This window comes from Oryza brachyantha, chromosome 3, assembly GCF_000231095.2.
Source record: "Oryza brachyantha chromosome 3, ObraRS2, whole genome shotgun sequence".
NCBI lineage: Eukaryota > Viridiplantae > Streptophyta > Magnoliopsida > Poales > Poaceae > Oryza > Oryza brachyantha.
In genome coordinates this window covers 6,653,246-6,758,093 of record NC_023165.2, presented here as the reverse complement: position 1 = coordinate 6,758,093, position 104,848 = coordinate 6,653,246, and the positions used below count along the sequence as shown (strand labels likewise).

The following is a 104,848-nucleotide window of genomic DNA, read 5'->3' as shown; positions in this document are numbered from 1 at the left end:
AGTTAAACATTGTAAAAAAAAGACAAACATCTTATATTATGAAACGGATGGAGTAAATGTTATGGGTTTGTGAAAAAAATATATAAAAGTTCAACATATCGTGTTTCTAAAATAGATCATTAATACTGTAGTAGTTAATTTCATCATTTATATCATTAAATCGCGAGAAATACCCAGGAGTCTTCTGGGTAGCTCCACAAGGTGGTGGGCTAGCCACCTTGGATTCGAAGCCTCACTTCTACTACATACTAATTTCGTTTCATAATAACTTTATTTTTCGCTTTCCCGTGCCGAACGTTTGGCTATTCGTCCTATTTGAAAAATTTATACAAAAAATTTAAAAAATTAGTCACGCATACAAAGTATTATTAATGTTTTATCATCTAGCAAAAATAAAAATATTAATCGCAAAAAATTTCAAATAAGACGAAGAGTCAAAACATTATATCAAAAAACAAAAAACGATCTTATTTCGGGACGGATGTAGTAATTGATATTAGGTTCTTTCTTAATATTTGAATTTTTTATCATGAAATAGATATTACATCTGTTTCATGATGTAAGATGTTTGACTTTTTGATCGTAACTTTTAACCATTGGTCTTATTCAAAAATTTAGTACAAATATAAAAAATAACAAGTTATGCTTAAAGTTGTTTTGATAATAAAGTAAGTCACAAGCAAAATAAAAGATATTTTCTTAATTTTTTGAATAAGACAAATGGTTAAATGTTATAAAAAAAATCTAATATCCCTTATGAAACGAAGAGTGTACACTAGAAACCAAAAAATCTTTTACAATCATCATCTGCACAAAGAACACAACATAGTTTGTGAAGGTGCACACTCAAAACGAGCAAGCGAATAGTTTTTTTTTTTTTTGAGAAGAGCAAGCGAATAGTTTATGACCATGTTGTAACACAGAACATAACATCTCGATTAGCACACTACGGCACAGGTGAATCCACCGGCCCAACCATGGATCGTGTCACTTCACACACCTAGGCCGTGTTCCGCTCTTCCCTTCTTAATTCCATATTCTCTCTTTTTTTTTTCAATCGGACGCTTCTCGAACCGTCAGACAGTATCTTTTACAAAGAATATATAGATGAAAGTTGCTTTAAAATATATTACTTTATTTTTATTTTTATAATTAATTAATTATGTGCTAATCTATTACTGTATTTTATTTTTACTTTTATAATTAATTAATCATGTGCTAATCTATTACTGTGTTTCTATACTGAAGAACTAACCCTCGTATCACTAATGTCGAACGCGGCCCTAGGCTTGATTCTAAACCTCATAGCAAGTTAGCCAAGCGATTGGCTAGGGCGAGGCCCCGACGCCACAACACAGCAACCGATACTAAGGGGTTGTTTAGTTGGCAAAAATTTTTATTAAAGGGTCACATCGAACGTGTGACCGGATGTTAGAATGGGTTTTCGAACACAAATGGAAAAACAAATTTTAAATTCCGCCTGGAAACCGTGAGACGAATCTTTTGAGTGTAATTAATCCGTCATTACCACATGTTGATTACTATAGCACTTATGGCTAATCACGCCCTAATTAGGCTCAAAAGATTCGTCTCACGATTTTCCCCATAACTATGTAATTAGTTTTAATATTCATGTATATTTAATGCTTTATTTAGGTGTCCAAAGATTCGATGTGATGTTTTTGAGAAAATTTTTTGGAAACTAAACAAGGCCTAACTGTTGATGTTGTCACCTCATTAAGGCCGAAAAAAACGCTTGGGCTTATGAGCTTGACTCGGCTTGGCTTCGGAGCTAAACGAGCCGAGCCCGAGCTGCCTCTATGGTTCGATTCTAAATCGAGTCGAGCCTGAGCCGGCTCTCAAGTCGTTCAAAATTATGGCTTGGGTCACTTGCCCATTAATTTAATGTAAACTCTAACTCCTTGTGTCTGTTGTAAACCCTGCTAGCAAAACAAGTCTGCTTGAATGGGCCAGCTAGCAAAACAAGTTGTTCGATGTAATTTGATGTAAACCTTGCTAGCAAAACAAGCCAGCTCGAGCCTGGCTCGAGCTTTCAAACGAGCCTAGTCGAGCTGGCCTTTTGCTCGTTTCCACGACCGAGTCAAGCCAAGCCAAGCCTCTTGATTATCGAGCTTTCACTAGCCGAGCTGAGCTTGGCTCGTTTCTAGTCTTAGTTGGGATAGAAGGTGATAGAATGTCAAGAATTGGATGAGGTGTGATTGATGAGATAAATAATATCAAAATATATAAATTTTAGATAAGATTTAAATGCTACGTATATATCTACATTTTAGAAATGATAAATGTAAGTGGGGAGGGAACGTTGAAGCTATCCCAACTCCGCTACCGTGAATGGTGCCGGTCCACGGGGATAGGCCTGGACACAAATGGTGCCGGTCCACGGGGATAGGCCTGGACACAAAAAGATCGAGACCGAGAGACCGAACCGAATAGACCGAGGCCGAGAAATTCGGTCCCGGTCTCGGATGGAGGAGGTGAAAGACCTAAAAATTCAGTCCGGTCTTCGGGTACCCGAAATACCCGAAAAGACCGAATTCAGCTGCCTCCTCTCTACCGCCTCCTCTCGCCAACCTGCCCGCCTCCTCACGCCTTCCCGCCTCCTCCTGTCGGCCTCCGGGTAACCGAAATTTCGGACACTTCGGTCGGCACCAAGACCGAGACCAAATTTTCTCGATCTTGCTTTTTTTTAAAGACCGATCGGGCCCAAGTTTTAAAAGATTAAATTTTTTCTGAAAACCAACCACCGAGACCGAAGCGAAGACGGAACACCCCAGCCTACCGGGGAGGGCACCGGGGAAAAATAACAAACAGATCGGACGCGCGGTCGCTCGCGAGGGGGCGCGCCAGTGCGGCTCCGTAGGAGTTCCGTTTTTTCTACGGCCGCGTCACGTCCGACGTCAATCCCCCGGAGCGATGAGACGGTGGGCAGGGGATGGAGGCGAACGGGGACGGCGCGCTGGACTGTTGGCTTGGGGCAGGCTGTGGCGAACTGGTCCACGCGAGCTCTTGACTCGCCGGTCAAAGAGGCTACTGTACTGTCTGCGTGACGCCCCCTCGTGCCCTGGCACGGTCGGCGCGGATGACGAGGGATCGATGCATCACAGCACGGCACGGCACGTCCCGTCTAGGTGTTCGCGCGGAACCAGTGAAAGCCCGGGCGTCGCTCGCTCTGCCACCCGTGCCGGCGTGCGCAAGACGTGTACCAGTGTACCACGACGATGGGCGCGCCGCAGGGGGAGGCACGCCACTGTGCTCGCGCACGGCTGACACCTGCCGAGTGGCACAACTCACAAGACCTGCCCTCTGCGGCCAGCCTGCCAGTAGGACTAGTCCTGACATCTCTCACCTCCCTGGCTCCCTGCTACTACTGGCCTGCAACGGTGCAACCTGCCGGAGTAGTGCTAGTTAGAGCAAGTTCAAATAGTACAGTGAACTGTCGGCTCTAATTTATATATAACCAATTTAATTTATATAATAGTTATCTATAAAATATTAGTATATATGGTCTCACATGTCATACACACTGTCTTGGAGTCCGTGTGCAGCTGGCTATAAATTAGTAGCCCACCTCTTTTCTCTCTTCTCTCTTCCCTCTTATCTCTTTAAAATATGCTTATAATTAGCTTATAGCCTGCTATTGTACCTGCTCTTAGTGGTGGTTTGGATCACGTACTTTTTCAGTCTCTTATCACATCGAATGTTTGAACATTAATTATAAATATTAAATATAGACTAGTAGCAAAACTAATTGCATAAATAAATGTTATTTCACTACACAAAATTTTTAAGCCTAATTAAGCCACGATTAGCAAATGTTTACTGTAGTCATATTCGCTAATCATGGACTAATTAGGCTCAATAGATTCGTCTCGCGAAATAGTCCAAAATATGAGGTGAGTTTTATTAATAATTTATATTTAATAATTTTAATTAATGCCCAAACATTCGATTTGACAAGGACTAAAAAAGTTAAGGGGATCCAAACAGGGTCTTAGAGCAGCAGGCTATAAGCCATCTATGGGTATGTTTGGGGGAGCTTCTCCCAGCTGTAGCTTTTTCCAGAAGCTGCCTCAAACGGTCCACAGCTTTTACAGATTCTGAAAAATAAACTAAGAATCCATAATCTGGAGAAGTTGGGTTTACGAGCTTTTCCAGATTCTCAGAAGCTGTCTACTAAGCAGCTGATTCTGAAAATCTAAAGCTCCCCAAACAGACCCTATAAGCATATAGATAAGAGGGGAGAGAGAATAGAGATTGGCAACTAATTTATAGCTAACTGCACACGCGCACCAAGATGTGTATGACATGTGGGTAACTATTGTAGGTAACTATAGCCATGTATGACAAAATTTGTGTATGACAAAATGTGTGTATGACATGTGAGTAATTTATAGCCATGTATTAATATTTTGTAGGTAACTATTGTATGAATTGACTATTAAATTGACTATAGATTAATTGGAGTTAGTAGTTGGCTATACTATTGAACTTGCTCATAGAGCAGGTACAGTAGCAGGCTATAAACTGGCTGTAAATATATTTTAATAAGATAAGAGAGGAGAGAATAGCAGTGGGTTACAGATTTGTAGCCAGCTGCAGCACGGACTACAAGACACAGTGTGTGTATGATAGGTGAGGCATGATAGTATGTGTTTTGTAGTAAACTATTGTATGAATTAATTATTAGATTGACTATAGATAAATTGGAGCTAGTAGTTGGTTATACTATTGAACTTGCTCTTAGAGCAAGGCTAATAATACAGTAGTAGCCAACAAGCTGGCTATAAATTTTTTTATACTCTTCTTTTAGCCCACTTATATATAATAGTTAGCCTTTTATCATTAATACATGACCCACATATCTCTCTCACAGAGTTACTTGGTTCTTCTGCCTAAGCTGACTATAAGATATAGCCCACCTCGACTCTCTCTTCTTCCCTCTCTACTCCACATCGATATTTAGTTGGCTTATAGAGCAGGTACAATAGCAGACTATAAACCAGCTATAAACATATTTTAAAGAGATAAGACAAAAAAGAGAGAAAATTAGTGTACTACTAATTTGTAGCAAGCTGCCCCCAAGACGCAGTGTATGTATGATATGTGAGACCCTATATTAATGCTTTGTAGGTAACTATTGCATGAATTGATTATTAAATTAATTATAAATGAATTGGAGCGAGTAGTTGGCTATAGTATTGAATTTGCGGCTCGTTCAATTTCCAAAAATTTTTAGGAGAGAGGTCACATTGACACATATGGTTATATATTTGAAATATTAAATATAGTCAGTTACAAAACAAATTTTAGATTTCCCCTGAAAACTATGAGACAAATCTTTTGAGTCTAATTAATTCGTCATTAGCACATATTGGTTATATATAATTAGGTTCAAAAGATTAATCTCACGATTTCTACTATAACTGTCTAATTAGTTTTAATGTTTATGTATATTTAACAATATTTAAGTGTCCACCTAATGTTACTGACGCCGTGACGCGTGATTGCGTGTGTTGCTGTTTAATAAACCCCCGTGGGACGCTGTAGCAGCAGCTGCTTAGCCGTGACGCGAGGCTACAATTCAATGGTGCAGTATAGGAGGAGTAGATACGTAGTAGTTGACGAGAACGGTAGCGCACGCACGACGGGTGAGTTATACAAACCGGAATGTCGTGTCAGATATATTGCTGGTTCTACGGTACGCATACCGGCGTACAACAAGGCGTGACAAGCTGACGGCGCGCGCCGCTGACCGCTACCGGGCTGTTGCATTGCCCATTCACCTTCTTTTTTTTTTGTTTAACCTGCACATCACCGCTACCGGGCTGTTTAACTGTGCATACTATGCGGATATGCCAAAGTTCACAATGTTCAGCAAGGCACGGTAACACTTATAATTGGGTGAATGATTGTCACAGCAGCATGTGATGCATCTGATAAGTTCAGGGGTTGGACCACTGACAAACAGTGCATTTTAGGACAAAAAGCAGTGTTTTCCCGTCAGATGCTAGCTTCCAATGGATGGAGCAAAAACTGGCTCTGAAACTCGCCATATTCACCAAGATGTCTTCACCGGTTTGGAACTTGTTCTTGTCGTGTATGTATATTTACTGCCACAAGGATCAGGTGAGCCTATCTCCACGCTCAAGAACCACGCGGAGCAAATGCTAGTCAGAACCTGAGTTATTGTCACATTGATATTAGTGATAGGAAAATTTTGGAACTAAAATATGGGGATTAATGTAGGGAAAGCAATAAGGGTTTACCATGAAGGAAACTTGATAACCACAAAATGGCACGAAATACAGGTAAGATTTTGCGCAAAAATAACTTCCAATCAATCCCAGCTAGTCCTGTTCCTCCTAAATTCCTTCTTCTGTGAAAGCACTTTCTTCTTCTGAAGTCTCTTCCTTTCAGCGGCTGCAGCACTGTAATGACAAACACAGCAGCCACCGAGTAAAGTAGTGCAAATCAACAATTTGTACTACCTCTCAAGTGTGAGCTAGAGAAAACACAGCGAATATCCAGAATTTGCATCTTCAAAAGTCTTTGTTTGGTCTCCTAAAAACTAACACTGCAGAAGTTCATAGGTTGGCTTAGGGTTGACTGCTACTACATGTTTGCACTATGGACTTTGGAGAGTTCTGCAGTATCCTTTTTAGAATAGCATGTAGCCACTTGCACACACTTGTTACACTCATTCACACAAATAATATTGTTAACCGACAGCTGGGTATTCATGAAAACTGGATAGAATAAAATATCAATCGTCATCAGCATGTTGCAGAACTAATGCTGACTGCCTTGGACTCAAAAGAAACAAAAATGGAGACAACGAAAATTGGAGGCAGACGAGAAAAAGAATAGCAGCTTACATTTTTTCAATCTTCTTCTTTTGTTCTTCTGAAGGGGGTGGAGGTACATAGGATGCAGCATCAATGATTGCCTGTTCGGGAGATACTTGAGAAGTTAAAACGCAAGAGGACCACAGTAACATGAAGCCTGCACAAATTACTTTTAGACAAAAAACTGAAAAGAATAAAGCATACCTGTATTTTCTGCAAAGCATCTTCAATGTTTCCCCTGAAAGGATAATTTGTGTCAGTTGCTGTCCAAACAAGACATCAAAAGAACTGAATGGCATTTACTTTTGTGTCCTAGTTTTTGTAGAAGATATCACAAGCTCCCCATCTTTATTTATCCGGTTCTTTTCCTGTGTACACCATGCAAACATAAACAACCGCTTCAGACAATAAGAAAATTGGGAATAAAGGTTTGCAGAATAGGAAGATTTTTTATACCGTTTGTAATATCCGTTCCTTGATTCTCTCTCCAAGCCAATGAGCCTCATTAACATTGAACCGCATGTCAACCTTTGTATTAACTGAAAATTGATTTCTAGTATTTTAGAATCAAGAGGTAATGTAAGACATAAATGGAGAAAACACAGAACATTGAGAGGAGACCAAGACATTGTGGACATTATTTGAACATTTTAAAGACGAGGATCAAGAGTGTACAATTGCCAAGCAAAAAACAATTATGCAATCACGCCGAGTGGTAAATAAAGTACGCTAACTAACTTTTTGAACATTTTAAACACAATAAATCAATCATTTACTCTTAAAGTGCTGAAGATATCATAAATTTTGTGCAAAAGGAAAACCAGATGTTATCGTATCATGGAAAGGGCATATGAAAACAATGGTTATATGGATAAGAAGCGAAAACAACAAACCTTTGTTGACATTCTGACCACCAGGCCCCCCACTTCTTGCAAAATTAACAGTAACATGATCTGCAGGCATAAAAAGGGTATTTCATAACAGTTTAAGAAATAACACAAGTTTTAACCAGTGTAGTAGAAATCGGCCATCACAACCATTTGATCATCCGTCTAAACGGAAACTTGGCCAAACCATACCATATTTGTAAGTCAGAACAGTATGAAGTTGTCAGATTGACTATACAGCTGCAGCACGTGATTAATTGGTAGGTTTCTATCTAATTAACGGGCTAAACACTGTTATTAAATTAATGCATGCAGAATTGCAACCACAGGGAACTTATTTCACGAACAAGCACCTTTTGTACTGGTCACTTGATCTTGTTATCCTATGAGATCATCAATTAGTCTTGGTGTCCATTGTATATGCAGAGAATAGTACAAGCATATTATATGACTAAAATGATATATTTCATATCTATAGGTTCCATTAATATCAAATTTCCGTATGATTCCGACTAATCACTCATATTCCGATTAGTTGCTTAGCAGCACCTCATCCTTTCAACACCTGAATTCTGTCTTTTACACACCGGTTTTAACACAACCTATTAATAAGCTTGCAGCTCATCAATTCTCCACATTTGTGTTATCCTTAAGTCTACATTGATTACATGTTTTGAAAGAAATAGCACATGTGCTCAAGATCCATATGTGCACATAATTGTTTATTATTGAACATCTTCAGCAACATATAAAAATGTGCATACTCAAATTTTACTTATCAGGTTGCAACAATTAGACAAGATTGATACCCATTAGATCAATTTACAGAGACATGACATGCTACAGATAGATAAAGTAGTTTACAAACCAAAAAAAAAAGTTCTCGCAATCTCACCTTGCAACCAAACCTAATCTTTTTTTTTCTTTAGTTTATCCATACAGAAGTAAACCTAGCTGCATTTCTAAGCTTGCTTAGAAATTTTGCATCCTTTTCATTCTATCAGTTTCTTCTCAACAAACAGTAAAATACAAGCCAATGCTCATAGCTAGAATTCAGCAGGAGAATATGTTATTCTGTAAACTGAAGTCCTTAGCACAAAATGGGGAAGAAGTATATACACCTGACTCAGGAAATGCAATTTGCCAGTCGCTAGCAACCTAGGCAGAAATACTGGGCAATTGGGGATATGCCCAATTGTCACTAAAGCAAGCATCATGGACCATTGATACATAGCATACTTCGCAGTAGTGATCGTAACCTACGATATTGAATTTTATTGTAGGGGACTGATGGAGAAGTTACCAACACCAGCTGATCCATCTAACATCAGTTGAGCATCATTACCATTTACCAAGCATATGTGTTCCACGGATTGGGGAAAAAAGTGGGGGTGTAGAATGATTACCCAGGCTGATCTTGGGAGCGGGGTCGGAGCCGGCCAAAGCGGCGCGCTCCTCGGCGTCGCGAAGCACCTGCTGCGTCAGCGCCAGGCGCGCTGACACCCTCTTACCCCCGTCGTCGCCGGCCTCAGCCGCCGAGCACCGGAGGCGGACCAGCGCGGCCCGGCCCACTGTCAGGCCCAGACCCAGGGTGGGGGCAGACGACAGGGGGACATGGAACAGGAGGGAGGAGACCTGGCGGACGCCGAGCCGCAGGAGGGCGGTGCTCCGCGCTGCGGTCGCCATTAGTCTTCGTGTGGACGACGCCCGAGTGACGGAACTAGAGGCCACACGGCAGCAGGCAGCACGGCGAGGCTCGAAGCAGGTGTCGCCGAGAAGAGAGAGAGAGAGAGAGAGGGAGGTGGAGATTGATTCGGGCTCTATGGGCTTTCCCCCTGTCACGTGTTTGCTAATGGGCCGGCATAAAAAGCCACGGTTCCTTCAGAAATTTTGAAGTGCGGGGTACGAAAAATCACCGCCATATGACAGGAGAGAAAATTGCAGCTCACTGCTCAGCTTTTCAGTGGTCAGTATTGCTCTAAGATCAGGGGGTGTTTGTTTGTAAGGGTTAAACTTTAACCTCTAGTCACATCGGATGTTTGGACAATTATTATAAATAGTAAATGTAGTCTATAAATAAAACACATCCATAATCTTGGACTAATTCACGAGACGAATCTAATGAGCCTAATTAATCCATAATTAGCATATGTGATGCTACAGTAAACATTTGCTAATTATGGATTAATTAGGCTCAAAAAATTCGTCTCACGGATTAGCTCTCATTTATGAAATTAGTTTTTTGATTAGTCTATGTTTAATACTTTAAATTAGTGTCCAAACATCCGATGTGACATGAGGCTAAAAAGTTTAGCCCCATCTAAACAACCCTTAGTGCGACCACTGTAGTGAGGTACCTAACCTTGCATCCCTCCCAAGCTCTCACCTTCACCACAGCTACGATGTATCACGTCCCCCGTCCAGTTATTCACCTCAACGATGATCGATGGCCGCTCCCTCCCAACTCCTGGTTATCCATCTCCACCAAATTTACCACGGATGATGCCACCCCTTCCTTAGTTCCTTCATGTCCTATCTGATTCTTCTTAATAACTCTTAGGTGGAGCCACCGAATCTATCCTTGTTACCACCCTCGTATCTCTCACTCTCTCGCATGTATAATAATCGCCGTCCTAAAATACTTTACTTTGTAAGTCAAAGTTTGTAAAAAAAAAATTGTAACGTAGAGTACATGTTTTCTTATCAATCACCTTCCATTCATTTTTTTTTAATTCTACCTTCAAATATCCTCTCTCTTCCAACCACATAGTATTTAATGAGAGAACGTGGACATTTCTTCAAAAACATGTTAGCATGATTTTTAAAATAACTTTTATACGGATTTAAATAATATATTCCCTTCATTCTACATTATAAGATTTTTTAATCTCATCTATATTCATTTATGTGCTAATAAATCTAGACACATATCTTTTTATATCTTTCCTTTACAAAGGAACGAGACGTTAGACAGCTTGTAGATCTCTCTCCACCCTTAATTCTCCATCTTCTCTTTAAGCCTCTTTAATAAACGACAAAATATTTTTTAAATTAATTATCTGATCCATGATCTTATTACACTGTTCTATTTATTGAAACCAAATCTTTACAACAAGATTTCATTTCAAATGGAAAAAATAATTATGTTCTTAATTGATACAATTTTGTATGATGTATGAAACATCAAACTGTAACCATTGAAACATCGTAAAAATACTTTCTTCGAACTTCCGTATAATATACAACATTTTCAAATGAACTTGTGAAGCATCATCCTAATAACACCATGTGTAATATTCCAAAAGAAAACTCATTGCAGTATAAAAAATGAGTAATCAAATGTTTTCGTTGACCACTTATGAAGCGCAGAGTCAGATACGGTGAAGTAAAATAATATATAAATACTTATAATATAAAAATACGTTACATAAATTCAGCACATAATGTATTTTTAAACGCTACCCAACGCTGCCAAAGCAAAAGCGTGGCGGTTAAGATCGTTAGAGTGTCCAATCAGCAGTTCTAAATTTATAATCAGGCATGCACTCCTACAGCCATGACAGGTTAAGTAGCGTCCAAGGTTAACCACCAGAAAGGCAACCTCTCGCTTTCGTAATGCAATTTTGCAAGATTGGTCGGGGGGAAAACAAAAACTGTCTTTACTCAAATCAAGTTACATACACGAGCGAAACCAACAGCAAGTTCGTGACGAACGAGTCACCCGTATTCACACAATGCAGGCCCAGTTTTTTTTACCACACAAAATACAGTAAAAAAGAATTGGTCGTGTTCGTTTTACCTATGTGACTACGCTACTGCTCTGATTTGTTACAGCCGTCCGCCACGTCCGCTGTAGCACTCCCATTCACATCGCCACAGCTACTACTACTCCCCAACCCCACTGACCCGTTCGCGCTGCTCCCGCCATCTCTGTGGCCGCCGGTGCGGCCGCTGTTGCTGTAGAAGCACACCACCTTGCACTTCACCACGCCGGCGCAGGCGACGTACACGTGGAACCCCGGCGCCACCATCATCTTCACGCTTGCCGGCTCCAGCTTCCCGGCGCGCCCGGCGGCCGCGTCCTCCATGAACCGCGAGTCGAACCGCGCGCCGCGGTCCACGCGCACCACGGGCAGCGGAGGGTGCACGGAGCGCGCGAGGAGGCGCACCCCCCACACTCCCTTGGCGGCCAGGAAGAACGCCTGCAGCAGCGGCTCCGGCCAGGCGCGGGCGCGAGCCCAGCCGAGGGAGGACACCACCTCGCTCATCTTGGCGTCGCAGAATCGGCTCAGGCCCTCGCTGTAGTGCTTGGTGCCATGGAGGAGGACCTCCTCCCACGTCAGCGCCGCGATGGAGTGGTACGCCGCGAGGTTGGCCTCGCAGCGGCCCGCTGGGTCCGCGGTGTGCACGTCGCCATCGGTGTCGAGCTCGAAGTCGGCGTGGAAGGCGCGGTTCAGGAAGCTCTCGAGGTTCGGACCGGGATTCGCCGGGCTGCGGAGGTGATTGGAGAGTGCGCGCGTGAGGCTCCGCACGGCGGCGCGCGCTGTCGAGACCGCCCGGAGGAAGGACTCGACGGGGAAGGCGGCGGCCGTGGGAGAGGGGAGCACACGGGCCTCGAGGCGCGCGAGCTTCAGCTCCAGCTCGGCGAGTGAGTGCTTCAGCCGTGTGGTCTCCTCCAGCGCCTCGTCCCGCGTGCGTGTCGCCGCCGCGAGCCGCCGTGAGAGGTCGGACGCGGCTAGGCGCCACTGCTCGCTCTCCCCTCCGTCCCCTCCAGACGCCGACGTCGGCGACGGCGACGAGCGCGGCGTGGATCGGCGGGTGAGTGACACGAACAGCGAGCGGATGACCGCCCCAGGGCCAGGCGACGCCGGCGCGTGGAGGCGCTGCTTGAAGCGGCAGTCAGAGCAGGACACCGCCGCGACGTACGCCGCGGAATCCGCGGCGCCCCCGTCGCTCTTCGCTCGCCGCGGCGTCTTCTTGGCACCCCCGCGGTGGCTGTGGAGTGGCGTCGCGACGTGCGCGTACTTCTCGTCCACCTCCATGGCCGTCGTCCTGCCACCGGCCCGCCTCGCGTCGGATACCTGATGATTATTATTACGCCGCCATTGCAGCAGCTCGCACGTAAGCAGCTACTCCACCCCATCCCAATCCAACCAAAATAAAAACGGAGATGCTACTATGCTAGCCAGCGAAGAATTAAGAGGACGCTTACTGCGGCGGGGAAGGGAGAGGAGGGCGAGGGAGACGAGACCATGGCGGGCGACGGATCGAGCTCGCTGGCTCGCTCGCTCCCGCCTTGCGCTCGCTGGAAAACTACACCAAGGACAACTCTGTCAGCTGGTTGGGATTAGCGGGTAGTAGGGTGGCGAGAGTCATGTAGTAGTAGGGGTTTTCTCGGGTTCAGAGGCGGTGGTGTGCCTGTGCCTGCCGTGTGCTGGTGGCGACAGGCGAGGCGGGGCGAGGGGCGCTGTGGGGGTGGTGGTGCCTGCCTGCTGCGTTTGTGACGACGTCCATTTTTTCCCCCGGTTAACTCCACTTCACGCACGCCCTCACGGGGGTGGAGACAGGGAGAGTGGTGGCGGGAGTGGGACACTGCGGACGCGGGACATGAATGCCGGTCAGTTCGGTCGCTGCTGCGTTTAATGCCGTGCAATGACCCAATCTCCATCTCTCCCACCCTCATCCTCTCGTTTGCTTTTTTTTTCCTTCTGCGATAATCCGGTTTTCCATTTCGCGGGAAGCTCCTGGGATCTGGAAGCAGGGAAAGTTTGAGAAATTTAATTTTTTTTGTCACTTTTACGAGCGGTCAAAATAGATTTGTCACTCGTTATCTATGACATGTGAACTCTCATGAGTCTATGATAGGTAGGTCCAACGATAAATTTGTTATGAAAATATGTAAGAGCAGTAAAAAGTTAAAAGTTCCGAAAAGTTTTGGTCATGGTTGATTTGTCTCCCGCTAGCTACCGTATGTCATTCGTACCGCGCGTTAGAAGTCAATAAAAAAACCCCAATCACTTCTACTACTCACAAGTGTACGGTACAACTTTTTTCCGGTAGTTAGGCTCGTTTAGTTTCCAAAATTCTTTTCCAAAAACATCCCATCGAATTTTTGGACACCTAAATAAAGTATTAAACATAGATGAATCAAAAAACTAATTGCACAGTTATGTAAGAAATCTTAAGACGAATCTTTTAAGCCTAATTAGTCCATGATTAACCATAAGTGCTACCGTAACCAACATATGCTAATGACGGATTAATTAGGCTTAAAAGATTCGTCTCGCGGTTTCTAGGCTAGCCGTGAAATTCGTTTTTCATTCGTGTTCAAAAATCCCTTCCGACATCCGATCAAACATTTGACGTGACATTTTTTCTAAAATTTTTCTCAATCTAAACACCACCTTAATCACGGTATACCATTAGTAGTAAGAGTATTATAGACGAGTACTGTTTGCAGAAGCTGTCCTGACAGTAGTAAGTACTTGAGGCTGCGAAAGGGCTAGTATAAACTGGGCGAGCCGTGCTCCAATACTCTCCTATAGGCATCACGGTGTTCCTGTTACTACTACCATCCCAGTTGCATGAACAAGAAAACAAGCGTCATGAGTTCGTGGAGGGGCACATTAAGAGCGGTTGGCGAGTCGGTTACAGGCATCATAAATCCGGAGCTCCATCGGTCTGGACTCTGGACCGGCCGGTGCTGTCCGCCTCAACCGCTTCAATGAATTGAACGCGATCCGTAATCCGCGTACTACGCAGAAGAGTGCGTGCCACTTCTTTGTCTCGCGTACTGACCGTGACATTGCAAGGCGCCGGTCGATTTTACTGCCGTTTTCCATTTGCCGATCTTAACCGGGGCCAGCAGCGGCAACGACGTCACCGGTGACTTCTGGGTGAGTTGCCTGCGCGCTCCGCCGAGAGTCCATGCCACCAACTCGTTCGTCAGACTTCGCCCCCCGGAAAAGGAGCTCATTCAGACTTCAGACTGGCCGGTGTGCAGTGCAGTTCAATTCAAGGCCTGCAAAGCTGCTGTCGAGATGAAATCACGCTTACTGCTGATTTCAGTGGCTGGTACTAGTACTACAGCTACAGTAGAGTACCATGCCAGTGCCACCGGACGAGGACAAAGCTGATCAAAGTCATCGCGAATAAGGAGGATCTTGAATCGGAGATTTTGCTTCGGAGGTTATTTTTAGATGGCTTTAGAGGAAGGGTCATATAAAACGTTTGACCGAATGTTGGAAAGAGTTTTTGACATGAATGAAAAAACGAATTTCACCGCTCGGCTGGAAACCGCAAGATGAATTTTTTAAGCCTAATTAAGTCTTCATTAGCATATGTTGGTTACTGTAGCACTTATGGCTAATCATAAAGTAATTAGGCTCAAAAGATTCGTCTCAACATTTCTTCCATAACTGTGCAATTAGTTTTTTTCTTCTATGTTTAATGCTTCATTTAAATGTCTAAAAATTCGATATGATGTTTCGGGATATCACTAATGTTTTTAGGTTTCCAGTCAATAATGATATTTCTCTCATAACTGTTCAATTAGTTTTTTTCTTCTATATTTAATGCTTCATTTAAAAGTTTCTCCAAAACATCACATCGAATTTTTGGACATTTAAATGGAGCATTAAATATAGAAGAAACAAAAAACTAATTGCATAGTTATGGGAGAAATCTTGAGACGAATCTTTTGAGCCTAATTACTCCATGATTAGTCATAAGTGCTGCAGTAACCAACATGTGCTAATGACGGCTTAATTAGGCTCAAAAAATTCGTCTCGTGGTTTCCAGTCGAGCTGTGAAATTCGTTTTTTTATTTATGTCCGAAAACTTCGTCAAACGTTTGATGAGATCCTTTCTTCAAAATTTTGTGCATTCTAAACATGGCCTCATACTGGTTCTATTGTAGGCTCCGCCTGTGCAGACTGATTCTAGCTAGGCTCCGCCTGTGCAAATTGTCAAATCCTACTTTATTTCATGCAATAATCAGCCGTCCTCTTCTCTAATCGTCGTCTTCTCGAGCTTGACCATACTCTTATCCATCGTGTTGAATTAATTCGTGCTGCTGTGTTGCAGATGGAAAGAAAAGTACACGAGCGGACAGCGGAGGGCACAGTACGTGTGCTGAAGCATCGGCCGGCACCCCACACCTGCGTCTGCCTGTCTAGCATGCACAGTGACCGACTGATCGTACACAGCATTCATGACCGTCGTTGTAGATACAGTAACGTTCCGGCCCCGGGCCAGGCCACCGCCATGGCTAGCTGCGAACTGAGCCCGAGATGCTGAGACCACGGCCGGCGCGCAGGCGGGGCGACGCCGTCCCGCTCGAGGACCGGCCAGCTGCGAGATCCTAGCGGATCATCGAAATTCAAAGCATGCGCGTGGCTGCCGGGATCCGAAAAATTTGGGGGTACGTACGTACGGACACATGTTGAATCGTTGATATAGGGCTTATTTAGTTTCTAAATTTTTTCAAAAACATCACATCGAATCTTTAAACATCTAAATAAAACATTAAATATACCTGAATATTAAAACTAATTACACAGTTACGGAGAAAATCATGAGACGAATCTTTTGAGCCTAATTAGAACAAGATTAGCCATAAGTGCTACAGTAACCAACATGTATTAATGACGTATTAATTAGACTCAAAAGATTCGTTTCGCGGTTTCCATGCAAAATCTGAAATTTGTTTTTTCATTGGTGTCCGAAAACCCCTTCCGACGTCCGGTCAAACATTCGATATGACCCCTTTAACGAAAATTTTTGCCAACTAAACCAACCCAAACTTGCGTCGAGCTGGGCGGTGTCGTGTATATAGGAGTATCGTCGTAGCAACTAGCAACCTAGCAGGTAGGTACCAATCCAACAGCCCGGGTTAATGTGTAGGGCGGCCAAAAAGACGCAAGTTCGATCGTGCCAAATGTAGGAAAATAGGAAGAGAAGCTTGAGAATGTGTCGCCACTCCACTTGCATTCTGGGAAATCGCTCTGAAGCGAGGGCCACCATCACCAACGGTACATACGGATCGAGAGTAAGCGAGTTGTCTGATTCTGGACCGAGGTAGTTGCTAATTGCGATCTGGCTGCAACATGCATTGTTGTGCGTTGTGACAGAGCCAGCCAGGAACGATGAGGTTTACAAAACTGTGAAGAACTATTACCGTTCTCCAGCGTTACCAACGAAAACCGTATTAACCACGATACAAGCGTGCAAAATCATATTGAATTTAACCCAAAAAATTAAACTATTATTAATGTTTATTTGAATTTAGGATGATCTAGCGATTTTATCGCTGTTGTGCGGTTTTGTAAACCCCGGTGGCCGGTTAGAGGAACGAGGTCAGATCAACACGATTTAATCAACTAGGCATTCGTTACTGAAATTTTTGTTGGGCGAGGTGACCAAGATCACAAGTGCACAATTACAAGTGGAGAAACCCCAGCTCAACCCAAATCTACTACAATAGTAAGTATCCTCCTCGTTCACAGTAGGATGTCTCCACAGCCGGATACAGATCGATGAGACCACATGCCGGGGGACGCACCCCCATTCCCCCACACATGATTCCACTTACCACAAAGCAAGGATCACAGCTTCGCTGGCTCGTCCGCGGAGGACCACTGGCCACACCGCCACGGCCGGAAGTGGTCTCCGGCTCTTCAGAGAGAAGCACGACGACTTCGCCATACTACGTACGCTCGCTGTGCCGTTGTTGCCGTTATACTGTGTGCCCTGCGACTTGTGCATGGAGAGCTGCAGCCTTCAGGCAACGGACGTACACGCACTGTCAGGGGTCAGCTAACAAAAAACGCAGGCAATTTTCTTGCAGCCTGCCGTCTCGTACGAGAGACTACGAGCACGAGGCCAAGGGCGTCCCGTGTGGCGTGTAAAAATTTCCGTGTGGTTCGCGAGCGCTTGCGGTACGTGCATGCGCGCGCGCGTGGTGACACTGTAGGTAGTGGACTTGCCGGGCCGCGCGTCCCCCCGCTCTGCGCGGTCGCGGCTGGCCCCCTTGCCCTTGCCCTCTCTCGCTCGCGCCGGTCCAAAATCGCTAGCTAGCGCTCCGCTCCGACGACACCAGCGTCCCTGTGCCGCGCCGCAGCGCACGCATACGCCGGTGAAGTCCAAAAGGAAAGTGAGACTTTGGTAAAGTGGACCTCCGATCTCCGATTCCAACTAAGGGCCTTAGTTTAGTTTCCAAATTTTTTTTCCAAAAACATCCCATTAAATTTTTGGACACCTAAATAAAGCATTAAATATAGATGAACCAAAAAACTAATTGCACAGTTACGGAAGAAATCTTGAGACGAATCTTTTGAGCCTAATTAGTTGATGATTAGCCATAAATGCTACAATATCCAACATGTGTTAATGATAGATTAATTAGGCTTAAAAGATTTGTCTCGCGGTTTTCAAGCTAGCCGTGAAATTCGTTTTTTCATTTGTGTCAAAAACCCCTTCCAATATCCGATCAAACATTTGACGTGACACTTCTTTAAAAAATTTTCCTAATGAAAACACCCCTTAAGCATGGCCCATGGCCGCATGGCTGCATGGAAACAGACACTGTGCAGCTCTCACAAGTCGGTCACATGATCTCTCACATCTACATCAGCCCAGGTGTACGTGCCATCGTCTTTTATCTATAGGGGTTGGGGTTGTTTAGATAGCAATAAACTTTTTAATCTCGTATCACATCGGATGTTTAGACACTAATTTGAAATATTAAATATAGACTAATAAAAAACTAATTTCATAAGTGAGTGTTAATCCGCGAGACGAATTTTTTAAGCCTAATTAATCCATAATTAAAGCATGTTTACTATAGCATCACATAGGCTAATCATGGATTATTTAGGTTCCATAGATTCATCTCGCGAATTAGTCCAAGATTATAAATGTGTTTTATTAATAGTCTATATTTACTATTTATAATAAGTATCCAAACATTCGATGAGAAAAAGGGGCTAAATTTAGCCCCTTGGCCTAAACACCCCATAAGTACAGGTGCAAGGATTGCTCTTTTGACGACGTTATTTTAGGCCTTGGCCGTGGTTAGGTCTAAACTTTTCTAAAAAATATCACATCAAATCTTTGGACATCTAAATAAAACATTAAATATACATGAAAATTAAAACTAATTACATAGTTATGAGGAAACCGTGAGACAAATCTTTTATACCCAACTAGGACATAATTAGCCATAAGTGCTACAGTAACTAACATGTGCTAATGATAGATTAATTAGACTTAAAAGATTCATCTCACGGTTTCCGGGCGGAATCTGAAATTTGCTTTTTATTCATGACCGAAAACCCTTTTCGACATTCGATCAAACGTTCAACGTGACACTTTTGCCAAAATATTTTGGCAACTACTACCTTCATCCCATAATAACCTTATTTTTCGTTTTTCCGTATCCAATGTTTGACCATTCGTCTTATTTGAAAATTTTGTACAAAAATTTTAAAAAATTAATCACGTATAAAATACTATTTATATTTTATCATCTAGTAACAATAAAAATATTAATCGTAAAAAAAATTCAAATAAAACGAATGATCAAACGTTGAACACGGAAAAATAAAAAAATAAGATTATTATGGGACGGAGCTAGGAAACAATTAGGCTCGGCCTGCATGTCTGAAGCCCGAGAAATGATTAACCTGGCAACGTCAACGAAAGTTGGTGGTAGTACTAGCCAGTAATAGTACTATAAAAATAGGGGTCAACTACTTTACGAAGGAAAGCTGCCTATCACAGCGCATTTTATCACGTCATGTTGGTAAGTGAGTCTGACAGCAGTGACGAGGCTAGAGCGAAACAGAGATGTCAGTTGTATCTAAATTTGAATAGGAGAAATTAATATATGATGAAAATTTATAAACTTTAGTTTAAAATTTTTAGGAACCCCTTCTTCTACACAGCTTAGCCACTGGCTGACAGCGTGACACTCCGATGCGGGAGGACTGGACGAGTATACCATCTGCTGTTTTATTCGTTCTAAAAATAAAAGGTGTTTAGTTGGTGAAATGAAAATTTTTGCATATCACATTAGACGTTTGACCGGATGTCGGAAGGGGTTTTCGGACACGAATGAAAAAACGAATTTCACGGCTAGCCTGTAAGCCGCGAGACAAATCTTTTAAGCCTAATTAATCCGTCATTAGCGCACGTGGGTTACTGTAGCGTTTATGAATAACCACGTACTAATTAGGCTCAAAAGATTCGTCTCACGATTTCTCACGTAACTGTGCAATTAATTTTTCATTTTATCTATGTTAATACTCTATTTAGGTGTCCAAAAATTCGATGTGATGTTTTTGGGTGAAAATTTTTAAAAACTAAACAGCCCCTAAGGTAATCTTTCATTTTTTACCTAACTCTTTGTTTTATTTAAAAAAATTATGATTAATATTTTTATTTTTATTATATGATAAATCATAAATAATATTTTACGTGTGACTATTTTTTTTAATTTTTAAAATTTTTTTAAATAAAACGGATAGTCAAAAACTGAACACGGATGGTCAAAAATTTAACTTATTTTAGGATGGAGGGAGTACTCTATTGATCGATGTCAAGTTTGGATCATCGGTGCGTGAGCTTGGGCCCGAGTGCCGGGCCAAGCTCTGTTGATCACAGATTCACAGTAGGAACGGTATACAGCGTTCGCACGATACTCAAGAGTCTGAGATGTGTACCATCACTTCCTACTTTGGACGTTTCACGACCTGATTGGAATTCAACACGACTGGACTGTGACCCTGCGCCTGAAAGAAGCGAAGAGGTGCTAACGTAGCCCGTGAAAACAACGGCGCTGTGTAGGGATTTCAGCAAGTTTATGGTAAATCAACTGGCCGTTTCCGTTTCTTGCTTGTGGCAGTAATTAGTCAATCGGCAAATTCAGTGCAGCTCATATCTGGATCACTGCATCCGCATTCTTCAGAAATACGAATTGCTCTGGACGACCGACAGGTAAAAATTACCGCTCCATATACTCCACAGTATACCAAGATAAAAAAGAACTCGACGTGATTCAAATTTCAAAGTACCAAGAGTTTAACTTGTAGCACCACGCAGTCTCCAGGCCCATGCACTGCAGTCCTGTAGAGACCCTTAGACTGGCATTACCTGCTACCCCGTGGGCTGGACTACCAACTGCGATGTACGCAATCACCGGTGAAAAGAGAAAGTCTATTATATCTCCTTCTACTATAGTTCGAGTTTGGAAAAAATCAAACAACATATTTACAAAGTGAAAAATAATTTCTAAATAAAATATACCTATTCTTAACGATCTAAAATTTTGGTAGCTGTAGGTGTTTCAACAGTTTTGTGGTTCATTTGGAAGATTGAAACAATGCTTGTTTCTAGAATAAGTTCCCAGGAAATCCCGTAGAGGTGTTTCTAAAGTTGCTAATTGTCAACCTTATCTTTAGGGTTATGGGTGAAAAAAGATAGACGGCATATTTGCAATTGAAAAAGAAATTGTGAATAAAGCTTTTATATACATGTTCATATCGATCTAAAAGCCAAAGCTAAAAAACAAATTTTGGCGAAAAATATCAAAATCAACTTAAAATTTAAGATTAAAAAAAAAAATCAAATTTTGGTCATTCACAGTGCACCTACGTGGCAAGTGATTTCAACTCACCATGTAGACCAACTATGCGTGGAGGTGAGAGGAGTGGTTTCACCAGGATCCACGATTCCTTAGCTAGATGCACGTGGCTTCGTCCGAAAATGGAGTAGGGTGAGGCAGGGATGCGTGTTGGAGGAGGCGTTGCCTAAGCTCCAGCATTGTCCCCATCGGCTGCCACCGCCTTCGCTGCCCAAGCTTCGTCAACAGTCCACATCCCTCATCGTTGCCTAATCTAGAGGGCACTGAACCTGGGCTCCATCGCATCGAGCTCCAATAGCAACCCCATCCCCGTCGGTCAAGGCTGCCTCAAGCTCCTTCGGTGACCGCCGCTTCCTCCACCGTCGTGGTGTCACCTGGATCTGGAGGTTGCCGAGCATGGGCTCCATTGCATCGAGTCTTCCAATAGCCCTGTCCCTATCGATCATCATCGCCTCCGCCGCCTGAGCTCTGCTGTCGCTGGATTTGGAGGCCGTCGGGCGATCGAGAGGATGTGGAGTAGAGGAGGTGTAGATGTGAGGTGGATAGGAGAGGCGAGGAGGTGTGTTGGATGGATGAGGTGACAGAGAAAAGTTGTAGCGTTGGCCCACCCGAGGATACATGCACGGTAAAGTGAGTGGTTTCAAACTTGATTCATCCTAATTGTAATAGGAGACCACTCGATGAGGTATTCTGCATCGTGAATAGCCTAACCTATTGTGGTCTCTTTTGCAGATTAAACGAGGACATATATGAAAAGCTCAAAGTTGGAGCAAGATTGTTTAAGCAAGCAGCGAAAATATATACGATTTGAAGCATGGATCGAGAATGAGGACAAAGCATATCACGAGATGATCTTGCTTACTGTTTTGCTTGCTACTAGTTGGTGCATTCTGTAGCTGTTGAAGAACTGATCATTGTAGACTTCCTTTTGTGGCATCCTTTCTGAGGGCTCTCATAGTTCAAGCCACTTAAATCGAATGGCTTCAGCTGTCACGTGGACTGAGGCCACATCTCCTTGCACATAGTGCAAAGTGACTTATAGAGTGTCTTTCATTTATATATCAGCTCCTGCAATTTTGTATTTCAGCCCTTATTTTTTCTAATTCATTTAGAATCCAATATTTTACACCAGGCACCTCCACAATCAAAAACAAGTATAAAAAGCACCCTCAGTATCCCTCACTCTCTAATCTCCCTCCCTTAGAGTGGTAGCGGGCGGAGCCGCGGCGACGGGCTTAGGCAGCGTTGGATCTCGCGCCAACAACGGGCGAAGCAGTGACGGTGGGCTCGGGCGGTGCCGGATCTTGCGGCTGTGGGCTCGGGCGGCAGCAGGTGGCGATGGGTGAAGCCAGGCCGAAGCTTGGGGATTCACATGCTCTAGTGCGAAGAAGGAGCTCGCAAGTTGCCTTTTTTCTGGGCAGAACGACGAAGACACACGGTTCCTATATTGGACGCGAGTGGCCCAACAGAGGCATGCGAATTTGAGCCAATCGTCGAGCTGGCGCTATTGAGCCACACGACACCTCAGCCCACCATAAACACCCTTAGTTGTTAGTGTTAATTGGCTCTGTGAAACGGTCCGGGGTTTTGCTGTTTGGTAAGTTGTTGTAGAGTTGTTTTGTTTGAATAATGGATGTCATTTCTGTTAATGAAAATAGAAGGGTTGTTTTCCTTCTTTCCAAAAAATTAAAATAAATTCAGCGATATAAAGGTAAGGCTGAAAAATAAGTTTCGGTGAAAAAAGATATCAAAATCAACTTAAAATTTAAGGCATAGAATTAAAATTTTAGCTTATAAACATAGCAAAAGTGAAAAGATGAGGGTGCAAATAGACTTTCTTTTTATATCATGAGCAAATTAAAGATAATTGATACATATGAACTAAATAGGATATAGTATAAAACTACAAATAGCCTCGGGAAAAGAATCATCGAAGCTAACAAATAGACACCGATGAAAAATGAATTTAGACCGATTATGCTTTAAATTGTGGCACCAATAATATATTTGGTATTCTATTTTTCAAAGCTTTGAAAATGCAGCCTAAAATTGAATGCCCGCGCATTACACCTTCCTAGTTAAAGAAAGAGACAATTATAAATTTGCCATTAATTCAAATATTATTACAAAACTGACACTATTAAATTAAATAATATTACTAAAACTGTTACTGTTATTGTAGTGACGCCCTTGAAATAGAGAAAAACATAGTGGTACAATTTACAAAAGGGCCTTAGAGAAAAGGACCGTGTGGTCATCTGAAAATGGGCTTGCCAGTTGCAAACGAGAGTATCCGTCTAATCCTACAAGAAATTACTGTACTTGCCGACCGAGCCTCTAAGGTGGTGTTTAGGCCTTGTTTAGTTCTCAAATTTTTTCTCCAAAAACATCACATCGAATTTTTGGACACTTAAATAAAGTATTAAACGTAGATGAATCAGAAAACTAATTACACAGTTATGAAAGAAATCTTGAGACGAATCTTTTGAGCCTAATTAGCCCATGATTAGTCATAAGTGCTACAGTAACCAACATGTGCTAATGATGGATTAATTAGGCTCAAAAGATTCGTCTCGCGGTTTTCAGGCTAGCCGTGAAATCCATTTTTTCATTCGTATCCGAAAACCCCTTCCGACATACGGTCAAACATTTGACGTGACACTTCTCCCAAAAATTTTCTCAATCTAAACACCACCTAAGTTTGCAATTTTTTTAAAAAAACATCACATCAAGTTTTCGGATACATATTTGAAGTATTAAACGTAGTCTAATTACAAAACAAATTTCAGTTTTTGGTTGGAAACCGTGAGACGAATTTTTTGACCCTAATTAATCCGCCATTAGCACATGTTGGTTACGGTAGCACTTATGGCTAATCACTTTCTAATTAAGCTCAAAAGATTTGTCTCAAGATTTCTTCCGTAACTGTGCAATTAGTTTTTTGGTTTATCTATGTTTAATACTTTATTTAGGTGTCCAAAGATTTGATGTGATGTTTTTAGAAAATTTTTTTGAAAACTAAACAAGGCCTAGTCCTACGAAGGAGGTATCTCATGAGATTTCACTTAGGGAACGTAACTCTCCCGTAAACAAATTTGGTGACATAGAGGAAAGAGAAAGAAGGAAAGAGAAAAACCGTTGTCATACATAACAACGGTTTAGAGTCGACTCTTAGCCTTCATTAAAGAAAACTTTGCATGGGAGTGGATAAAAATGAAACTAGTGTAATAAAAAATATTTTATTGCATTAATTAAGAAATCATACCTAACTCTACTGTGAGAAATAATTAACATTTTGCCACTTATATATTTAGTCATAATAGATTTGTCACTAAACTCACATGTCATATACACACGAGTACTCATATATCATAGATAATAGGTTTAATCATCTAATTTAAGAGCGACAAAAAGTTAAATGACCTTAAACATGCCTTAGGTCTCGGCTTTTTTAGCTGGAACTTCCATGGGTCACCACCGTGGGGCTCCACCCATGTGCTCTCATCTGTTGACATATTTTCAATGGCTCAATTCTGCCTTCTTGCATATCAAGGAATCGAGGTAGACCAAGTCTCATGTGCCACGACCCCACAAGGCCACAGGGTCCACGCCTCAGAATCTTCCCCTGCACAATTCGATTCGGTGATTTCGGTCAGGGACTGTCTTTCCCCGCACAATTCGATTCGAGCACCAGTATATATATAAGAACCGTGGCGCCAAGATCACCAATTCACCATCAAGCTGCACGGGCACGCACACACAATCTTTTCTCCAAACAAAATGCTCAACTCCACTGTCAAGCTGATCGCGCTCTGGGCGTCTCCTTCCAGCCCGTCGCTGCTCGCATTCTGCGTTTCTCACCTCATCGTCGCTCTCCTCCTCCTCGCTGGCCGCAGCGCTGCCCCGGAGATCAGCGGCCGTGCTGTCGGAGGGCGAAGCTTGGAAGCTGGCGCGGGAGTGCCGAGGAAGGAAACGAATCCTGGAGGACGAGAGGCTCGTCTCCCTGCCGTGGACGCTGGCGGCCGTGGTGGCTGTGCTCCCGGCGTCGATGGCCGCGCCGAGGAGTGCTTGGTGCGCGTAGGCGACGGGGATGCCGTTGAGATGCAGGCGAGAGAAAGGGGCAGTAGTGCACGAGAGGAAGAGCTCGTTGCTGCTCATGCATTGCGAGAGAAGAACTGTGACGATGGGGAAGATGAGCTTATGCTGCGAGCCGAGGAATTCATTCGGCGGATGAACAGAATCTGGATGGCAGAAAATTTGCGGGTTTGCTGATGAGTTGTTGTTACTACTTTCTACCTTTAGGTGCATTCAGAGTCAGAGATGAAAAGATTTGAAATAAAATACCGGGAACTCTCAACTCTACCCATTAAAATCGGAGGGACTGGAGATACAGCAGAGGTGTTGTGTTTAGTTATACTAATCGATCATTCCGTCCCATGTTTATTTTAAAGTTGCGTTGCTATTATTGTGTACAGTATATACAAGAACTGATAATGCCACGACGATGTACCGAGCAAGGGAGACAATAAATTTTTATCATGTAGTAAAAGCCCGAGAGTGGTATCCGATTGATTTACTATACTGAAAAAAATGTTGTGCATTGCACAAAGTCAAGTTAATTTTAACTGCGCGAATAAAATAAATTTTGAAAATAAATTATGCATCGAGTTTATAAGGTTAACATAGAATTGGTTTGAGAGTCGTATGTTGCATTGGAAAGCTTATAATTGAGAATAACAAATTATGCTCAACATTATAAACAAATTAAATAAGATGGGTATTCTTTTGACAACGATGGAAGATAGATGCACACTAAACTCTAAAGTTCTCTTAGTTATACTCTCTTTATTTTTTAATACAAATATTTAATTTTAAGCCATGCATAGTGACGGTCAGTAAGTAAGAACGTTTCAATTCTCACTTTTTTAAATTTTATATTACAGTGAAGAGTGGTGGTATCATGTTGGGACTAGAGTTTGAAATGGACATGTATTTCGCATCCTATTCAGACGAACACATTTATCTATTTTCCTTTTCAAAAGATAAAAAAATTCTATCGCTATTATTATTTTATTTTTATTGTTAATCACAGTTCTACTTGGATTTTTGAAAAATGGAGTTCGACGAGCAGATCGAGCGGCGCATGCGAGAGCGTGCTGAGAGGCCTCCAATTGTTTGCGGTATATTCATCTGAACGTGATTGTTTGCAATATTGTTTGGATGCGCTACTATCCTTATCAGCACTTGGAAATGGAAAATAGACACAAACCACAGTGGTCAGGAAGAAAATATCTCCAGACATGTTGTGGACGTTGATTTGAGGTAATTTCAAGAAAAAAATATATGGTAGAGAATGATTTGTATTAAAGTTTGGTGTAAAAATAGATAAAAAATATATTTGAGCACAATTTAACAAGATATGTAGTTAAACTATATACATAACACAGTATAATTGTTTTTAGTGTATATGAACGTATGGAAAATTTGAAAGTGAAGAAGTTATTTTTTGATGTGAATGATTTGTATAATGGACACTACAATATTTTAACTATTGCTTCGTATTGTATTATGGACTATACCGTAAACATTCTATTTATTCTGTGGACTATGGACAATATCTTATTTCTGTTACTTCTTAGTATTATTTATTGTGGTGGCAATACGTGCTTGGAATTTCACTGGTAGCGTATAATAATTATGAGTTATCTATTGTCATTTAAATATTTACTGTGGTCTCTCAAATTTAATGAAGTTAATGCCACAATTTTCTTTTTCCCAAAAACTTGTAACTGTCGGAGTTATAGCTAATTACTGACTTCTATTTTTTAAAATAATTTTACAGTTTTTTTCATAATTTTAACCATCGGTGTTTTCAACAGAAACTATATGGTTTTGGAAACTTACCGCGTGATTTTGACCCAGAAGCTGCATTAACCGTCTTATTTGAATTCAAAATTTTTAAATATGAATTTCTGTTTTTGCGTTTATCCTGCGGTAAGGTAACCGTGTCTCCGCCAGCGGTGGTAGGACTCGCTCGAACATTAACGTCAACCGTACTTGCCATCACATTCTTTTCCAAGGAACATACAGATAGAAATAAATGTACGATGGATGCAGTTTTGTTCTCTTCTATACGCCGTTCTGTAGCAAAACCATGGAGCTTGGCAAGTTCGGTTCTCTTCCATGCGACGTTCTATAGCAAAAGCATGGTGCTTGTTCTCTTGTATGCGCCGTGTGTTATTCTCCTCGTCTCTTCCCTGTACCTCCTCCGTCTCTTCGTCGACGCCCGCCGCAACCTGCCGCCGGGTCCCCGCCCGCTGCCGCTCATCGGCAACATCTTCGACCTCGGCGCCCAGCCGCATCGCTCGCTTGCGCGCCTCGCAGAGAGCCATGGCCCGCTCATGACGCTCCGCCTCGGCACCGTCACCACCGTCGTCGCCTCCTCCCCGGACACTGCGCGCGACATCCTCCAGCGCCATGAAGCCGCCTTCTCCTTGCGCTCCGTGCCGGACGCCGCCCGCGCGCACGGGCACAACATGTTCTCCATGGGCATGCTCCCGCCCAGCAGCCCCCTTTGGCGCACGCTTCGCAGGGTGTGCGCCGCGGAGCTCTTCGCGCCGCGCAGCCTCGACGCGCGCCAGTCGCTCCGCCGAGACAAGGTGCGCCAACTCGTTAACCACGTCACGCGGCTGGCGCGCGACGGCGCAGCCGTGGACGTCGGCCGCGCCGTGTTCACTACTTCCTTGAACCTACTCTCAAGCACCATATTCTCCGCCGACCTCGCGGATCTCGACGACGGCCGGGGCGGTTCTCCGGCGGGGGAGTTCAGGGACATTATCTCGGAGTTCACGATCATCATCGGGGTGCCGAACGTGTCGGACTTCTTCCCGATCATCGCGCCGCTCGACCTGCAGCGGCTGCGGAGACGGGTGGCTCGGGTGTTCACGCGGCTGCATGCCGTGTTCGACGAGCATATCGAACGACGCCTGCAGGAGCGCGCTGCGGGCGAGCTGCCAAAGAATGATTTCCTCGACGTTTTGCTCGACTACCGCAGCCCGGAGGATGGCCGGGGGTTTGATCGGCCAACGCTTCAGTTTCTGATTACGGTATGCTTTACTGAATTACTGATTGGTAGTGCTTACTATTGAGTCTTGGAACGAATTTTGGAGGAAATTTCTAATTTTCTATCAATTCTTCCGTCAAGAAAGTTTCTACGGATTTACACAGAATTTTTCGTTTGCACGATTACATCTGTGGTACTCCTATGGCCATGCACAAATCTCAAATCTTATCACAGCAGTCTAGATAATCGAAGTATGCTACTTCTGCAGGATTTGTTTAGCGCGGGAAGTAATACAACCGCAGTAAACGTAGAATGGGCAATGGCTGAGTTGCTACAAAATCCAACATCAATGGCGAAAGCTCGTGAGGAGCTTGCTCGAGTGATTGGCTCCAAACCAGAAATTGAGGAATCCGACATTAGCAAGCTCAAGTACCTCGAGGCCGTCGTGAAGGAGACATTACGGCTTCATCCTCCAGCACCGTTTCTGCTTCCTCACCAAGCTGAAGACACTACAGAGGTTGGTGGCTACACGGTGCCCAAGGGCACCCGTGTTCTGGTGAATGCTTGGGCGATTGGCCGAGACAGCAAGGTGTGGTCTGAGCCTGACAAGTTCATGCCGGAGAGGTTCCTGCAGAGGGAGGTGGACCTCCGTGGCCGTGACTTCGAACTGATTCCATTTGGCTCTGGTCGAAGGATCTGCCCGGGGCTGCCGCTGGCTGTACGCATGGTGCACCTGATGCTCGCGTCGTTGCTGCACCGGTTTGAGTGGAGGCTTCTACCGGAGGTGGAGAAGAACGGGGTGGACATGGCGGAGAAGTTTGGGATGATACTGGAGCGGGCCTCGCCCCTACAGGCTATTGCTATACCGGTTCAATAAGTTGATCGGCATCGTATACTAGAATATCTTTGGAAATGAAACCCTTGGTAAAAGAAAAAGGAATCATGTACAATCTGATGTTTATGTCTGAAAGAATGAGATAAAACCAGAGTTATGAGAGTCTATATGGTAATAATATACCAGTACTAGTAATTGTTAGCAACTACTATCAGACCGAGAGAGTCAGAGTTATATATGGATGGCACTCGCTCAGTTGTATCTAGAGTTTTACTCTCGTCCTTTCTTTTTTTACTGTGAGATACTAATAACTTGAGGTACTAATATCTTTATTACTCGTGCTATCTACCCAGTGGTGGATAACGAGCCAGCTCGGCTCGGCTCGGCTCGGTCTGGCTCGTTAAGATAACGAGCTGGCTCGGCTCGGCTCGTTACCGTAACGAGCTAAAAACTCAGCTCGGCTCGGCTCGTTAGGCTCGCGAGCCGTGCATGAAAAGTTAACTTAAACAACTTTTCAATAGATTATACAAGCAAATTTTCAGTTCAAACATACATATCATATGAAATTGTATCTAAATATTAAAGCTTGAACCAACAAATCATATGGCGAACCTATAAGTATTGAACATATGCTTTTCAGGGTGGAATCAATGAATACCGGCGAATCGTGTATCTTTGGTCTAGCTCGTTAGGCTCGCGAGCAGCTCACGAGCCAGCTCGAGCTGGCTTGTTATCTCTAACGAGCTAAAATGCTAGCTCAGCTCGTTAGAAAAATGAAACGAGCCGTGCTGAGCCGAGCCGAGTTTGTCATGAGTCGAGCGAGCTAACGAGGCACGAGCTTTCTGTCCATCCCTATATCTACCCCACGACCAAGCTGTCACCTCGAGATACCATGCAATCGTGAACGTTATATCTATCATCCCAACAATCAGGATTTAGTGCCAACTTGATCATGAGGTGGATAGCACGAGTAAGGATTTTAGTATCTCACGGTACAAAAGAAATGATGGGAGTAAAGCTCTTGTATCTAATATACAGCCCACCGTTTTTATATTATAATATTTTTAATCTATGTTTTCTATATATATCGAGGTGTATTACAATATTAGCATATATAAAAATCTAGACAATGTTACAAAGTTTTATATCACGAAACGGATGGAGTAAATGTCTTAGATTTATCGTGATTTATTCATAAATCAATGAATATGTTTTATACATGTGTTTCAATTCATTATTGTCCATATTAATATAGCGAGAATTAAAATATTTTATAATATGAAACACAGTAACAATCATTTTTCTAGTGAGTTTGTTTAGTGGGTGTAGGTACCACAAGATCTACAGCTGTACCGTGGACCATAGTAAATTAAGAACTATACATAAAATGAATCAACTGTAAACTAAGACCTGTTTCGTTTCTAAAAACATCCTATCGAATATTTAAACACATAAATAAAACATTAAATATACATAAACAATAAAACCAATTATATAGTTATTGGAAAATCGTGAGATGAATCTTTTGAGCCTAATTAGTACATGATTAACTATAAGCACTACAGTAACTAACATGTGCTAATGGCGAATTAATTAGACTCAAAAGATTCGTCTCGCGGTTTTTAGGCAAAATCTAAAATTTGTTTTGTAATTAGACTATATTTAATACTTCAAATATGTGATTATACACATCGATGTGGCCAAAGCTAAAAAATAAACTTCAGTAAAAAAAACCTGTTTCAACTCTAAATTTAAAGTTAAAAATAAAAATTTTGATTTATAAGTATAAACAAAAGCGAAAAGATGGGTTGATCTATTTCACCATATATGCACCTTCACTCTAAATTCAGATACCCGTAACAGCCTAAATGCGGTTCAAAGCATTAAAAAGTTAAGTGAGTGACACGTCTCTTATTTTGTTTTAGCTCCTTCCCAAATGAGAGAGTTGCAACATTATAACTCTACTTGTTGTGTTGACATAGTTTACCACGTTATACCACGTTATTACTCTACTGAATGCTTTGAAACATCTGACATGATCATTCTCGTAACTATGGAATGCGAATGGTTGACCAGCTACAAAACCCGCCATCAATGTGACATCGAGAAATCGAGGAATCTAAGAGCAAGTTTCAATAGTATAGCCAGCTACTGGCTCCAATACATTTATAGTCAATTTAATAGCTAATTTATATAATAGATATTTATAAAACATTAATACATTATCCCATATGTCATACATATACTGTGTCTTGAAGACTGTGCTACAGCTAACTACGAATTAGTAGCTCACTGCTCTTTTTTTCCATCTTTTATCTCTTTAAAATATGTTTATAATTAACTTATAACTTGCTATTATACCTGCTCTAACAGCAGCAGTCTTGAGAGGCCGTCGTGAGCGAGAATTTCCGAGTCCACATCCTCCTGCGCCACGCTGTAAATTTTTTTATTTTTTAAATCTTTTTAATACATAATATAGCCGACTTACTGGCTACATTATTAGCCTCGCCCTAATTGGAATTACTAAGCAGATTGTTAATTTTATATGGTATGGACGTATCGCTCTCCGTACATATTTTGTGCACCTCAACTAAGGCCTGGTTTAGTCTCAAATTTTTTTCCAAAAACATTACATCGATTTTTTGGATATATAAATAAAGCATTAAACATATATGAAACAAAAAACTAATTGCACAGTTATGGAAGAAATCTTGAGACGAATCTTTTGAGCCTAATTAGTCCATGATTAGCCATAAATGCTACAGTAATAAACATGTGCTAATGGTGGATTAATTAGGCTCAAAAGATTCGTCTCGCGGTTTCTATGCTAGCCGTGAAATTCGTTTTTACATTCGTATCCGAAAATCCCTTCCGACGTCCGATCAACATTTGTATGACACTTCTCCCGAAAATTTTCTCAATCTAAACACCACCTAACAATCGTTACTAAAATAGTTGCACTTTTAATAAAACTACACTTGTACATAAATAGTTTTAAAAGGACAAAATTATTACGGAGTTTTAAAACTATATGATTTTTTATCCTTTTGTTACAGCTAAAATATGATGAATTTGAATACGTAACTTTATGCTTAGGTAAAATTTTCCTAATATTTTTACAACATTTGTATAGTTGGTATGTAGGAATTATTATATACGGAAATATGCAGAACCGTTTACAATCCCCCCACTGGACAGGATGAGAAGTACCCACATATAGTTGGTCCGTAGTGCACCATTTTGCAGCTAATTGAGCACACCACCATACCACACATTTCTACGGTCAGCCATGGAGCTCCTCCTGTATGCGCTGTGTGTTATTCCCCTCGCCTGCTCCCTGTACCTGCTCCGGCGCTTTTTGGACGCTCGCCGCAACCTGCCGCCGGGTCCCCGTCGGCTGCCGCTCGTCGGGAACCTCCTCGAGCTCGGTGACCTGCCGCACCGCTCCCTGGCACGCCTCGCGGAGCGCCATGGTCCGCTCATGACGCTCCGCCTCGGCGCCGTCACCACCGTCGTCGCCTCCTCACCGGACGCCGCCCGGGACATCCTCCAGCGCCACGACGTCGCCTTCTCGACGCGCTCTGTTCCGGACATCGTCCGCGCTTGCGGGCACGACAGGTTCGCCTCGCCAAGCCCTGCCTCCCGCCCAGCAGCGCCCAGTGGCGTGCCCTCCGCAGGGTGTGCTCCGCGGAGCTCTTCGCGCCCCGCCGCGGCGCCGCCTCGACGAGCAGCAGACCCTCCGCCGCGAGAAGGCCCGTCGGCTCGTGTCGCACGTCGCGAGGGTGGCCCGCGAGGGCGCGCCCGTCGACGTCCGCCGCGTCGTCTTCACGACCTTGCTGAACGTGCTCTCGTGCACCCTGTTCTCCGCCGACCTCGCGGACCTTGACGACGGCCGCGGCGGGTCGGCGGGGGAATTCGCGGACGCGATCGTAGAGTTCGCGAGCACCGTCGGGGTTCCCAACGTTCTGGACTACTTCCCGGCCATCGCGGCACTCGACCCGCAGCGGCTGCGGAGGCGGCTGTCGAGGGTGTTCACGCGGCTTTTCGCCGAGTTCGCCGAGCAGATCGAGCGCCGCATGCGCGAGCGCGCCGCGGGGGAGGCGCCCAAGAACGACTTCCTGGACGTGCTGCTCGACTACCGAACAATGGAGGACGGCCGGAGGTTCGGACGGCAAACGGTCCGGTCATTGTTTGCGGTATATTCATCTGAACGTGATTGTTTGCAATATTGTTTAGATGCGCTACTATCCTTATCAGCACTTGGAAAATAGACACAGACTGTGGTGGTCGCCTTGGTCGGGAAGCAAATATCTCCAGACAAGTTGTGGACGTTAAGCGGTTGAACTCTATAGACATAGACCGTGTTCGGTGATAATAATAGGTTACCTGGCGTGAAATATAGTAGTAGATTAATACATAATTAATTAATTATTAATTATAAAAAAATATTTGATTTTTAAAGCAGTTTGTCTATAAATTTTTTTAATAACATACCGTTTAGTAATTTAGGAAACGTGAGCGTAGAAAACCAAACAATCTGGTTAGTATTAGAGTGCCACCAAAGCGGCCACACTATGCTAGTGGTTACGTCAGAAGACAGGAGGTCGTAGGAGTCTCATATGACCATGACGGTGGAGCAAGAGAATTGTGGTCGTAGGAGACTCATCTGACCATGACGGTGGAGCAAGAGAGCTGTGCTGTTGCAATAGTCTACAGCTAACCAATGATAACTGTAAATATCAAAATATCTGACATGATTCTCCCGGTCTTGGTGTGTAGGATTTGTTTAAGTGTGAATCTATAAGTAATACTTAAACTAATTTTAATAATAAAGAAAATAATAAATAAAATAAATAATACTTTTAAATTTTTTTAATAAGACAAGTAGTCAAGGATTACAAACAGAAAGTCAGAATGCCTTACCTGTTAGTCTTCTAAGCAAGAATCCACGACATAAACGGGCCATTCGTTTTTCAGACAAGAAGCTGGCTTCCTGGCCCAGTAACCGGCCTGATTCTATGAGGCCGCCCAGGATTGTATTCATCGGGCATTCCGTCGCAGAAATAAGTTCATTTAACATCTCTCGATTTATAGTTCAGTCTGTTTTACACCAGACGGATCAATAAATACAGCCGGAATCCTAGTGTTCAACTGGGCCCAAATCGTAATCTTCAACCGGGCCCGGCGGATCATACGGCCTCAAAGCAAGGGGGTTTTACGCGTTACGTAGCACAGCAGCCGCGTGGATCCGCGCGTTGGCCTTTTTCGGCTGCGCCACGCGTTCGTCTATGCGGGCAACGGCCGCTCAGATAGTTAATGATGCGAAGATGCACCGATGCACAACCTTTGATTGCCGGAGATGGATAGGGACGAAGGGCTGCGTTTCTGGTATGAAAATGAAAAATGAAAAATTATCAGATTTTTACCAGGTCTATTTTATGACCTAAATAATATAATTAATTACTACTAAGCTAAAATTTTGCTTTAAAAATATAAGAGAGGATTGACTTTTATAATTTCTTTTATTAAAAATACATCGTTTATCGTAAAACCAAAAATAAACTGATGAAATAAAGAAAAAAAAGGTTGAATTGTGAGTCATCTGCGTGGGTCTAATCCTTCACCTTCAAGTACAGATTTAAGTTAACGTTTCATCTTCACTAACCAACCTAAAATACACTAACACGTAGTTAACGTGTTCGTATGTTCCGGCGAAAAACGTTTCCATATATGAAGATGGCAAACCTTTTCACATAGTCCTTTCGTTTATGCCAAAATTTAAAGATAATTTTAAGAATTTTTATCGTTGTTGATTTTTCAGCTTTAGTTTTAGCTCACTAAAAGTGTATATATATATATATATATAATTTGTATTCACAATTATTATTAGTTCACAAATATGTTGCCTTTCTTAAAGAAAAAGACAATCAATCATTCTCTTTGCCTTTTTAAGGACGAAATCTACCCTGAAACAACAGAAAGAGAGACCAAATTGAGAATAGCAGTAGCTTCAAGGAACAGAGTTATATTAAACCTATAAAATATAGTGCAGCAGTAGGGTGAAATAAAGAGAGAACATACTCTTTCCAACAAATGACAAATTTTAGCATTAGTCATTTTCTTTAAATTTTAGTTGGCCTCAGCCGGTAATCATCCACCGCCGCTCGCAAAAGCCAGAGCCATGGTCACGGCTCCCAAAGTCCCAGTTACTTGGCGACCAGCACAACGGGCCAGGCGCGCAGACGGAGGCGCAGCCGCCCACGCGAAGCAAAGCCAAACCCATGGATAAACGAAACGAACAAAAAACCGATCCCGTCCAGTACGATTCCATTCTGTCCCCGATCCCGTCACGTCTCCTGTAAACACACCACCGCTTCTCTCTCGTCTCGTCTCCTCGCCTCCCCCGCCTCCCCTCCCCCCTTCCTCGTCGCGCGATTCCCCAACCCCGAAGCCGGAGTCTACCGAGCTCTCCGTGCGCCCCTGCGCGGCGCGCGCTCTCCACGTGCGCCGGCGATCGCCGGTGCCCGTCAGGTCGGTGGAGCCTGTCGCTCTCTCTCCTCCTCCCCCCCCCCCCTCCCTTCCGCGCGGATTTCGTGCCGATTTTTAGCTTTGGGACGAACCAGTTTGGTTTGGGTTTCTGGCGTTATTTCGGATGAGAAATCTAGGGCTTGTAACGTCGGTGCGCGGTGGTGGTTTGGGTGTTGGTGGGGGGTAGAGATTTTGCTGGAAGTTAGCTCGACTGGTTGTTTTAGCTGCGCAACATGAGATGCTGCGCGGGACAACGAATTGCTTTTCGTGGAGGCGACGCGGAGTATACGAAGAGTGATGGGTATCGTGCAATTACGTTTGTTTCTGAGCTAAAACCGATTCATCATTAGGAAGGAGTTGATTTTGCATCACATTGTTTCTGCCTGAAAATGGAGGCACTATCCTGCTTGGCATGTAGTGCATGATGTAGTGAAATATTGCTTTTAGCCTTACCCATGACGCCTTTTCAATTTACTTGCGATAAGCTTGTTCAGAATTTTGTCTAGGCTCAGATGTTTGAAAAAAAGGTGTCTGGACATAGACGGAAGAGTGTTCGCTCAGTTTCTTCTTAGCTCCCATATTTTCACACATGCATATTTCGTTGTACTACTGGAAATTGGAGGTACGCAATGTGTGATTTATTGAATTCCTTTTGATTTTGATGGCAGGTTATTTCTCGTGGCATGGCAAGGATACATATTGGTCTTGCCTTGTCCTTTCATGAATGATGTCCTTCCGTTCGAAGGACACAAATGCACAAACACAATTTAATTGGCCATGGAGAAGCGAATCACCATTATCAGCACAACTGCTCATTGATATTCCACCTGAAATAGAATTATCGGACTATCGAAGGTTGCCAGGTTCAGGAAGCGAGAGCCCATCAGGACTTCTCCATGGTGAAGGCTTCAAGGAAGAACCAATTGCTGACTTGGATATTTTTTTTGAAAGGCTTTATGAATATTTCTGTGCAAAAGGGCTACGGTGCATTGTTACCAAATGGATAATCGAGATGCTTAATGTACTTTTTATGGTCTGCTGTATTGGGTTCTTCTTCTTATTTGTTGATTGGAATGCCCTCGGTCATTTGAAATGTGGTGTAGAGGCACTTGAATCTGGGGAAAAACCATGTGATCTAATGCAAGTCATTAAACATAATCCATTAGTTCCATTCACATTTCCTAAAGTGGTCACTATTGGATCAATGGTTATATTGACGACATACGGGCTTATCAACTTCCTCAAGTTTTTTGTGCAACTCAGAAGTACATTGAATATTCGTGACTTCTACTGTAACAGGTAACATTTCTGATTAACGTATAATTTTTGTAGTTCAGTGCAATCAATGACTGAATCCATGTCTTGTTCCTCTTTGTGTAGTCTGAAAGTCACCGACCTTGAGATCCAAACCATCTCATGGCCCAAAATAATTGAGAAGGTTGTCCTGCTACAGAAATCTCAGAAACTTTGTGTTGTTAGGGACCTCTCGGAGCATGATATTATCATGAGAATAATGAGGAAAGAAAATTACTTGATTGGGATGGTCAATAAAGGCATCATCTCATTTCCAATTCATCCTTGGGTACCTGGAGCTGGTCCTACTGTCAAATCCCATTTGCAAAACAGGAGAAACCATCTGATACTCCCAAAAGCTCTAGAATGGACATTAAATTGGTGCATCTTCCAAAGTATGTTTGATAGGTAAGGAAGTCTGTAGCTCTGTACTTTTAACTAGTCCCTCCATCCCAAAATATTGTAACCTGTCTAGTACAAATTTTAACTAGAAAGACTGCTATATTTTGGGACAGAGGGAGTAGCTAGCATTGGATTATTTAGCCAAAGTATTTTGAGAACATTTATTTGGCCAAAATACTCTGCTGTTAAGATGATCAATCTAGGTATCTTTCTTCACAATAATCCTGCATTTGGGAGAAAGCTTAGGTGAAGAACTGAAGATTCCCTTATGCAGGCTATATATGCTGTTAAGTTGTTGCATAAACACTTAGTTGCACGAGAAAGTGCAAATGTCTCTATCAGTCTTTATTACTCTTTTTTTTTGTTATACATAGTGTTGAACCTGTGTGCTGTGCAGAATTCTTGACATTATGCATACTTGTTTCTAACTATCTGGTTACTAGATCCTAAATATCATAACTCAAGCTTTACTGCTTTAATAATGATCGCATGGAGATATCATGTAATTTACATAGTCCGTCCATGTAAAGCAGGATGCCATTCTTCACCATCGATCTAATCTTCATCTAACAGCTCTAAGTTCTTGCGTGAATTTGCTCAGTAGCACCTAAAGATGTTTTTTGGCTAAGATAACTTCCCAGCTTCCAGTTTGTACAACATCCGCTGAAATGTGCCTTAGGACGTTCCATGAATTTGTTTATTTAGTTTTTATACTGAAAGCCCATATCCTTTTCTTTTGCAGTAAATTTTGTGTTCGGAAAGATTTTCTGACAAGCCCAGCTGTATTGAAGAAGCGACTCGTATTTGTGGGCATTTCAATGCTTATCCTTTCACCTTGCCTTGTAATCTTTCCATTGGTGTACCTTATTCTGAGACACGCTGAAGAAATTTATAATCACCCCAGTACAGCTTCATCTAGAAGATGGTCAAATTTATCAAGGTGGATTTTTAGAGAATATAATGAGGTAGCTTCTTTTGCAGAAATATTACTACTATTATAACGCACTTGTTAATAAATCTTTTAGAATGTCCTCTCCAGTCTCTTCAAAATGTCTGCCATGTGCTTACCATCTAAGTCTTTATATTAGCTGACAGCTCTGATGTTTGTTGGGGCCTAGATACTATCATGCTATGCAATCAGCCTTGGTTTTCTTCATCTAATGATCAGTTTCTTACAATAATCTCAGGTAGATCATTTCTTCAGACATAGAATGAACAACAGCGCTGTGCACTCTTTAAATTACCTGAAGCAATTTCCAACTCCACTGATTTCTATAATGGCGAAGTTCATATCTTTTGTTTCTGGTGGTTTGGCTGGCGCTCTTATAATCATTGGATTTCTGGGTGAATCTGTTCTTGAGGGCCATGTAAGTTATTTGTTCTTCTTTGTCTCATTTGTTATTACACACATCTTATTGACCTACTAAAATCTTCACATATATTCTTATCTTTTGAAGATCTTGGGAAGAAATCTGTTCTGGTATACTATTGTTTTTGGAACAATAGCTGCTATAAGTCGAAAAGTAGTGGCTGATGAACTCCAAGTAATTGACCCAGAAGGGGCTATGTGCAATGTTGTCCAGCATACACATTTTATGCCTAAGAGGTGGCGTGGTAAAGAGGACAGTGAACTGGTGCGGAGAGAATTTGAAACACTATTTCAGGTATTTTAGCTCAGCTTTGTCTCATTTGTTTTTATTTTTTTCAAGAGTTGGCTGAGAGAATTTTGCATACTCAATATCTAATCTACTGGCAAAGGTGTTTTGTATGCTTTACGGTTTGGCTTTGGAACGTCAACAATAACCATCACCCATATTATCAGCATCTAAGTTTTTTCTGTTGTTTTGCTTTTTTTTGTTGTTGAAAGGATATAAACGTTCTGGGTTGATGTCAACAGAATTTTATTCAAACAAAATTGTACACAAGCAAGGTGTTGGCTGAGAAATTGTGCGATGTGCACATATGAAAGACCATACTGAATCAACTAACCGAGATGCTAAATTGTTCTGTATGATGTAAATTGGCTTTGGAATGTCACCAGTCACCATCATCTATTTTATCAGCACTCTATTGTCTTTCTTGAGAGAACTATGAAATATTGTAGGTTGATCTCATCAGAATACTATTCATCAAAACTTTACAAGTAAAATGCCCACATAGAGAAGTACATTAAAAGTGACGGCCCAACTGAGATACATGTGAGTAACATTGAAAGTCATAAACCCATTTGGTTTTAAAGTTGTTCATGGGCTCATGGCTACCGGGTTAATCATGGCGACATTGCCTCTGAAGGACGACATTAGTGCCTGTTCCACAGAACCTCGTGATTCCCAAGTTGCATTCTTAAATAAATTTCACTTTGCTGAGTTTGCTCTTTTCCCCCTCACAAGACATGATTGCCTGGAGATGATAGTACACAAATTCTCCAATAGGTTGCTTGTCAAAACTGGCATTTAGTTGTTTTCATTGCTTCTTGTTAAAGCACTATATCTGAAAATGAAAAGAAAATCATCTTCTAATTGTTAAGTGTATCCATAGGACTTATCTAAGTGCTTTGCAGCCTAGATATCAGTACCTTACATTTAATGTTGGTTGATTTACTTTTATGATTTATGTATCCACATCATATTGCTCCGTATATTAACTGGGCAATTTGTGAATGCAGTATACTATAGTAATGCTACTTGAAGAGATGGCCTCCATTTTCATCACTCCATACTTGCTGATCTTTGAGGTACCAAAGGTAATGTTCTGAACTTGCTCAACAATGGTGTTTTCCTAAAGTTCTTTGACAGTGAACTCCTTTTATTTTACAGCGTGTTGATGATATTCTGCGTTTCATCTCAGACTTCACAATTTATGTAGATGGGGTGGGAGATGTGTGCAGGTTCTCTGCTGACGTTTCTTTAGTAATTAATTTATATATATTGTTGATGGGCCTTTAAAGCATTTAACATAATTTATTCAATGTGTTTCAATAGCCTAAGCTTGTTTGACTTCAGAAGGCACGGAAATAGAAACTATGGTTCACCATTTGATGCACTTAAAACACTTAGGAGCTCCCAAGGGAAATTGGAGAAATCATTTTTAAGGTACAGTTAATTTTATGTTTGAATTACTTCATGTGTTTCTTACTATCTACATGCTACTCGTATTGTTATTAAAAAGATATCCTAAGGGCCATCATTTGTTGATTGAAATGGCTTGGTGTACTTTAGCTGTTCTTGGCTCTGGATTTTTATTGTGGTATGATTTGCATGCTATTGTTATTTAGTACCTAGTTCAAACTGTACTTTAGGTCTATGAACATCGGATGAGAAAATGTATTAGTTTGTCAGCGCTAGAAGATTTTGTAGAATATAGGCACACCAGGGCGCTGCTCTTGTCTCGTGATATTCCAAGAAAACAACGTCCAGTTTTGGTTTAGTCCACCATGCTCATCGCATTTCCACTCTATGCAATGTGTCTGGCTGTTGTCTGACAGGCCTAAGGGAATATCGGTCACTTTGTACTTTATTTACTGTTTGGAGGTTAGTCAGTTGAACGCTTGCAGATGTTGGAGTCACAGGTGTTGCAGCTAGGGGTAGATCCAGGCCTAGGACAGATCACCCTTGTAGACTTGTAGTTTCTAGTTAGCCATTGCAAAATTCAAGGATACAAACATATGATGTCTGACTTTATTATATGATTGTTTACAGCTTTCAAAGTGTGTATCCATCATGGGAGCCAAATGCAGAAGGCAAACAATTCTTAACTAACCTCCAAAAGTTCAAGGAAAGGCAAATAAGGCAGCAGGCTATTGCACAATATCAAGCAATGGAAGCATCAGGTTTTGTGGCAAGCACCAGAGACCACAAGGATGATATCTTCCACCAACGGCTCCCTAGCAATATCCATAACCGTGCGGAGGCCATCTTGCCTGCTCTTTACAACTTGGGCCCCTTTGGATTGCTTGACACAGATCAAAGAATTCATCCATATATTCTGGACTGGTACTACATCTGCCATCCACCTCACTTGGACAGGACCGAGGCTCCCCATTTCAATGAAGCATTCCCCGAGACTGGTAAGAACACACGTCCAGCAGCAAGGGATGCATCTGAAGTGCAAGAAGCAAGGAACTGGGACGCTGACATGGTTCACTCTGACCATGAAAGAGTTCGAAGCCATATGGATGCATCGACATCGAGCAATCTTTTTCATCATGCTCCAGTAGAGCACCATGATACAAAAGGAAATATTGTTGATTGGTGGGCCCAAGCACCTGAACATTCTACTGGTCAGCAAGGAAGTTTTCTTGAGCCTCCGGAATTTGGAAATCGATATGTTGCTGGTACCCGTTCCAGCTATCACACTGGTGATTTATCTGATGATGTAAGTGTGGAAGAGCTTGAGCGAAGCTATAGCAGAACTAGCAGCAGTTGGAGAAGACCCCCGGATTTGGCCACGACAAGGTATATGGACGACTCTGACATCGAGGAAGGGTTGAATCTCCCTTTCGCTGATCTCCAGCAGAAGGATGAAGATGCTCGACGTGGTGCATCAGATACTAATGACCCCACGCCTGTCGGCCTTCCTGTAAGAATAATTCCTAGAAGCAGTGACCCTGTTTAGACTGAAAAGCTCTCAGATTAGCTGATGTTTGTGCATGGTTTGTAAATGTCTATATGAACCACGACACGAACTTCACCAAAACAGGCAAATGCCCACAAATTCATTTGTACAGAACCACATATCATTCACTGTATAGTCTTTTCCTGCCCTCCTAGGGATTGTGGAGCAGGGGAAGAGCCATTCATTTGCAGCACGAAGTGCATGGATCCAGTTGTTGCCTCTTCACATTTTTTTCCCCGCACTCTGCTAATCAATTTATGCGGTGGTTAGCATTTAGCCATTGGCGCATTATTGGGTTTAAGGATTAAGCGATCGATGTGCAGTTTCATTCGCATACAGTCCTTGCAACCATGGAAGCATGAAATAAAGGGCTTTTTTGGATTATAGCCATTGTTAAACTTACCAAAATTTTAGCAAAGCAACTTCAAAATTTATGTTTAACCTTACCAAAATAATTTTAAAATTTTAACAAAGCTTGTGAAAATTTAGGCAACTTTTAAGTTGCATGCACCAGCCAGTTGCATCTAAAAGTTTAAGCTAATAGGGAAAGGCGGACAATTCACTTTATACACTTCAACACTCACCCTCACGCGAGACCCCTTAAGTCTCAAGCGTGAAATATTGGACTCTGAGCCTATGTTAAGTTACATGCACCAACCAGTTGCACCTAAAAGCTTAAGCTGATAGGAAAAAAATGGACAATTCACTACAAAATTTGTCATGAAAAAACACGTAATTAGCCGGTGGACACCGTAAGATCACGAATTTGGTGCAGGGCACCACAAAAATATGGTAATTAGCTGGTAGTCAATCTGACCATTATTTTATTAATTTCGGAGTAAATTTTTTTTAAAATAACGAGATTGCCCTCAGTGGCCAACCCGTTATGTCGACTCGGTTCTGTCGAACCAGATCTAGTCGGTCTCATGCCGCATCACATCCGAACCCTAGCCTACAGAGCGACTGAGTAGGCGGCGGCAGCGGCGACCCAGCTGTGGCTAGGGTGGCGGCGACCTGACTACCGAGGGCAATCTCACCATTTTTAAAATTTTTGACTCTGAAATTAATAAAATAATGGTTGAAGTGTTTACCAGCTAATTACCACATTTTGTGGTGCCCTGTAGTAAATTCATGATCTTACGGTGTCCACCAATTAATTACACGTTTTTTATGCACTGTAGCAAATTTTGCCCACAAGTAATCTGCCATTGACGTTATTTTGGGCGATGAACCAAATACACCCAAAGGTTGATACCGTCAACTTCAAGTGATGCTGCTGTTCCTGGAGTAACTTGTACAGTTCTACCCGATGGCTCTACAGGACGACAGCACGAAGTAATCACGACACTCAGGCTGATCCAGTGATCGATCAGCAACCAAGCTGTAGGAATCCGATGCTGGGGCCATTACCTTGGTCGTCCGGACAGGCAAGGGGCCGGCGAGGCTGTTGCTGTTCTGCACCGCTGCCATGATCCCATGACACGGGGTGCGTCTACCTTGGTTGGCAGGCACTCGAGTTCTTTCCAACTGGAGCTGTCATTTTTAAGCCACTAACAGAAAAGAGAAAATATTTGAGAGTATGAACTCTCTTGAGGCCAGACAGGAAGCCAGCAGCTCTAGTTTCATTGTCGAGATCGAAGCCAGGAAGAGTGTCGTCCTCTGAAAACGATGCCGTTTCTATAGGCAGATAGGTAGGAGTAGGTCTCACACGCAACAATACCGACATTGTCCAGACCAAACCCCTGCAGCAATTGGAGTAGCAGAAAAGGCTGGTTGGACCAGCTGAGATCCGGGCTCAGAAAACACAAGCAGAAGATAGGGGACCCTGATGAGCAGTGTTTCCATCTACTGATCTACTGCTATTCTTCGCCCAATGCTTCACGTCCGGATAAACTCAGTGCAATGAACTCGAGCATCGAGTCCGGTCATGTTTTCCCTCTAGTTATCCTAACGGCTGATTCTGATCTCGCAAATTGTCATTTCAGCCCCATCTGCCAACTTGGCTTTGATCATTAATCGTCTAAGCAATGGCGGTTTCCGGCACGTTTTGCCCCCTGTTGACGCTACATCCACCCGTCGTCCTGGGAGGATTCACGTGACAAGGAACCCTACGGCTCACCCCCAAAATCAATTCTCCAACTTAATTTTGGTACGAACTCGAGCTACCCCCCTCTACATGCCCACCCGAGAGAAAACGGGGAGACGGAAGCGAAAAAAGGTTACAGGTCGTTTTCCTCCTTCCGTTGAGCTACCGCACGCAGCTGCCCCGAAAGCAATAGAGATCGTATTGCTCGTACAAAGGCAAGCACGCCCTGGTTTGGTTTGGTTCGGTTCGGTTCGATCGACGGCAGTTGGCGGTAGGTCGGCGGTAGTTGGGTTTCACCTCGGTGTCACTTCGTTTCCTGCAGGCAAAGAACGTTCCGACTCCGGTTCGTTGCGCACGGCGGCGATGTGGCCCGGTTAAAGTTAAAATTTGTAAAGCGAGCGTCCGCGTCGTCGCGCAAGGCAAACCCACGGAGAAACGGCGATAGTTCCAACGATGATAGCGAGGCGCCGCCCGGTTCGTGTGAGTACTATACGTGGTTAAATATTTAGCTGCGCGGTGTGACCGTGTGAGCAAAATCGGATTTTTTTTTTCCCTTTTCTTTTCTGTTGGTTGTTTCTTTTCACGGGGACAAAAGCCGTGAGCACATATGTCACGCATGGACACCTCAGTGGTCATTGGACTCTCTCAGAACGACTTTTTTAAAGCGGTTCTAGCAATGTCAAATGGTTTTATACGCATGGATAGCGAAGCTTTGTCGGCAAATATATTGAAAACGGTTACTTCTTCGTAGTAAAGCGACGTTAATTCCTACGGAGGGTTTTTGACATGGTTGAGGATTGGTGCAAAGTTCAAACCAAGCACGTTGAATTGGCTGTCATACTCCGTTGATTAATCTTTCCTGTTGCCTCACTTCGTTTAATTTAGGCTGTAGATGATTGTAGTTGGTGATATTTTTAGTGTTCTCTGATTTCTCTTGTCTGGCCACATGGCAGCGCTTTTGGACAACTTGTAAACAAGTGGTTGCAATTACAATCAGCAGAGATAAAAGTTAACTATTCAGTTGCCACCATGATATGTAAAGATTGCGTGTATGGAATGAGTTACGTTCATTTTTCTGGGCGGCTGACACCAGCTACTAAGCTCCTATAACAATCAGGCAAAAACAGTTCACAGAAACATTGCCTCTTTTGCAATATACAGTACTATAATGCAGGCGCCTGAAGAGATCAGATGAGAATCGACACTCTGAAATGCAGGTCAGACATGATAATTAGTTCCTTTTAGTTTTTACATCATAGAGGAGTAAGTACTTATGTACAACCCTATTTACATTCATCTTCAATCCGTCTATTTCCATGCAAAGATGCATGACCCACCAAAGTGCCCTTTAAGCTCCAAGCTGTTAATTATCGACAGGCAACTTTTCATTTCTACTATATACACGTGACAACTAAACCCTAAAAATAAAGCATGAAAAGTCTAAATTTACAAACTAACCCATGCACCTTCCGTATTTACACGAGCATGCCATGTCATCGGACACGTCACCTGTCCTCACGAGCAGGATCTTATGAGGCCAAGGCTGAAGAGGTTCTTCTTGACAATGCTCCCAAGGGAGAACAGCCCACCGCCGCGGCCGGCGGCGTCGCCTTCCGCCGAGCAGAGGCGAGGCCACCGCTCCTCGTCCACCCGGAGGCTCTCCGTGCCGATCCTCTGTATCACCTCGTCGATCGTCTTGGGGTCGGCGGGGCGGCCGGCCGCGTCGGTGACGTGGAAGACGTTCATGGCCATGTCGCCCCTGGTCGTGATCTCGGCGTGCGTCACCGAGAGGCCGTTCTCCCGGAACACGCGCGTCACGTAGGCGAGCAGCCCGCGGCGGTCGGAGATGCGCAGCTCGAGCCTCACGCCCTGAGCACAGAAAAGATCGCGTCAGACGGACGGGCACCGCGCGGGGAATTCAGCCGAACACATGGGGGGTGAAGTGGAAAGTCGGGCATGAACGAAAGGGACTTGGCGGCCTGGTGCTGCGAGGTGGGCACAACGCAGAGCACGGCCGCGATCGGTGGCGTGCCATGGAGGACAAGCAAAGGAGATACTACTGCTGCCACTGTACTCGATCACGTACCTCGGATGCGCGCCTCTCGATTGCCGCTTGCAAGCATCGGATCACATGCTGTCTCTCGGCCTCCGAGCTGATTGGCCGCCCGTCCGAACGCCGGATGTAAAACTCCTGCAAGCGGCGAAGCCAAGCGAACACAGGTCAGGTTGAGCTAGTACTACATGTACCCCCCTCAAAAATGCAACTTTTAATCCAAGATCACGAAGCAGAATACACCAAGACAAATGAATAGTACTATTCCATCGGCTTTCCACCAAATTTGAAACCATAATTTCCATCAGCGATGGGGCCATCGTGACAATTGCAGTGAAATCAAGCAAAAAGGAAACGGTAAACGTAGTAAGAAAGCAAAACTGACGTAAAAAGATTTGGAGAAAAAAATATGGACAGAGAAGGCGATTCGCCTAACCCAAAGACTCAAAGAAATCTAGATTCGTGAGAGGGAGCCAGCTCAACAAAAAAAACGAGAACAGAGTAGAGGGGAATCGGTAACACCGAACCTAAATTAACAATGAGATTGGGAAATTGGACCAACCAAATAAATCTTGAAAGCTGGATATGGGGGAAGAAACAGCTGGAAGGCTCACCTGCTGTGCGTGATCGCCATCGGTGTCGAACGTGCCGTGGTACACCACGTAATCCAAGTCCGTCAAGGTGCAGACCACGTCGAAGAGCAGCTTCGGGCGGTCGCGGCAGCTCACGGTCACCACCGAGTACCCCCTCTCCCCCCAATCCTGCACCGCCACCGCCGTCGTTGGCGCGGCGGCGCGGCTGTCGGCCTCCCCATCTTCGTTCAGCAGCTGGTGGAGCCTCCGGTCCAGGTTGCCGGCAGCCGACGGGTCAGCCAGGACCGTTCTCGCGCCACGCGCGCCGCCGCGGAGGACGTGCCTTAGCCGCGACTCGATGCGCCTGACCCTTGCCGCGTCATCGATCGGCGCGCCGGTCTCCTCGTCACAGACGAACACCAGAGCCGCGACGCGACCGCCGTGCGTCCAGGCCCTGGCCTCGACGGTGTTACACCGGAGGTCGTGCAGCACGGCGAAAACCTCCGAGAGGAGCCCCGGGCGGTCGGCGCCGACGAGCTCGAGTAGGGTGAGCCCCTCCGAGGCGGGGCCCGCCGCACGCGGCAAGGCTTCCGCGGAGAGCGACGACTCGAGGCGCGCCAGCAGCGCGTCCGCGTCGGCCACCTTCTGCCCCGCGGCGTCCGTTACGTGGAACACGTCCATGAACCACCGCCCGTCGTCGGACGAGATGTACCCCTTGCGGACGCACACCCCGTGCTCCGACAGCGCCGCCACCGCCTCCAGCAGCACGCCGTGCTTCCGCGCGCTGTGCACCTGCACCAGCGTCGCCGTCGCGCACACCCCGCTGTCCACCACCACCCTGCACCGCACCGCGTTCAACCACCCCGCTCGATCCCATCCCGAACCCAACACACCCAGCAATCAACAACAGCAACAAGAACCCTTACCTCGGGGTGTTCATGTGCCGCACGAAGAGCTCATACACCTCGGAGGGATGGTACCGCTCCATCGTCGCTGCCGCCGCCGCCGCCGCCGCTTCAGTTTCCCCGCCTCCCGCAACGGTTTCTGTCCAACTAATTTCCCCCCTCTCCTTTGAGAAGCTGAAGCAAGTTTTTTCCGCTCGGCGAGGTTGAACAAGTTTGGTCGGCCGGGCGGTTCAAAAATCGGGCGTGGAAACGGTGGGTTTTTGGCTGCCGGTGCGCTCGCGCTACGCTGCGGTTGGCTGTGCCTGTGCTCCCTTGTGGGGTGGCCGCGCGGCGCGGGGGGGTTTGCCTCGGTCAGCGCCCGTCTCGCAAAAGATTGGTGCGGTTGCGGCGTGGCTCCGTGAGTCAAATGGCGGTCGCGGAAGAGGACTGGGGCGAGTGGAATGGTATGCCGTCGCGGGTGGTTGGACTTAGACCGAACGGGCTTCCGCCTCGGCCTCGCGCTGCCTGGAAGGGGGAACAGTACTTGTGTGGAGCTGTGATGGTATGGGAGAGGGTGGCGTGTGGAAAGTTTTTTGTAGCGTTCGAGCAGGGTAAAGCCGGCTCGATTGGAGTGGGATTTTGGGAAGATGGACGCCCTTTTGGCCCATCCCCTGGTGGACACCTGTCACCAACCTATCCCTTTTCAGATTGTTCTTTCTTGTGTTCAGCTGCAACCTTGTTAGAGCAAGTTAGTATAGCCAACTACCAGCTCCAATTCATCTATAATCAATGCATACAATAGTTAGCTACAAAACATGAATACATGACCCCACATGTCATACACATATTTTGTCTTGAGTCCGTGTGCAGCTGGCTACAAATTAATAGCTCATCTCTCTTCTTTCTCCCCTCTTATCTCTTTAAAATATTCTTATAGCCTACTATTATACCTGCTCTTAGCCAGACGAGTGGAGTGTTTACCTATAATTTAGGAATGTTTATTTTCTCAGTCTTTGTCACATCTAATATTTGAATACTAATTAAAAGTATTAAATATAGATTATTAATAAAACTCACCCTATACTATGGACTATTTCGCGAGTCTAATTAGTCCATGATTAGCGAATGTGATGCTACAGTAAACATTTACTAATCGTGGATTAATTATGCTTAAAAATTTGTCTAATAAAATAATTTTTATTTATACAATTAGTTTTGTTATCGGTCTATATTTAATATTACTTATTAACGTCCAAACATGTGACAAAGGAAAAAAATCCATATAGGTTCAAACAGCCCCTTATATGAACGGAAGTAGGGAAGCTAGATGGTTTGCTATGAGTATCCCTATCTAATGTTTATCACCTTAAACCAACATGAGCGCATAATGACAAATCTTAAATGGCACATCCTTGTAAGTAGCAAATTAAATTTTCGTTATCGTAACTTTGTATAGCTAAACAAGAACACGTTCGCTTTATCCTCTTTGTGTCTGCAAGCCTGGAACCCCAACTAAGGCTCGTTTAGTTCTTAAAATTTTTTTCCAAAAACATCACATCGAATTTTTAGACACCTAAGTAAAACATTAAATATAAATGAATCAAAAAACTAATTGCATAGTTATGGAAGAAATCTTGAGACGAATCTTTTGAGTCTAATTAGTCTATGATTAACCATAAGTGCTACAGTAACCAACATATGCTAATGATTGATTAATTATGCTCAAAAGATTCGTCTCGTGGTTTCTAGGCTAGCCGTAAAATTTGTTTTTTCATTCGTGTCCAAAAACACCTTCCGACGTCGGGTCAAACGTTTAATGTGATTTTTTTGTCAAAAAATTAAACACCACATAAAGCAATAAACCGATCGAGAGAAAATAGCCGCGGACTTGGCGAAACGATCGCATACTACGCGGGAAACGGCAGGACGGAGTCTCCGACCCCCGTCAAACCGCCCGCGTACGTACGCTCCCCTCAGGTGGAGACGGAATACAGCACGCGCGGATCTGATTCACACCTGCCACGCCCACGCACAGCTTGCACGCACGCGAGCGATATATCAGGATGATGATGGACCATCCACTCGGCTGGTCCGCTCCCACCGAACCGTGGGGGCCGCGTTACCGGTTAAGGCGTGTCCCTGTGTCAGCGATGGCCCAGTTCCACCGCTTCCCTTCTCTTGCTTGGGATCCAAGCTAACGCATTGCCTGGATGGTGAATCACAGCCTTTTTCTTCCTGCCTTTTTAGAGCATGGCTAATGGTTTAGCCAGCTGCCGGCTGAATCCAACGCCACGTAACATTGAGCCTTGAACACTCTGACTATTAAGTTGGTTAAGAACATGCATGTAGATATAATCCGGTGTGGTTAAATTCTTGGTGGCCATACACAAAACAACAAAATAAAAAATCACACTGGCTCATCCGGAGCACGGGATCGCAGGGGACGCCGAAGCGCCTGCTCGTCGCCGACCGCGGACGAAATATGGGTGATTTCTGCTCGGGGAGAGTGCTTCAGCCGGGCGATAAACGAGTCGCCAGCTCCCTTCTCTCTCCTAGCCCGTTACCCATCCACGTAGGATATTTGTGACGTGTATATGTATTTCGCCGGCCGTGTCAGCTCTATTATACTTACTCTTATGCTGTCAAGGCTAAACATGGTATATAGCTAGAGCTATAGTTCACTCGGTTTGAAATTGGAAACTCCGCAGTCGTCATGTGGGTTATGTTCACTGTGCTACACAAAATTGTCTGAAAGCATTGGGGGCGGGGAGACAAAGGGAACAAAGCTACGTTTGGCTCCTTGATAAGTTAACTAACCACCCTCCGTATGTACACTTCTCAAATTACTAAATGAGTTATTTTTTAAAAAAAATTATAGAAAAATTGTTTTAAAAATTATATTAATCTATTTTATATTTTTTATAATTAATAGTTAATTGATTATGTACTAATCTATTAGCACGTTTTTCATACGGGATAAATTAACTATCACTCCTGTTTACCGAACGCGGCCAAAGACTCTGATGACCTGGTGGTGGGGAAATAATGCTGGACATATATGAAATTGAAAGTGGAATAGCTGGATAGAGCCTAAAATTCACGGCTTTCTTAGCTGTGAAGGGAGGCCACACTGTCTCATGGAGCAGCTCGCAGCCGGTGGGAGAGATCTAGAATCTTGAAATTTCATAATTAAAGCCGTTTAAGTATCTAACAGTTGATCTCTGGAAATGATGTTGTCCTTTCCGCACATGCCCTTTTTTCTGCAAGTTTTCTTCAGTCCGGCTGCTCGCTATTAAGTTAGCTGTACCATGTTGTGGATCTTTCGGCTATCCCAGTTCGTATAAATGTGACGTTTCTTCACTAGTTAGGCTGTGTTATTTTAGCAAACTTTTCTCAGTTTGTTTCGGTTAATGCGCGACAATTCCAAATGCTAGATAGTGCATTTTAAAAAGTTTATAATCCCTCCTATTACATAATTTTTATTGATTTTGATAAGGGCAAGGACAAATTAATATTTAGTTTAAAAAACTATAACAACATATATAAATGAGTCATAAAGAGTACTTTAGTAAAATTCAATATTTTATTTATTTTATATACTTTAGTAGAAAATCAAGGTGAAAGATAGATTTTAAAAGCTTATCATCTCATAACTCTACGGAAACTAACTTTATAATTTACTGCTATTAAATAGTTATCATAAAAACTAAACAGACTGTCATCTTTGGTCTCCAGGCGAAAAGAACGCAGATGTGTCCATTTTCCAGGCCTCGGCGCCCATCTAGTTGGTAAGCTTGCCTTTCCAAAAAAAAAAGGTTGGTAAGGTTACATAGATATACGTAAAGGATTAGAATGTACTATCCGTTACATAATAATTTTATTTTTTATTTTTTTTCAACGTTTGACTATTCGTCTTATTTGAAAAATTTATTAAAAACTTTAAAAAATTAGTCACGCATAAAATACTATTTATGTTTTATCATCTAATAAGAATAAAAATATTAATCATAAAAAATTTAAATAAGACGAAGAGTCTATCAAAAACTGAAAACGATTTTATTTCGAAAAGGATGTGTTCCTGGGTAATTGATGTACGAAGAGCACGTGCTACCGAAAGGACGAACCCTCTCTTCGGCGTGATTGCGTATAGACGTATAGACGTTTATATTTTTTTTAATTTTAGGTTATCAAAATACTAACCGGGAGGACACCGGGGGTTTTGGTACGGAGTGACCGAAACGGGCATGACCCGCGCGATCGCGTTGCCGCCGCCCCTGATCCGGTCGGTGCCAAGCTCCGAGAATTCCCAAAACGAAATTGCACCGGCGACGGCGACGGGGGACGCGGCACGATTGGTCATTGGTCGCGTCGCGGGAGCGGGCCTGCTAATGGGTTGGATAAAAATAGGTTAAATGGGTTGATTTTAATTTGGATTATGTTTTATTGGGTGTAAATGGATTATAACTCCAAATAGTCTGGATTGAATTGGGTTATAGAGACAAATGGATTGGTATGGACTAGATTTGGTTAGATTATTTTAAATTCTAAATGGATGTAACCCGTGGAGGATAAATAGATACTTTAATTGAATAGCTAATGGATAAGATAATAGACATACGTGGGGCCCACATGTAGAAATCGACCAAAATTTGCACAAAGTTGCTTTTATACATAATAGATCATCCCACTAAATTTCAGTAAATTTAATAAACTTTTATAGTGTGAATGCGAGGTTTAAAATTTTAGGTCCGAACTTATACATATCAAATGGTGTATCTATTTTGTAAGAGTGGGAATCCATTTTAACCAAATGGGTTGGTACGGGTTGGGCTAAAATCAAAATTGGATTGGTTTGAATTGGATCCCAATAAAGAATAATTAAGACGGGTTGGTTTAGTAGATTAATTAGGAAAAAATGTATGAGAGCGGATTTGGATTGGATCGGCAGGCTTACGCGGGAGCGGCTTGGCCCTGGGCCTCGCGTACGGGCGGGCGGGCACATGGAGAACAGGAGAAGTGCGCCTCCCCCGCGCATGTGGCCGGTTGGGCTCTGTGAGAGAGACGGCAGCGTACGCGTGTCCAACCCGGAGCGGCCACGTGAGCCAATCGTGGAGGGCGCGCGGCGCGCAGCGACCGGGAGAGCGGGTGGGCATGTGCCGCGCGCGCAGCGGCACCAGCGCAGCAGCCGCGCCATGTGAGTTGCAATCTTGCAATACGGTCGCGCGTCGTCGCGCGAACACCGGCTGCCGCCGCGAGATCACGTGGTGAAACCGAGGTGGGGACGTCGCACACGAGACACCGGTCCGCCGCACGGTGGGCGCGCCGCGGCTGTTTCTCGAGCTCTCCCTTGCCCCCCACCCCGCGCGCGGTTCGGATGGGATGGCTGGCCGCTCATGTGGCGCCGTCGCGCGCCGTGTGCTCCCCCCTGGAGCCAGCGGCGCCCGTGGCCGGTGCCCATGTGCGCTTGCTTAACGGTGGGGCGTTTGCCGGTTTACACGGTATACCACTTGCCCCACGACAGTACCACTGGTCAAGCCAGCACTCCACAAAACTACGTTTTGATTAAGGAATCAGATACGTGCCAGGTTACGAATGATTCGAGGAGGCTTCTCACTGCATCACTACCAGTACGTACTGTATACACCGCGACTCTGACGATCTCGATCAAGGAATCAGATACGAGACAGGTTACTAATGATTCTAGTATAAGCGGGCGCTGGATCCTCCACAATCTAGGAGGACAGCGACACCTTCCTTGGAGCCATCGGCCTGCGAAATAGATTACTGAAGGGAAGGTGCCACCTTCCTTGGATGCTTTGTTTAGAGAAAGTTTTATTGCAGTGTTAGCACGAGGCCCGATTCGTGTTACCTTTCGGTTACGTGGTAATGTCGGCCAGCTGGACGAAGAACGCTACTTGACTATCTTTATCAGACTTTTAGTTTAAACAAAGGACTGCCTCGTAGTCAAGTAATCAAAAGGGGGTCATGTGTGAGTCACCTTATGCAGTTGGTGATTGTTGTTCACCAAACTGTCCTCCTACTACATGATCTATAGTTATAGGAGTGTATTTGTCACGGGGCTTACATACACATGCGTGATCACACTGCTAACATTGACCTGACCTGGTGATTGTGATGTAGGTAGGCACTTGGCTTTGGGATTCGAATTTTAGAATCTTTTTTTTTTACGTGTTACACACATGTGTTTGTATCTGCGTGGTGACATGTACTCGTGGTTGAGAGGTTCATGATTCTGATTCCTAGTATAATTCGAGTTGGGCATGGACGCAATGTGGTGGATTCAGGCGAAATCGAACATTTGTAGAACTGATTCTCATTCGGTTGGTTCGCATTTCACAAGATGCGAATCCACGCAAGAACGCAGGAGCTGGGAGCGCGGGGAGTGAAGCAATATGTAGGCAAAACTTGATTCACGTTTGTTCCGGGTCGTTAGCAACGATGCACCTGCAATTATGCTTGTTTCTTGGATTCGCTCTCTGAACAAAGTATCAGCAGAGGCAGCTGCAAAAATGGAACACCCTGGCCTGAAGCTAGAAGACAGGCTGTTGGAGCTCACGATGTTGTCCACGGGGTGATTGTTACATTTGTAAAAAATATTTTATAAATAAAACTTTTATATACATATTTATAACAATCTAAAAGCCAGAGCTAAAAATAAATTTTGGTAAAAAAACTCAATAATTAACTCTAAATTTAAAGTTGAAAATTTAAATTTTGACTTGTAAGAACAAGCAGAACCAAAAAGATGGGGTGTACTTGTCCCTGCCAATCTATCTGTTTGTTTATGTGTTCTGTCGATTACTCTGTTTTGTAATAAGCTCTTTGGAAACATGGTGTTTTTCTTTTTCTACCAGCGCCGAAATGGGATAGCATTGAGATAAAGCTAGCTGGGAGAAAGGCTAGAAAGAATGTGAGTGATTTTTTTATTTAAAACTTTCAAATTTTTAAAATTTGAAATTGAACCCTTCCAAAATTTATGTTAACATATGAAACATTTAGTCTGGCATGATCAAATGCCAGAGGAGAGAATAGCACAACTACACTATTTGGTCACGCTCGTGAGAATGACGTGTCATCGCTATTTAACAATGTTTGACAAAAAGAATACCACTACGTCAATTATTCATAATATGACAATATTATTTGACAGATCTAAACAATGTCATGGTCAAAGGGTTATTTCTGGAAATAAGTTTAGAGAGACAATTTAGTTTTAAAAATAAAAATCAAAAGATTACAAAATGATAAAAAAAATTCGATACAAGCGTAGTTGTAAACCAATGTGTTCGGCTGTTGTTTCTATTAATGAAAAGAGGGATCACCCCTCTTTGTAAAAAAGCAAAAGCCGCACGAGCACAATTGTGATTTTTTTTAAAAAAATAATATTATTTTAAATCACAAAAATAACGGTTGGATATCAAAAATAGAAAAAAAATATAGTCATATTGAATTGAACCATTCCCCTATCGATATTTGTTTGTCGACGAAGGCCTGTCGACACAACCCAGTTCCATAGGAAACGCTCAAGGTGGAGAAACAACTCGCCGAACTACCGACGTTCGATAGGTTTGGTGCGAAGGAAGCATGTCGAACGGGAGAAGAGATCCACAACTGATGTAGGCTACATCAGATGTGGGACCTGTCAAACTCTCTTAGTTCGATATGGCATTGTCGTTCATCATGTGTTCGATAGGGGCCCTCTTGATCCTGTAAAGCTCAATGATGTCCTATTTTCATAATTTTTCCTACATGGTATATATTTTTGTAATTTTTATTTAAGTGGTATTATTTCTTTTTAAATAAATCCACAATGGCTACCTGGCCTTAGCCCTCGAGCAGTACTGCCATAATATCTATTATATATATAAAGTAATAGGAAAAGAAACACCACGTTTATTCTCATGTGCTAGAAAATCCCACATTAATCAAGGAAAATAAGAGAAAAAAAGAAATGGTAAGGATTTTTTTTATTGGACAACTTAAAAAAAGAAGGTGATTTTTTGAATAAAAACTATTTTTTTAATCAGACAACTCCTTAAAAAAGAAATGTGAGATTTTGTTGATCAGATAACTCTAAAAAAAGAAGAGCGTGATTCTTTGGGTAAAAAACGATTTTTTGGATCGGACAATTCCTGAAAAAGAACGTGTTTTTTTGAATTTTTTTAAAGTGGAATCGGACTAGGAAGTTTTTTTAAAAAAAGGAAAACTACCTAAACAGTTTGTTACAACCGTGGAAAAACAAGAGTAAAAAAGAAAAAAAAGTAACTTTATTTTATTTTTTTAAGTGGAATCGGACTAGAAAGTTTTTTTAAAAAAGGAAAACTACCTACACAGTTTGTTACAACCGTGGAAAAATAAGAGGAAAAAAGAAAAAAAAATACTGCATACGCACGTGGAATCAAACTAGGAATTGTTTTAAAAAAACCATGTGAAATAAAAGAAAAAAAATCATGTTTGTGTGGAATCGGACAAGGATATATTATACATATATGCTAGAAATTCTAAGATTAATCGAAGAAAAATAAGAGAAAAGATTAATCGAAGAAAATTAAGAAAAAAAAGATCAATCAGGCGAACATTTGCTATAACAAAAAAGATCACGTTGACGGATCAGATTTTCAATCGGACGAAAGATCAATCAAAGATGAATAACAGAAAAGATCAGGTCATCGGATCATATTTTTATTTTCGCCAAAAGATCAATCAGACGAATATTAGCTATAACAGAAAAGATCAGGTCAACAGATCAGATTTTCAATCGGACGAAAGATCAATCGGGGACGAATTATAGAAAAGATCAGGTCGCCGGATCATATTTTTATTTTCGCCGTTTGTAACGACAGATCAGATCAATAGCAATTAAAAAAACAGAGAGAAAAGATCAATTGGACATATCAATATTTCTATAAGAGAAACTAGGACTTAAAAAGCGCACAAAAAAATGGAAAAGAATCGAAAGCATCAAATATAAAAGTTTGATCTAAGTTACGTCCGAGTTTAAAACTATATTACCACTTTTAGTATTTATATTTTACAAAATATAATATAAAACATATTTAATATTATATAAGAAATTTTATAACAAAATTAGCCATGCAGTCTGCGCGGACATGATGCTAGTTTACTCTATTTGTCTTTTTATGTTTTCCATTGTAATTATTATTAATCTTTTTAGGAAAATATGTAATTACTATTTATTTTATTGATTTATTTGTCACTAAATAAATTTGAGGCATTATCTTTTCTATATTTGTAAAAAATCTTAAATAAGATGAATGATCACTATCTCATATTAAAATTCGGAGGGAGTATTTATTCGCCTTGTCTCTCAAATCTCGACCAGGTTGTGACTCTGGTAGATCGACTCGTACAAATTACACCTGTTGAAGCAAAAAATTAGGAGTAACTGAGATCAGAATAGATTGTTGACTCGGTGCATCAAAAGTGATCAGCCAAAGAGTTTCAGACTGTGCAGATTTGCCAATGGTTAAACACATCTTGTAATCTGTAAATTACGGTGCTACGGCAGCTGGGTTGATGCCTGTACACCAGACCTGCAACCCAGCCTGTTGTGACAAATTGGTTCTGGAGGGAAGGCATCTGGCTTGGCAAATCTAGTATCATCCCTTCATGAATGAAACAATCACTCATCAGGGAAGGCATCTGGCTTGGCAAATCTAGGATCATCCCTTCATGAATGAAACAATCACTCATCATCTTGAACAGGAACATAACAAGTGCCATTTCATGGCCATGATGCAATAGTGCGGAAACATGACTACCAACAAAGACACTTCGAACAGCGCGCATACATCACTTATCCAAAAAACAATGGCTCCATCGTTTCGTTTTTTGGAGGAATAAGCGAAAACGCGTTTTTGCAAACGAAAAATAATTTGCAGGTAAAATTTTTATATTCATGTCTATAGCGACTCAAAAACAAAATGTGTAAAATAAATCATAATAAAAAATCATAAAATCAAGTCCAAAATTAAGTTCTAAAATTTAAATTTTGAAAACTGCGAAACGATGGCTCTAATATAGCGGACAGAGGCAACACCGTTTTTACTGCCAAAACATACTAACTAGTAGAATGAATCACGTAGGACGGCAGTCTGAACACTGGCAGAGATGATGGACCACTCGATGTTTCAGTGACTAATACTGCTACCTAGGACTCTGAATGCTTCCGGATCATCGCATAAATCATCGCAGAGGGAACGGCATACATCAAGTAGGCCCCCGCCGGAGATGCAGGAGAGGACGCACTCCATGCAGCTCGCGCCGACGCGTGCGGCATTGATCTGAAGCCATCGCGGCGCGTCGCCGGCGCCGGCTGCAAGAGCGAAGCAGGCGATGGACAGGAGCGCGACCGCAATGGCCTTTGATCTTGTTGTAGTGGCGGCCATAGAGGACAAGCGGTATAACCAGTACTGTTACTCTCTTTTACTCTTCAACAAAAGCTGGCTCGTCTTATATAGATGAACTGACGCATCTTATTATATCAGTTAACATGGCAATAAATGTATGCTTGCAGATCGTCAAATTAAATCATTGGACCACCGGTTCAAGATCTGGTCATCGCACCAAGTAACTCGAGAACGCCACTTGCATCATACAGTATACAAGAGCTCTGACCTCCATTATCGCCCGGCAAAAACCGCCTTGTAATACGATGCACATGGCATGGCAGTTTGGAGTGCAACTTTTAGCTTCCGTTTTTCTTTTACCATACTTACAGCTATCTTCAACTTAGGAAAATTGCGGTGTCAATCTTCTTATCGGAGTGGACTAACTGACACACAGGGCTATTAAGTTTGGTTAACTGACACACAGGACTAACTGACAACAAGGTCTTCCAAGTTCATCTGCAGTCAGTAATACAGGGTAAGCAATACAAGGTGGCGTTTATCCTTTTGCATCTTACCAATAGCGAGCGCTAGTGAATCAAACATCACCTCACACAACCAAGCACAAGCCCACATTGCTTTCATGACATCGACAGGAGCACCCTGAATTCACAAACAAACATCAACTGCCCTTAGATCACGGCCATAGGCCATCCCAATCTGCTACAAATCTTGCCGGCTTGGAGAATTAAAATGGAGGGACCCGTGGAAGAGCATAATAACAGTGAAGTGTCATAGACTGAAGAGCACTCATGCGGAGAGCGACGCAGTCTACTGTCTACTGCTACTGAAAGAAATGATCACAGCGTTATCTGAACGCAAATGCATGCATTACTGATGCGTGGACCGAAGGAGACCGGCGATATGTTCGACGCTTGCGCGACGAGATCCGGCTTTGTTGCTTCTACTTCTAGCCATCATGACGACAAATTGCCTAGCAAAACAGCACGCAGTAATCTTGATCAGCTGTCCTTGTAACGTAGTCTCTGAATCACCCGGGGTAGCAACTAAAGCGGACCTTCTGCTTCTAGCCATCATGACGACAAATTGCCTCGCAAAACAGCACGCAGTAATCTTGATCAGCTGTCCTTGTAACGTAGTCTCTGAATCACCCGGTGTAGCAACCGAAGCGGCCGCCCGCAGCATTCTCAGGCCACAGCCAGAGACTGTCGAATGGCACCGGAAGCTGCAGATGCAACGCACGTGATCAGGATCATCACGGAGAAGACAAGTTCCGAGTTTGCTCTGATTCTGGCCATCCTAATCAGTAGTCACTAGATTTTGTCTTCTGAAAATCCTCTTTTCGCTTCACCTGGACCTGACACTCAATGCAGAGATGACATTGAGACACCTGCACCACTGCACCATACATAGATTAACCAGTTCATCTTCGTATACAGCAATAGCATTATAGCAGGCCATGATCACATCAACTTGCTATGAACTTTTCATTTTACTCTGATGAACATGGATAAATATATCCTACTGTCCCTTGTAAATAGAACACGATGTCATTTATCCCCCAGTCCTAGAGTGTAACAAAGGTTTTCATCAAGCACCATTTGTCAAGTCTAATTGTGCTGGAGACAACCGGGATGCACAAGTGTGGAGCACAAGCACCGAACTGAGTTTTTTTTTTTCCTTTTCCCGGACAAGCCTGATTTTATCATTGCATCTTAGAATTGAGAGGTTTTCCCAGACAAGCCTGATTTTATCATTGCATCTTAGAATTGAGAGGTTTCGTGGTGTTTAGTACTACCTCCGTCCCTGAATGTTTTGATGTCGTTGATTTTTCGACACATGTGTGATCATTTGTTTTATTCAAAATTCTTTTGTAAAATATGTAAAGTTATATATATGCATAAAAGTATATTTAACAATAAATGAAATGATATAAAAATAATTAATAATTACGTATATTTTTTGAATAAGACAAATAAACAAGTATAAAAATGTGGACCATTGATCACGAGTGGGACAAAGTACAAAATAAAATTATCATAACTGTTGGCAATACAGTAATTATCTAGTAAATGAACCATTATCTAAAAAAATCTAGTAAATGAATTGTTATTATCCTTCCTAATTAATCAACAATAATGGTCTTCCCAAATTCATCAACCATGCATGCGTAGTCTAAAAAATTAAGAAAGATACACCAAAAAATATTAGACCTTGGATCCTGTAACAGTGGATGGTGCGCAGATAAAAAGTGTGCCGAAAAAAGAATCCAATATATATTATTTTTGTTCATGTTCATCGAGGGTTTATTGGAGGAGAAAATGCAAATGTGAAAACACCACGTAAATTTAGCATGTCGAGGATGAATTGCATCTGAATTTAACAGATACTTTTTTTAAGAAACCAACTAGGGTGTATTTTAATTGGGAAAATGAAAATTTTTGGGTGTCACAACGGACGTTGACCGGATGTTGTAGGAGTTTTTTGGACACGAATCAAAAAACGAATTTCACGGCTCACCTAAAAACCACGAGACGAATCTTTTGAGCCTAATTAATCCGTCATTAGCGCATGTGGATTGCTATAGCACTTATGGCTAATCATTGACTAATTAGACTCAAAAGATTCGTCTCACAATTTTTCACATAACTGTGCAATTAGTCTTTGTTTCATCTATGTTTAATGCTCTATTTAGGTGTTCAAAGATTCGATGTGATATTTTGGGTGAAAATTTTTAGGAAACAGAGCCTAGTTTCACTGAGATTTCATGTTCATTGGGGATAAAATATCATCTTTCACAGATGGAACATCCGAGTTTTTGCAAACAATTAGGATTGAACCGGGTGGGCTACGGCTATGCTAGCCAACTGAGGTTCCCAATCATGTTCTTAGCAACAAAATGTAAATCTCACAAAAATCAAATAAATATTCTTAACATAGACTCAGATATTTAAATGACTTATCACATACTGTATGTGGTACCTCTCATAAGTAATACTAAAGACAATTATGCAATTTTTTATTTTCTAGCAAAATTATCTTTTTAAACCATAATACCTAAGCACCTATGTCAATACTTAAATACCTTTTATACTACATCTTTCGTTGTGAACTATTGGATTTGTACTATTTTTGAAATGCAAATACAGTAAAACTTCTCTTTAGGATTTGTGCTTGAAATGTTACACGTATGTGTTTCTGCACAAACAGAACAGTGTGGAAAGACAATAAAAAAGGATATGCACGAAACGATTAATAGAGCTACAAAGAAAACGTAAACAATCAATAGAGTAGCACAATTAAAAAGTAGTTATAAAGTAATAATACAAACTACATGTTAATCAGTTTTACTACTTAAAATCGAATAAAATAATAATCATAACTTTTAGTTAAATTAAAACACATTCATCTATTGAACAATGTTCATCCTACATAATATGTTACACAGATCATCCAAAGCTTTTTATCCAGAGATTATATGTTTCAAAGTCCATTCAAAGGTTCTACGAATGATATGTTGCAAAGATCATTTACAAGCATCGTTCTGTTTGGTGTTTACTATGAAGCACTAGTAATTTAGTATCATCCGAAGCTGATCTGTTTGGTCTTTGCAAGGAGCCGAGACAGTTGCCACCTATTCATCAACCAAGATTGCCGATCAGCATGCCTGCTGCTATAATACGAAGAGCTAAAAATGAAACAACAGAAGCGGGCTACCCTCTTCAAAAGCAAAACTGATCTGTTTGATGTTTGTTTTGTCAAAAACAAGCTAATTATTGTACAGTTCAACGTCAAAAGTAGATAATAAAGCAAAACTCGCTAAAGAAAGCAATCTCACAAAACCATACGCCCAATCGTCCTGTTTATACCATGGAAAGCCCAAGTCAATACCCCGGAGAATTTCTGGGAACAGTTTAAAAACCATTGCTGTAGGATTACAAATTAATGCCCCATCAAACAAACTTAGCGATAATATAGACGCATGATAGAACTAGCGATAATACAGACACATGATAATATATATAGATGAGGCATAGTGGGATAAGACAAGCCCTTCGTATAGGGTTCTGCCATGGGCTTCGTCAGTAACTCAAATCAACAGAATAGAGCAGTACTGTAGAGACATAGGACTGCATCCAAGGTTTAGCAAATAATGTTTTAAAACCACCAGTAATAACAAATAGCACTCGGAATTCAGTTGTAGTACGATCTGATAGTGAGATCATAACTTTTAGAGAAAGATAAAAATCACATCCATCCTGCCAAATGATCGGGTGCTAATCAAACACCAACCTACAATATTAATCCTACTTGATATGTTGCAAAAACCATCCAACGATTCGTCCTCACACGATGTATGCAGAGATCATTTAAGCTTCATCCTCTTTGTGCTTTCCTCGGACTCACATCCTTCCACCGTTGTCTAGCAGAAACAAATGCATGACAAACTTAGCAAATATTAAAATGGCTTAATGGTTCTTAGTCTACTTAAATAGTTCCCTCAGCGTATACCAACTTAATTACAGTAGCAGAGCTAGACTGGAAATTTATAAAGTGACCAAATATACCAAGAAAAATGAAAATTCAGTGTAGGGCCATACACGTGATCTACCATGGTATAGAGAATAAAATCACTGTATTTTGTTCTTAATACATAGAGAATTTTAGTTAGACTGAGTCATTGTACAGCTACAGAAAGAATAATGGGCAGATTTGGTCAAATGCTATAGTTTCCTCACCACAATCTTATCATCGGCCCCATTTGAACGTACTCTCTAAAATAATTGCACACACAAAAGAAGCCACCATATTAATTTAAAAGCTAGAAATTCCCACATAAATAAAAAAATTCCAGAAATTCTCACATTAATCTAAAAAAGACAAGATTGAGACCATCTAAAGTTTATAATACTATACATCAATGGCTTAGATCAAATATATGGTTGGAGACTCCTAGAAGCCACACATTAATCTAAAAGCTAGAAATTCCCACAAAAATCAGAAATTCCCACAAAAAACAGAAATTCTCAAATTAATCTAAAATGGACAAGATCGTGACCATCTAAATTTTATGATACTATATAAATCGATGGTTTAGATCAAATCTTACACAATCATGTACTAACACAAGTGTGTGTGTATAGAAGAAACCAAAGAAATTGAGTCCTATGCTTACTAAAGGCGTCTATTAACATGAAAAGGGGAAGTATGGATGTGTCTCCAGTGTGTCTAAGTCCTGGGTGTTTTAAGACTCCTTTATGGCTTGTATCCGACTAGAGGCAGGAAAAAGAGATGCACCATAGACATGCATGCTCAGTCTAGACATTAAGAAATTTAAAGGGGCAACGAGTTTCATGAAAAGGCACATACCAATTGCAAGACACACATCTGACTAATGAGCATCTAAAAATTAGTGAAACAATTATGAGAAAACATATGATAGCTAAACGATATATCATTGTACATAATTTGGCTATTTAAAATTTTAGAAAGTAGTACAACGTCCAAGAATATAATAAAAATCTGAAAACTGATTGAAAAGAAATACACACAAATCAAAGTGAAATATAAAAAAAAATCAGATATCCTAAAAGATATAGACTAATCTGATTACAAAATTAGGAAAAGATTATAGGAAGTGCATTTGCACGGTGTGATGGCTAGTTTAATTAAAATAGCTAAATCAACCAAGCACATATCAAGGGTTACAATTGCATTTTTCACTAATTCACTAAAGAAACTTGGTGGTGACTTGGTGTTCAGTTTGAATTTACCACATGTAACATCTTCTAATAAAAACAGGTTTGGATCAATTGTGAATAAAATACCCAAATGAATACATCTATTGGACACGCCATCAAAGTTTATAATGAAGTGAAAGTTTTAACTATGACAAAGTTCTCCAGCAGATAGAAGTACTGATAGAATGCAAGGAAAAAAAAAAGAGAATGTTATTCTGGATTTGGATGCGGTTGAGCTGTAGCATGCATGGTAATAAGTAGCTAGTTATTTGGCATCTGTTAGAAAATCATGATGCCTGATTAGCACACACATCTTCCATCTAGAGTTCAAAATAATGGCATAACTGGCCTAATATGCGCTTTACTCGTACGATGCAATTTGCTGGGCATAACAAACAAGCATTAGAAATGTTACAAGTGTCATTTTGTTAACAGAACAGTGCGCTTCAAATGAAAGTAAATGAATAAGTATGTTGGATGCCGTAGTAGTAATACCTGCCTATCCTTTGAGAGCTCTAGGTATGCACTGAATTCACAAGCGATGAGATAGGGTACAGGATCCACCATACTTTCGATGCCGCGCTGGGTGATGGATAAAACTTGCTTACGCCGCACATCAATGTCAAGAACATACTGGGCTTTGATCTTCAATGTTCTGCCTGCGTCGTCAAAATTTCTGACGTTCTTCTCCTCAACCTCGACATCAGTCATGACTACACAGACAACATCTTTGTCAACCATGCTCAGGACAGGGCACATCGGTCTAAGCCGCGGCATCCCCATGGCTATGAATTTTTCGCTTGCCCAAATGTCACCAACACTACACGCAGGGCCTTTCTTCCACTCACTGAGGTCGGGTGCGAGAGTCCAGGTGGTCAGCTTCACCTCGTCAATGGGGGCCCCGTCTTTGGTATAGACTTCCATGTCGATGAACTTGATGACGCCGCCGACACAGCCTATGGTTCGGAACTCATCCATGCGCGGCCGGCCATACTCGCCGACGTCGAAGGAGCAACCCTTGGGTAATGGGATGAAACGGAAACGAGGCGTGCGCAGCGTTGCAAGGTCGCAGAACAGGATGCCATTGAACAGATCGGCCCAGCACAGGCGCGATTCCCCAGACGAGAACTCCAAGTCGGAGAAGAAGGGTTCGGTGCCCGTGCACACCTCGGGGGGAAGGCGAACGTCCTCCTTGATCCATTGGCCGGGCGGGTCGCCGGGGGTCGCGGGGGAACGCGACAACCACATGAGGAGCGTGGCATCGGGAAGGTCGCCATCAAACGGCCTGAGCAGCTCGGCGAGGACATAGGCACCGTCTCCTCCGCCGGTGTGGCGCAGGACAGCAGCTCCGCCGAGCATGACGATTCCGGGCACATGATAGGGGAACGTATGCACGGGAGTGAGAGAGCGGTCGATGGCGTCGTAGATCAGGTAGCAACCGTGAGAACAGGAGCCGGGGTCGCCCGCGCCGGCGTAGAACAAGACCAGGTTCTTGTCGGCACACTGGACATAGACGCGTTTCACTACCCTGATCGCCTTCCACGGCATCGCCATGGAGAAGAGAGATACACAGGGCGGGTCGGCAACTTGTGGGTAGGGCTTCACGTCCCGCATGCCGGCGGGCACTTCCTGCCTTAATCTGGGTAGTATATACTTCCTCGGGCAACCGGTCGATTCTCCCTCATCTTCGCTCTCTTTGTCCTCGAAGGCGGAGGGCTTGACGAAGCGATCGAGCAAGACCCAGGCGGGTGCCATGGCGGAAGGCGGAGGACTAGAGCAGTCGAAGGAACTGGCTAGATCTAGACAGAACACAAGCGAACTAGCCAATCGCATCCAAGAGAGAGAAGGGGTCCAGGACGGAAAAAAGGTGAAGCGGCGGGGATCGACAGACTGATGGACGGTGGATATGGCTGCAGAGATAGAGAGAGCAATGGACGGTGGATACGCCACCCGCAACAAGCACGACCGGAGTCTCAACCGTGGACTAGGTGCATCATGGACCGCGCCTCTATGGACTGTGTGTAGGGCTGTAGGCTAGTTGTAGAAGATAAAGGCAGCAATAGACGAAAAGGCAGTCTTGATCCGTCGTTCCCCTCTGGGCATTTCACTCCTTCCCTACCCTAATGGGCCGTCGACGGCGCAGCCGCTGCAACGGCAGGGATCAAGGCGACTCCCACGGGCTCGGTGCTCGCGGACGCGCCACGTTAAGCGCATGCTCCTGCTGCTTTGAGTTGCGTCCGGTGGTGGTCGCCTTACTGGCTCCCATGTCGTTGGAACCGTCAGCAACGCTAGCCAAGAAGGATCTGATGACCAAGCTGATCGTGGCCGATCAAATGCCGTCGGGTCCTGCATCAGCGGATGGCTCGCGCGAGGCTGCAGTGGCGGCTACTGAGTTGGCGTCGACCTCCAAGGATGGGCTCGTCAACACTTCGCTGTCTCGCCGCTTTCTCTTGGACAAGGAGAAAAAGGTGATGATCCGAACAAAAGATGTCATTCCTTCTACATAATCGTACTATAGTTCTTATTCTTGTCATTTTAAAATGTCTTGCTTGCTGGTTTGCAACCTTTTAGCATTGTGTAGTTGTGTTGTTTTTAAGCTATTGTTTGATTCTTGTTTTTTGGCTACATCTTTATTATTAGATCTACGGCACTAGTCCACAACTGAGCACCGATTTGGATAAAAATTTGATGACATGATTACATCTTTATTTGAATAAAATTTGATGGCATGATTACACACTTTTTTATATTTGACTTGAAAGTTAGAAGTATAAGTAGAAAGTTTTGGATTTTTCAAGTTCAAAATAGGGTCGTTGAAAGTTTTAAAGATGGAGTTAAAAGTTCTGAAATTTGAGTTGAAAGATTCAAATTCAGAATTGAAGTATATGTTTCCCCTTTTTTCAACTTTATATTGCACTTGCCTTTTCTTTAATTCTGTTATTATTACCTTACGCGTTCTTGTTTTTTGAGGTGCGCTTGAACATTTCGCCGCGATGTCCATTTCAATGATGTTCGGATTCATCCCCCAACCTAAAAGAGAGAGGGGTTGACAGCTGATAGTACTAATGCGCTCGCTGGCAACGATCGGTCTGACTTGTTTTCCGTTTTCCATTTTACCAACATGTTTTGTTCAATTACAGCCATCTGAGATCTCGTGCCGCATGCGTGCATCCTGTATGGACCGTGAACTGCGTCATGGGCCTTGTGGGCTGCTATATAAATTTGGTTTTGAAAAAAAAATCTACACAAATTTAGAATTTCCAACTCAAAATTTGAAACTTTCATCTCAAATTTTAAAACTTTTAACTCGACCTTTCAACGACTCAGATGTTGAATTAAAATCAGTTAATTTGAACTTAAAAATCCAAACATTTCTACGCGTACTTCTAATTTTTAAGTCGAATATAAAGTGTGTAATCATACCATCAAATTTTCATCTAAAATCATTTGCATTGTTGATTTTTTTAAAAAAAAACAAAGCACATAACAAAATCATTTAATTTGCATGGCCCCAACAAAACCCATGTCCCTAGCCAATGCCAAGTTACCTGACATGCATAAGCAAGCTCTCTCCAAGTCCACAGTTAACGCAAGTGTGATTTGAGCATGTCACAATCACGCGTGTATTAGCCAGACCCGTTAAGAACATGCCTAGGTTAGTATGGCTTTGTTCTTTAGCCACCAGTACCCACTAACCCCATAGGTAAAAAAACCCCGCATGCCTAGCTTTTGTCCTAGTTTGGTTGTATGTTTTTTTTAATTTGCATGGCCCTAACAAAACCCATGTCCCTAGGCAATGCCAAGTTACCTGACATGCATGAGCAAGCTCTCTCCAAGTCCACGGTTAACGCGAGTGTGACTTGAGCATGTCACAATCACGCGTGTATTAGGCAGACCCGGTTAAGAACATGCCTAGGTTAGTATGGCTTTGTTCTTTAGCCACCAGTACCCACTAACCCCATAGGTAAAAAAAACCCCGCATGCCTAGCCTTTGTCCTAGTCTGGTTGTATGGAATTTTCATCTAATTTCTTGATTTTGGAACATGGTTGTATGGTTTGTTTGTTCAGTTTCTTTTGAATGTTAATGTTAAAATCATTGTTACCTGATATGATGTTGATGGTTCACTGTTGGAATCATCTGATGTTGTGCAACATTGTAAGTGCTCTAAGTTAGTGTTGTGGCTATGGGTACCCAACATGTATTCATCACCTGCATGGGTATGGATATGGGGTAAGAAAACCCAGTGGGTACATACCCATTGCTATCTCTATATATCCATGTGTTTTAAGACTGTGTGCACATTGGATCTCAAGGACACAAGCATCAAGAATTGGACGCTTTTGCCAATTCAGGTTTTTTTGTCTCATGATGTATAATGTAAGTTTTGTGAAAGCTATCCTATGGAAGAACAGTGATTACACAAGGATTGACACAATTAAAAACAGTGTCGTTTCTATGTTTCCAAATCTTCACACCACTAAAATTATGAGAGAGTTCAGCCCCTTCTTAGTGTCATTGTCCTTTCCTCTTAGCCCTTGACCACCAATATAATAGAAAGGATAGCATTAATTAACACTTAGTTGCAATTTTGTTTCTGTTTGACTCTGTCCAATAATGTAAAGTGAATGCTGTGCATAGATAACAATAACCTATAGAGGGTATAAATAACCCCTTGCTGGTAATAGACCTTCAGCTTTTACCCTCCAGATTCTGACTTTTAGGATTTTCCAATGATATTTTGAACCTTCTTATATGAAGAACAAACAATTGAAATTGAGTGTTGTGGCATTACTTACCGTTTGAAACAAGATTTGCTGGCTCAAAATGGTCTTGCTGCAATGTTTGATTACCACATTGATTCTGTCTCTTTTATATGAGATCATTATTTCGTATTGTCATCTGCATGCACAAAACCCTATTCTGTAAATGAAACATCTTCTCATTATTTTTCTTCTATTATTGTAGGGTGCTTGGAGGTTTCTAGGAAATATGGAATGCTTGCAGATTAAGAAGTCCCCTGAACATGGGTAGGTTTTCTTTGTTCTGCACTTTATGTTTTTATATTTTTAACAAAACAGATTATGAGGGTATGGGCCTCCTCATTTATTTGGGCGATGTGCATTTTAGTTTGTCAAATCCACAGTTGATAGTTATGGTTATTACATACTAAGGGAAATGTTATCGTAGAAAATATTTTCATTTGATGGATAAATTCATCCTATAGCACATAGTTTCATCCATAGTCACATATTCCACTATTGTGAGGCTTCATGCCAATGAGACACTAATGACATACTGTAAACATGACAATTAATTAATGGCTGGATTGAACTTGTTTGGTAAACTGTTCTTCTTTCTGGCCGGAGTAATCTGAACTAATGTAACATGTAATCGATTGTTTAGAGCTCTTCTAGATGTAGTGATAATTACAATGGGGGCTGCTGACCATAATTGTCAATCTATAACATCACTAGTCAAACTCTCAGGCATCGCAATGGTTTTCTGCAAAATATGTTTAAAACCTCTAAACATGAAAATGTTTATAATAATTCTTAGAGCTTGGGAAAATCATATATAATCCACAACAAAACATCAATGATCAATCTATAAATAATGTTACTTAAAGCCACGTGGAAAAAAATATCTACTTGTCCTTGGAAGATCCCACAAACTCAATAGGTAGGGAGAGTGCAGTGTTGTCTCACATTAGCTGTTCCATTGTCATAACTTTTTTATGTGCTGTATTGTTTTAGTTGGCTGAATGGAATTGAATGTATACCTCTTACAGGTAGGCATTAATACCAAAATATGTTGGCTTTGGGCATCTCCGGGTGCAGCATCCATGATATTTCTTCCATTATCTAACAACTATTAAAAACTTAAAACAATTGGAACTTCGAAGGTCAACAAAGGTAAAATAATTTCACTAGTGTGTTTTCAAATGTTGGCAAGCACCTGGGAGACACTAAGGGATTTCTGATATAGTATCAAATTAATATTGGACATATCAGTTTTTCGTTGCGCAGTTTTGTCAATTTAAGTTATTTGGTGTTGCATAGCTGCATTTAAGACATGTTTAACTAATTAAAAAAACGTTAATTCCATTTTATTACAAATTTGATTGAGTCCAACATGTCCATTATTTAACATGATAGACAAAATCTGATGGAATGATCTAATTGTAAGTGCCAATTATCAACTTTGTAAAGCTCGGTCAATATATTGGTTGGAAAAAAATCTGACCACCATGCTTTTTTCAATTGCAACAACCACGCATTTACTTAAAATTATGATTGTAATTTGGTATTTGAGTCATGGTTTGGAAGATGCAGAAGTGCACAGCTGCATGAAATGCTAGCTTCAACTCACCATTGCTTTTATTAAGAAAAAAATGGTATGTTATCTAGTGTTTTTTAAAAGTAGATGATCTATGTGCCTCTCATCAGTGCTAAGGTTTATCATCTTCCTTGGATTTTGTAAAAAGTAACCATCTTTTGATGACTTGATGTCTTATTATGGTGTTCACTATTTCAAATATTTTCAGGGAGGATGAAGTTACTGATACTGATTCAAAGTTAAAGGGTAAGGAAATCTTTGGAGCAAAATCTTCATGTGAGTACATGATGAATACTCCCTATGTTTCAGAATCTAAGGTGTTTCTGTTTTGTTCTGAGCCAAACTTCTTTAACTTTGAGTAAGTTCATAGAGAAGTAATTAGCAGTTACAATATCAAATAAATACATTATTAAAATATATTTCATGGTAGTTTTAATGATACTTATTCGATCTAGTAAATGCTGGTACATTTAATTTGTTTTTATAAACTTGGTCAAAGTTAGAGAGATTTTACTTGGGGACAAAACTAAAACGCCTTACATTATAAAACAGAGGAAGTAAATATATGTCATTCTATATCTGGTGCAATCAACTGCAGAAAATTACTTTTGTATGCCACAAGGATTTCCTTCATTGTGGTTTATATCTTTATTTGATGTCAGGTGTATCTTCGACTAGAACAGTTGGAGATGCAAACAAGGATGGACAAGTAGGCCCTTGCATGAATGATGTGAAGAGTTTGACTCATGTATTCATTCTATCTATAACTGTGTATTGATCTTATCCTTTTTAAGGTTTGTGCAGACTGTATAACATAAACTGTTTTGTCAGCTTTTTGTTATGGTTTGCGGGAATACAGTTTCAGTTCAAGAAGATTTGAATGTCATTACTGTAAAACAATTTATCAAGACTGCATGCCAAAAGATAGGGGTCCATGCTTATGATTTCTATGCTGTTTATGGTGGAAAGCCATTAAAGGATGACAAACTTATGTCATGCTACCCCATATACAAAGATTCTACAGTTTCCTTGAGGCAAAGGTTAAGGGCTGGCTCACCCCGGTAAGTACAAAGAACTTCTATTGGTCTTCCTTTCAGTACTTAATTAGATACTAAAATAGTGTTACGTTTTCAGTGTTATGTTCTTCAAATGCTATACATTTGATGAAATGATTGAGAGTCGGAAAGGTGGTCTTTTTCATGTAGTCTATTTATCTCAGCACGCAACAAACAAATTTACTCAAATTGGCCAAGTTACTTACCTATCAGACTACTAGCAGTACATCATTCATGAAGTCTTGATTTACATCTGTGGAAAACATCGCGAGGGCTTGAGTTTCAATGGAAATTTTGAAAGCACTGATATAATGTTTTGTTCTGGGAGAGTTAAGATTGCAAAACATGTCCACAGAATGAATTTTAGTAAAGATACATGTGGCAGCGATTATATCAAGCTTTATGAGATATTTGGAGAGGCTTTCACTGTTGGGATAAAGGAAGGTCAGCAGGTGTTTCCTATGTACTTTCCAAACTTGCTATCTTATCTGTTTGATTGCCCTGCTGGTGAGAACTCAAACAATGAGCTTGCAATGACATTCTTGACAAATCATCCTGCATTGGCATCTTATATGGATAGAATAAAGCAATGCACTTTATTGGACAATATGGTGGATTCACTTGTACCTGGGGATCGTTCGTCTCTTGCACAAAGTATTTTCTGTACTGTGAATTGGAATAAAAGTTTAAGGGATGTTCCAGGAATGAATAGTGTTTATTTACACAATTCAACCGTTCATCCAGAAACTCATGTGAGGAAGGTGAATCCAAGATATATACGTACTCTATTTGGATGCTTGCACTATTCAGGAAATTATTTTAGCCATGCTCATGATCATCAGGTTTGTAATTAGCATTTAGCTTCATGTTTCTCATAGTTCAAGGATATAGGAGTATGTTCCTATCTAATCTATATATTATATTGTGCATTACGTAGTTGAATCTAGAAGAAGCTGATGCAGCGTTTGCGGAAAACATCGGTGACTTCTTACCATGGATACTACAATCAATTGTGGTGAAGGGAATCATTAAACAGAAATTTAATGCTCCGCATTTTGACATCTTAAACTGTAACATTATACCCTCTCTATATCAACCTTTTTCTTTTTGTAATCTCCATAAAGTAAAATGAAATGCTCTTTTTTGTAGACTTGGGAACAACCTTGCTAATAAGAACAATGGGAAGAAACTTCCAGGTCAGGAGACAGGGAATTAATGTAATCGTGTGCATCAGGTAAAAGACTGTCCTTTTTACAACTGTCTATATGGTGGGCTAAAGAATTATAGCTGCAAAGGCAGAATGGACTTTTGAAGTTTAGCATACAATTGAATTGGCATTAGAATTTCTTCGATGAAAGGCAGTTTGTGGGTTACGTTCCTTTCATGATAAATAGTAGGTTATCCGAGTTTTCTTTACCGAATCACTATTTGGCTGCTTTCCCTGAGCTTACAGGCCTTTATGAACTTAGTGGTGATTTTTGGTTACTCAATCTCCAGTTAGTCTGATGTGCACCTGCTGTTATTCACATATTTTTAAGGACTTAAGGTTTACTTACTCATCAATATCCAAATGATGGTACATATTATATATTGGCATGAAGTTGGACTAATGATGCATTGATACTCTAATTTTACACTGTATTATGAACTCTAATTTTACCATCCTTGTTGCTCTATTGCACTTTTCATTTCTCCCAAATTGTTGTATTTAACTATAAGTAAGTTTTATCATTCAAATAGTTTTACATGAGTATCGTATGATGTGTATTTTTGAAATTTGGCACTTTTCTTGAGCGTCACTAAAATATGCTGCAAAACTAATATGCTGACTATGCAAGTGATATATAGACGATATCTGGAGTACTTCCTGGGAAACAACAAAAATCTCGTGTGATTAATTTTATAGAGGACTTCAATTGCTCCCCTATGATGGCTTAATTTTATAGAGGACTTCAATTGCTCCCCTATGATGGCTTATGAAATGTCTCTTACGCAGAAATTGGATCATGGAGCCGCGAGAGAGCATAAACATGGCCAGCAGACTATGACCAAGCTACCGAAGTCCTTACAATACCTTCTCAGTTGCATCTCTCGAGGCTTTGATACTTTGAGGCTTTCAGCAGTACTCCTGTAGGTTGTCTGTTTTGTAAAGATTATAAGTCACTATAAAGATACGAAGAACGAAATATTACCTACCAAATACAAACTATTTTGATATAACTGTTAACTTGAAATATTTGTGAATTTTACTCTCGTGTATCAAATTTATGGCAGTTGCGGTGGCAGGCCAAGTCGTTTCATCTTCATTCCAGCGCGAGGTTTGTGAGATAGAGTGAAAGAAAAAGTTTAAATAGGCTCCAGGTCTCGCTATATCTTTTTCAAAATTAACATGTATTGAACCATTCCTTAAAAATAGGGGTTGTCTATAGGCTCCAGCTCTTGCTATATCTTTTTCAAAATTAACATGTATTGAACCATTCCTTAAAAATAGGTGTTGTCTATATATCATATGACAGATTCATGCAAACCCTAAAGCCTAACTTTACCCCACCCCTTACCCCCCCCCCCCCGCTGCCGCCACCGCATCGCCTCACTGCGCCGTCGCTCGCCTCGCCTGCTGGCCAGAAGGGACCAGCGAGGCCCCTTCCCCCCCCCCCCCCCGACGAGCCCCCTCCTCCTCCCCACTCCCCCTTCCCCTCTCTCTTTCTTCTCAAGCTAGTGAGAGCGAGATGCCCCTGCCCTTGCCGTCTTCCCCGTCTCCGGCGGCTCCTTACCGTCGGATCCGCCACCACCGGCTGCCGCCTCCTAATCTCGCAGCTTGCTTTGCCCCCGTCGCCGACTCTAGCCCACCGCCCTCCTCCATCCCTGCGGCAGCGGTGCCGCCGCCGAAGCCACCCGCCGGAGTCCTTCGCCGTCCACGGCCATCCCTCTAAGCCCCGAGGAAACCCCCCTCTTAAAATCTGTAAGATTTTATCCCCAACTTTCATTCAAATGACATATAGCAATTCCGTTAAAAATATTACTATAAGATTTGGGTAACATTCATCTTTTGTCTTTTGCTTATACTTATAAATGATAATTTTGAATTTTTCAACATTAAATTTAAAGTTGATTTTGAAGTTTTTTCTTGTTGTAGTTTATTTTCTAACTTTTAATTTTAGATCACAATAAATACGTATATAAAATTTTTATTCATAAATTATTTTTTGTTTGTAAATATGTCGTTTGACTTTCTCATTTAAAAACCCAAAATATAACCAAAAAACATTATACCGAATTTAAATCCTACGGAATTCTTTTAAAATCGTTTTATTCATATGGGATTTAACTTAGACGCAGTGTGAGATTCCCTCTATTCTAAAATAAATCATATTTCTAATTTAAATTTGAAACAGGGAGATATATTTAATTTGGGACGGAGTAAACGTCTCTTTTGAGCCCTAGGCCCATGCCGTTCCATCTGCATCGCAGTCGCAGCGCGTGCTTTGTGAGTTACTGTACTCTAGCTTGCTCAAGGGTACAAATCGGCAGTGTATCTCTTGTCAGCTATGTGTCCATGCCTATGCCTAGTATTCTCTCCGTATTAAAGTAAGGCTTTGTTTAGTCGCTAAAATTTTTTGATAAAAATATCACAACGAACGTTTGACCGAATGTCGAAAGAGGTTTTTGACACGAATGAAAAAACAAATTTTAGATTCTGACTCGAAACCGCGAGACGAATTTTTTGAGTCTAATTAATCCATCATTGACATATGTTGTTTACTGTAGCACTTATGACTAATCATGTACTAATTAGGCTCAAAAGATTCGTCCCACGATTTTTCCTATAGCTGTCTAATTAATTTTAATGTCCATGTATATTTAATGCTTCAGTTAAGTGTTCAAAGATTTGATGTGATGTTGTTAGGAAAGTTTTTGGAATTAAACAGTGTCTAAGTGTATTTTTTTACTGTTTATATTTAATATTTATATTGGACACAAAATCCATATTAGTATGGAGCTCGGAGGTAGTAGTACAGTACTACTACAGTATAGCATTTTCAGCTCTGTATAGGCTTTACGGTCCATGATGCACTTGGTCCACGCCTCAGGCTCCGTTTGTGCTTGTTGCGGGTGGCATATCCCCCCCGTCCATGAATCGCCCCACATCCTTCATCAGTTCATCCACGCCGCTTAGCCTCCGGCCTCTGGGCAGCAACCAGCGAGGGCAATACCAGATCCCCGATTCCTTCCGCTGCTCGAGTCGTTCCCCTTCACCCACGCAGCCCTACTCCGTAGGCCGAACCCACCCACGCGCTAATCTGCCATGGCTCCTGCCTGGGTCTTGCTTGATCGCTTCGTGGATTTGTCCCCCTTCGACGGCCAAGAGGAAGAGAGCGAAGATATGGGAGAATCAGTACCAGCCGGCATGCGGTCCGTGAAGGCCGACCTACAAGTTGCCGATCCCCCCAGTGTATCTTCCCTCTCCTTGCTGCTTCCTCGGAAGGCGATGAATGAAGTACGCGATGCCATGCTCATGTGCGCCAGCAAGAACCTCGTCGTCTTCTATGCCGGCTCATACTACCCAATCACCTCTCGACCTGGCTGCTACCTGCTCTACGACGCCATCAGCAACTCCCTCATTCCCGTGCCCCAGCTCCCCAGTCCTAACAGCGTCTCCTCCTTCGGGATCGGAACATCTGTCGTTTCACTTGGCGGCGGGGGCAGCGCCTACGTCCTCGCCGAGCTCCTCATGATCGATGGCCGCAAGTTTCCCGACGCTGCGCTCTTCACGTGGTGGTCGTCTGCTGAAGCGACCCCCAGACGATACACCACCGCTCACTGGGTGAAGGAGGAGGTTAGCCTCCCCCACGAGGTGTGCACATCCGACTATTACTTCGTCTCCGACATGACATTCTCGTTTGGGGAATCGTGCCTGTGCTGGGTCGATCTACTCATCGGCATCGTGGTTTGCGACCTTCTCCCGTCGCAAGATCAGCCCCGGTTCCGTTTCATCCCACTGCCAGAAGGGTGTTCACTCGACATCAGCAGCCGTCGCCGACCGATCATGACTGTGTTCCGTTCCGTGAGCTGCGCTGATGGCGCCATCAAGTTCCTGACCATGGAGGGGTACGACGAGGGTTGGCACGCCGAGGAAATGAAGCTAACTACATGGAAGCTGTCGCCTGACCTTAGCGAGTGGAAAAAAGGCCCGGTGTGTGGTGCTCGAGACATTTGGGCAAGCGAGAAATACATAGCCATGGGGCTGTCTCCGATTAGTCCAATGTGCCCTGTCCTGAGCGTGCTTGACGATGATGTTGTCTGGGTGGTCATGAATGATGTTGATCTTGTGGAATATTTTGAGGGAGAGCATAGGACTATCAAGATCAAAACCCAGTATTTTCTTTCCATCGACATGCGCCTTAAGCAGGTGTTGTCCATCACCCAGCTACACCCACAGACTTCGATACACCCTGTACTCAATCTCGTGGCTTGTGAATTTGGTGCACACCTGGACCGCTCAAAGGACAGACAGGTATTACTACTACGCCATCTCACATACTTATTACTGTTAATATGTGATCTGAATTTAACTGGAATTATATTTGAATTAGTTTATTAGTGGGTTATTTATATATATATATATATATATATATATATATATATATATATATATATATATATATATATATATAATATCTGGTAAGCTGCACGGAAAAAGTGTGACGACACATTTTATTCCCTTTTATTGCTGGTCGGCGCCTGTGTTTTTTTTATATAAGAGTTTTTCACATTAAATCTGTTTCTATTGTGCTTCTATTTTCATAACAATTACTATATTTACTTCCATTTCAAATTTATTGTTTTGTTAAAACAATAACGTGTACCATACCTCTGAACCTGGTGTTTGTTTCCATGCCCTGTCAGTTATACATTGAGAGTAAAGATTGACATACTAGGCCAGTTAACCCATGATAGGAGATGTGCATGCTAATCAGTCATGATGATTGATGAATATGAATACCAAATGACTCAGCTCCCTTGCCACACCAGAGCGATTTCATCCAAATCAGGAAGAACGTTTCTTAGTGTTATTGGTATTTTCTATCTGTTGGAGAAATTTGTTATATTTACTTCACTTTAGGCTTTTGTGTCTTCTCTAGTAGATGTTTTCAATTGGATTTTTTGAGAATTGACACTGGCCTAATTTTATTGGAAGATACTACATATGTTAAATTCAAACTGATCGCCAAGTCACCAACAATATTCTGAAGTGAATTTGTGGGAAATGCAACCATAACCCTTGACATATATGCTTAGTTTAGTTAGCTGTTTTAATTCAATGCCTGTTTAGTTAGCTATTTAACAGCATTTCATGATATGCACATTGCTCATTAGTTGGTTTTGAAAGTACAGCCTAATGGGGATATGATAGATTGTGATGAGGAAAGGTACAACATTTGGCCAAACATACCCATAGTTCTTATTGCAGTTGTACGATGCCAATTTTCAGTTCCCTTCTCAAGCTACTAACTTGTCTCTGAAAAGTGATTCTTCTAACTGATTTTCTATGTAGTAAGCTTAAGGTCTAATAATTTTATCCTCTCTAAAGTATAAACCAAGCGATTAAACTGCTTGCTTCATATGAAGTTCATTCGAAAAGCTGTGTTTTAGATGTTCCTAAAGCTAGGTTTCTCAACATTGAAATCTCACTTATATATTGGCTACTCTATTGATTCCTGTTTAGCTCTGTTATTGGTGTACACTAAGAGCACCAGTGAAACATTTTGAGACCTATTTACTACATTTTAAATTTGCTATGTTTGACAGAAATTTGTTTCTGCTAGGGAATGGTGGAAAGAAATGATGCCGACGAAAACACAAAGAAGATGAAGCTTAAATGACTTCTTCAACATATCATGTGAAGATGAAACTTTGAATCGTTTCGACATCATATCAATTAAGACCAGTATTGTCGATTGGTGTTTGATTAGCATCCATTATGTGGAAGATGAATGTGCTTTAATCTTTCTCTAGAAGTATTTGATCTTATTATATTAGCAGATGGTAGTGAAACTGAATTGCAAGTGACGTATTATCACTAGTGGTTTTAACCTCACTCCGGAACCACCTTTGAAATATCTGCTCATGCGGGGTGTCTTAACTATCTATTAAACCTTCCATGCATTTTTTTTTTGGTCGTGTTTCTGCAGTACCGTTCTGCTCTATTGATTTGAATTGCAGATATCACCTTTGCTTTTTACTGATGAAACCCAGTGTCGAAGTGTTGCCCACATGTCCTATGATAAGGTCTTACCGTAACTGAATTTGCCTGTGTAGACTGTTGCAAAATACCATGTTAATGGAATATAAGTATTTCTAGAGCAATGAGTTTTGAACTGTTTCTGAGAAATCTCCTTGGGAGTTCACTAGGACTTCTATGATGCAGGCATGGCAGTTTGGCTAATGAGCACACATAAAACAAGAGAAAAATCATCAGCGTATGGTTAATTAAGTATTGTCAATTGCAGATTTGAAATCTAAAAATAAATAACTTGTATTAGGAACCAGTATTTTTGTCGAAAATTTAAGACATTTAATTTTAGGCATATGTAAATATTAGAAATGTATTTGGTAATATGTTGGAGATATATGTTCTAGCTTAATTTTTAAAATTCAGTTTTAGGGATTAATTTTAGACATCTTTTAGAGACGCTCAAAACAGACCCAAAGTTTTGTCAGTCAGCGGCGAGGATCTTTGACCGTGACAATAGTTGTGGCCGCTGTTGCTTGTTGTAGGTTAGGTATGTACGTATACCCCTGCACTCCGGGGGCAGTTTTCTACTGCCAGTTTGACTATGGTTCTCGTGGTCTTAAGTTTTTGTAATAAGAAATATACTTAATCATAAAAGTTCTTATTCCCAGTGTTTCTTTAAACGCCAGCTAATTCATTTAAAGTTTATCGACTGTTAGTTGCGGTTTATTATAAAATTTTATGAAAATTTCGTAAAACTATAGATATTTGAACCAAACTAGCAAAACTACAGTTTTAATGAGTTGTATTATAAAATTACAATTTTACCGATATATCTATCACAAAACACATGTTAGGCCAACTATCCCAAAACTACATATTTAATATTGAAGTTATTATAAACAACATATTTTAGATTTTAAATCCCTAGAGCTACTATTATATGGGAGCTATGAATATTGTAGCACTGTGATCAAATTGTTTATAAACTTGCAGTTTTGTGATAATTTTGTTATCAAATCAATAGTTTTTTTTTGTGAAACCAAATCTAAATTTGTAGTTCTAGGATAAATTTAGTGCTAAATCAGTTTTCGACACATTGGCTTTATTTCAAGTTTACGATATTTTGGTTAGACTATATGTAATTTTGTGATTTATTATACTAAATTTATCCACGAGAGCTGGTGTGCATGGTTCAGTTCAAAAAGGAAGTTTGATAGGATGCATATGCATTCATGTGTTTCAGCTTATTTTGTTTTATTCAGAGCGGCTTTATATTGAGGTTAATAATAATTTGGTTGAATACTAATAATACTCCCTCCGTCGTACAATAAGTGTATTTTTGTACTGTTTATATTAAGCGTTTGATCGTCCTTCTTATTTAAAAAATATGATTGATATTTTTATTGTTATTAGATAATAAAACATGAATACTACTTTATGTGCGACTATTTTTTATTTTCTATTTCATAATTTTTTTAAATAAGACGAACAGTCAACATTGGACACGAAATCCATAGACGCAATTATATTGGGACGACGGTAGTAGAAGAGAAAAGTATAGCGACCCTGAGCTCAAGAGTCGATAGATCTAACCCACACCGCCACACCGCCGCCTCCACTATGGCAAGGAAGAGATGAAATATTGAAATGAGTAACCAAAATAGCATGGTTGGACTATAATAGTGGTGAGTGTGCGAAGAGAGATACGGAAAAGAATGTAAGAGGTAGAAGAGGATGATAGATCGATATGAGGGAGAGGATAGAGAGGGCGGACAAGATACAAAAGACCGGTTTGGACTTAAGTTGTATTCTTTCTTGCTGAAATATGGAAGATGCATGCAATATTTTTTATTTTTATGTTATTTATTTAATGATATATACAATACAATTAGTTATTATAAAATTAAAAATCTATTTTAGAAAGATAAGATGCCAGACTTCTATATAGAAATATTTAAAAAACATCATGTTTAACAATTTGAGAAACATGTGCATAAAAATAAAGGAAAAACCAAGAAAAGAGTACATGATTCACCTCAGCTCGATTTGAGTTATAGCCGGGTCGTCCCAACCCAAAATATTCTATTTATAGTGTCGATTTAAACGAGCCAACGGTGATTGCCCGAGCTGGCCAATTCGCGCAAGTAGTTCTCAAAGCATAAATTAGTTCTGTGACTACTCACAGAAACAAAATGCTTTGGATTTTATTAATTTAATTTCCCAAACCAAAAAAAAATCTAAAACGATGCCTAGTTGAATTATAAATTATTATATACTCCAACCATTCTAAAATATAAGTATTTATAAAATTTAAGTTTTGTACACAATATAAACATTTATGTATTGATTCCCATAATTTCAATCGTTCCAATTATTTTAGAGCCGATCAGATGTTTAGAAAGTGAATTTAATTGATTTAAAATTTAAAAATGATAATTCAAGTGATCATAAAGAAATCTTTTGAATATTTTAGAATGGAGGTAGTATGTGATGTTTAAATACTCGTAATGCTGGCGTACATCAAGTTTCTTCAGTTATTTTGATTATGGTATATAATACTACCGTGTATAAGTGCGTTTGATAGTTAATTGCTGTACATATTCTGGCCAACTTCCTACATCAACATACTAACTTGTTTACAACCGACTGGCCTGTCAGCTGACGCAAAATCTTCTCCACGTACGCATGTACCTCTTGCGTGAAATCGAAAAAGACTAGGTTAGTGAAGAAACATTGCGTGTTTTCGCGCCCCTGGTGATATTTATTCACGCCACTGTAGATCATTCCATGCGTCTTAGGATGTAATGACGTGAATATGTGATGCTGCCCATGGTTTTCATATGATCGCCATGCGTTAATTTCTTGTGACCACGAAGTCACGAACTGCTCAGCATTCGTCCGCCAATTATTATTACGAAAAATGAAACTAAACTGGGCCATATTTTATGGGCCTAATTTACAGAGCCAATTACAGAAGTCCAAATTATGTGCAGCCCAAAGCCCATAGCTCAAAGAAGGCCTCCACCTAGGCACCTCGGCCCCAGAAAGGCTATTTAGCAAACGTGTGCGCGGAGGGCGCGCACGAACACAGCCCATGAAAGGCGTGTTGGGCCGTCAGCACACGGCTTTGATCGGCCGGCCGCACAGTAACGCAGGAAGTGTGAGTTTTTTTTTAAGTTTCAAATAGATTTTTTTATCTTTACGTATATAAAGTTTATATGTATAAAGATTTTTATATATTAGGTTTATATCTATTATTTTTGTGTATATAGAATATTTATATCTTTTTGTGTATATATGTTTGTATGTATATATATGTTTGCAGGTATAAAGTTTATATTTATAAATTTATAGGTATAAAGTTTGTAGGTATATATATACCTATAAAATTTATATGTCTAAAGTTTATAGGTATATATATAAATAAAGTTTATATGTCTAAAATATATGTGTATGTATATAACTATGTGTGTGTGAGAGAGAGAGCAAATGTACAGGATACGTATACGAAACCGATCACGCACGAGGGCCGGTGGGGGGCCCGCCCGCCCATTAGACTTTCCCCCTTGGCCCTGCCACCGCCAACTCATCGTCGGCCTTGATTTTAGTCACTCGTTGCGTCAACCTCGCCCTTCGCATCTGTCAATAACCAGCGTATTAATCGTCCCCTTTTAATAGCGGAAACCAACAATACTATCCTGCTGACAGATGGGCCCACAGGCACACGTCCCCACTAGCCATAGGCTGAATCCCCTGCCAAATCTACGCAAGAGACGCGACGGTCTCTCTCCACTCTCTCCTTTCTCCCCCACCTCCATTCGGCGATCCAAACCACCTCAAAGCATCTGGACCGTACCAGGTCGCGTTCGCCAAGGTGGTGATAACGGTACGAGCTCTAATTGTTGTCTCTATTGCTGCATGCTCGCTAATGTGAAAGAGAGAGGATAGAAGAGAGAAAAGTGGAAAAGCGGTTGTTTTGCATAAATTCAGCAAAACATCGACTCTTGACAAATAAAACTAGAAAATATGTTTTCTATGTGTGTTGACTCTAATCAGAGACGCTGAGTAGATGAAATGTGAACGGAGAATTAATTAGCCTATAATTATGAAGAGTTAATTTAAAAGACTATCTTTTGTCTGAGAAGTTTTTTTACTGACGTGGCTTGAGATAGTGGACTCTACCATTTAAACATTCCCTGAGTTAACTTATCCCTCTCATTTCCGCGCGCACGTTTCCCGAACTGCTAAATGGTGTATTTTTTACAAAAATTTTCTAAAAAATTGTTTAAAAAACATATTATCTATTTTATATTTTTAAATAATTAATAATTAATTAATCATGTAGCAATACGTTTTCCGCGCAATTGCAAGTTTATCCATGTATCTCCCGAACGCGGCCCCACTATCCTTCGCCCCCGCCCAGATCGAGATCCACCCGGCGCGGCGGTGCCGCGGCCACCGGATCCGTCGAGGAATAATGGCTTCCCCGGCGGCGGCGCCGCCGCTGCGCCGCCGGAGTCCGACCCGCGGCTCGTGGAGGCCTTCGTGCCCTTCCTGGAGAAGCTCGTCAAAAACGCCTCGTGGCGCAACAAGGCGCACTCCAAGCTCTCCCACACTGCCAAGTCCATCCTCGACCGCCTGCAGAACACGCCGCCGGCCGCGGCGGCGCAGGCGCCGTCCACGCCCACCTCCTCCTCCTCGCAACCGGGCCCGCTCCGCAGCCTGTCACTCGCGGACTCGGAGCTGCTCCTCGGCCCCATCACCTCCGCGCTCGGCTCCGGCAGCGCCAAGCTCGCCGAGGCAGGGCTCGAGCTGCTCCACAGGCTGATCGCGCACTCCTACATCCATGGTGAGGCTGACCCTTCCGCCGACCCCTCGGCGCAGCTCGTCGCGTCCCTCCTCTATGCCGCCTGCAATGCGCTCCACCTTGATGACGAGCACATCGAGCTCCTCCTCCTCAAGACGCTCCTCTCGGCGGTCACCTCCACGTCCGTGCGCCTCCATGGAGATTGCCTGCTCCGCGCCGTGCGTGCTTGCTATGATATGTACCTGGGGAGCCGCAGCGTGGTGAACCAGGCCACTGCTAAGGCGTCGCTCGTGCAAATGCTGGTGATCGTGTTCCGCCGCATGGAGGCGGACTCCTCAACGGTGCCTGTGCAACCCATCGTTGCGCTGACGTGATCGAGCTGCCTGACGCTGCTTCTGGTTCATCGCCTGCTGCTGATGCCAACTTTGTACAGGGATTCATCTCGAAGATCATTGGAGACATTGATGGTGCACTAACACCGCTGGCACGGACGACTTCGTCCACAGTTGCAGGTGCAGGTGGAGCAGCGGCCCATGATGGCGCATTTGAGACAACAGCAGCAGAGGAAGGGGCACATCCGGCAGATTTGCTTGATTCAACAGACAAAGACATGCTAGACGCCAAATACTGGGAGATCAACATGTACAAGTCTGCTCTTGAGGGTCGGAAGGATGAGCTTGGTGTTGAGGGGGCAGTGGTGGGAACTTTGGATGATGATGCTGATATGAGGATTGGAAATAAACTGCGAAGAGACGCTTTCTTGGTTTTCCGTGCATTGTGCAAGCTCTCCATGAAGACACCTCCCAAGGATGCACCAGCTGATCCCATTGTTATGCGTGGGAAGATCCTTGCTCTTGAACTTCTCAAGATATTGCTTGAAAATGCTGGCGCTGTTTTCCGGACCAGTGAGAGGTACAAATACTCTTTACCCAAATTCAATCTGCATTTTTTGTGCTGAGGTAATCTGAGTTTATCTTTATATTCATCAGCAACGTCAAGCAAAAACTGGCACACCACTTTATTATTTATTCCATGAAGAATGGTGTACTAACGTCCAACTGTCTAAGTAAACGAAAAAGATCTTAACCAATCATCCTGAAAATACCAGGCGTTGATTTGCTAATTGTAGCGCAGCTGGATTAATTTGTTGATACTGGATAATGTTTCTATGTAAAAATATGCACCAGAAGTCAATTTTGATATTCTTGTTTTGTCATTTTATGGAAGTTAGAGTAGTGTGGTTTCTTTTTTATTTCAGAAATAATGATGAAAATTGAGATTGGAATGCATTGAACATAAAACAATGCCACGCCTTTTCTTCGCTGATGTTGATTTCATCAGTCACAGCTGTTGGCAAGAAAATAGCACCAGTCCTGATATAAGTGTTAGGCTGCCCTATTAAGGTATATGACTGTTTGACTGATAATTTTAGTGGACTGTGCAATCGGTCAATTGTCCTAACAGTAGGGTGCTCTTCTATGCTGCTGGCATTCTGAACTGTTTGAGTGGTCAAAATGGCAACTAGTTAAGCTGACAAAATGAAGCCCAAGTTGATGAACTGAAAGTCATGCCCTATAGATGCCAAAGTACTATAACCTTTTTATGGAAAAGATTCGTGGCCATATATTCCTTGTACTCTTTTCTTTGATAATAGTTGAGTTTCTGCAAGACGATGACCTCAATTCTGTATGTTTCATATGCTATGAGGTGTAGGCGAGCTTGCACTGTCATTTTGCTTTGTGCAACCTGTTGTGTTGTATTTAAGTTGGTGCATTAGATCTTCCCTACTTTATACTTGGAAAATAGCTGAAAACAATTAGAGATGGGATTGCCGTGAAGCCATAAAAATTGACCTATAATACACTGAAATCTTGGGCTGAAAGTTCACTAAACCCAACCCTATACTGTTTAAGTACATGTAACAGCTACCTTGCCACCACTTAAGCACACAAAGGGTTACCCTGAGAATATATATTTGTGTCCTCAAGAACTATATGCTAGCATGATATGGCTAAGAGCATCTTCAACAGAGTTGATGCTTGATACTTGCCTCTCCAAGCCAAATTTTGGCAATTTTGATCATAATCCGAGCTCCAACAAATTTGCCAACCGGATGGCCAAGCCATCCAGCTGGCCAAAGTTGGCCACAAAATTCTCTTGCCAATCGTGGGCCCCACACATCTTCCCTTTCTCCCCTCACATCATTTACTCTCTCTCACTCCCAGCTATTATAGAGTGTAGATTGTGTATTAGCAAAAGCTTGGCATACTTTTCTTCAGAAAAGGAACAGCTTGACATGCAAGTATATTTTGGTATTGAGGCCCCGTTTGGTAGGTCTCCGGACTCCAGCTCCTAACTCTAAATTCCCACTCCAGCGGGAGCTAACTCCTATAGGAGCCGGAGAGCAGCTCAAAACTGTTTGGCTAGATGTGTCAACTCTAGAAGTCCTAAAAGAGAGGTTCGGGAATAGGTTGACAATAATACCCTTGTAACTTATTGTATACGCGATGGAAGACATTTTTTTGGATGTAATCTAATACTGATTATTTTTTGTTTAGAATTGGAACCATATAATTGTATGGTTTTTCTGTTCGTCGTAGGTGAAGAATCATGCAAAGAGAGGAAGAGAACAAATTAGGGGTAAATAGGTGACGATTTTGTGTAATTACATCTAAAAACTAGATCTCATTTTGGCTAGTTGTCTAAATGGACAAATGGAGATGCTGTTTGGAGATGCTCTAAGCACTTCATATGAGATCAGTCCCACGTACTGTACACTTCGTATGGACTAATGTGTAACGCTGTTCAGCTAGGTTGTCTTGTTCACTCTTCTGAAGCTGACATAATTGGAAGGACACAACATATTAATGGCAGATGGCCATAATCACCACTATGATTAAATTTCAATTCAGGATACTTGATGCTAAGAAATGATTGAAATAAAAATGTTGAACATAGTTTGCGAATAATGATTACTGTTCACCTGTCCACTTTTAGCAGCTTCTTTTCAAATATGTGATGAGCACAATATATTTGGTTTATGTAAGTAATGCAATTGTATTTTGATATTAGATGTGCTATTGTCATATCATTCTATATCAGCTAAAGAGAGTTACCTATTTTCTTGATGCTTGTGTAAAATATTTATCTGGAATGTTTTATGAATGAATTAGGTCAGTATTTTTTCCAGCAACAGATGTGGTAGTCTTGAAGTTCATGGTTGAGGTTTGCTGGGCTCCTATGCTTGCTGCCTTCAGTGTTCCACTTGACCAGAGTGACGATGAGATTGTCATATCCCAGTGCCTTAAAGGATTTCGCAGCGCAATCCATGTTACTGCAGCTATGTCTATGAAGACTCAAAGGGATGCATTTGTCACTTCACTTGCTAAGTTTACATCTCTTCACTCTGCTGCAGATATCAAGCAGAAAAATGTTGAAGCCATTAAGGTATGTTCTACCTGCTGTGATGCAAAAAATCAGTTTGTTTTGTCCATTTCAACCTCTTAGTTCATGATTTATGTTGTTAATTTGCTAAATTTTTCCATCATTTGAATTTTCCAACATCTGTATGGTGCAACATGTAATAGGGATAAATGGGATGACAATCGACAAATCATCATGTTTTAGCTCAAATGGTGCAAACTGGCAAATGATCATTATTTTCTGTAAACAAAGGTGTTGGTATAACACTGAATCGATTTGGACTACACATCTAAAATACTGGTAGCAGGCAGGCATGTTGTTATGTGGTACCACCCAATTTATTGGTATACTATATATGATGTGGTTTTCATTTGCTTTTGTTTGTTAGGGACTACTAGATTTAGGACTTCATTTGGGGAAGGGCCTGCCACTTGACCCCTAGACCCTGGTTTTTCTTCAGTTATCTTAGTAGTTCTGTGTGACTCCGAATGGTGAGAGTGAGAGCATGCAAAAGTTGCTACCAAGGGCTCTTTATAATACAGTATTTTACTAGAGAACTGAAATGTAGAGATACATTCAAAAAGGAAACAAAGTGATTGGTTATATTTTTTATACGTGTCATGCACTGTTGTTTTTATATTTGGCACTCTTTACAAAATCTTACTATTTAACTGCTCAAAGCATCCAAAACTATTTTAGTGAAATATACACTTTTGTATTATATTTTGGAAAGAAGATCTTAAGCTTTGTCCTCCAGATTCAGACTTTTAGGATTTTTCCAATCATTTTCTAAACCTTATTGTAGGAAGAATAAGCAATTGAAGATGAGTTCAGTGGCACTCTTACCATTTGAAATAGAGAAAATCTAATAAATGACATTGACAAACACTTAACTCTAAGAAATGTCATCGACGGATGCGAGTTCTGTGAAATGTCATCGTACAAACGAATATGTCTAAGAAATACCATTGTCGTTAGGGTTTCGTCCATAGTCCTCCGTGAAGTGCTATAATATGAACAATGTATTTAATGGTGTGAGATGGATGGAACCCTAATAGCGATGGCATTTCTTAGACAAAGTCATTTGTACGATAATATTTCATAGAACTCGCACTCATCGATGATATTTCTTAGACCTAGATGTTTATCAATGGCATTTCTTATATTTTCTCTTTGAAATAATATTTGTAGCTTTGAATGCTTTTTCTGCAATGTTTTCTTAGAACATTGATACTGCATAATGCCCTATCCTGTAGGTGAATATATTTTGATTGTTTTTCTTCTACTATTGTAGTATACTAGGAGGTATCCAACAAATATGCCATGTTTCCCGATCAAGCAAGCTCGTAAGCACAGGTAAGTTTCGTTTGTTGCCTATTGCTATGTTTATTAGCTAATCAAAGTTGCGTATAGTTATTTTTGCTCTCATCAGAGCAAAATGTTTGATCTTGGCCTTCTCTAGGGCATACAATATCTCATTTCTCTGTTTCAAATCATTTCAGGCAGAAGGAAGCTTGTGATACTGATACTAATTCAGTGTTGAAGGGTAAAGAAATTTCAGGAACAAAGTTTTCCCATGAGTATAGATATTCCGTGGCAGCTGTTCCATATCTGTTGCTATTAAACTACTGCAGAAAATTACTTCTGTATAACTTGGGAAGCCTTTTCTGAATCCTGATATTTTCTTTGATGTCAGATGCTTTTTTGACCAGAATTTCTGGTGGAGATGATGTAAACAGGGATGCACAATCAGTCCCTTGCATGATTGATGCAAAGTGTTTGACACAGGTATTTTTCTGGAACTGTATTAACATTATTCTTATGTGGGGTTTGTTCAGACTATACAACTTGAATTGTTTTGGCAGTTCTTTGTTAATGTTTGTGGGAATAGAGTTTCAATGCAAGAAGATTTGAATTCCTTGACTGTAAAACAATTGACCAAGACTGTGTGCAAAAAGGCAGGGATCCAAGCTTATGATTTCTATGCTGTTCATGGTGGAAAATCTCTAAAGGATGATAAAACTGTTTCATGTTATCCAATCTACAGAGATTCCACAGTTTTTTTGAGGTATAGGTTAAGAGCTGGCTGCCCTCGGTAAGTACATGAACTTGTAATGCAATTCAGTTCACTACTTTAGTGGATTTTAAAATAGTGTTATGTCTTTAGGATGATTTCATTCAAAATATGTACATTTGATGAAATGATCAAGAGCCATGAAGGAGGACTTTTTCGTCGAGTTAATTTATCTCATCGGTCAAGAAGCAGTATAACTAATGAGAATGAAGTTACTTTCCTATCATACTTCGCACAGTACATTGCTCACCAAGTATTGGTTTATGTCTGTGGAAAACATCGCAAGGGCTTGAGTTTCGATGGAAAATTTGAAAGCACAGATATATTCTTCTGCTCAGGTAGGGTCAGATTCACAGAACATGTTGAGAGGGTGGGTTTTACTGAAATAACATGTCGTGCAGATTATAAGAAGCTTATGCAGATCTTTGGGAAGTGTTTCACTATTAAGACAGAAAACAACATGGAGTTTATCCTATGTATGTTCCTCAGTTGCTTAAGTACCTGACTGATTGTCCTGGTGGTATTCTTTCGAATGAAGAGCTTCTCATTGCTTTCTTAACTAATCATCCTGCGTTGACATGTTACACTGATAGAATTAAGCAATGCACTTTATTGGACAATATGGTCCATAAACTTCTGCCTAAAGAGCAGAGCTCTCTTGGATCCAAACTTGGATCAATTTACCAGTGGTCAAGAAACACAATTCCTGTTCCAGAAATGGAGAAAATTTATGTGCACGGCTCACAGTATGATCCAATAGACAACGTCACATATGTGAATGTGGAATACACAGAGAGTCAATTGGGTTGTTTACACTACTCAAGGAATTATTTTCGACATGCTTATATTAATCTGGTTAGTGGCTAGCATTTAGCTCAATGTTTTCGTTATAGTGCAGGGACATATTTTCTTATATAATCTGTGTATGTTGTTTGTGTCTGGACAGTTTAACCAAGAAGAAGCTGAAGCAGCATTTGCCATGCATATCAATGACTTTCTGCCTAATCTGCTGGAAACCATTGCACTAAAAATCACTAAGAAAGAATTTATTCCTCCGTCACATTTTGACATCCTAACACTGTAAGCTCACATACCTTCTCTTTAATCTTTTGTCTTTAGAAAATAAAATAATTATTTTATAGGCTTGGGAACAAACTTGCTGACAAGAATACAGGGAAGAAACCTGTAAACTAAAATGCAGGGAACTAATGGGTCGTCTCAACTCTCTATCAGGTAAAACATTAATTTCCTACTTTTTGCAGTTGGTTATATTCAGCTTTTGTGTCTTCTCTAGTAGATGTGTTCAATTGGATTTTTTGAGAATTGACACTGGCCTAATTTTATTGGAAGATACTATATATGTTAAATTCAAACTGATCTCCAAGTCACCAACAATATTCTGAAGTGAATTTGTGGGAAATGCGACCATAACCCTTGACATATATACTTAGTTTAGTTAGCTGTTTTAATTCAATGCCTGTTTAGTTAGCTATTTAACAGCATTTCATGATATGCACATTGCTCATTAGTTGGTTTTGAAAGTACAGCCTAATGGGGATATGATAGATTGTGACGAGGAAAGGTACAACATTTGGCCAAACATACCCATAGTTCTTATTGCAGTTGTACGATGCCAATTTTCAGTTCCCTTCTCAAGCTACTAACTTGTCTCTGAAAAGTGATTCTTCTAACTGATTTTCTATGTAGTAAGCTTAAGATCTAATAATTTTATCCTCTCTAAAGTATAAACCAAGCGATTAAACTGCTTGCTTCATATGAAGTTCATTCGAAAAGCTGTGTTTTAGATGTTCCTAAAGCTAGGTTTCTCAACGTTGAAATCTCATTTATATATTGGCTACTCTATCAATTCCTGTTTAGCTCCTTTATTGGTGTACACTAAGAGCACCAGTGAAACATTGAGACCTATTTACTACATTTTAAATTTGCTATGTTTGACAGAAATTTGTTTCTGCTAGGGAATGGTGGAAAGAAATGATGCCGAGGAAAACACAAAGAAGATGAAGCTTAAATGACTTCTTCAACATATCATGTGAAGATGAAACTTTGGATGGTTTCGACATCATATCAATTAAGACCAGTATTGTCGATTGGTGTTTGATTAGCACCCATTATGTGGAAGATGAATGTGCTTTAATCTTTCTCTAGAAGTATGTGATCTTATTATATTAGCAGATGGTAGTGAAACTGAATTGCAAGTGACGTATTATCACCAGTGGTTTTAACCTCACTCCGGAACCACCTTTGAATTATCTGCTCATGCGGGGTGTCTAACTATCTACTTCCTCCGTTTCACGATGTAAGTATTTTTAGTATTGTCTAGATTTATATAGGTGCTAATGAATCTAGACATATATATAAAATATATACATTCATCCATAAATGAATTTAGACAAAGCTAGAAAGATTTATAATATGAAACGGAGGTAGTATTAAACCTTCCATGCATTTTTTTTGGGTCGTGTTTCTGCAGTACCGTTCTGCTCTATTGATTTGAATTGCAGATATCGCCTTTGCCTTTTACTGATGAAACCTAGTGTCGAACTGTTGCCCACATGTCCTATGATAAGGTCTTATCGTAACTGACTTTGCTTGTGTAGACTGTTGCAAAATACCATGTTGATGGAATATAAGTATTTCTAGAGCAATGAGTTTTGAATTGTTTCTGAGAAATCTCCTTGGGAGTTCACTAGGACTTCCTATGATGCAGGCATGGCAGTCTGGCTAATGAGCGCACATAAAACGAGAGAAAAATCATTAGCGTATGGTTAAGTATTGTCAATTGCAAATTTGAAAAGCCCGCATGTGTTGTTTCACTTTAGCTCTCTATGCAACCATGCCACGTATTAATAGTTAATTAAGTATTGTCAATTGCAAATTTGAAAAGCCCGCACGTGTTGTTTCACTTTGAGCTCTCTATGCGACCATGCCACGTGTTAATAGGACTGAAGACCGTACACAGTATTAGAGATGTAAATAGGGGCTCCGTTACCCGTTTCCCGCGGGGAATTCTTCTATTAGGGGACGGGAAAGGTTTTTATTGGTTCTCCGCAGAGAATTAAATGGAGGAAAACACGTCCTCGTCGGGTCTTGGGAGGGGGGCGGGTATGGTATTTAATCTTCTATCCTCGTTCCCCCATGGAGTTCCATCCCCGTTCCCCCTGGAGACCCGATTAATAGAAATATATGAGTTTTATAAGTTTGTTTTTTTTCATGTCATGAGATTATATTCATTGTTATATTAATAAATAATAATTTTATATTTTATAATATGGATTAATGGATATATTAATATAAAATATGGATTATATATATGATTTGAGATGTATACTACTCCCTCCATTTATTTTTGTTTGACATTTTTTACCAGATCTACAAAATTAAGGAAGCTGTGAATTGGCGCTTTTGCCCTTCCTTCCTATCCCTTGCGTGCTGTTTTGTTCGTCCTGTTGTTTGGTGACGGCAGCGGCGGCCATCGGCGGCAGAATCAACCCTCCTTGCGGCTACCTCAGATGAGTCCGGCGATGAGATCCATGCTCCCAGGCCAACGATGGTAGCAAGGTAGCCCTGGAGAGGAAGTGGGCAGACAGGAATGGAGCAAGGTGTCGACGTATACGGACGGCCATCGGAGACCATACTGTCGTCCTCCTTGCTGCCTCAAATAAGTTTGTCGACGTCCTCAGTGGCCATGAATCAAACCAGTGACGATAGTCGTTGCTGCCCAGAGGACCACCTTGCACGCCCAGCCACAAGGGTTTGTGCATCTTCATCTTCTCTATCACCAAGGTTTGTCTTCTTTATCATACGTAAGCCTTGTTAGAAATTGCAGTCTCCACTAGAAAATTAGAGCACAGTCTTGGTTTGAACATGGCCTGTGAATTTTGATGTGATCGAGCTAGAGCTACAATCAAAGAGAAAATTTGGTCAAGTTCAGGCCAAATTCAAGAGAAGTTCAAGCTAAATTTAGAGAAAAGTTCTGACTAAATTTACAGAGAAATTTAGATCAAATTCAGCACTCTATTACCATGTGGATGATTACACATAGCATCTCTCAACAATTTGGCAAGGGATTATTTTATTTCCTGCAATATGACAACAGTATGGATGACTTCTGCTTCTTCATGTTTTCATTCACCTGCTCGTACTCCCTGAAATATTTTATTTCCTGCAATATGACAAAAGTATGGAGTAATTCAAAGAGTTGCTTGTAGGTTATCCCTCACCAAGGTTTTTATTCAAAAACATACATTAAATGTCATTGTCAGTGGAACAACATGTGTAATGAGTACAACACAAAATGCATAAATGATACTCCCACTGATACCATGGTACTCTTTGCAGATACTCAAAATTTGGTTGATCATTGCTTAGGTAACAGGAGTATATTCTTTAGGTGTTAACTAGTTCTCAAATTTCGGAATTAACTAACAAAGAGACTGATGGAGTTATGTAATTGGAGTGCTACTCCTGTCAATGTATACCAGTATATGCTAACATCAAAATGAAGTATGATTCCTAATTAGCATTATTTACTCCTACTCTTAAATACTCCTTATTTAAAATTTGACAACTAGATGTGTTATTTTTACTCGTTTAAAATCATTTTGGAGAGCTTTGCTTGACAGTTTGACTAATACTATAGGGCTACACAATGTGGGTTGAATGTTCAAGGGGGAGAAGGGAGAAGGGGCAAAAAGAGGAAGTCTCCATGCATAGCCATGTCACTTCTTAAATCTCCGCTATGTAGAATGTTGTTGTCGCCAAGGATGCAACCACCTAGAAAACATCTAAGGTCTCCTTCAGCAAGATATGTGACATCACCATATGCTCCCTCAACAAGTCGAGGTCAAAGATCAATGTGTGATATCGATTTAAATGTGGAACCAAAAGAAATTCTTGAGGATAGTTTTGATCAAGAGAATGCTCAAGACATGGTTGAAGAGAATGCTCAAGAAAATAGGATTGAAGAGAACATTGAAGAGATGGTTCAAGAGAATGCTCAAGACAATACAGTTGAAGAAAACACTCAAGAGATGGTTTAAGAGAATTGTCAAGAAAATATGATTGAAGAGAATGCTCAACAAATGGTTCAAGCTCTAGACAATAGTGCTGAAGATAATGCTCAAGAGAATAATACTCTAGAGAATAGTGTTCAACACAATTCACAGAAGCATATCGTGCCTGATGACAAAAAACGAAGAGCAATATTTGATGCATTGCTAGCAATGGCAAGAAGTGGAAATCTGAAGGGTCATGAGACAATGGAAGTTTCAATGAAATTCTCAGTACCTGTTAGGACAGTTCAACGAATTTGGAAAAAAGGAAAAATATGTCTTCAACAAGGACTTCCAATTAATGTTAGTTGTGAAAGGTCTAAGTGTGGCCGTAAGAAGATTGAGGTTGATGTGTCCACACTTTGAGATCTTCCATTGTCGAGACGGACAACAATAGAGGATGTGGCTTCCCACTTTTGTATCAGCAAAAGCAAGGTGCACAAAATGAAACGGGAAGGTGACATAAAATGTGTCTCAAACCCCCTAAAGCCCTACTTGACATAGAAAAATAAGATGAATCGGTTAAAGTGGTGCTTATCAATGATTGATCCAAGAAGTATGCCCAATGATCCTGTCTTCAAAGGACTGTTTGATTATGTATTTATTGATGAGAAATGGTTTGACATCCCCAGAAAAAACTGAGAGATATTATACAAATCCAAACAATGAACAACAACCTACGAGGACATCAAAGAATAAGAACTATATCCCCAAATTCATGTTTTTGACTGCTCTTGCACGACCAAGATTTCAATCTGATGGAAATTGCATATTTGATGGTAAAATCGGTTGCTTCCCCTTTGTAACATACACACCGGCAAAGAGATCCAGTGTAAATCGACCTGCAGGGACAATGGAGTTGAAACCAATTAATTCAATCACAAAAGACATTATTCAAAATTTTCTGATTGAAAAGGTTTTACTGGCTATTCGTGCTAAATGGAAACCAATATATATCCAACAAGATAATGCACGACCTCACATTTCACCTGATGATAAGTTATTTTGTGATGTTGCTAAGGAAGATGGTTTTGATATCAGGATTATATGCCAACCAGCAAACTCACCTGATTTTAATACCTTAGATCTAGGCTTCTTTAATTCCATCCAGTCCATTCAATACAAAAAAAAACATCAACAAAAACAGAAGAACTTGTAGCTGTTGTTGACCAGGTAATGTGTGATTTCTTTTCCCATTGATTAGAATCTTAATATTATGGGTGCTAATCTTGGTATTATGGATACTTAGAGTATTAAGAGCTAATATCTTGATATTATGGAGCAGGCATTTCAAAATTATCCAATATGCAAGGCAAATAGATTTTCTTGACTCTTCATGCTTGCATGAAGGAAGTCATCAGAATCCATGGTGGCAATGCATATGATGTTCCACATATTAGAAAAGGGATGCTTGAAAGACAGGGTCATCTTCCTTTGCAACTGAACTGTGATCCCTCGTTGGTACAGGATGCAATGATACAAATCAATGAATGATGTAGCTTGGGAGGTACTACAAGTTACCTATAATCACTTCATTTTTTTTTCTCTATGCTCTAGAAATAGTCCATGTTTAATCAATTGTCACATCAAACTATATTATCTGAAATTTCTAACTTTCAGAAGAAACAAATGTGCTTTTCTGCAGGTTATGTGTGCATCCATTTAAGGACAATGACAGTTACTCCAAGTTAGCTGATGCAAGAAGTGGGGGCAGCCAAAGTTGCAGGGCAAGAGATGCTTTAGGTTTCAACAGGAGAATATTTACAGAGAATTTTTTAAAATTAGTACTCTGGGAACAATTTATTCTTGAATCAACATAATATACTCTGTATTTGAACAAGTGCTCTAGGAGTAATTTTATCTGGGATTATACAGTGCTCCGTATTCAAGTAATTTTACCTATGGTTTGGTGTTTGGTTTCTTTGTGAATTCTGCTTCAGGTTTAATATGAAACCTGGTAACATTACACATGTTTCTATTAAGAACTTTTTTCTCATCCTTAAGAAGGTACCAAAAGGTACAACTGTTTTCTACGTAAAATTTATTACAGTACTAGAAGGTACCAAATTTTACATAGAAAACAGTGGTAGCTCCTCAAGGATGGTAAAATTGCTCTTCTTCTATTAATATTGATCTGGAAGGATGAAAGCGACTAAAGAATGTTGTAGGGCTCAATTTACTCTTTTTGAGATTTATTAGAGTGAAAGCAAAGGTTCGTTTTATTTTACTTATTGTCTACACTAAAAGATAGTCCATGTGTTCTTTAGATAAAAACTCTCAACAATTTATCCCCTATTGCATTAGACTTAGAAGGTCCTGATAAGAGAGAAGAATTGCACCATTTCTCAATTTTTTGTATCACAAGCCATACAAGAGTAATTGTTTCAAAGAGAAACAAATGACAGAGTGTTCAATACACTGAGATTATGCTTAAATGGCACACTCTTGTTCTTATTTATAGTTCTAGAATAGCAGATGGAACAAAATAGATACTCAAATTATGCTAAAAATGCATTTGAAAAAGAAAACAAATCCTCTTTATATGGTGTTTTCTTGCAGACCTATGTGGTACTTTGCCATCTTCAGAACATGTACTCCAATTCAACAATGTTCTAACCAATACTCCAACTGACATTCAGAACATGTACTCCCCAAACATACTTAACAATCTGGTATTCAAAGTACTCCAATTAACATTACAAGCACAATTCACGTTTGTCATACTGACAGTACTTCAAGTCACATCACATTTGATGTCCTCCGATTCAGATTGCATACATACAAAATTCACATCTAATTTCATCAGTACTACTCATAAGCATATCAGTACTCTAGTGGAACAGGAAAAAATCTCACTGGATTACTCCAATAATCAACGGAACGAATGCTTGCTAGGTGTTGCTAATTGGTAGCACTTCCAGCCGTAGATGAGGAGGGAGAAGCCATGGTTGTGCTGCAGTTCTTCCTTTTCTGTGCGTTGATATTCTTGACCTCACTGGCCTGCTAACCATGTCTCCTGAACACCCTCGTTGTCGTCTTGCCCTTCCTCTTCTTCCTCACATACTCCGTAAATTGAAAGGCATGTGCTTGATCTGGAAGGTTCTTGGATCTGCTTCAGAAAGAAGGCTCTCTGCATTAGAAAGAAGGTTCTTGGATATTGGAGAGTTGGAGTTTGGCAGGATGAGCAAGGAGATGTGGAGGTATGGCAGCAGATGGACACGGGTTGAGAGCTCGATCTTGTCTGCGTGCACGGCGCCCGCTGGAAGCATGGATCTCTGCTGCGGTCGTCGGCGTCCGGTGCGTTGGAGAGGGAGGAGGAGGAAGGAGGCTGCGGTCGTCGGGGTCCGGTGCATCGGAGAGGGAGGAGGACGAAGGAGGCATCAGGGGCAAGGATGAAAATTCACGTATGGGAGGAGGTGGGCTTAACTGCAAACGCCAAAAAAAAAGATTCGGTTTGAGCTAGAGCGTCAAATAAAAATAAATAGAGAGAGTATATTATTTAAGTGGGGACAGGAACCTATGGGATTAATTTCGCGTGTGGGGATGGGTATGGGGAAAGTTTTTTACCCGTTGCAATTCGCGGAGATGATGACGGAAAAATTTTAACTCGTAGGGACGAGTATGAAGACGTAAAACCCGACCGGGAATTCCTGTTGCCATCCCTACACAGCATGCTCCTGGTCATTTCCGTACCCCGACTAGCTGTTTATGTAGCTTTCCGCTTGAGCAGTACGGAGTACTAGATAGTAGATTCAATCGTGTTACTAGTTTCTGGATTGTTTGGAGCCTTCGCGCTTGACTGTCGAGCTATGAAGCCAGCCTGATTGTTTGATTCACTCACTGTTGGGCGTTTGAGTAGAATGAATGACAGGACTATCGGACCCCTACGTTTGCTATACAACTTGTAGTGGTTATGTTCTACTTATTGCCGCTGAATTTGGAACGGTGATTATTTACATCCTTAAACTTGCACCGGCGATTGGGGTCAGCGTACTCAAAACTTGTCAATAATTTAATCATAGAAACAAGCCTAAAAATAAAAATATTTTATCAATGTGTATTAAATATCGGTCGATATTGATGCAAAGGCGATAGAGGTACTCCATACTCCAGAGCACCTCTCAAGAATATAAACAAATACAGGTACTGCTGCCGTCCTGCGTCACGACAAATCGCAAAAACTCACTTCAGGAAAACAGGGAAAAAAACACAAGGTCGCTTTTCTCTATGGCCTCGTTCGGCGGTACATGCAAGTTATATTATCCCTCTCATTTTCTATACGCACGTTTCTCAAACTACTAAACGGTTTATTTTTTGCAAAAATTTTCTATAGAAAAGTTGCTTTAAAAAATCATATTAGTCTATTTCATATTTTTTTAATAATTAATAATTAATTAATCATATACTAATCTATTACTACGTTTTCTGCACCGGGTAGGTTAACTTACCCTCCACCTAACGAACGCGGCCTAGGTAGCTCCATCGTTAGTTCCCTCCTTCCAAAACCCCATAGTGCTAAGTACCCCATCAAACACTACCAACGTCTAACTAGGATGGAGCTCCTCGATGTCTCCTACAGTGCAAAAGTGTCCAGAGGCTGCTCTGATTTTGTATGTCAGGCCTTATAGTTTTTTATTTTAATCCTGATACCTTCTATATTTAAATACCAGTCCTAAACTTTAAAATAAACATAAAAAACAAAAATACTCTAAAATAACTCCTCCTCTCTCCCACCAAACTCCTCAGCTTCTCCTCCCCCATCCGACCAGCTTATCTCATCTCCCCTCTTCTCTTGGCGGGGATCCGGCGGAGGCGGCGGCCACGAGCGGTGGAGACGGCGACATGGACGAGGCAGAGTTCGGGCAGCGTAGCGGCCTCGTTGGGAGGAGCTTGGGACGACGACGTCGCGGCCTAGCGGGGAGGAGCTCGGGCGGCAACGAGGCCTCGTCGGAAGGAGCCCAGAGCGGTGGAATGACCTTGCTAGGAGGAGCTCGGAGCGGCGGTGCGGTTTCGCCCTTCGCCGAGAGGAGTTCAGGCCGACGGTGCGGCTTTGGCTCCGGTGACACAGATTGGGTGTCAGTCGTTCGAAATGGCGATCAGTCGTAGCCTTTGAAGTCCTAAGGAGACAACTTAGAGGGGGTGAATAGGTGTCTAAAAAATCTTACAAATCGCAGCGGTTAGTAGGGGCCGGACCATTCGGTTGGCACTCTCAGGTTGGGGCGAGAGCTTTGGCCGGACCGTCCTGGTTAGAACACTGGACCGTCCGGTCAGTGAAAAATGCAGATTTGACAATCTCCTTTTTCAGTGAGGTTCTTGGGAACGTGATGTGATCGTGTGCGGAATATAAAAGTAGAAAGATCGCAGAAACAAACAGAACACATAAATCACAAGAACAAAGACACGAGAGATTTATCCTGAAGTTTGGATCTTTTGATCCTATTCTCTGTTGAGGCACTCCTACGAGCGGGATCTCTCTCGATCCTTTCCTCTCTTGGCTTCCTCCCACAAGGCCAACACGGATCTCTGGAATCACGCCTAAGGACTAGCAACCCCTTCGATCGACCACCAAGGTCAAGATCAAGGTGGTTTGCCCAGCCCTAGGTTGCAATCCGCTCTACCCTATAGCCTTCTATGAAGAAGCACAAGAATCACTATCAATCTTACCTTTTTCCTTGCAGAGGTTAGGCAACAACCCTTACAAACTTACTCCCGGGCGATCTACACGAATCGGAGGCTCGCGGACGACGCCTATCCATCTAGGAGATCAATCTCCAAGAGTAGTAGGTCACCTTGACTTCACATGCATCCATCAATCACCCGAGAACAAACACTCAACCACTCACTAGCCTAAACACTCTCCCTAAGATGTGATCCAACGATTAATCTCTCTAGAAAGTGTTTTAGGTTAGTGGGGAGGCTTAAGAGGTGCTAAACTTTCCCTAGCAACCAGAGAAATCGAATAGAAAGTCTCACCAACGGCTAGATCTCAAGGAGGTCTTATATATGCTGGCAGATGTCACTTAGCCGTTGGAAAAGAAACCTAACTGGACTGTCCAGCTAGGGGGTCAGACCGTCCGGTCGACACTCAGCTCACTCACTCTGAACAGGGGCCAGACCAAGGTCCGGATTGTCCTGCCACCGGACTGTCCGGCCAGAGGGTCAGACTGTCCGGTCCCTGTTGTTAGGAAAACAGCAACAAACCTCTGCTCAACCTAGACTCATCCCAAACACTCTTGGATGCATGCTAAGCTTCTGGTGACCCCTCTTAGTAGTACGGAGTCCCTACGACTCAAAAAGAATGAAAAAGGAATGTCTCCTTCAATCGTCTTCAACTCCGTAGAAACTCGCCTTAGGTCACGTATGCTCCAAATCAACATCGCGCAATTCTTTAGATGATCCGATTTCTTTTCTTCTCTGCATTCACACACATTAGCGCACATATGCTTGTCTAGTATTGGCATTAATCATCCAAAACTTCGTTTAGGGGCTAGATGCGCTTTCAGCCTTTTGCTTTAAACATTATTGAGTATATATTTAATTAAGATAACTATTAAAAACTTAAAAAACAGATTTATTTTATTTTATATAAAAGTTTATCTATAAAATATATCATTTAGTTGTTTAAAAAGCGTGTTCACGTAAAACAACGAAACAGCTTAAGCCACTGGCTGTTTCGAACTCAGCCTAAAATGGTATTATATCATTGACTTTTAGACATGACATTAAATTATTTGTCTTATTTAAAAATATTGATCATGTTTAGAACTTTTAATGATAAAGCCAGTTGCAACAAAATAAATAGTACGTATATGCTTCATCTAAACTGATTCATGTATATATATATATATATACATACATATATATATACATACATATATATATGTATGTCTAGATACCATAGATACAATAGTATATTTATAAATGTAAGTAAAGTTAGAAAAGTCTTACGTTTTAAAATAGATAGAATAGTCATTTTTAACGAGACAAATAAGACCAATGATCATGGCCGGTTGTACTTCCATAAAAAGGGTGAAACTTTTACATATGAAAGGTCAATGGCTATGGTGCCCCTTGCCTTGGCCACGGCACCGAAATATTTTGAGCCGTCCGATCGGAGATGGGTGGATGGATGGATGGATGGATGGGAGGTTGGGCGTCGCCACGCGTTCATGCGTCAGATTCGCGTTGTGCGCAGCCGACGCACGCCACGCGTCCCAGGAACCCTCTCCACCGCGAGAAATTGGATATTATGCCACTCTCAATATTAGGTTCTGTCAAAATACCACTCCGTAGGTTGTCACATTTAAAATGTCACTCCTAAGCGATCCTTAACATTTCTTTTGCCATTTTGAAAATTCGACCAAATTAAATGGGTTTGCCGACGCAGCGAGACAAAAATACCCCCGGGCTAAATCAGAAGAGAGCGGTGTTCTGTCCGGCTCCAAATCGGGATCCAGTGTCTAGCCTCTGAGGTTGATTTTGCTTCGTCTTGATGCTGTTTGGCACGATTGATTGTTGGCGATTGGATTATTAGCTATAGAGCCTGCCGATGCACGCAACTGCCTGCGCCCAGTACTTGAGCATTGCCTTCACCTCATCTGGGCTGTCCCCTGCAGCAACACATCATCCAAGAACACATCAAGATCAACTGTTCAGCAGCAATCCAAGAAGAAATTAAGAGCTTATCCTGAGCAGGATTGACATCAACAGGAAAATATTTGGATTTTGCCATATAAGAAATGAAGAACAAGTGTTGATTGGGGGCAGGATGTGGGGGGAGGACAGGATCTGGATTTTGCCACACGAGAGCTTATCCAGCGCCGGGAGCGTGCCGCACAGCTCGGATCTCGTCGTAGCTGAACCCGAACCCCAGATCCACGCACCCCACGCCGCCTCCCACTTCGCCCCGCGCCACACGTCCTCCGCGCCTGCCCCGTCGTCCCCATCCTCCTCCCTCGCTCTCGCGGCGCGCCGGTGCATCGCCGTATGTGGCCGGAGCTTCCTCTGCCTGCTGCCGGCGCCGCTGCGCCTACGGGCCGGCGCGATAGGCGGCGGCGTCCCGGGCGGCCGCTCCTCCGTGAGGAAACGCGGCGCCGCAGAGGCGGCGGCGAGCGCCGGCTCGTCGTCGCAGTAGGAGGAGCTCCACTTCATCACGGCGGCGGCGGTGGTTGCGCTCTTGAGCGCTCTGACGCGATCTCCTCTCATTCAGCCCGGGGTATTTTCGTCTCGCCGCGTCGGCAAACCGGTTTAATTTGGTCGGATTCTCAAAAATGGCAAAAGAAATGTTAGGGATCGTTTAGAAGTGGCATGCGGTGGCTGGAGAGGAGGGGGCAGCGCCACCGTGCTGTAATAATTAGAGCGCGGTGGTGAGCGTCATGGCGCCGACGAGAAAAATCGCGCCGCTTCTACCTCGCTCTCCTTTTCAACTTCACCGAGATGGACGCCACACTCCTGCTGCTCCCCTTCCCCTCCCCGGCGGCTACTCTCCACCGCCCGCCGCTCCCCAGGTCCCTCTTCCTCGCCGCCTCACTCCCCACCTGCCTGCCCGCGGTGCGCCTCGTCCGGCCCGCCTCCCCATGGCCAGCGATGGTGCTGTAGGTCGCTAGGCCGACGTTGATCTACACAGACCATCGTGGACTTGGACTGCTGGGTGGAGACCGCGGCGGACCTCGGGGCGGCGGAACCCGGGCGGCTGTCTGCGGAGCGGGTGGTGGGGGGCGGTGGATGCGGCATATCCAATGGTTTGCCCCGGGGCGGCATCGGTGACCGTTGCGGGCGGTGGCGGCAGCTTTTGGTGGAGCCCAACACGCCGGAGCCGGCCGCTACAGGCGGCGGAGGTGAGGCCTATCGGCGGAGGCTGGGCCGGCGAAGCTCGGGCCGGCTGTCGGCAGAGCGGATGGCGGGGGATCGGCAGGTGCAGCAGATCCAGTGTTTCGCGTTGAACGCCAACCTCACCGTGGTGTGGCTGCTGCTCACCGTCGTCGTCCTCCGTGCCACCATCGGGACCGACAAGTTCGGCACGCAGCAGCAGGACCTCATCGGGTGGACCTCTCCATGACAGCAACGGGGGAGCGTGGGACGGCGGCCAACGCGGCGGCTAGGGGCGGAGCGCCGCGCGGAGGCTGGTACTCTTGCTGCTGCCGTTGCTCGCCACCGCCGCCGCTATATCATGAATCATGTTTTTTCGAACTGCACTAATGCATTCTAATGAATCATGTTTCTCATGCCCTGTCTCCTTCTTCACCTATATCCTAACAAGGGCAAACTTTGCAGGTTTTTGATTTTAGGACATTCAAGTGGTCAGTATTAAGTCCTACTAGAGATCCAAACCAGTTGAATACTGAAAATAGTACCACAGACCAGTCATTCCCTGCAATAGCAGGCCATAGTATGGTATGGAAACTTAATTATTTTTTTATTACCTGCTACTCTTCCAATCCAGATTGATATTTCTTATGCTAACCAGTGTAACCTCTCAGGCCAAGTGGAAAAATAATATTATAGTTGTAGCTGGGAACACAAGAACATCAACATCAAATAAGGTTTCAGGTACAGTTATTTTTGTACATACTGAAATATAGAGCACAAACATGTTTTATCATGGATCTTCTTAAACCTATATATTGGTGCACAAGTATATTTTATCATGGAAGTTATATATATATATATATATATATATATATATATATATATATATATATATATTGGTAAATAATTCAGTCATGGCCTTATTGGCTGCAACACAACTGGTAAACATGATCATTTATGACCTCACCTATTGTATGGATGCTATATTCTGAATTGATCTATATATCTCACATCTTTAGATGGACCTTTATTTATTAAGATAATTATCTTCAATAGGGAAACTGAAGTAATTTGTGCATTAGTACAGATTTCAGAATCCTTTCCTGATTTTCGTACTCACTGTTTCTATGAGCAAAATATTACCAACTATTCCTTATTCTATGCCATCTCATATGTTTTGGAAAAAAATGAGATGCAGAGAAAAATGCTAACTTAGAATGGGTATTAATTACTCTGTAGTTTCATGTGTTTAAAGGATGTTCGAATTGACTTCAATATTGTTATAAGTCCCGATTTCTTCCATTTTCTTATGTTTTGCACATGTACACACATCAATTTATCACACTTAACTGCTAGCAAATCATACATTTTTCACAACAAGTTTCACTTTCAGGTGCCCAAACTATGTTTAGCAATTGGTTGCATGTACCATCATCCTTGCAATTTTATTATTGATCTTTCTATCACAATTTGCAAGACCAGAATTTATCTTGAATGATAGTGTTGACTATCTACATGCAGTTTGGCTTATTAACATGGAAACAAATAGCTGGTCCTCTGTTGATACATATGGAAAAGTCCCAGTAAGAATCTTTTCTTTTTGTATTTAAACAAAATATTATTCTTTTGAAGTGATAGTGGTACTGAATGAGCAGATTACTTTTCTGCAGAATTTCTGAATACCGAATTTTTTTGTTTTTCTCAACCAGATATCCCGTCGTGAGCAATCTGTATCCCTAATTGGTTCTCGACTGATAATGTTTGGTGGAGAGGATAACAAGAGGCATCTTCTGAATGACCTTCATATACTTGACCTGGAGAGAATGATGTGGGAAGAAGTTAAAACAGAGTAAGAATTTACTTACTGATTGCACAATGTATCATTCACATATTGCTATCGCTTAATTCACCGTTTTCTTTGCGATTGTGAAATAGGAAAGGTGGTCCAGCTCCTAGGTATGATCATTCAGCTGCTGTTTATGCCGACCAGTATCTTCTAATATTTGGTGGTTCCTCCCACTCTACATGCTTTACTGATCTCTACCTGCTTGACTTGCAAACTGTAAGTGCTGAATGCTCTCATGTATCTCGCTATATAAACACACTTGTGCATTAAGTCATATATCAATATACCAAAATTTTGAAAGGCAAAAATTTACTCAGTATCTTGATGTATAT

The 104,848-nt window shown here is 41.8% G+C and overlaps 11 protein-coding genes and 2 pseudogenes across 15 annotated transcripts in view; 8 read left to right on the top strand and 5 right to left on the bottom strand.

Annotated features, from left to right (window-relative positions):
* Positions 1–5,889: 5,889 nt before the first annotated feature.
* LOC102707848 (peptidyl-tRNA hydrolase ICT1, mitochondrial) lies at positions 5,890–9,583 on the bottom strand. The gene is made up of 8 exons (XM_006649681.3): positions 9,160–9,583; positions 7,760–7,819; positions 7,323–7,405; positions 7,170–7,234; positions 7,071–7,104; positions 6,897–6,967; positions 6,288–6,449; positions 5,890–6,199 (listed from the first exon to the last, which is right to left on the bottom strand). The coding sequence occupies exons 1-7, from the start codon at positions 9,437–9,439 to the stop codon at positions 6,359–6,361; spliced, it is 684 nt and encodes a 227-aa protein (XP_006649744.2). The 5' UTR covers positions 9,440–9,583; the 3' UTR covers positions 5,890–6,199; positions 6,288–6,358.
* A 1,798-nt stretch (positions 9,584–11,381) lies between these two features.
* LOC102720314 (IRK-interacting protein) lies at positions 11,382–13,326 on the bottom strand. Its single transcript, XM_040522844.1, has 2 exons — positions 12,966–13,326; positions 11,382–12,834 (listed from the first exon to the last, which is right to left on the bottom strand). Exons 1-2 carry the CDS (start codon positions 13,005–13,007, stop codon positions 11,566–11,568), a joined length of 1,311 nt encoding a protein of 436 aa, XP_040378778.1. The 5' UTR covers positions 13,008–13,326; the 3' UTR covers positions 11,382–11,565.
* An 11,840-nt stretch (positions 13,327–25,166) lies between these two features.
* LOC102720034 lies at positions 25,167–25,942 on the top strand. The gene has a single exon (XM_006651153.2). It carries the CDS (start codon positions 25,176–25,178, stop codon positions 25,665–25,667), a length of 492 nt encoding a protein of 163 aa, XP_006651216.1. The 5' UTR covers positions 25,167–25,175; the 3' UTR covers positions 25,668–25,942.
* A 1,604-nt stretch (positions 25,943–27,546) lies between these two features.
* Positions 27,547–29,695, top strand: LOC102707564 (geraniol 8-hydroxylase-like). The gene is made up of 2 exons (XM_015834870.2): positions 27,547–28,501; positions 28,727–29,695. Exons 1-2 carry the CDS (start codon positions 27,602–27,604, stop codon positions 29,333–29,335), a joined length of 1,509 nt encoding a protein of 502 aa, XP_015690356.1. The 5' UTR covers positions 27,547–27,601; the 3' UTR covers positions 29,336–29,695.
* Positions 29,696–32,495: 2,800 nt separating this feature from the next.
* Positions 32,496–33,681, top strand: LOC102719755 (annotated as a pseudogene).
* A 1,935-nt stretch (positions 33,682–35,616) lies between these two features.
* Positions 35,617–42,355, top strand: LOC102707289 (autophagy-related protein 9-like). Of its 2 annotated transcripts, none has more exons than XM_040521855.1 (10): positions 35,617–35,824; positions 36,490–37,120; positions 37,202–37,522; positions 38,259–38,481; positions 38,704–38,883; positions 38,974–39,180; positions 40,182–40,259; positions 40,333–40,403; positions 40,519–40,608; positions 41,215–42,355. In XM_040521855.1, the coding sequence occupies exons 2-10, from the start codon at positions 36,546–36,548 to the stop codon at positions 42,128–42,130; spliced, it is 2,661 nt and encodes an 886-aa protein (XP_040377789.1). In that variant the 5' UTR covers positions 35,617–35,824; positions 36,490–36,545; the 3' UTR covers positions 42,131–42,355. The 2 variants fall into 2 exon arrangements, with proteins under 2 accessions (XP_040377789.1, XP_006649742.1); XM_006649679.2 differs by having other exon boundaries at positions 40,498–40,608.
* A 3,073-nt stretch (positions 42,356–45,428) lies between these two features.
* Positions 45,429–48,276, bottom strand: LOC102707009 (ACT domain-containing protein ACR8-like). Its single transcript, XM_015834220.2, has 4 exons — positions 47,768–48,276; positions 46,884–47,679; positions 46,303–46,407; positions 45,429–46,085 (listed from the first exon to the last, which is right to left on the bottom strand). Exons 1-4 carry the CDS (start codon positions 47,827–47,829, stop codon positions 45,732–45,734), a joined length of 1,317 nt encoding a protein of 438 aa, XP_015689706.2. The 5' UTR covers positions 47,830–48,276; the 3' UTR covers positions 45,429–45,731.
* A 13,983-nt stretch (positions 48,277–62,259) lies between these two features.
* Positions 62,260–65,676, bottom strand: LOC102706732. The gene is made up of 2 exons (XM_006649677.2): positions 64,353–65,676; positions 62,260–62,539 (listed from the first exon to the last, which is right to left on the bottom strand). The coding sequence occupies exons 1-2, from the start codon at positions 65,610–65,612 to the stop codon at positions 62,483–62,485; spliced, it is 1,317 nt and encodes a 438-aa protein (XP_006649740.1). The 5' UTR covers positions 65,613–65,676; the 3' UTR covers positions 62,260–62,482.
* A 469-nt stretch (positions 65,677–66,145) lies between these two features.
* Positions 66,146–73,528, top strand: LOC107303746. Of its 2 annotated transcripts, XM_040522444.1 has the most exons (10): positions 66,146–66,325; positions 68,824–68,885; positions 70,403–70,470; positions 70,857–70,942; positions 71,026–71,255; positions 71,329–71,903; positions 71,994–72,091; positions 72,187–72,319; positions 72,399–72,483; positions 73,246–73,528. In XM_040522444.1, exons 1-6 carry the CDS (start codon positions 66,164–66,166, stop codon positions 71,468–71,470), a joined length of 750 nt encoding a protein of 249 aa, XP_040378378.1. In that variant the 5' UTR covers positions 66,146–66,163; the 3' UTR covers positions 71,471–71,903; positions 71,994–72,091; positions 72,187–72,319; positions 72,399–72,483; positions 73,246–73,528. The 2 variants fall into 2 exon arrangements, with proteins under 2 accessions (XP_040378378.1, XP_015689830.2); XM_015834344.2 differs by having other exon boundaries at positions 71,329–72,091.
* Positions 73,529–75,422: 1,894 nt separating this feature from the next.
* On the top strand, positions 75,423–78,368 carry LOC102719475. The gene is made up of 2 exons (XM_006651152.3): positions 75,423–76,764; positions 78,077–78,368. The coding sequence occupies exons 1-2, from the start codon at positions 75,556–75,558 to the stop codon at positions 78,131–78,133; spliced, it is 1,266 nt and encodes a 421-aa protein (XP_006651215.1). The 5' UTR covers positions 75,423–75,555; the 3' UTR covers positions 78,134–78,368.
* A 5,515-nt stretch (positions 78,369–83,883) lies between these two features.
* LOC102706455 lies at positions 83,884–95,899 on the top strand. 3 transcript variants are annotated; one of them, XM_015835365.2, is made up of 14 exons: positions 83,884–84,205; positions 86,467–86,740; positions 88,011–88,072; positions 88,219–88,262; positions 88,413–88,504; positions 88,582–88,811; positions 88,884–89,645; positions 89,737–89,870; positions 89,933–90,023; positions 90,767–91,107; positions 92,179–92,594; positions 93,451–95,035; positions 95,148–95,369; positions 95,508–95,899. In XM_015835365.2, the coding sequence occupies exons 1-7, from the start codon at positions 83,904–83,906 to the stop codon at positions 89,293–89,295; spliced, it is 1,416 nt and encodes a 471-aa protein (XP_015690851.1). In that variant the 5' UTR covers positions 83,884–83,903; the 3' UTR covers positions 89,296–89,645; positions 89,737–89,870; positions 89,933–90,023; positions 90,767–91,107; positions 92,179–92,594; positions 93,451–95,035; positions 95,148–95,369; positions 95,508–95,899. The 3 variants fall into 3 exon arrangements, with proteins under 3 accessions (XP_015690851.1, XP_040378797.1, XP_040378798.1); XM_040522864.1 differs by having other exon boundaries at positions 84,021–84,205; positions 86,484–86,740; positions 95,508–95,898; XM_040522863.1 differs by lacking the exon at positions 92,179–92,594 and having other exon boundaries at positions 95,508–95,898.
* A 4,950-nt stretch (positions 95,900–100,849) lies between these two features.
* Positions 100,850–102,622, bottom strand: LOC102719191 (annotated as a pseudogene).
* Positions 102,623–102,758: 136 nt separating this feature from the next.
* Positions 102,759–104,848, top strand: part of LOC102705796 (acyl-CoA-binding domain-containing protein 6-like) — a 5,415-nt gene continuing 3,325 nt past the window's right edge. Inside the window, exons 1-6 of the mRNA XM_006649674.2 lie at positions 102,759–102,821; positions 103,136–103,255; positions 103,342–103,411; positions 104,192–104,253; positions 104,380–104,519; positions 104,606–104,732. Coding sequence (XP_006649737.2) covers positions 102,759–102,821; positions 103,136–103,255; positions 103,342–103,411; positions 104,192–104,253; positions 104,380–104,519; positions 104,606–104,732 — 582 coding nt within the window. The remainder of the gene's footprint in view (positions 102,822–103,135; positions 103,256–103,341; positions 103,412–104,191; positions 104,254–104,379; positions 104,520–104,605; positions 104,733–104,848) is intronic.

Excerpts from the sequence above, each read along its gene's own strand:
- LOC102707289 (XM_006649679.2), top strand. The coding sequence starts at position 36,546 with ATGATGTCCTTCCGTTCGAAGGACACAAATGCACAAACACAATTTAAT. Across the intron at positions 38,482-38,703 it reads TTTTTAGAGAATATAATGAG|GTAGATCATTTCTTCAGACA; the intron begins GTAGCTTCTTTT and ends CAATAATCTCAG. Across the intron at positions 38,884-38,973 it reads AATCTGTTCTTGAGGGCCAT|ATCTTGGGAAGAAATCTGTT; the intron begins GTAAGTTATTTG and ends TATCTTTTGAAG.
- LOC102707009 (XM_015834220.2), bottom strand. The coding sequence starts at position 47,829 with ATGGAGCGGTACCATCCCTCCGAGGTGTATGAGCTCTTCGTGCGGCAC. Across the intron at positions 47,680-47,767 it reads CGGCACATGAACACCCCGAG|GGTGGTGGTGGACAGCGGGG; the intron begins GTAAGGGTTCTT and ends GGTGCGGTGCAG. Across the intron at positions 46,408-46,883 it reads ATGGCGATCACGCACAGCAG|GAGTTTTACATCCGGCGTTC; the intron begins GTGAGCCTTCCA and ends CGCCGCTTGCAG.
- LOC102706455 (XM_015835365.2), top strand. The coding sequence starts at position 83,904 with ATGCTAGACGCCAAATACTGGGAGATCAACATGTACAAGTCTGCTCTT. Across the intron at positions 86,741-88,010 it reads AAAATGTTGAAGCCATTAAG|TATACTAGGAGGTATCCAAC; the intron begins GTATGTTCTACC and ends CTACTATTGTAG. Across the intron at positions 88,812-88,883 it reads TTAAGAGCTGGCTGCCCTCG|GATGATTTCATTCAAAATAT; the intron begins GTAAGTACATGA and ends TTATGTCTTTAG.
- LOC102707564 (XM_015834870.2), top strand. The coding sequence starts at position 27,602 with ATGGTGCTTGTTCTCTTGTATGCGCCGTGTGTTATTCTCCTCGTCTCT. Across the intron at positions 28,502-28,726 it reads CGCTTCAGTTTCTGATTACG|GATTTGTTTAGCGCGGGAAG; the intron begins GTATGCTTTACT and ends CTACTTCTGCAG.
- LOC102720314 (XM_040522844.1), bottom strand. The coding sequence starts at position 13,007 with ATGGTCTCGTCTCCCTCGCCCTCCTCTCCCTTCCCCGCCGCA. Across the intron at positions 12,835-12,965 it reads CCTCTCCCTTCCCCGCCGCA|GTATCCGACGCGAGGCGGGC; the intron begins GTAAGCGTCCTC and ends AATAATCATCAG.
- LOC102706732 (XM_006649677.2), bottom strand. The coding sequence starts at position 65,612 with ATGGCACCCGCCTGGGTCTTGCTCGATCGCTTCGTCAAGCCCTCCGCC. Across the intron at positions 62,540-64,352 it reads AGCTCTCAAAGGATAGGCAG|ACAACGGTGGAAGGATGTGA; the intron begins GTATTACTACTA and ends TGTTTCTGCTAG.
- LOC107303746 (XM_040522444.1), top strand. The coding sequence starts at position 66,164 with ATGACCAAGCTGATCGTGGCCGATCAAATGCCGTCGGGTCCTGCATCA. Across the intron at positions 70,471-70,856 it reads CTTTGGAGCAAAATCTTCAT|GTGTATCTTCGACTAGAACA; the intron begins GTGAGTACATGA and ends ATTTGATGTCAG. Across the intron at positions 70,943-71,025 it reads ATGTGAAGAGTTTGACTCAT|CTTTTTGTTATGGTTTGCGG; the intron begins GTATTCATTCTA and ends CTGTTTTGTCAG.
- LOC102720034 (XM_006651153.2), top strand. The coding sequence starts at position 25,176 with ATGCTCAACTCCACTGTCAAGCTGATCGCGCTCTGGGCGTCTCCTTCC.
- LOC102707848 (XM_006649681.3), bottom strand. The coding sequence starts at position 9,439 with ATGGCGACCGCAGCGCGGAGCACCGCCCTCCTGCGGCTCGGCGTCCGC. Across the intron at positions 7,820-9,159 it reads CGCTCCCAAGATCAGCCTGG|ATCATGTTACTGTTAATTTT; the intron begins GTAATCATTCTA and ends TTATGCCTGCAG. Across the intron at positions 6,968-7,070 it reads ATGCTTTGCAGAAAATACAG|GCAATCATTGATGCTGCATC; the intron begins GTATGCTTTATT and ends TCTCCCGAACAG.
- LOC102719475 (XM_006651152.3), top strand. The coding sequence starts at position 75,556 with ATGGCTCCTGCCTGGGTCTTGCTTGATCGCTTCGTGGATTTGTCCCCC. Across the intron at positions 76,765-78,076 it reads ACCGCTCAAAGGACAGACAG|GGAATGGTGGAAAGAAATGA; the intron begins GTATTACTACTA and ends TGTTTCTGCTAG.